Here is a 144,179-nt window from a genome sequence, read left to right on the forward strand (position 1 = left end):
GACGGTGTATTACGGATGCACGGCAGACTATGCGTACCTAATGTAGATGGTTTGCATGAGCTAATTCTCCAGGAAGCTCACATTTCGTGGTACTCTATTCATCCAGGCACCACGAAGATGTATAAGGATTTGAGACAACACTATTGGTAGAGGCGGATGAAGAAAGATATAGTTGGGTTTGTAACTCGGTGTTTAAATTGTCAATAGGTAAAGTACGAGCACCAGAGACCGGGCGGATTGCTACAGAGACTTGAAATTTCGGAGTGGAAGTGGGAGCGTATTACCATGGACTTCGTAGTTAGACTCCCACGGAATTTGAGAAAGTTTGATGCTGTTTGGGTGATAGTAGATCGGTTTACCAAATGTGCGCATTTTATTCTAGTTGGTACTAATTATTCTTCTGAGCGGTTGGCTGGGATTTATATTCACGAGATTTTTCTCCTACACGGTATGCCGGTGTTCGTTATTTCAGATCGGGGTACGCAGTTTACCTCACAGTTTTGGAGGGCAGTGCAGCGAGAATTGGGCACACAGGTTCAGTTGAGTACAGCATTTCACCCTCAGACGGACGGACAGTCTGAGCGCACTATTCAGATATTGGAGGATATGCTACGCGCTTGTGTCATTGATTTTGGAGGTTCTTGGGATCAATTTCTGTCACTCGCAGAGTTTTGTTTACAATAATAGCTACCAGTCAAAGCATTCAGATGGCTCCGTATGAAGCTTTATATAGGAGACGGTGTTGGTCTCCAGTGGGTTGGTTTGAGCCTGGTGAGGTTAGACTATTGGGTACTGACTTGGTTCAGGATGCTTTAGAGAAGGTTAAAGTAATTCAGGAACGGCTTCGCACGGCACAGTCTAGACAGAAGAGTTATGCCGACAGGAAGGTTCGTGATGTTGTTCACATGGTTGGGGAGAAGGTTCTGCTCAAGATTTCACCCATGAAGGGTGTGTTGAGGTTCGGGAAAAAGGGTAAGTGAGCCCTCAATATATTGGGCATTTTGAGATACTTAAGAAAATTGGAGAGGTGGCTTATGAACTTGCTTTGCCACCTAGTCTATCAGGTGTTCATCCAGTGTTCCATATATCCATGCTCCGAAAATATGTCGGAGATCCGTCTCATATTTTGGATTTTAGTATAGTGCAGCTAGACGGTAATTTGACTTATGATGTGGAGCCGGTGGCTATTTTAGACCGGCAGATTCGAAAGCTGAGGTCCAAGAACATAGCATCAGTGAAGGTGCAGTGGAGAGGCCAACCAGTCGGAGAAACTACTTGGGAGATTGAGCAGGAGATGCGGAGTAAATGTCCACACTTATTTGAGACTCCAGGTATTATTCTAAACCCATTCTAGGATGAACGTTTGTTTAAGAAGGGGAGAATGTAACGATCCGACTGGTCGTTTTGAGTATTATAATCCCGTTTCCCCATTTACTGCTCAAATTGTGAATTACAGTTGTTATTTGGCTTGCCGTGGTAATTGGTTTGGGTCCGGTGAGGTTTTGAAATGATTTGGAGCACTTAGTTTCACGGTTTAGAATTTAAGTTGAAAAGGTTGACCGAATATTGACTTATGCGTAACGACCCCGGAAAAATTTTTGCTAAGGAAATTAAGGTTTGGTAATGCCGAGGTAGATCAATTAGTACAAAGATTATAGATATTCGCCGCGGCTCGGACTTTTTGGGTTGAACAATGTACCGATGTGTAAAGGAAAATTTTATCGGAAAATGGTCATTTCTGTGACCACTATGCGGTCGTAGAATCACTCTGCCGACCGCATAATTGTCGCAAAGTGGATCAGTAGAGGGGCAAGATTTGAGGAAAATCTGCGGTGCACTATGCGACCGCAAACCTGTTTTGCGGTGCATTATGCGACCGCAGAACAAGTATGCGGACCGTATAATGACCGCAGACCGGGTTAGTAACGCCAGCTTTGGAGGCCAAATTATGCGGCCGGTATGCGGACCGCATACCTGTTATGCGATCGCATATGCGACCGCATACCTGTGTCGGAGCTTCCATTCTTTCTAATTTTTGACCCGACCCAATTTTGATTTATAGCCCTTGAAGCTCATTTTTGAGCCAAAATATGATATTTTAGAGAGAGGTGAGAGCATTTTAGAGAGAGAGAGTGAAAACTTAGTCATTTATCCATCAATTCTTGTTCAAGGTTTGAAGATTTCACAAGGATCTTGCTAGGGCTTCAAAGAGGTAAGAATTTCTTTCCTCAATTTTTTAATTTCGGATTTGGAGTAAAGATGGGTGATTAATAGTATGATTCTTGGGTGTAAGAGTATTATGTATATATACCAATAAGGTTGTGGAAAGATTGTTAAGTTCAAATGGGTAAATATTGGGTTAAAAATGGCAGAAATCTTCATATACTTTAATTGAAGATTTGAGGTTCGAGTTGATGTCGGATTTTGGTAAAATTTGTATGGTTGGACTCGTGGTTGGATGGGCGTTCATATTCTGTAACTTTTGTTAGGTTTCGAGATGTGGGACCCATGGACAATTTTGAGTTAATTTCGGAATTTTTGTTAAAATATTGATTTCGTTAATTAGATGAGTCTATTGTTGTATTTATGATATGTAATTGCTTTTGGCTAGATTTGGGCCATTTGGAGATGGATACTCGTGGAAAAGGCATTGTGACCGATTGATTGAGCTTGGTTCGAGGTAAGTGGCTTACCTAACTTTGCGTGGGAGAAATCCCCTTAAGATTTGGAATTATTGTGCTATGTGAGCGCCGTGTACATGAGGTGACGAGTACGTACACGGGCTAGTTGTGGTAAAACCCAATTTTCTTGCCGAGCAGGAACATGTTTTCCTGTTATTTTGAGTTATTCCATTTTAATGAATACTAATCTATTTTCATTCTTGATTGAGTTATTCCAATATGTGTAGCTATCATGTTTAGTCTAATACAACATGTCTACGTGTCTTAGTTGTTTATGTGAATTATGTGTAGCATGCTTAGTGAATTTTCCTGCTTCTTCCCTGACTGGTACTTAGTCTAAATTGTACGAATTTCGTGATGTAGTTGTATTTCTATCACTCGTGCTGCATATTTATTTTGGGATACAGAATGATATTCCGGGAGATTTCCCTGCACATTTACTTTGGGACTACGGAGCGGTATTCCGGGAGATTCCACTGCACATTTACTTTGGGACTGCTGAACGGTATTCCGGGAGATCCCCCTGCTCATTTACATTTGGGACTACAAGATGGTATCTCGGGAGATCCCCTATTATGTTTTTGTGTACTGAGCTTTTACGTTCTATGATTCCATTGTTGTTAAATTTCAGCTTTATTTTATTGCGGTATTACACTCTATATTTTTTTATTATATAATTACCAGTAGGGCCCTGACCTGACCTCGTCACTACTCGACCGAGGTTAGGCTTGGCACTTATTAGGTACCGATTGTGGTATACTCATGATACTCTCTGCACATATTTTTCGTGTGCAGATCCAGGTGCACCTTATCAGCCGCACTATCAGTAAGCCGGGACAACTTTGGAGACTTCAAGGTATATCTGCCGCGTCCGTAGATCTCGAAGTCCCCTTCTATTCTTTCTCATATCCATTATCTTCTGTATCTTCCTTGTTAGAATTCTGATGTATGGAGACACTAGATTTTTCCTTCTGTAGGTTGTGATTCATGATGTTCCGGGTTTTGGGATTGGCTGTGTATTTTTGAACAGTTGGGTGTTAAAATTTTGTTTTCATTTTCTTATTCTGCGAATGTTAGGCTTACCTAATCGTAGAAACTAGGTATCGTCATGACGTTATACGGAGGGGAAAAATATGTTTTTTAAAATTGTTTTTACGAAACCGACCAACTTTGGTCGGTTTTCTTTGGCGCAAAAATGCGGGAAACTATTTTAGAGTCCCGCAAAATTTATTTTTCAAAAAGCCGACCAAATTTGGTCGATATTTCAATTAAAATAAATTTGGTCGGTTTTTCAATTAAAATAAATAAAAATTAATATTAAAAAACCGACCAAAATTGGTCGATTAATTCGGCCGGTCATTTTAAAAAACCGACCAACTTTGGTCGGTTATTTTCGTGCGAAAATACAATTAAAAAGTATAAATCAAATAAAAGACAGTCTTAAAACAAAATGCACCAATGACCTGGTAGAATAGTATCCTGCCACAGTACATAACCCGGTTCGATTTCCAGATGGTGAATCTTTTGATTACATATTTAAAAAACCGATTAACTTTGATTGGTTTTTTTTTTGCAATATTTTTTTTTTGTTGAATTTAATTGACCGACCAAAGTTGGTCGGTAATTACCGACCAACTTTGGTCGGTATGCCTTTCCGATCGTCAAAATACCGTCCACACATAAATGATCGCGTTTTAGTCGGTAATTGGCCATAACCGACCAAATTTGGTCGATTTTTTTGGTCGGTGTTTAGCGGATTTCTAGTAGTGAAAATAAGTGACAACTCAATAGGAACAGTCGCTTTCACACCAGGTTTATCCAAGAATTTTCACGAGGTACCAAACCTCAAAATCACAAATCACAGGTCCCGATTCGTGAACCCTAATCACTTGGCATCTTATGCCACATTACAAGTCATAACAGCACTGCCCAACGAATGACAATATCTAATATCCGCACGGACCACTCACGTGCGAAAAATAATAATGACTCATGACTGCACAGACAATTCTCATGCCAACAGTATAACTCTCACACATAAGGCAAGTACACGGGGGTACATGTAAATGGTCAAAACACCAGGATTCATCTTCTTAGACCGATATGGGTGATTTATCTACGTGTATGCTTGTGCAAATATTTTACCAAAATTCAAGTCAGCAAGTAAGAGTAGAGACAATGAATGGCACATAAGAAACGATCACCACAAAAAGTATAGTGTAATAAAGTCAGCAATGAAATTGAAACAACGAGTAGTACCACAAGATTAGCTACACAGAAGTAAGCAATTAGCGCAACACGTAGAAAGACAATTAATAGTATACTAAGGAAACAACAATCAAAGACAAGTACAAAAGAATGGGGGAAATGTAAACAAGAGTCACTACCGAGGTACCGCCTCGTAGTCTCAAAGAAAATAGCGCAACACGCAGAAAGACAATTAGTAGAATACTAAGAAATTAACAATCAAAGACTAGTACAAAAGAATGGGGGAAATACCAACAAGAGTCACTACCGAGGTACCGCCTCGTAGTCTTAAATCATTTAAATGATTCACAATCTTTCCTTATATGACCGCGGGAGCCTTACATTTAGTTTTGAAAATTATTTTTCCCGAAATAGCATCCCGCGTTTTAGCCCACCTTATCACACCGCATGGCTTCTAGTAGTTTCCCTACTAACCACGCGTATCAAGCCCACCTTATCTCACCACATGCGTTTCAATACCCATACCTTATACCACCGCATGCGTATCAATAATAACAGCAACACGACAGAAACCTTGTGCAAACATCATAACAACAGCACGGTAGAAATCTCATGCAAACATCATAACAACAGTACGGAAGAAACCTCGTTCAAACATCATAATAATCATCTCAATAATAACATGTGTGCCAAAATATAATAACTCAACAAAATAACTTTCACAATTTGTGCCTATATACCACAACATTTCCGCAAAATAGTTTTAATATCACAATCACGCATAACCCTCGACTTAACAACACTGAATACAACAACAACAACAATAACAATAATACGGGAATATGATAAGTAAATCAACTCAGGAACTTCATAACACAAGGAAATGGTAGAACGAGCTCACAAAGGAAGACATAACAGGGAATAATAGTCTCAACAAGAATAACTCAACAAGGAAGAGATAATGTGTATCAAGGATTCCACAAAAGTACAATTCGACGATAAGAGAGATCACTACTAGAAATACAGACTTTTTCCACGAAAGAATCGGTGAAAAATCTGTGTGAAATTTCAATATTCCCACGACATTCCCAGAGGAGACGCTCAGTGGGAATATGGCTGGTGGAAAAATAGTTTCCCAGGACATTCGTGGATAATTCCCAGGAATTTACCCACTGAGGGCTTCACGAGACCTTGGTGGGGTCACATAGTATATTTTCCCACGAACGTCGTGGGAAAAGTAAGATGATATAGTAATTTAGTTTTCTTAAGTTTTCCACTGAATCTGTGGGATGTATTAAAAATAATTTAGATATTTTTTTATTTTACACATGGAATCATTGAGAAATATTCATAACCTAGAAATAAAAATATGAACATTCCCACGATGATCAGTGGAAAATATTAAAATTCTGGAAAAAATATGCACAAAATTCCCACGGAGTTCGTGGGAAATCTGAAAAATATTTTCATGGCCAAATTTGTTTTTAGAACTATACCACCCGTCAAATAGAAAGTATAACCAACAATACAAGACTAAATACAATTAAGCATTCAAATACCAAATTCAACATACAATCCAATTCATTTCATAAACAAATCCTAATTCAATCCATTTCATAAACAATATCCAACTAAACAGAAAGTAGAACAAGAACTCAAAAAATTCAGCATTCAATATTCAACATCCAGCTACCATCCAAGACAAACTAATAAAAGAAATTAGTCCTTAGTTATCATCAGATGCTGGAGAACGGGACATGGGAAATGCACCAGATACTAAGAGGGAGTTTATCTGAGATTGAGACTTTTAACATCACTAGTGATAAGTATTCCATGGTTATCATCAATCAACTGATTTTGAATGAACTCCCCCAAGATTCGTTTGAAAGTATCCTGTAAAAAAAATATAATTATTGTAAAAGTAAACTTTATTAAAGAAAATTTATGCAAGTATCTTTATTTCTCAAACTTTAAAGTGAAACACACGGAAAGATAAAAAGCTAAACAGTCTGGCTGGACTTAATTATTTTAATACTATATTTCAAAAATATCCAATGTATGAAACTTACTCGCATATAGACAATGTATCAGTACTTCTAATAGGAAAAAATTACTACACCTTCTTTTATGTAAAAATCAATACCCATAAGCCCTCTAATAGGCACCACTGGCATTTGCTCTCAATTAGATTCTATCACCTTCAACTTCTAAAGAACTAAACACCTATAAACAAAGAAAATTAAATGGAAATGTTAAGTTAAGACTGTAGCACCTCCTTAGGGAGGTTTCCACTTATTAAAAAATAGCTAATCTAACCTACTAGCAATTATTATTTGAAAGTAATTTAAACACATTATTATCATAATCTATTAGCGGAAATAGACCCATGTGAACGAGGTTCAAAATACGACATTTCAACATAGTAAAATCTCATAAAATTCTTAAAAGTACGAGAATATTACTTTTAAAAATAGTGAGCAAAACCTATTGAATTAAATCAATACCGTAAGTTGTATCAAATAATTATCCGTAATTCAAGAAAAAAGAAACAAGCTCATTTATAATATTTTCCTCAATAACTAATACATTTGTTTGCAAATTATATTTATCATTCAGTACCCTCAATTCAAGATAGAACTCGTAGCCAATAGGGTACACCTTTTAGTGCCTTGCCTACATTGAAGCATATCTTAAGCGAGGTAAAGCTCCCTTCCGGAGCTGTTCTGAGCTTCGGATCTTGAGCGTGCCTTAAATGAGCCCTTGACAATATTGATAACTAGTAGAGGAATATTTTTTAATACTACAACATTCAAGACTCATTCTAAGCATGAAATTTAACTCTTAATCTCAAATACAAACAAGTTAAGTCTCCCAAGTTTAATACAAGTACCAAATTAAATATATCACAAGAATTGGGCAAAGACTATGCCAATATAGTTGAATCATTCACAAATCGAGTTACCAATTCTAATATCTCTTTAACTCAACTACAAAACTTAACCCTCAGTGGTAGACAAACAATTAAAATATCCGAAAATATTTCTAAATTAGTCATAGCAAGTAGGGTACTAAAGTAGGAACAACCAATATAATAACTTAACGTAAAGAAAACTTTTACCAAGACTCAAGCTATTCAATTAACTCCAACAAAATAAAGCGAATGAATAATTCAAGTTTCTAAAGCTCAATCAAATATTAAGGAAATATAAATTCTCAAAGCAAGTCAAGCCATTATATGTCAATGGGTCTAAATGGGTCTCTACAATTCACAATTCTTAAAGAGAAAATCTGGGTAGCAGCTCTGCCCTATATTACAGCAGATATTTGAGGCAGTAAACTACAGAACTGGACATCTTGGTCTGTATAATAATTGTAGATATATCTCTTATCTTTTTACAGCCTTTTAAATCACCCCATTCCGATTTTTAGAGAAAAAGTTATGCCCAAAATAGTAACTGCTGTCCAATTAAAAAACGGGATTAAATTTTTGATTTTAAATGACTAAAATTTACCATGCAAAAGATATGCTAATTCACATATAGATAGAGTAAGAAACTTACTGCAAGTTTGAGAGAGTTTCTCCACAAAATTCAAAGCCTAGAGTTTCCAAAATAAGCTCAATCCATCTTGATTCTTAAAGGTAAAATCCAAATCTTCCTTCAATAGGTAAGTAAATAAGTTTTAATATTTTAAAACTTGAATTTTAATGATGGAAAAAGAATTGCATGTATATGTGTTGAGCTCTTCAATGGTGTTTGATAGATGAAGAAGGAGGACAAGATTTAAAATCCTTGGGGGGATGTAGAGATTTTTCTTTGGGGGCTGCCGAACGAATCCCCCAAAGAAAAATCCTTGAATGAGTAAAGAATAGTCATTACTCTCTTAAAATATATATACTAGACCCATAAGGTTCTTTTTTCTTTCTTTCTATTTGTCTTATCTGCCCTTAGAAAATCTCTACATCTCTTTAAAGGTCTGTCACTAGTATAAATTATTTTTTTATAAGTTAACTAAGCAATACATTCTAAAGAATCTAATGAACTAAATACAAATACATATTTGAATTAAATAAAAAAAATTAATTCTATTAACAAAATAACTTTTAAATAACATGGAAACTTAAATTTAAAGAAAGGGTGAAAATATTTTAAACAACATATTCATGATTAAAAAAAAAGTCAATTAATATATATAGTATTTTATAAAAATTAGGGCGTTACAAAGACAAGAACTGAAGTGATAAAATCATTCTCAAATAGACACATTCAAGCCCCTAATGAAATAAGGCATGAACCCATTAATTTCTTCTCTTTAATTTTGCAAAATATTAGTAACTACTCTTTTTCTTTTTTCTTTTTTTTTTAATTCAATTAAAACCTATATTTCACCCTCATTCATGTACTTTTAAGAGAATCTAAAAAATATTTCAAAAAGATATTCCAATATAAACTTAGAAATTACTTTAGTAACTATGTCATAAAAAATGTGGCATAATTCAAGGAAACTCTAGCTTTAGATGGTGTTTGTCTGCGGTCCTAGCAGGATTATGCTTGTATTATTAAATCTATAACTACTTTTAAATAAATACTACATTATTTTACAGTTCTCAAGGAAAAAAATATTTCTCATTTTGACATAGGCAACTTAAAAATCTTTCTAATTTCTCCATATTTGTGAAGAAAGCCTGTAAATATATAGCACCAATCCATATGTAAAAAAAAATAGATCTGAAAAATAGACCAAACTAATAAAGAATAAACCAACTCAATATTGTCTTTTAACAAATTTATTGTTTCTAAGACAAAACAAATAAAGATTTAGGTTTAATTAGACTATACATGAACAAGAGAACAACAATAATTTTTTTAAACTTAGGGTTTGAAATAGCAGAAAATCCCTAAGTTTCAAAAAATCAAAATCGAAAAAGGAGTGGGAGAGAGAGAGAGAGAGAGAGAGAGACTTACCTGAAAATTGAGTGAGGTGAAGAATTTGTCGTTGGATTGGAGAGATAGAGAGAGAAAATATGAAATAGACTAAGAGAAAATCAAAAAGTTATGCGAAAATCAAAAGGTTATGTGAATATTAATAAAACTTTCCCACTACTTCCGTGGAAAAACTTTTTCATAAAGTACAAAATTCAAAATTCAAAAATTTTCGTTCACACAGAATCTGTGGGAATATTTGAAAATATTTTTTTTATTCACTTTTTTCCCTGTGAATTTTTTTAGTTTTATATAATTATTATTTTTTTGACTTTTTCCACCGAATCAGAGGAAACTAAATTACGCGCATTTTTGCGCAAAAACGTTCCCACGGATAGTCAATGGAAAACATTATTGTTTATTCGTGGAAAATAAATTTTACTTTTCCCATTAAATTTCGGTGGGAATTGCCACTAACAATTTGTCCGTGAAAAATTTCTGTGGGAAAATATTATATTTTTAGTAGTGGATAATATGAATCAATGATTCCAACTAAGGATAAGTCAACAATGAAAAGGGATAACAAAATTTCATTCAAGGTTGAGCAATTACGGAAGAGATTCAACAAGTTCAATTAAGGATAAGTAATTACGGAAAAGTTAATAATTACTTCAATTAAGGATAGACAATTACGAAAAAGATAGCATGGCAATAAAAAAGGCAGCAACTTCAGTTAAGGCACATAAGAGTTTAATCGGCAACAAGGGTAGAACATGAAGCAACTAATTCCAAATAAGACACGTAAGAGAGAATTTAGTAAATGGGGGAATTTAGCATGATAAAACAACTTCATATATAATGAACATGAGAACCTAAGGACCCTAGACGATCAAATTTTCACAAATAAGTCTGAGCACGTACTCGTCACCTCGCGTACACGGCCTTCACATGACACAATTAGCACAAATATCTCAAATCCTAAGGGGTAATTCCCCCACACCCCCCCACAAAGTTAGGTTAGACCGATACACTAAAATGACCTTCTCAAGTGAAACAACCTCCGGACGGCTCAAATCTAGCCAAAATAACTTCAAATTATAATTAAAACTCATAGAAAATAATTCTGGATAATAAAGCTTCAATCTTTAACAAAAATTAAAAAGTGAACCCCCGGACTCACACCTCGAAACCCGATAAAATAAACAAAACCCGAACACCCATTCCGATACGAGTTCAACCATACCAAAATTACCAATTTCCGACATCAATTCGTCCTTCAAATCATCATTTTACATTTGAAAGTTTTTCTAAAAATCCTCATTTTCCCCAACTCAAACCACTAATTAAATGATAAAAATAAAGATGGAATCATGAAATACGATAAATTTCGGACAAAGAACACTTACCCAATTGAACACGTGAAGAACCTCTCAAATATCGCCTAAATCTGAAGTTTATAACTCAAAATATGAAGAAAATGGCCAAACCCTCGAATTATATGATTCTGCCCAGGTATAATCGCACATGCGACATGATTAGACACTTTTGCGGCATGGCTCTTGCGATAAAAGAACTGCGCCTGTGCAACCCACTGACCAGCGGCCCTCTCGCACATGCAAACATTCTTCCGCGCATGCCCAAATCGCTTATGCGCTCCAGCTCGCTTCTGCGTCCAATATTTTGATTCTAAGGAGCCGTAGATGCGCACCAATTTTCGCATCTGCGAAGACTGCCAAGCCCAGCCTTTCTCAATTTTACGCCTTCATCTTCGCACCTGTGACTATCGCACATGCGCCCAGTGGTCTGCAGGTGTGATCACACCAGAACTCAGCCCAAACTAGCCTCACCCAAAAATGCTCCAATTGATCGAAGCTCGTCCGAAACTCACTTGAGTCCCTCGGGACCCCGTCCGAAAATACCAACAATTCTTATAACATAACATAGACCTACTCGAGTCCTCAATTCACACCGAACAATGTTGAAACTATGAATCGCACCATGAATCGAACTTATAAATTTTCAAATCTTCCAGCTTCCAAACCTCGTGCTGAAACATAACAAATCAACACAGAATGGCGTCAAATTTTGCATATAAGTACCAATTGACATAATGGATCTAATACAACTCTCGAAATTACGTTCCGACCCCGATATCACCAAAGTCAACTCTAGGTCAAACATCTCAACATTCCAAAACTTCAACTTTCCAATCTTCGCCGAAATACTTCAATTTACTCTACAGACCTCCAAATCCAAATCCGGATGCACGCCTTAGTCCAAAATCGCCATACGAAGCTATTGGATTTATCAAAACACCATTCAGAGTTGTCTACACAAAATTCAAAACTCCGGTCAACTCTTACCGCTTAAGCTTCTAAAACAAGAATCCTTCTTCTAAAGTGACCCCGAATTATCTGAAAACAGAACTCGACCACACACGCAAGTCATAACACATAATATGAAGCTGATCGAGACCTTAAGCCGCCGAGCGGGATGGTAGTTTTCAAAACGAACGGTCGGGTCGTTACATTCTCCCTCTCTTAAACAAACGTTCGTCCTCAAACATGTCAAGAACCATTCTGAAGTCATCAAATCACTAAAATTTATTCCTTCCACCATTACTAATTAGCCTAAGAACCAAATTTCTCACCATCAGATCATTTCCAAAAGACCCGATTCCTATATCAACACACAATATCAGCCTCAACCAGTTGTAATACCTTATGCCTATACCCACAAGATACAAACACATGACGTAACACACTACACATATGTCCATAACAACATTTCTGATCACAATAGCTGTCCATAATCAAACCCAGCTCCGACAATTAGCCTCATATCAGCTAGGACCCCGTTCCAAACCTCCACAACACCGACAACGAGGCAAGAAACATGAAGATTTCTTGACTATTCACTCAAATCAACAAGTCAAATCTAACGCCACCTGGGCACACACCTCACAAGCTAAAAGCCAATAAGCACATCACGAATATGACTGAATATACAAGGAAATACAGGAATGAACTATCAAACAAGTCCGACAGGCACCACTCCCTATCAGTACCATACTACGAATCAATTTTACAAGGGAGAGTCAAAACACATGAACTAATCACATGGATCTTATCCTGCTTTAACTTCCACCATGGCACGTAGCCCGGTTCAATATATCAACCATATGAAAATGCGAGGACTCCATCCTCAACTCGAAATCACAAGTAGTATACACGTCATACCAACTGAAACCTTACACTAATTCAATTTTCGCTAACAAAGTCACAACACATACTGAACTCCCACACCGGTAGAGCATCTAAACCATGAATCGCAACCAACTGTCTTGATATCACATCCAAACTACCGAAATGAGTAACAAAAAGCCACTTATAGTCTCATAGCTCTCAATAATGAATAAAAACTAAATGATAGACACTGACTACCACTATAAAATCTCCCAACAGGGGTAAACACATAAGCAGAGTACCAAATCACTAAACTCACCCGTATGTGAAGTAACATAGGAGGACTCTCCCTGATAAGTAGAACCGAAACAAAATACGAATGATGATCCTCTATAAGTAACCGAAACCATACCTGTACAACATCATCTGGTGCAATGACCTCATCCGTATCATAGACAGCACATCAACGGGTCAGACCTCCCCCTCTTGGGCGCCCTCTACTCGCCCGACCTGTACTCCAAGCTGGCAGTGCAAGAATATCACCAACTAGAGCAGAACTCATAGTCTGAATACCCCGCTGTGACACATCTATCCGGAGTCTAGGACAACCTCTTACCATGTGGTTGGTATCTCTACACTCAAAGCAACCTCTCTACTGACGTGTCAGTGGGAGATGTCTGGCAGGGTACCCTGAGACCCATGGGTACCTGGAACACTGCATGAAGTCGGAAGTGCAAAATGAACTGGCTGACCCACAAAACCTCTAACATGTCGTACCTTGCCTCTAAAATAGGGACCAGTAGGTCCTCGCTTCTTACGAGGCTTTTTAGCCTTCCTTCCTTCTCTTTTCTGACCCTGCATGCGCTCTAATCTTCGGGTGATCTCTACTACCTGTTGAAATGGAACATCCGACTCCAACTCTCGAGCCATGCTGAACCAGATATCATGACTGAGCCCCTTGATGAGCCTGCAGAACCGCTCTCTGACTGTAGAAACCAAAGTAGGTGCATGTCTGGACAAATCACTGAATCAAACGGCATACTCCGACACCGATATATTGCCCTAGCACAGCTGTTCAAACTCCGCACACCACGTTTCCCGAAGGGTTTGGGGAACAAACTCTCTCAAGATCACCTCTAAAAGCGAAGTCCATGAAAGTGAAGCTGCATCGGCCGGACTACCTAACTCATACACTTGCCACCACTGGTATGCTGCTCCTTTAAGCTGGAACATAGTAAAAGCAACCCCACTCATCTCCACAATACCCATAGTGAGGAGAATAAGGTAGCACTCCCCTAGGAACCTATGCGCATCCTCTGAAGCCCAACCACCGAAAGTACGAGGGTAATAGTTTTTGAACCTCACAAGTCTAAGCTATTCTTCCTCAGATGTTGTTGCCCTAACCACGGGCTGAATTGGGGTAACAGGCTGTGTCGACATGACACCTGGAACCTGATCGACGTGGACTCGCTGCTCTTGAGTACGGGCAGCGGGAGTCTGGGCTGCTCCCCTAGTCTGTGAAGTAACTGGTGTAACCGGAATCAACCCTGCCTTAGCCAATGTAACAAATATGCCCAGGAATTGTTCTAAAGTCTCCGGAAGTCCTGGGATAACATCAGGCGCTTCCGGTGCCTGTCCCCAACCGGAGCTACTAGAGGCTCTTCAACTGTCGCTCTAGGTATGGTACGTGCTTGTCCTCGACCTCTGCCTCTGCGCCAGCCCATAGCAATACTGGCTTTGGGGGCAGCGTCATCAGTAACTGCAGCTCGTGTCCTCACTATTTGTAAGAGAATAGAATGACAAATCTTTAAACTTCGAGGTCAACAAACTATCACGATAGGAATGAAAAAAGTAAAACTGTCCTAATAATTTTGTAGCCTCCTGAATATAAGTACAGACGTCTCTGTACCGATACGCAGGACTCTACTAATCTCGCTTATGACTCGTAGCACCTATGAACCTAGAGATCTGATACCAACTTGTTACGACCCAAATTTCCCTTCGTATATTGACGACACCTAGTCTCTAAGACTAGGTAAGCCTAACACTTACTTAATTAAAGACATAATTTTATGTCACGACCTAAATCGTAGTGCCACGACGGGCACACAGTGCCTTACTCAACCGAGTACTAACATAACGTATCTTTCTTATCACACCATCATGGGTAAAGGGTCGTCATGAGATAACCGGTATAAAACATAAGGGAATACTAGACATAGGACGACACAACATGATATAAAAACTTATACATGTGATATATGGGCCTATAAGGCCGACATAATCATTTGTAGACTCAAAGCATAGGCCGAAAAGTCCATACAAGTATCCATATACATGACATTTGTCTATAAGCCTTTAAGAATACATAAATGTCATAAAGGTCGGGACAGGGCCTTGCCATACCAATCAATACATGTCCAAATTATACTAACCAAATAGGCAACTCCGGATTAAATGGAGTGCACCAACACCTTCCGCTGAGCTGATAGCTTACTAGGAGGACTCTCAACCTGTCTATCGGGACTAGCGGGCATGAAACACAGCATCCCCAAGCAAAAAGGATGTCAGTACAAATAAAGTACCGAGTATGTAAGGCATGAAAGCAGTATATAAAAGACATGAAAGAAACATGGAGTAAAGAACTCAACCTGTAAGTTTGAATAGCTCTGTGAATCATGAAACATTTATAATGTCATGCATATGTATATAAATATCACATCATGCATAGCTCTATGCATACATAACATCATCAAGCCTCTAAGGGCATCCCATCATATCATCTCGGCCTCTGTGGGCGAAATCATCAACATATACCAACTGATCAGGTGGTGGTGCGTATTAACTCCATAACCTTTCCCCATATCACATATACATATAATATACGCGTATATAACGCCATCTGGTCATGGGTCAATATACATGTATAAATGAATGCAATACATAAGAAGTAATTCAATAAGATCTCTCGGAATATCATAAGATCAATATGCCTTCGGTTAATATTACAAAATAATCTTTATCAACTTAAATATTTTTTGAGACCCATGAATAGATGATATGATAGTAGGACATATGGGGAATCAAGAACATAGGCAACCCTAGTACTTCTAAGAATAGAATCATTTGTGAAAGTTATATGCTTGTTCGTTTCGTTGCATCATATGAATTATGCCAAAAGAAAAGAAGGGATAGCCTTAACATACCTCAAGTCAGCAATTAAACTCAACAACAAGCTGATGACAACTAGCGAGCCAACCCTATAACAAAGAAATACATGTACAACTTAGATGGCGCTAGTATACGATATATCTCAAGCGATAACTCGATTCTAAAATAAAACGGGCAGCATTTCCCTGATTTTACTGCTCCCTCAAGCATGCTATAGGAGAGACAACAACACAATACAACCAACAACACAAAAACAACCTAACTACAATTTGGGACCTTTACTACAACAAAAAATCCAAATATACCATAACACACCCAATCAACAAGTTATCAATTAGCCTGAAATTACAACGATGAGTGATCATCCCACTACCCTACCACATGTGGCATTTATCCATACCCTTTATCCTTCCAAGCTCAATAAATTATCAGCATAAGAGGCCAACACGAGTGGGCTACAAAATAGTCCGCTAAAGGTGGAATAAATCGAACTCACGGCTTCCGATCATCGTCCTATGGGCTCTAACTATTAGGAAACGAATTTATCAACCTTCCTTGATATTTAAAAGCTTAAATACATAAAGTATGTGTCTTATTAACTATGAATTACCTTCAAAAACTCAAGTTACAAAGAAAAGGAGAGGTGGTATAATGATACTTACGTGGTAGGGATCGTTCTAATGTTATCGCTTCTTGATTTCGTACCCGGGATGTTAATCTTCTTTGAAACCCTTGTAGAGAGTTTAAGGATAGGTTTATGGGGGTTATCTGTTCGTGTTCTGTGAAAAATGAAGAGAAAGACAACTTAAAACCTATATATATAAACTTTTGAAAAGTCAAAGAGGTTCTAGCATTAGCCCTTCTTCAGACACTCATATTGTTTTATTCGGACATCGTATGAATGAACAGTTAAGAGTGTTGGAAACTATATTCCAAGACCTTCAATTCGGTATATAATATGTCCCAAAAATACTTCTTATAACACACGAAATGTATTGCTCAAAAAGCTTCATTACAAGGCAAATCCTTAGTCGGTTTTTCCGCAACATAAATCTGATTTTTCCCAAACTTTATTTTATATAACCAAACATCATATATAGTCATATTATGACTTTACACTCATTTAAATAATGATTAAAAAGTATCATATTCATTATAATTCACCTTGGGATGCACAAGGTGTAACAAAATCCAAGTATATTGGGAGAAAATCATAGCTACATTTGACCTAATTTTCAGCTCATTTATGAATGTAACTTGTTATGACCTTTGCCAACTTTTGTTCCACAACTCGCTTGACTCCGAAATATAATACACGACTATCACACGACTAAAATAACTCATAACATAATCTCCTTATCATGTTAAGCACCCTATTCTTATCCCAAGAGTACATGTTATAATATTCCCATCTTGTCAACTTTCAACGAAACTTATTTTCTTCAGTTTGTTTAGCTTCTAAGTCTTTCAACCCTCTTGGCACTTATTATACATGATCTTAAAGATTTTTATCCTCCAAGGTAACATGATTAACTTACTTTATGTACTTTCAAAGACGATCTCATTTCTGAGCTTACATCAATTGACTTAGGACGTACTCTCACGTACGAAAATACGGGGCGTAATATTTAACCAGAACAACTACGTAGCATGAAACTGAAATTTCAATAGTAAAACCAATGATCCTAGGTTCAATACAATACCCCAAAACCGATAGTACAAGTCATAAGCTCTACTGAGTTTGCTAGAAAATTCCTAAATATAAATGTTCGGGATATAGTGAAACAGTACTATTACAATATCAGAAGATGACTCTCAGGCCTGCGAATGCGACGACAGGTTTACCTTGAGTCTCTCCAACAATGCTAGACTAGCTAGCTAAAAATCAACAATATCCGAGGCACCTGGATCTGCAGTAGAAGCGTAGTATGAGTACACCACAATAGTACCCAGTAAGTATCAAGACTAACCTCGGTGGAGTAGTGACGAGGAACAGTCACGACACCCACTGGACTAAACAACCTAAACAAATATAAATATAGAACTAACATGACACAGTAACAATATAAAGCTAGGCATGAAGACGATAATAACACGATGTGTGTAATAGGGACTAAAAGCAACAATTAACAACGAGACACAAAAGGTAATAACACTGTGGAGTAAGTTGAATATAGATCAAATCCGGTGAAATAAAAAAAAAAAGAAAACAAGTGACAACTAGATTGGAACAGTCGCTTTCACACCAGGTTTATCCAAGAATTTTCACGAGGTACCAAACCTCAAAATTACAAATCACAGGTCCCAATTCGTGAACCTTAATCACTTTGCATCTTATGCTCACATTACAATTCATGACAACACTGCCAAAGGAATGACAATATCCAATATCCGCACGGACCACTCACATGCCAAAAATAATAATGACTCATGACAACACAAACAACTCACGTGCCAACAATATAACTCTCACACATAAGGCAAGTACACGTGGGTACATGTAAATGGTCAAAACATCAGGATTCATCTTCTTAGACCGATATGGGTAATTTATCTACGTGTATTCTTGTCCAAGTGTTCTACCACAATTCAAGTCAGCAAGTAAGAGTAGAGATAATGAATGGCAAATAAGAAACGATCATCACAAAAGTATAGTGTAATAAAGTCAGCAATGAAATTGAAACAACGAGTAGTACCACAAGATTAGCTACACAGAAGTAAGCAATTAGCGCAACACGTAGAAAGACAATTAATAGTATACTAAGGAAACAACAATCAAAGACAAGTACAAAAGAATGGGGGAAATGTCAACAAGAGTCACTACCGAGATATCGCCTCGTAGTCTCAAATCATAAAATGATTCACAATCTTTCCTTATATCACCGCGGGAGCCTTTACATTTAGTTTTGAAAATTATTTTTACCGAAATAATATCCCGCGTTTTAGCCTACCTTATCATACCGCATGAATTCTAGTAGTTCCCCTACTAGCCACACGTATCAAGCCTACCTTATCTCACCGCATCCGTATCAATAATAACAACAACACGGAAGAAACCTCGTGCAAACGTCATAACAATGGCACGAAAGAAACCTCGTACAAATATCATAACAATAACACGGAAGAAACCTCGTGAAAACTTCATAACAATCCTCTCAACAATAATATGTGTGCCAAAACATAACAACTCAACAAAATGACTTTCACAATATGTGCCCATATACCACAATATTTCCTCCAAACAGTTTCAATATTACAATCACGCATAGATCTCGGATCAACCTCACTGAATACAACAACAATAATAACAATAACACGAGGATACGGCAAGTAAATGAACTCAGGAACATCAGCACACAAGAAAATAGTAGAACGAGCACACAAAGGAAGACACAACAGGGAATAATAATCTCAACAAGAATAGCTCAACAAGGAAGAGATAATGTGTAGCAAAGATTCCACAAAAGTACAATTTGATGATAAGAGATATTACATGAATAAATGATTCCAACTAAGGATATGTCAGCAATGAAAAGGGAAAACAAAACTTCATTTAAGATTGAGCAATTACGGAAGAGATATAACAAGTTCAATTAAGGTATGCAAATATGAAAAAGATAATAATAACTTCAATTAAAGATAGACAATTACGGAAAAAGGTAGCATGGCAATAAAAGAGGCAACGACTTCAGTTAAGGCACATAAGAGTTTAATCGGCAATAAGAGTAGAACATAAAGCAATTAATTCCAAATAAGACACGTAAGGGTTAATTTAGTAAATGGGGAATTTAACATGACAAAATAACTTCATATCTAATGAACTTAAGAGCCTAAGATTCCTATACGGTCAAATTTCCACAAATAAGCCCGAGCACGTACTCGTCACTTCGCGTACACGGCCTTCACATGACACAATTAGCACAAATGACTCAAATCCTAAGGGGTAGTTCCCCCAGACAAAGTTAGGCAAGATACTTACCTCAAAGAAGCTAGACCGGTACTCTAAAATGACCTTCTTGAGTGAAACAACCTCCGTATGGCTCAAATCTAGGCAGAATAACTTCAAATCATAAATAAAACTCATAGAAAATAATTTTGGTTAATAAAGCTTCAATATTTAACAAAAACTAAAAAGTCAACCCCCGGGACTGCACCTCGAAACCCGATAAAAGTCTTAAAACCCGAACACCCATTTCGGTAGAGTTCAACCATACAAAAATTACCAATTTCCGACATCCATTCATCCTTTAACTCATCAATTTACATTTTTGTAAGTTTTTCTCAAAGTTCTCATTTTCCCTAATTCAAACCACTAAGTAAATGATAAAAATTAAGACGGAATCATGAAATACGATATATTTCGGATAAAGAACACTTAATCCAATTGAACACGTAAAGAACCTATCAAAAATCGCCCATATCCGAAGTTTATAACTCAAAATATGAAGAAAATGACCAAACCCTCGACTTATATGATTCTGCCCATGTATAATCGCACATGCGACATGATTAGCCGCTTCTGCGGCGTCGCTCTTGCGACAAAAGAACCGCGCATGCGAAACCTACTGACCAGCTGGCTTCTTGCACCTGTAGACATTCTGCCGCTTCTGCGCAACCGCATATGCGCAAGCCCAAATCGTTTCTGCTCTCCAGCTCGCCTCTAATTCCAATATTTCACTTTTGCGGAGCCGCAGATGTGCACCAATGTCCGGATCTGCGAAGCCTGCCAAGCCCATCCTTTCTCTCTTCTATGCCTTCATCTTTGCACCTGCGACCATTGCACCTGCGCCCAGTGGCGCGCAGGTGTGATCACACCAGAAGTCAGCCCAAACCAGCTTTACCCAAAAATGCTTCAATTGATCCGAAGCTCGTCCGAAACTCACCCGAGTTCCTCGGCACCCAATCCGAATATACCACCAAGTCCTATAATATAACACGGAGCTACTCGAGGTCTCAATTCACATCAAATAACGTCGAAATGATGAATCACTCCACGAATCGAACTTATAAATTTCCAAATCTTCCAACTTCCAAAACGCATTCCGAAACATATCAAATCAACCTGGAATGGCATCAAATTTTGCATGCAAGTCCCAATTGACATAACGGGGATAATCCAACTGTCGGAATCATATTCCAACCCCGATACCACCAGTCAACTCTCGGTCAAACCTCTCAACCCTCCAAAACTTCAACATTCCATTCTTTGCCGAAATGCTTCAATTTACTCTACGGACCTCCAAATCCAAATCCGGACGCACGCCTAAGTCCAAAACTCTCATACGAAGTTATTGGAATTATCAAAACATCATTTAGGAGACTTCTACCTAAATTTAAAGCTTCGGTCAATTCTTACCGCTTAAGCTTCTAAAACAAGAATCCTTCTTCCAAATTGACCCTGAATCATCCGAAAACTGAACTCGACCGCACACGCGAGTCATAACATATAATACGAAGTTGCTCGAGATCTTAAGCCGCCGAACGGGATGCTAATTCTCAAAACGACCGGTCGGGTCGTCACAGTAATTTTAAGACTTTACTATATACAGATAATTACATCCGCAAAAGCTTTTAATACATTAACCTCGCAATACAAGGAACAAAGTAAGAAATTAAAGGGGATCCTTAAGGGAAGGACTGATCCTTTATATATTAACTATTCTGTTATTGGAAGGTATCGGGAAAGGAATGAGCATACAATATGTTGTACATATACTTATCTGGTTAATTTATATGTATATTTCACCTAAATGAAATTACTTAAACATATAAATTTGTATAGTTTTGTGTAGAAAAAACGAATAAGTAATTTTTACCTCGCCACAAACCGCCAAAGATAAATTGTGCAAAAATCAATGCACCAACCTTCAATGTCATAGACCATGAAAGCTACAGCACGAAACCCAGGGTTAAATCCGATGCTCTTTATTTTGATTCCTAACAAAACTTCAAATGGAGTTTTACGTCTACTTCTTTGTTTTATCGTATCACTTTCTAAACATTTATAGATATGCAAAAATTTTAATAACATATATGTATACGGGTGAAATCGAGCTCGTAGTATATTCTAGCCTCCGACATGGTAAGCCGGGCTCGAGACATGGCAATAGAGGACTGAAGATCGACTCCAAGTCCCACCGGGCTAGAACCCGGGGACAGAACTCCTGCCTTCAATAATGCCGAGGTCGCGACTCCGGAATCGGTCCTAGCCTCAAACGACCTTGAAGAAACATTATCAGCGTAACCAACAGAAGACCGAAATATCCGTGACCGGCTGGATATTACAGCAGGAATCACAACACTTATCGATAAAGAACCGTCATTCAGTAAATCAAGAGATGTTTTATCTTTTATAGAATTGTACCTAAAGTATGACTCCTCTACTATATAAAGGGGGTCTAATAATTCACAAAGTACGTTGTAACACGTATTCTAAAACAATATATCATTATTTTTTCTATTATTAGTTCGCCTGCTCTCGTTCATTGGTGCTTGTCATTACTAAGCTCAGATCAAGGGCAAATATTTTACTAAGGTTTAAATCGTCTTCTTCGTATGTTTTGAACTTACTTCATCCTTATTTATTTAATTTGTCTTTATTTACTGTTTTGTGTCAAATAAATCCGCATATTCTCAAAACCACTTACAAATTTAATTGTTATCCAATTTTGAGGGTAAATAGTTTGGCACCCACCGTGGGGCTGAGGATAATAGTGGCTATTTGATACAAATTTCTGTAACAACACTACTTTACTCTTGTTCTTTGGAGTGTCTCTAATTTTAGGTTAAAGCTCAAAATGTCAAACTCCCAGTCAGCACCTTTACATGTTGAGGAAGAGTCTGGTCATCACGGAGAAAATAACAACATAGTGCCCAGTGGCGAGATACCACCCGGTGATCCCATTGGAATTCCGATCACGGACCCGATTGACGCTAACTCGCATGTGGCCATCGACACAAATCTGCATACTGACCTCGAGAATAGCGTCCGTGGTGGAGCCCGATCGGCAGCAAAAATACACAAAACATTGGAGGAGACAAAATCAATTTACAGGTGATCTTCGAAATGTTGCAAGCTCAACAGGTGGCGATAGCCCAGTTACAGAACCAAAGTCGTGCGCCGAGCAGAATTGAACCCGATCCATCCCGGGAAGTCACCCGCAGGTAAGAACCGGTTGTAGAGAGGTCTAATGAAATCGAATAGGGGACTAAACCTGAGATCATAAAGATGCTCGAGGAACTGATGAAATATGTAGAATCAGGGGAGAAGAAAATCGAAGCTAATGGCAAAAAGGTGAAAACCTACAATTCCAGAGTCGACCAAATCCCAGGAGCACCATCGATATTGAAAGGCCTGGATTCCAAGAAGTTCATTCAAAAATCATTTCCTCCGAGCGCGACTCCAAAGCCGATCCCTAATAAGTTTCACATGCCCGAGATTCCTAAGTACAACGGAACGACCGACCCAAATGAGCACGTGAGCTCTTACACATGTGCCATCAAAGGGAACGACTTGGAGGATGATGAGATCGAGTCTGTCTTGTTGAAAATGTTCGGGGAGACCCTGTCACAAGGAGCTATGATATGGTATCACAATTTACCTCCTAATTATATTGACTCGTTTGCTATGCTTGCAGATTCCTTTGTAAAAGTACACGCCGGGGCCATTAAATTCAAGACCAGGAAGCTAAACTTTTTCAAAGTAAAACAGAAGGACAATGAGATGCTCAGAGAGTTCGTGTCCCAGTTTCAAATGGAACGGATTGACCTGCCGATAGTCGCAAATGATTGGGCCGTTCAGGCTTTCACCCAAGGGATCACCATTCAGAGCTGGTTGGCTTCACAATAGTTGAAACAAACTTGGCAGAATATCCGACTATCACTTAAGCCGATGTCCATAACCAGTATCAATAGAAAAAAATCAGGGTCGAATATATTCAGCTTGGGGCCCCTTCTGAGTTCGTGTATCCCGTCAGAACCATCGACAGAGTCAAGAGAGACATCGATCGTGAACAGAGATCAAATAGGGATCGGTATCAGCCGTACAATGAAGAGCGGAGAAGTAGTGGGTCCAGGCGGAACCCTATGAGAAATGAAAGGAGAAATGACCGAGGTCATAGTAACCGGGGACTCATGAGCAAAAACAGCTTCGATAGGCCCGTCGAGCCTAAGAATCGCCATGATTATCAGAGTACAACTTCTATGTCGATGCCGTCGCTGTCAGAGACTCGAAGATACCAACTGGCCTAGACCTTTACACTCTGATCTAGCCCAAAGGGATCCCAACCTAATGTGGAAATATCATGGCACTCATGGCCATAGAACAGAAGACTGCCGATAATTAAGAAAAGAGGTGGCCCGGTTGTTCAACAACGGACATCTCCAAGAGTTCCTGAGTGATCGGGCCAAGAACCACTTCAGGAATAAGGATTCTAATAAGCAGACTGAGCAAGAGGAACCTCAGTACGTCATTAACATAATCATAAGTGGGGCTGAAGCACACCAAAGTATCCATCACAAAGGAAAAACGAACTCGGGATTACATGCTGGAAGAAACCTTGTCTTTTAACGACAAAGACGCTGAGGGGATCGTGCAACCTCACAACGATGCACTGGTAATATCGGTACTCGTAAGTAAATCTCGAATTAAGCATGTGTTAATTGATCCAGGTAGCTCAGCCAACATCATTAGATCAAGGGTCGTGGAATAACTCAGCCTACAAGATCAGATCGTACCTACGATCCGAGTCCTGAACGGGTTCAACATGGCATGCGAGACCACTAAAGGGGAGATAACAATACCAATGAACGTCGTCGGAACTGTACAGGAAGCCAAGTTCTATGTAATCGAAGGGGATATGAGATACAACGCTTTGTTTGGGAGGCCATGGATCCAGAACATGAGAGCAATACCCTCGACACTACACCAGCTGCTGAAATTCCTAACACCCCAAGGAATCAAAATAGTTTATGAAGAATAACCGACTGCCAAGGAGATTTTCTCGGTCAATGAGGTGATCCCAGCATCCACACTCTTGACATCAGAGGATCCGAATCGGATAGTCAAAGACGGGGCCAAATAGCAATCACCGATACCAACCTCAACTAAATTGGAGGAATGAGGGGTAGACGAGGATGACGACTACGAAGTCCCCAGATCTTTCATAGCCCCTCGACAATTCCGATGTTACAAAATCAACGGTCAAGGAACTGGAGGAAGTCGTACTAATTTGAACACTTGCCCGATCGAAAAGTATACCTAGTCACGGGGTTAAACCCAAGAGCTCAGGAAAAAACTCATTCAATTTCTTATAGCTAACGAAGATTGTTTCACTTGGTCCCACCTTGATATGACAGGGATCCTATCGGAAATAACCACTCACAAGCTAAGCCTGGACCCGAAGTTCCACCCAGTCAAGTAGAAGAGGAGACCCCAGTCCGAGGTCAAACATGATTTCATCAAGGACGAGGTATCTAAACCCCTTAAAATAGGGTCCATTCGGGAGGTTAAATAGCCGGAATGGTTAGCGAACGTAGTGGTAGTCCTTAAAAAGGGAATAAATTAAGAATGTGTGTAGACTATAAGGATTTGAATAAGGCATGTCCCAAAGACACATTCCTTTGCCCAACATCGATCGCATGATCGTGCCATGGCCGGCCACGAAATCCTCAGTTTTCTCGACGCCTACTCCGGGTACAACCAAATACAGATGAATCCGGGTGATCAGGAAAAAACCTCTTTCCTCACAAAGTATGACACTTACTGCTATAACGTGATGCCATTTGGATTAAAAAATGCCGGTACGACTTACCAATGCTTAGTAAATCGGATGTTCAAGGAACAAATAGGAAAATCAATGGAGGTTTATATTGATGATATGTTGGTTATGTCCATGCGAGAAGAAGACCATTTGAAACATTTGTGGGAAACCTTCAACATATTGAAGAAGTACAATATGAAACTGAACCTGGAGAAATGTGTATTTGGAGTTGGATTCAGTAAATTCATCGGATTCATGGTACCCAATCGGGGAATCGAGATCAATCCCTACAAGATCAAAGCCATCAAAGATATCACGGTTGTGGATAACGTGAAGGCCGTGCAAAGATTAACCGGACACATAGTCGCCCTGGGGCGATTCATCTCGAGGTTCTCTGACAAGAGCCATCGATTCTTCTCACTATTGAAGAAAAAGAATAACTTCTCGTTGACACCGGAGTGCCAACGGGCCTTTGAAGAACTCAAGAGGTATCTATCAAGCCCACATCTGATTCATAGTCCAAAGACGGACAAGCAGCTATACCTGTACTTAGCGGTATCGGAAATAGCAGTAAGTGGAGTCCTAGTCCGGGAAGAGAAAGGTACGTAATTTCCAATCTACTATGTTAGCAGGACTTTAGGCGAGGCCAAAACTAGATACTCTCACCTAGAATAATTGGCGCTCTCTTTGCTAAGCACCTCTAAGAAGCTGAAACCATATTTATGTCACCCCATATATTTTGTGACTACTTACCCATTGAGGAATGTAATGCATAAACCCGAGCTCTCAGGATGGTTAGCCAAATGGGTCGTGGAGATCATCAGATATGATATTCAATATCGGCCCCGGACTGCCATTTTGGCAGACTTTGTAGCCGATTTTATGCTGGCCCTGATACCCGAGGGCGAAGAAGAATTATTGTTGAACTCGGGCACTTCTTCGGGGATCTGGACCCTATTTATGGACGGCACATCGAACGCAAAAGGGTTCAGACTTGGTATCGTATTGAAGCCACCAATAGGAAATGTAGTTAGACAATCTATTAGGACTGTAAAATTACCTAACAACGGGGCCAAATACGAGGACATGATTGCAGGTCTCGAACTAGCCAAAATCTTGGGGGCGGAGATAATGGAAGCTAAGTGCGACTCCCTCCTTATGCTGAACCAAGTTAATGGGATGTTCGGGGTCAGAGTGGAATAAATGTAAAGGTGCCTAGATAAGTTACAGGTAACATTACATCGGTTCAAGGAGTGGACTTTACAATACGTACCTCGGGACCAGAACAGTGAGGCCGATGCCCTTGCTAACATAGGGTCGTCGGTCGAGGACGATGAGTTCAACTCGGGGGCAGTTGTACAACTACCGAGATTGGTAGTGGAAGCAGGCCACGCCAAGATAAACTCAATGAGCCTAACTTGGGACTGGAGAAATAAATACATAGAATATCTGAAGACCAGAAAACTGCCCTCGGATCCAAAATAATCGAGGGCCCTGCGTATGAAGGTAGCCCGATTTCGCTTATCTGAAGACAGATCCCTGTACAGAAGAACATTCGATGGCCCACTCGTGATATGTCTACGTCCAGGAGATACCAAGTACATTCTAAGGGAAATTCACGAAGGTACCTACGAGAATCATTCAAGCGCCGAATCATTGGTTTGAAAAGTAATCAGAGCCGACTACCACTAGATCCACATGGAAAAGTACGCGAAGGAGTTCGTACGAAAATGTGATGAATGTCAAAGTCATGCTCTGATGATTCATCAACCCGAGGAGCTGCTGCATTTGATCTTGTCACCCTGGCCGTTCATAAAATGGGGGATGAACATCATTGGCCCCCTTCTATGGGCACCCGGTAAGGCTCAGTTTATATTATTTATGATTGACTATTTTTTTAAGTGGGTAGAAGTCCAGGCATATGAGAAGGTCAGGGAGAAGGAAGTCATCGATTTCATTTGGGACCACGTCATATGCCGGTTTGGTATGCCGGCCGAGATCGTGTACGACAATGGAAAACAATTCATCGGCAGCAAAGTAAAAACGTTTCTCGAAGACCATAACATCAAAAGGATCCTATAAACACCCTACCACCCTAATGGGAACGGACAAGCAGATTCCACTAACAAAACCATACTCCAAAACCTCAAAAAGAGGATGATCGACGCAAGGGGAAAATGGAAAGAAATCTTGCCCGAAGTCTTGTGGGCATACTGCTCGACCTCGAAGTCCAGTATCGGGGCCACCCCATTCTCGTTGGTTTATGGAGCCGAAGCTCTAATACCGATCGAAATGGGAGAACCGAGTCTCAGGTTCCGATATGCAACCACAGTATCAAATGACTAAGCCATGAATACGAGCCTGGATCTGATAGATGAAAGGCATGAAGCCTCCCTCGTTCGGTGGGCTGCTCCAAAATAGTGGATCGAGAGGTATTACAATCAAAGAGCCAATCTTCAACATTTCAATATCGGGGACTTAGTGTTAAGGAAGGTCACGCTAAGCACCCGGAACCCAAATGAACGGAAGTTGGGGCTGAACTGGGAAGGTCCTTATCAAATTATCGAGATCACCGGAAAGGGATCGTACAAACTCAGAAAAATGAACGGTGAGCAACTATCGAGCAACTGGAACATAACTCACTTGAAACGATATTATTACTAAGGTACGACCCCATTCATTCTTTTTACTTATTTACATTTTGGATTAACACTTGCAGGCGACCGTCGACACAATTTTTAGATCTGAAAGCACGCGTTGCACTCTTTTTTTCTTGAACCGGTTTTGTCCGAAATGGATTTTCCGGCAAGGTTTTTAACGAGGCATTATTAATCGTGCTAATTTAGAATTGAAGGTCGGCTATGAACCAGTGTCAATTATCACGACAATAGTATTCAAGGCTTCTCTATGATCGGCCTTGAGCACTGGGGGGCATCACCCTCGAATAATGACTTTAGCAAGGAAAGAAAATTTATGATCGAATGGTCTCGGCTCGATCGATAGTATTTACTGTAACAGCCAAACGGTCAAATCAACCTTGCCCGCGTAGACTGGTTCAGCCCTGAAACAAAACGTGTACACATGTGTAACAATATATATTACTCACAAAAATAAAAAGAAGTTTCTACCTTGCGGATAAATATCTTGTCCTTTAAAAATTTTCTTTTCGTTCCCTTCTCCTAAGAAATTTCCTACATTCGATCCCCTAAAGATATCGAGCCCAAGGGCCGCCTTTATTCGGGTTCAAAGGATCGCTCTCACTCAGGGACTACCATCCAAAGACAAACTCGGACGGCCCAGGATATCAGAGCCCGGGGGCATAAGACCTATTAGGGGTTGCCCGAACCTTAAAGGCTACGACCACCCCCATTCGGGGGCTATTATATTGGGAAAGTATGGATAACTCGGGGTAACAGCCCACTGGCCAACACCTGAACTAAAAAGGCTACAGCCATACTAAAACGGCTCGGAGATGTCTAAAACCCGTAATAAAAGACAAGGCCTTGAAAAATTTCTAAACCGGTTCAAAAGGCTATCCTTCGCAAACTATAATCTAAAATATTCTAAGTACTTTCGGGAAAAGTTTCCGGTCATACCAAACCCCCACGCTGCCTTAAATAAAATAATGTCGAAGGCAAGGCCTGTTCGAACCTCCGAACATGACCTAACTATTTCATCCTAAGACATTTTGACCTTTGCAAACATAAAGAATAAAGCAAACGAAAACAAACTTAGAAATTGTCGAAGGGAAAAAAGAAGCCTTATATTATATATATGGTCTTTAGAAAGGCCAAACGGCCTTGACAAAAAGTACCAAAATACAAATAACAAAGGAAAATGTACAAGGCACTTAAACGGCCTGGTCTTCACCGGAGCCCGCCTCGTTGCCAGTGTCTTCGGAATCTCCTTCACCCTTAGATCCGCTTGAATCCTCGGAGTCTTCTTCATCTTCGGGATACACCAACTTCTTGGCCTCGGCTTCGAACCTCTTAGCACTCTCAATTTCAGCCAATAAGTCAAAATGCCGAGCATGAATTTCCTCTAGGGCCTCCCTTCAGGATTGCTGCTTTGCGTGCTTGACGATATCCTTCAGTCGATCTTGGGCCGCCTTGGCATCGACCTTATATTGGGCCACCATCTCGTTGGCATCAGCTTTAATCACCACAACAACTGACTTTGACGTTTCAAGCTCTATGGCAAGAGTTTCCCGATCCGAGACGGCCAAGCTTAGCAGCGACTGGAGCTCCTCAACGTTTTGGTCCTGCACTTTGGCCTTCTCCTTTGCCGCTCGAAGCTTGACATCAGCCGAAGTCAGTTGCACCCGAGCAGTCTCCTTTTCCGAGGCCAGGCGGTCTATCCTACTTCTCCATTCTTCAGCCTCGGCCTTGACTGCATCCATCTCAGCTCGGAGGTGGTCGATCCGATCAATCTTCTATTGGACCTGCGGATTCCGAGCATTAGTCACCTAGTCTAGCTCATCTTCACTAACTTCAAATATTTTTACCTATTCAACCAGGTCGACGTGCTCTTTTCGAGCCACCTCCAGCTCAGCTCCGAGGCTCTTAGCCTCCCCTTCACGCTGCTCGTTGAGAAGTTTGTAAGTATCTCTCTTCTCAGTGATCCCTCAGACCTCGGCTTCAATCTGGTTCAGATCATCCCGATAGAGAAGAAAAGTTTCACGATGAAGCACGGAGGCCTGCATACACAAAGAAAGATGTAAGGGTTACCTATGAATTAGTCTAAGTAAAAATTAAAGTCATTAAGAGATATCTGAAGTTACTTGGTTTAGCGCCTATTGTGCTTCGTTGAGCAGGCAAGGCGCGTCTACCTCGTTCATCTTGGCTTGATCCTCCTCGGTCACCATACACCGAAGGTAACTGGCCACCCCTATAGGGACAGAGAGGACCCGGGTATCCTCCGGGATGGATATGATGATATATCGCTTCTGGGCAGGATCCGCACTCGGAGTTGGGAAACGGTTGATCAGTTTCGGGCTTGAGGAAGGCCCACTTGCTCCTGAAGATGGACTCTTCTTCGGCACCTCTAATTCACCCAATCCGGTGATGTCCTCTGTGGCGGTAGAATCCACACCATCAAAAAAGTCGCCGAAGGGGTAGTCCGTCCCGTGGGCCCCCTCTTGGGACGTTCTTTCTCCATCTGAGCCTCATTATACATGGACTCAGTGAACAAGGGTGACTCGGTGATGTCTATTGATAAGTGGGGATTTTAACTACATATTAGCACCTTTTAGCTTTCGTTTTAGTCCAAAAGCATTTAATTGTGTTCCCGAAAACTAATGAAATATGCTTAATTGCAGGAATATTGGAAGATGAGCTCCCAAGATGAAATTCAAATCAAGAATGAGTAATATGAACTCAAGAACAAAAACAGGCACAAAAGCTCAGAAGTGTGCACCGCAGAATATCATCTGCGGCCGCAGGTCGTGAAGAAATTCCCATAAGAGAAATATGAATAGAGCGGTCCGCAAATAAATTGTGCGGCCACAGAATATGGGTTAGAGCAAAAGTTTAGAGAACCTGTATCTCAAACTGCGGACCGCAAAATTATTGTGCAGCCGCAGAAGAAGAGCCACGCGGCCATACTCACATTTGTGCGGACCGCAGAAGAGCAAGGTGCGACCACACTCATAATTGTGCGGACCGCAGAAAGAAAGCAGTGCGACCGCAGATTAGAATTATGCGGCTGCATATTTTCACTCCTGTCAAGCTGAAGAAAAGTGTGGACCGTACATGGAATTTTGTGGCTGCAGAACCTCCGAAAGGGCATTTTTGTCCGAAAATTCCAGCTTTGTATAAATATAAGAGTTTCACTTTTCTAGGTCAACTTTTGACATCAACTGCTACAGTAGACGATTTCTTTTACTCTTTTTAGTAGTTTTTGCTATTTTGAGCTTTTAGAATACTGATTTCATCATTTTAATTATCAATACGGGTTTAATTATCATTTCTTCTCCTATTTCTTCTAGTTTAAGCTTGAGTAGCTAAATGTTTACTAGGGTTGTGACTCAACCCTAGTGTGTAAACTTAATGGGTGTTTGATTTATTTCTTGTTTATGGTTGGATGTTTATTGTCTAGCCTTGTTCTTATTTTTATTTGAAGAATTAATGGTTGCAAACATTAATTTATGGCTATTTGACTTAGTCTCTACTTGAGACAGAGAGACTTAGTCTAGGAAAACTTGGCTAGCAAGAAATTGGGTCAATCGAGAGATTGATAAGCCCAATTAAAAGGTTGAACCTAGAGAAAGTAGAAACCAACTTGAGCTTCTTATCAACTATTTTGTTCAATACCCATTTGGACTTGAGAAAGCCAAATTGGGAAAAATCACTCTCTGATCGAGAGGTATTGAGTGGGTACTTAAGTGTTGATAGCTATAATACACCCCGACGAATAAAATAAGTTTTAAAGTTTATAACCCATTAGGCAACACCTAGGTGAAGGCTTCCTTCGGGGCATTGCCCACATCCCGGGAAGCCTCGACCCCGGCCTCTTCATTGGTCTCTCTAGCTTGAGGCAGATCGACCTCGTCTCTCTCTAGTTCAGAGGCCCCTTGCCATTCTAGCTGTGACGTCACACGGGCCATCAGATCGAAGGCTTCCCCTTCTTCTTCGTATTAGTCCCTCAGCCGATAGAGTGAATCCGAAGATGGTGCTCGAGCACTGGTGCTTTCTTTAGACTTGCGCACCAGCCTTCTTCTTATTTTCTTTTTCTCAGAGCTCAAAGAAATTGTAGCCCTTTTCCTTTCCTTTTCTTCTCTTCATCTTGTCTCGGATCAGAGGATTCGACAGGGAAGTTCTCGACACTGGATGGAGGCCTTAGTTCAACATCCTTGGATAAAACTGCGAAAATAAGTAAAGGGAGTAAGAATTGATGACACAAGAAGAATCCTAACATTACTTACTCAGGAAAGGAGTCTCACCGTGGGAATGGGCCTCCCAACGACCCTTCGAAAGCTTGTGCCATGAGCGCTCGGAGTAGGGCATTTATGATACGATACCCTCGACCCACTCCTTGAGTCGAGGGACAACATTCGGGACCCGAGCGATAGCTGAACCATCACGAAGCAGTGATAAGAAAGAAGGGGAAAAGTATAAAATTGACTTTCGAAATGAAATTATACCTACAAGATGTGTTCCACTTCTCGGGGAACGTCATACGCTCAGCTGGGATCAAGTCTGAAGTCCTCACTCGGACAAAACGGCCTTGCCAACCTCGATCTCTGTCTTCATCAATACTCGAGAATGAGGCTTTACTGGCCCGACACCCCCCCCCCCCCAGCGCCCCCCCCCCCCCCAAAAAAATTCAAGGACTGTATAAGCGCGTAAGGTGGTTGATGGTGAACGAGCAACCATTGATATTGCTCACAAAGAACCGAAGAAGGATAACGATCCTCCATAGTGAAGGATGAATTTGACCGAGGCATACCTCGTATCTCTTGCAGAAATTAATGTTGAACGGATCTACTGGGCCCAGTGTAAAGAGATAAGTATAAACATTTAAGTATCCCTCAATATGGGTGGTGATGTATTCCTCAGGTTCGGGAACCACTATATGCTTATCAACCCAATTGCAATCTTTTTTGACCATAGGGAGAACATCCTCAATGATCGAGCATATGTACCTCGAGACCTCCTCGCACCGGCCTTGTATGGTGGAAGGTTTTTCAATCTTAAAGTTAACATTGATTGGGCACCCCCCCTCCTCCCCAGGGATGAACATTTTGAAAGAGGGTTCCGGTACTGGTTCCTCTACATTAGTACGCGAAACGATCTCCTCAGCCTCGGTAGCCGGCCGCAAAGTAGAATGAGTTTCTTTTTGGGGAACGGTTTTTGAAGTCTTTTCCATTTCTTTGAAAAATGGAGGAAAAATGGGGGCAGATAGGAAGTTAAAGGAGTGCACTTGTTGGCTTGAGATGAAGACGAACAAGAGTTCTTACAAAAGATCTCAAATAATCGGGATATAAGTGCTAGGAAGTATTGAAATTTCTAAGGTACGATGGTAGAAGGCTTGGATGTAAGGTTTAAATAAACTAAGGAAGAGGTAATTATAATTTTTCAGCGGCGGTTCGCATCCAGGAAAGGCCGACCGGCAGCTGATAAGCATTTAATGCCATTAAGACTTGATTGACGAGACATTTAAGTTATTTTGTCGTTTCTGTCACGTTGTATCGAAGTAAGAATCGGAAGCTCATATCGTTTCTCGTCGTCTATTCTTCGAAAAACGAGGGGACTATCTGTATACGGGTGAAATCGAGCTCGTAGTGTATCCTAGCCTCCGACATGATAGGCCGGGCTCGAGACATGGTAATAGAGGACTAAAGATTGACCCCAAGTCTCACCGGGCTAGAACCCAGGGACAGAACACCGAGGTCGCGATGCCGGCATCGATCCTAGCCTCAAACGACCTCGAAGAAACATTGTCAGCGTAACCAACAGAAGACTGAAATATCCGTAACCGGCTTGATATTACGGCAGGAATCATAGCACGTATCGATAAGGAACCGCCATTCAGTAAATCAAGAGATTTTTTACCTTTTATAGAATTGTAACTAAAGTAGGACTCCTCTACTATATGAAAGGGGTCTGATAATTCATAAAGTACGATGTAACACGCATTCCAAAGCAATATATCATTATTTTTTTTGTTATTAGCTCTTCTGCTCTCGTTCATCAGTGCTTATCTTTACTAAGCTCAGATCGAGGGCATATATTTCACTAAGGTTTAAATTGTCTTTTTCGTGCGGTTTGAACTTACTTCATCCTTATTTATATAATTTATCTTTATTTACTGTTTTGTGTCAAATAAATCTGCATATTCTCAAAACCACTTACAAATTTAATTGTTATCCAATTTTGAGGATAAACAATATCTATTTACCTTTATATATATAACAATTTATCGTACAATTTAAAGCTTAACAAACATTTGTTTAACCTATATAAAAAACTAAACTCTACTTGTCTAATAAATGCAACCAACGCTAAAATATTTATTGTAATAAAGTAATAAATTGCCAACATAAACAGCATAAGAGAGATATAACTAAAACAATAATTTCAACATAAGAGAGCTATAACCAAACTAAAATAATAATTTCAACACACGCCGATGGCCGCCGCCCCTACTAGCTTTTGGATGGGATTTTTACGTATATATACGAAATTATAAACTTATTTATCTGGTTTTAGTTAGGTTTTTGTGTTTTAGATATAGCTATACGTTTTTTGTAAGATATATATAATCCAGTCAAATTGAAGAAGTTCTTCTTCCTCCTTTGATCCAGGACTGAGTATCCTATTAAATCCGCTCGAAATCTTCACCAAATCGTCAGAAAATTTAGATATTAGCTGGGTAAAGTATTTTCAAGTGTTTACCACAACATCCAATTGAAAATCAAGTCCAATTTTATAAACACGATTTTTTAACTCGAAGCTTTGAAGCTTTGTTTAATGACGGACCAACTCTTTTTTAAGTTTTCAATACCACTTTCCAAGCATAGCTTTACCTGGCTAAACTCAGGTGGTAAAAAAGAGCAAAACACACTAAAGAATTAATAATGTCGAAGTATCAACAACTAGAACCGACTTTTGTTATCTAATCAGACTGATATCCACGTGGTTCCTTTAATAAAAGGACTCATTACTAGAAAACTGCCAAAAATCATCCACAAATATCGATCGAAATCAGTCAAAAATATAGAAAAATTGATTGATTTTTAACTGATTTTAATTTGTCGTAACAATAGTGGTCGTTAAGGTGTGGCGATCGAAGACGGTCGCAATTTTCCGACCGAAGTCGGTCGGTTAATTCAACCTTTGGTTGACCACATTAACTGACAACTTTTGATGGAAAAATAAATACACTGACCGACCTCGATCGGTATTATTTAAATTAATTTTTATTTATTTTTTAAAATAGCGTCCGAGTTCGGTCGGAAATATAATTATTTGATAATTTTGTATTTCTTTTTAAATCTTAACAGACCGACTGAAGTTGGTCGGAATAATTACAAAAAAATTGAAAAATATGTTATTTTATTTATTTTTCAAAATAGCGTCCGATTTCGGTCGGTATTTTCAAATTTATGCAGATTTCACATTGAAAATACCGACCGAAGTCGGTCGATTTTGTGGGTAAAAACCTGGCAGAATATGCCTGCTTTTAAGCTACACCACCTGCCAATTACAACCAATAACCATCCTATAATGATGACATTCAACCATAATTAACCAACACTAACATCAATTAAAAAGCAACAATTAACTAAGAATAACCACAACAACAACTCTAATAACAACAACCACAACAACAATGCTAATAACAACAACCACCATAACAACAACGCCAATCACAACCACAACAACAACAATACAAATGTTCAATAACAAGATAATATCAACAATACAATCATCATTCAAAACTATTCCAACTAAATATTCACAAGTTTAATACTTTGTTTAGGAATACACACCATTCAATGAGTGTTTTGTATTGCATTACCTCCATCTTCACTACTAGAAGCTTCATCGTTGGCATGGTTTGAAGGATCACAACGAGAAGGATTAGCATCTGGGAAAGCTCACGAGACCGGGGAATGGGGAAAGCACCACTAGCAAGAATATTGGTAAGCTGACCTTGAAGGAGATTAAATTGTTGATCTCTCTTCAAGCTCTGCTGCTAGCTTTGCGATCTTCTTCTCCATAGACGAGATACCCGACCTATGAATTGCCTCGCCTTGGGCGGAAGTCTCTATACCTTGCAATCCATTCCTGTAGCGCCGAAATGATCTCTCTGGACGGCCATATGCTATCCCCGTTTTAGGACCACCGACAACATTCAACCATATCTTCTGTGCATCTTCGTCTGAAACGGGTGATCACTCGCCTTGCTCATTCGGTGGCAAGCTCTGAGTGTACTCCTCCACATTAATCTTATAGCGACCCTTTATTTAGAAAATACAAAATTACTAACTATATAATATTATAAATATTAATTTCAAGTTATAGTAGTTATAAAAGTTACATATGTAGTCTCCGCCTGGTCCTCGACCTATCTAGTTGGATCGGTCAGTGCCTTTTTTTTTCGGATGTGAGTCTCCATGAAAAACTCATCATGAGTCATCTTCCTCCATATTTGTTTCCTACAAATATAATAAATCATGTTAACTAAATTAAAATATATAAATATAGTTTGATAAAAATAGAATTAAATATTTTAAGTAATTACCAATAGTCTCCTTGCAGTCCCCATGCTCCTTGCACCCACACAATGCAAGGATCTACCCTTCTCAGATGCTCGAGCCTTCTTTCCCTGTTCACTCTTCTTCTCGAACTTCTTAGTGCTCCACTGCCTCAGCAGATCCTCCCATATGTGTGGTAGAACCCATGAAATCTTCTTGCTCTTCTTCCGAGCAGAATATAAGGAATCAGATAGTCTCTTATAACATTTGAAATCAAAATTTGTAAGAATGGCACTGTTATGCCGGTCCTCCCAGGCTCACTTAGTTTTTAAATGAAGTGTGTAATGTTAGACAAAAATATTATTAATATAATTATTAAATAGATAAGAATTGTATTGAAATATTAAATTGGTTGAAAATTTGTGGCACGAGCTCCGGTGGAAAGTCACTCCAAGTCACATAGGGTGCATCATACAACCGGCCAAGAGCTTCAGTGATTATCTTTGTAGTCTGATAATTAGGTATGAACCTGCAACATATCAATTACAATAAATAAATAAGACTAGCTATTATAATTCAGCAAAAATAAAGAAGTAATAAATAAATCTTATCCATTGCCCTCAGGCAAGATGATCATCCTATGACAACGATCATACCGCACTTCCCCTGGATCATCTTCCTCCGATGAATCTGAAGCGTGCGCAGAAGGGGAGAGATCTGGCTTAGTGCTACTATTTCGAAGGCGAAGTATAGAAATGGTAGGAGACGAACTCCGTGGAGAGGGATATGGAGTCACTGATGAAGATGGTTGTGATCCACACCCCTGCTGCAATCTAGATCACTACTGCGATCCAGACCCCTGCTGCGATCCGGCTGGCTGAAATCTAAATGGATGTGATCCAGCTGGTGATAAATCAAATGGAGCAGATGACAGGCGTATCACCACATGGCCATATGACTACTGACTCGATGGACCAATGTAACTATATACAGGATCATGTGGAGGAAGCGGGGTATAGCCATGTGGTGGAGAATGGTAAGAATATTGCTGGGAGGGCAAATGGTAGGTAGTCTGATGAGTAGATGGATATGGTGGAAAAGATGTGTGCCTAGAAGATTACTGTCGGCCATCAGCAACGGAGGGATGCAAGTGTGGAGTGGAAGGAAGCGATGGTGTAGCACCATCATCATGATCAATAGACCTCTTATCCTTCCTAGACCTACCTCGACCCCTACCGGTCATTTGCATAAATTAAAGCAAATATTAGAATTGAGAATATAAATATATATAAGTTGAGAGCGCTTGAAAAAACTAAAATGCTAGTCGCCTTCAAAGTATCCTTCCTCGTCCGAAACTTCTTCCTCTTAACTTTTTTCATTTTCATTAGGTGACTCTTCGTCCTCATTTTCTTTGATTGTTATTTCCTCCATATCAACTTCTTCTAATATGCGTTGAGGATGCTCCAAGTCATTTTCTAACTGATCATCCACCATTTGGTTAACACTTGAGGTATCGTTTTGATAAGCAACATCTAGCACATTCTCAACTTCCACCCTACCAACAAGCTTAGTTTTGATTACAACCAACCAATCAGCCTTATTCCTTCGCAATAGATATGGAGCATAATACACTTGCCTAAGTTTTTCTGCAATTATTAAAGGATCATAGTGATCACACTCCCTCTTTTTATTAACCTAAATTATGTTGTACTGTGAGTGTACATTTGTACCTCTTATAGGTGTTGGGTCAAACCACTAGTATCGGAAAAGTATGATCTTCTTATTTGGCCAACCTGAATATGATAATTCTAGAATCTCTTTGATCACACCATAATAATCATTTCCCCATCCTAGTTGCCTTCACCACCTTTGACACACACCCCACTGTTATTACTTTTTTTTATACTTCGAGCATTCCTCGGTTTGAAGTATGTAACCATTCAAAAAATACTTAGACATAGTTGTAACCGAGATACAGGTCCCCAAGATATATCTTTCAAAAATTGATTAACATTGTTGTTTAGATTATTGACCTACATGTAGTGTTAAATAAATCACAAGTGAGCAAGTATATTCACAAGTGACCAAGTATCTATATTCACATCTGAGAAAGTATGTAAGATGCACTTACACACTCTTTAAACCATGCCTCAAATGTAGAATATACAGCATCATGGCCAAATTGACTCACGAAGTCACTGAGCGACACATTGAAAATTTTGTTAGTTGCATCAATTAAATTAAATAGTAGTCCATGTAAATTAATCTTACATCAACACTTACTTAAGAAAGGGTTGAACTTCTCGATAATTTAGCAACATATGATTTGAAGCTGATTTGTACTCCATACTACTTAGGCCCCTTTTTGTTCGATCTTTAGAACCTCGACCTGGTTGGTTTAATATGGACATTGGTGGATATAATGGATCAATCTCAATTATGACATTGTGCCAATTTGGCCTATTTCTAGCACATGGCACATGACTGTCGAAGTAGTAAGGACAAAAATGGGCAGTTTTCTTTGCAAGATAGGCTTCGCATATGGATCCTTCAATCCTATTCCCGTGTTTAACAAATTGTTTACACTTGCCGATAGTCCTGCACATTGTCATATGAGACGATAATGTTAAAGAAATTACAAAAATAAATCAAGGTTTGATCATTACCTCTCGAATGGATACATCCACCTGCATTGAATTGGCCCTCCAAGTCACACCTCGTGTACAAGGTGAATTGGAAGGTATTCCATCACATCAAAAAAACCACATGGAAATATCCTTTCCAGCTTATTACTGATTACAGGAATGTTCTGATTCATTTGAAATAGGTTTTCTTCCCTTAATGTGGTAGAACATAAGTCTTTGAAGAACAAACTTATCTCTCTGTTGGGTTTCTAGTTATTTTCAGGCAAACCACAAAATGCAATAGGGATTAAGGTTTCCATGAAGATATTAAAGTCATGACTTTTCATATGAGTTAGCTTTCCTTTAACCATATCAGCACGGTTTTCCCAGGTTCAAATCATAGCCCCAGGCATCTTTAGGTTTGCAACCCACTCATAAATCTATCGTCTTTGTTCCAAAGTGAATGTGTAGTTGGCTTCGGGCTTGAACACCTTACCATTGTTCACAGATTGCAAATATAATTTAGGTCACTTGCAATATTCTTGTAAGTCCAGTCTAGCCTTCGGGTTATCTTTTTGTCTTATTCTTATCATCCATCACTGTGTTGAAAATTTTTTTAAAATAGTTCTTCTCAATATGCATGACATCAAGATTGTGTCGGAGAAGATTATCCTTCCAATTTGGCTGTTAGTTTATAGATATGTACATAATGTAGTCATGTCCACATTGGAATAGGAGTTATATGTCCTTGTAGAGTATAACTATAAATAAGGACCTCTTGTATTGTATTGAGTATTTAATATCAATAATATAATTTCTCCCGTGCTTTCTCACATGGGTTCAGAGCAATCGTGAGAGATTTATCGCTGTGCATAAATTCCAACGACTCCGGGAAGAGAAATCAGTCAACCGGAAATATATTTTTCGGAAAACACAGGTCTGCCAAAGTAAAAACAAAAAGTCATTTTTTTTGTCAGTGTTGTGCAAAAACCAACATCACCATGAAGTATATCGGCCTTCAGCGACCAACCCATAAAAATTATCTCCATCAAAAGACCCTCCACGCGCTCCCACGCACTGTCAGAAGAAAGTTTTCCAACTAAGTTCCGACGTCATGCGCCGGTGCGTGGGGCTCTTTCCGGTCATTTTTGGTAAACTTTATTTGGGACATATTGTTCGCAAGTTAATTCCCATCCTACCCATCCAGGTTACACCAAATTCCGACCACTTTTATATTTTTCCGGCGTGAACAGTGTTTTTTCCCGATAGCTACAGTAAGATTCCGACAACTACAGTATTTCCTTACTCTGTTTCAGTGGATTACAGTTAATTCTTTCTCTTATTTGGTAATAATTTGCAACGATGTCTTTGGGATTTGATGTTTTTGGGTCTAGAAACATGAGTTCTGGAAGTTCTAGTGTTATGTTTACCTCGGAACCTTTAATGGGAAGTTCAAACTACTTAGCTTGGGTTTCATCTGTCGAGTTGCGATGTAAAGGTCAAGGTGTTCAGGATCATCTAATCAAATAGTCTAGCGAAGTAGATGAAAAGGCGATACCACTTTGGGCAAAGATCGATGCTCAGTTATGTAGAATCTTGTGGCGATCTATTGATTCCAAGTTGATGCCCTTGTTTCGTCCATTCCAGACATGTTATTTGATTTGGGAAAAGGATCGTACCTTATACACTAATGAAATATCTCGCTTCTATGATGTGATATCATGGATGACAAACTTAAAGAAGCATGAATTAGATATGTCTAAGATATGTCTACTTACTTGGGTCAAGTACAGGCAGTCATGAAGGAATTTGAGAAGTTGATGTCAGTTTCTGCCAGTGTTGAAAAATAACAAGAGCAGCGATAGAAGATTTTTCTAGTTCTTATCCTCGCTGGACTTCCTAATGATCTTGATTCAGTACACGACCAGATTTTGGCTAGTCCGACTGTCCCCACAGTTGATGAATTATTATCTCGATTACTCCGCCTTGCTGCAGCACCAAGTCACCTAGTGATCTTATCGCATATACTTGATTCATTTGTTCTCGCATCCCAGACAGTGAATGTTCGGGCATCTCAAACTATGGAGATTAGACGAGGAGGAGGTCATTTTTGAAAATCTAGACCCAAGTGTTCTTATTATCACAAACATGGACACACTCGTGAAATGTGCTATTCCTTACATGGCCGTCTACCCAAAAATACTTACATTGCTCAGACCGAGACTACAGGTAACAAGGGATTTTCTTTATCTAAAGAAGAATATAATGAGCTACTTCAGTATCGAGCAAGTAAGCAGACATCTCCACAAGTAACCTCGGTTTCTCAGACTGATACATCTGTTGCTGGTAATTTTTTGCTTGTGTTTCCCAGTTTAGTACTCTTCGACCATGGGTCATGGACTCAGGCGCTTCTGATCTCATCTCTGGTAATATATCACTTTTGTCGAATATTGTATATTCACAGTCTCTTCCCACTATTACTTTAGCCAATGGAAGTCAAACTAAGGCAAAAGGAGTTGGACAAGCTAATCCCTTGTCTTCTATCACCCTAGATTCCGTTCTTTATGTCCCTGGGTGTCCTTTTAGTCTTGTATTTATTAGTCGTTTGACTCATGCCCTCCATTATGGTATATATTTTATTGACGATTATTTTATTATGCAGGACCGCAATACGGGATAGACAATTGGTACAAGACGTGAATCAAAAGGCATTTACTACCTTAACTCACTCAGTCTTTCCACAACATGTCTAGTTACAGATCCTCCAGACCTAATCCACAAGCGTTTAGGATATCCGAGTTTATCCAAACTTCATAAGATGGTGCCTAGTTTATCTAGTTTGTCTACATTAGATTATGAGTTGTGGCAGCTTAGGAAACATACCCGAGCCTCCTTTCCGCGTAGTGTTGAGAGTCATGTAGAGTCTGTTTTCTCCTTAGTTTATTCTGATATATGAGGTCCTAGTAGAGTCAATTCAACCTTGGGATTTTGTTATTTTGTTAGTTTTATTGATGATTATTCAATATGTACTCGGCTTTTCTTAATGAAAGATCGTTCTTAGTTATTTTCTATATTCCAGAGTTTCTGTACTAAAATCAAAAATCAATTTGGTGTTTCAATTCGTATTTTTCACATTGATAATGCCTTAGAATATTTATCTTCTCAGTTTCAGTAGTTTATGACTTTTCAAGGAATTATTCATCAGACATCTTGTCCTTATACCCCTCAGCAAAATAGGGTTGCAGAGAGAAAGAATCGACACCTTATTAAGACTGCTCACACACTTCTAATTGAATCTCATGTTCCGTTGCATTTTTGGGGCGATGCAGTTCTTACAGCTTATTATTTGATTAATCGGATGCCTTCATCTCTCATCAAGGATCAGATTCCGCATTCAGTATTGTTTCCCCAGTCACCCTTATATCTCTTGCACCTCATATTTTTCGGAGCACTTGTTTTGTTCATAACTTAGCCCCTGGGAAAGATAAGTTAGCTCCTTGTGCTCTCAAGTGTGTCTTCCTTGGTTATTCTTGTGTTCAGGAGGGATATCGTTATTATTCCCCTAATCTTCATAGGTACCTTATGTCAGCTGGCGTCATATTTTTTGAGTCTAAACTTTTCTTTACCTTTGCTGACCACCATGATATATCTGAGGTCTTACCTATACCGACCTGTGAGGAGTTTACTATAGCTCCTACTCCACCTTCGACTGTAGAAGTTTCACCCATACCAACCGTTGAGGAGTCTAGTGTTGTTCCTCCTAGATCCCTAGCCACAGGAACATCACTCTTGACATATCATCATCGTTTGCACCCTACATCAAGGCCAACTAGTTCTCGTCCTGCACCTGACCTTACTCCTACTGCGGACTTGTCTCTTCCTAGTAAACAGATTGCACTTCGAAAAGGTATACGGACCATACTTAATCCTAATCCCCATTATGTCTGTTTAAGTTATCATCATATGTCATCTCCCAATTATACTTTTATATCTTCTTTGTCCTCGGTTTCCATCCCTAAGTCTACAGGTGAAGCATTGTCTCATCCAAGATGGCGACAAACTATGAGTAACGAGATATCTGCTTTACATAGAAGTGGTACTTGGGAGCTTGTTCCTCTTCCTTCAGGTAAATCTACTATTGGTTGTCGTTGGGTTTATGCAGTCAAAGTTGGTCCCGATGGCCAGGTTGATCGACTTAAGGACCGTCTTGTTGCCAAAGCATATACTTAGATATTTGGGCTCGATTACAGTGATACCTTCTCTCCCGTGGCTAAAGTAGCATCAGTTTACCTTTTTCTATCAATGGTTGTAGTTCGTCATTGGCCTCTCTATGAGCTAGACATTAAGAATGTCTTTCTTCACGGTGATCTTGAGGATGAAGTTTATATGGAGAAACCACCTGGTTTTGTTGCCCAGGGGGAGTCTCGTGACCTTGTATGTCACTTGCGTCGGTCACTTTATGGTCTAAAGCAGTCTCCTCGAGCCTGGTTTGGTAAGTTCAGCACGGTTATCCAGAAGTTTGGCATGACTCATAGTGAATGTGATCACTCTCGTGACCTTGTATGTCGCTTGCGTCAGTCACTCTATGGTCTAAAGTAGTCTCCTCGAGCCTGGTTTGGTAAGTTCAGCACGGTTATCTAGGAGTTTGGCATGACTCGTAGTGAAGCTGATCACTTTGTGTTTTATCGTCACTCTGCTTCAAGTCTCGGTATTTATCTGGTAGTATATGTCGATGAAATTGTTATTACTGGCAATGATCAGGATGGTATTACCAATCTGAAGTAGCATCTCTTCTAGTACTTCCAAACTAAGGATCTAGGCAGATTGAAGTACTTTCTAGGTATTGAGGTTGCTCAGTCTAGCTCAGGTATTGTTATTTCTCAAAGAAAATATGCTTTAGACATTCTTGAGGAGACATGGATGATAAGTTGCAAACCTATTTGACACTCCGATGGATCTGCATTCTAAACTTCTACCAGGACACGGGAAGCCGCTTAGCGATCCTAGAAGCTATAGGTGGCTGGTTGGTAATTTAAATTATCTCACAATGACTAGACCCGACATTTCTTATCTTATGAGTGTTGTAAGTCAGTTTATTAATTCTCCCTGTGATAGTCATTGGGATGCAGTTGTCTGCATTATTCGGTAAATAAAATCGGCTCCAGGCAAATGGTTACTGTTTGAGGATCGAGGTCATGAGCAGATAGTTGGATATTCATATGCTGATTGGGCTGGATCACCCTCTGATAAAAGTTCTACGTCTGGATATTGTGTTTTAGTATGAGGAAATTTGGTGTCTTGGAAGAGCAAGAAACATAATGTAGTTGCTCGGTCTAGTGCAGAAGCATAATATCGAGCAATAGCTATGGCAACATGTGAGCTAGTCTGGACCAAACAATTTCTCAAAGAGTTGAAATTTGGTGAAATCAGTCGGATGGAACTTGTGTGTGATAATCAAGCTGCCCTTCATATTGCATCAAATCCGGTATTCCATGAGAGAACTAAACATATTGAGATTGATTGTCACTTCGTCAGAGAAAACATACTTTCAGGAGAGATTGCTACAAAGTTTGTGAGGTCGAATGATCAACTTGCAGATATTTTCACCAAGTCCCTCACTAGTCCTCGTATTGGTTATATATGTGACAAACTCGGTACATATGATTTATATGCATCGGCTTGAGGGGGAGTGTTAGTTTACATATATGTACATAATGTAGTCTTGTCCCACATTGGAATAGGAGTAATATGTCCTTGTAGAGTATAGCTATAAATAAGGACATCTTGTATTGTATTGAGTATCTAATATCAATAATATATTTTCTCTCATGCTTTCTCACAATGGCAACTTCCAAAATATGCTCTGTTTTGTCCAGTTATGAGTAACATCATATCCAGGAAATCTAGAATGTGGGGCCTCGTAACTTTAGTGAAGTTCTGTACCCTCTCCCAAATTTCCTCACCGGACAAAATTAGAGGTGGAAAATCACGTTCAACTGTATTCTTTTTGAATGTGTTCTTCATCCTTCTGAACACATGATCAACTGGCAAGAACTGACGATAACAATCAAACCATGGCTTCTTTCAGCCATGTCTTAAAGTGAACGCTTTACCCTTTTTCATGCAATAAGGACATGCTAACTTTCCGGCAGTCATCCACCTAGACAACATTCCATGCGCAGGAAAATCATCAATGGTCCACATTAAGTTGGCACGCAAGTTGAAATTTTGCTTAGTTGATATGTCATATGTCTCAATTCCATCATACCGCAACTATTTTAGCTCATCAATCAGAGGTTGCAAATATACATCAATCAAACTCTTTGGATTGCGGGGACCGGGAATAACACAATTTAAAAATATATTTGGACTAGTCATACACATTTCAGACGGAAGATTATACCGTGTAATAAAGACTGGCCAGCATGAATATGGTGTTGCAGAAACAGAAAATGGCGTGATACCATCAGCACACAAACCCAACCGAACATTCCTCGGTTCACTAGAATAATTTGAATACGTCCTATCAAAATACTTCCAAGCTTCTCCATCTGAAGGACGACACATAACACCAGGCGGCCTTCTATTTTCATAGTGTCATCTCATATGAGGAGCGGAACTCATCGATGCGTACAGCCTCTTTAGTCTAGGAATAAGAGGTAAATAATGCATCGACATCACAACAGCCTTCTTCCCGCAAGAAACCCGCTTAAAACGAGGTTTTTCACAAAATTTACAACTTTCTAAATTGCATCACCCTTATAATACAATATGCAACCATCTTCACAACAATCGATTCTCATAGACGAGAGTCCTAACTTAGAAACTAAACTTTTAGCCTTATAGAAATCTTCATGTATGTTGAAAGTTAGGTCAACTAGTTTACTCATAAGGCCAATGAAAGAATATATTTCCGCTTGAGAAATATTGGTATCTGATTTGATACTTTATAATCTAACCGCAACAGACAATTGAGAGTGCATACTCCTTTCACTTAGTGGATGACTAGCGACCTCTAACTGTTCATAAAAATGTTTTGCCTCTTCATTAGGAGCTTGTTCAACACTTTCATGGGGTTCAAACTCGAAGTGTATCCCAAAAGCATCTGCATCCATTTCATGGTATCTAGGATGTTGAACGTTATTCCCCACCGACCTACTACTTTCACCAACAACTATGTTATGAAATACACCATCACTACCATCAACCTCTTCATGAATAGTCCACACAAAATAATAATCCACAAACCCTTTTTTATAAAGATGAGTCTTAACATCCTCCGATCCAAAACAAATGCAAACACTTGCACTTCACACAAGGACACCTAATCATCCCTCCGATTTGAAATGGTTCAAGTGATATTGCATGCCTAATAAATTCATTAACCCCTTCTATAAATTCCTCCCTCAAAAATAGATGACTAGGACAATTCCTACTATACATCCAACACAATATTCCATCTACACAGAGAAAAAATAAATTACATGTTATATTAATATGAAAATTCACATATATCCCTAAATAAGTTCTTTTAAAATTCAATTATAAGAAGTAATTTGAAAGTTCATATATATCCCTAAATATGTTTTTTTAAAATTAAATTAAAAGAAGTAATTTCAAAGTTCACATATATCCCTACATAAGTTCTTTTAAAATTCAATTAAAAAAAGTAATTTGAAAATTCACATATATCCCTCAATAAGTTCTTTTAAAATTAAATTAAAAGAAGTAATTTGAAAGTTCACATATATCCCTAAATAAGTTCTTTTAAAATTCAATTAAAAGAAGTAATTTAAAAGTTCATATATATCCATAAATGAATTCAATTAGCTTAGATTGTATCGTTACACTTAGTATTAGATTGAGAACTAGCTTAATATATATGAGTTGCACTCCTTCTGCGGCTAATAACACCTAATGATTGTTGGATAATTTTGTATTTTAGATAAAAATAATTCAATGACAAAGGGTTACACGCTAAAAAATTATAATAAGATTCTAAAGACCTCTAACATGAACTCTTCTAATATGAAAAATCCTAAAAGATAAATGATAACACATGAAATATTTCAAATGTTCAATTACAAGGCGACTATATTGGGAAACTTTGGAAGTACCATATAATAAGATTGATTTATCCTTGTAATTTATTTTAAGTTTTAATCATCAACTCACAATTATACAACTAAATTTAATTAAATATTAACTAAACCCTAATTTATACATTTAAAATAATTAAAATTACTTAAATTCAAAAATGTAGATAACTAACCTTGAAATGGTAGTAGCACCTAAGATAAGCGTCTAGGTCTTCCAAAATGTAAAAAATCAAAATTACCAATTCACAAAGAGGGGCTAGAGTACAAATATGAACAATCCTAAATGATAACACATGAAATATTTCAAAGGTTTAATGACAAGGCAATTCACAATTATACAACTAAATTTAATTAAACATTAACTAAATCCTAATTTGTACAATTAAAATAATTCAAATTACCTAAATTGAAAAATATAGATAACTAACCTTGAAATGCTAGGATAGGGGGTTTGATTTTGGGTGGCGGAGGACGTAGAGGGACTGACGGAACAGTGGGAGAGAGGGAAGGGAGACTTTTAGGTGCTTTGTTTTTGAGTGAGGAGGGAGATAGGAGTTGATTTTGGGTGGGGATTTGGAGGAATCGCGACAGTGGAGAGGAGAAGAAGAGAGATGGAAGAGAGATAAAGAAAAGAGAGAAATGGGAAAAAACCCGTATGGTGCTAACCTAATTTATATTGGCAAGTTTAAGTGGCCTTTGACCCGTTTGACCACGACCATTCCGACCGAAGTCAGTCAGTTATTTAATGTTAAAATAAAAAATATTATTTAATTTAAATACCGACCGAAGTCGGTCAATAATTTAATTTTAGATTTAAAAAGAAGTTATTTAATTATAGATACTATATAATATATAATTAATCGTGTGTGTGTATATATATATATATATATATATATAGAGAGAGAGAGAGAGAGAGAGAGAGATGCGACATCGCCGAATTGTATCAGCTCTATGTGATAATCTAATTTTTCGGCGATGTGACATCCTTTATAGTTGACCAGTGGATCAATTGAGAATAATTAGATTATACAATCGATTTTCTATGTGATAATCTAGTTATTCTCAATCACCTGATTAGTAATTTTCTCGGATACTTGACCAGTGGATCAATCGAAAATTCCATTATATTCGATTAACCTAGGATATACTTTTTTATCACTTTAGTTAACCTATAATATGCATAATTCTTGATTTTAACTGACAAGATATTGTTGAGTTTTAATGTGTGAGCGATCGAGTCTAAGTATCGGCATCCAATACGCTAGAACACATTTCAAAGCAAAATGTATAGTGTTATAAGATGTAGTGCTATATTAAAAAAAAAAGTTGTAGCAACAATAACAACAACAACAACAACATATACTCGGTCAAATCTCACGATTTATATATATATATATAATATTACAATTTAGGATGTTAAATATATGTAGATTGTAGATAACAATAATCTATAAATGTTTGACTACATTTGACCATTAATACCGACCGATATTAGTCGTAAACTTTATCAAATCTTTTTGAAAAATTATATTAGTTATGGAAAAATAAAAGAGAACCTAGGTGTGATGACCCAAAATATCATCTTTAAATTTAATAAGTAATTATGTGTTCTAAAACCTCAAAAAGCACCATGTATCATTCCTCGACTTGCGTGCGCAGTCCGTACAATTTTTCGAAAAGTTGTTATGTGAAAATTGGATTAAAATATTAAATAGATCTTTAAAAACTCAACTGAGTTGACTTTAGTCAACATTTTGAGCAAACGAACCCAGATCAGTATTTTGACATTTCCGATAGGTCCGTATCGTGATTTGGTACTTGGGCGTATGCCCGGAATCGAATTCCGAGGTCCCTAGCTCGAGATATGGAATTTTGATGAAAAATTAAAAACTTGAAAGTTTAATGATTTTTAAGAAATTACTGATGTTGGATTTATTGACCTCGGGTTCGTATTTTAGTTCTGGAGTGCGGTGTAGGTCCACTATAATATTTATGACTTGTCTGCCGAATTTGGTGAGAATCGGAGTTGATTTGATGTGATTCGGACGTCCGGTTGTAAAAATATAAGTTTTAAAGTTTTCTTAGAAATTTCCTTTGATTTGGTGTCCGATTCGTAGTTCTTGTCGGTTTGATCCCGCGAGCAAGTTCATATGATGTTTTGGCGACTTGGGTGCATGTTTGGTTTGGAGCTCCGAGGGCTCGGGTTGATTTCGGATGGTTAACGGATCATTTTCGGACTTAGGAAATCTGGTTTTCTGCAGACTTCAGGCTTCTAGTGTGTTCTTCTTCGCGTTCGCGCAGGTACTCTCGCGAACACGAAGAGCAATTTGGGGCTGGCACGTTTTGTGCTTCACATTCGCGACAGAGTGACCGTGTTCGCGAAGGCTTGAGGTTCAAAGCTTCGCATTCGCGACTGAAGCCTCGCGTTCGCGAAGGGAAAGAGGTTGGCCAGGATTATTGCGTTCGCGTTCGGAAAGGGCATCTCGCGTTCGCGAATGCCAAGTTAGGCAAGCTTCGCGCTCGCGAAGTAGCCCTTGTGTTAGCGAAGTGTAAAATGGGACATCACAAATTTGTGCTTCGCAAACGCGAGGCACTGATCGCATTTGCGAAGGGTAAAAGTCCCAGAAACAGAACTTAAGTTCTGGAAAATGGGATTCGTCCCATTTTCAACCCTTTTCCATTTTTGAGCTCGGGTAAGGCGACTTTTGGGCGATTTTCACTGGAAAACATTGGGGTAAGTATTCATTTTCCTATATTGATTATATTTTATGATTTCATACTCATTTATATCATGAATCCGTGAATATATGAAAAACAAAACAGATTTTTATGAAATCTTCCAAAACGAAAATTTAAGATTTGAAGGTCCATTTGACATCGGAATTGGATAATTTTTATATGGTTGGACTCGTCTCGGAATGGGTGTTCGGATATCATAAGTTTTTTCGGGATTCGAGACATGGGTCCCACTGCTGAATATTTTAATAAATTTCGGATTTTTATCCGGAAAATTTATAAATTCATATGGAATTAATTCCTATGATTCGTATTGAGTATATCGAATTGTTTATGAATAGATTTGAAGCTTTTGGAGATAAATTTAAAAGGAAAAGTTGTGGTCGAGTAATTGATGGGAATTTGAAAAGCGAGGTAAGTGTCGTGGTTAACCTTGACTTGAGGGAATAGAACCCTTAAATTATTTGTTATTTGAATTGCATGTGAACGACGTATAGACGAGGTGACGAGTGTCTATATGTCGTCAAATTAATTGTTTGCCTGTTTACTTATAAAATCATAAATAATTTTAAATCATAAATTAATTATTATAATAATTATTTCTTTCCTATTCTTTGTCAAATATTAATTCTTGAATTCCTGCATTATTTGTTACAAGCTATTTGAATTATGTGTTATTATTATTATTTGATATTTAGCATATTAAATATTAATCTGCCTATTTTCTCCCTAATTTACATAATAAGTTGCTATTTGTCATTGTTTGTTTCATGATTAAATCATAATTATTGTATGCTTGTTGTCTTATAATTTTATATCAATTGTTGCATTTATTGGGGAAAATTCTTCTATAAAAATTGATTGAAATGGATAAATTGGAGGATCCGGTTGCACGCCGCAACAGACTTATTAAAAAGACCATATTGGAGGATCGGGTTGCACGCCGCAACAGACTTATTAAAAAGTCCATATTGGAGGATCGGGTTGCATGCCACAACAGACTTATTAAAAAGTCCATATTGGAGGATCGGGTTGCATGCCGCAGCAGACTTATTAAAAGTCAATATTGGGGGATCGGATTACACGTCACAACAGACTTATTAAAAAGTCTATATATACTTGATTGAAATAAATATATAACAGACTTGATTAAAATGAATATATTGGAGGAGCGGGTTGCACGCTGCAATAGAACTGAATGTGAATATATTGTGAGAGCGGGTTGCACGCTGCAACAGAACTAAATGTGAATATATTGTGAGAGTGGGTTACACGCTGCAACAGGATTGAATGTGAATATATTGTGAGAGCGGGTTGCACGCTGCAACAGAATTGATGGAAATGATAATTGGTTATGACTGCTGAGTTGGCTTCAATTATATAAATGAGTTACCTGATTTATTTCTATTATTGTTGTTGTTTCTAATATTGCGTACAGGTGATGTAAGTGACCCGCCTTAGCCTCGTCACTACTTCGTCGAGCTTAGGCTCAGCACTTACTAGTACATGGGGTCGGTTGCACTGATACTATACTTTGCACTTCTTGTGCAGATTTCGGAGTTGGTCCCAGCGGCGTGCCATAGACTTGCTTAAATTTTAGCTACTCGGAGGAGACTTGAGGTATAACTGCATGGCGTCCGCAGTTCTGAAGTCCCCATCTATTTTACTTTAGCTGTGTGTTTATTTCCAGACAGCTTTATTTTATTCAGAGCTTTATTTGTATTTATTCTAGAAGTTCATGCACTTGTAACACCAATTCTGGGATGGTATTTAGACACCATTGTTTTCATGAATTATTTCACTATATTTCAAACTTTGCTTCCGCTTTTGTTTCTTTGATTATTAATAATTTTAAAATTGTTTAAAAATTTGTTAATATTATTCTAACGTTGGCTTGCCTAGCAAGCCAAATGTTAGGCGCCATCACGGTCCGAAGATGGGAATTTCGGGTCGTGACAGTTGGTATCAGAGCACTAGGTTACATAGGTCTCACGAGTCACGAGCAAGCTTAGTAGAGTCTGAAGGATCGGTACGGAGACGTCTGTACTTATCTCTCAGAGGCTATGAAGTTTAGGAACAATATCACTTCTTTCTTATTCTGTTGTGCGATTTTATTCTATCATCGATGATTGAACCATTCTACTCTTATTCTCTTGCAGATGGTGAGAACACGTAATACCTCTACCGATGAACAGGGACCAGAACCCCCAAGTAGCAAGTATGGCCAGGGGTAGAGGTCGAGGCTGAGGTCGTGCTAGAGGCCGAGGTAGAGCTTATTCCAGAGCTCGAGCAGCTGCACCTATTGAAGAACCTCAGGTGGACCTTCAGGAAGAGGTTCCTGTTCAGAATGTACCAGTTGGACCAGTTCAGGTCCCGGAAGGATTCATAGCCACTCCAGTACTTCAGGACGCTCTATTCCGTTTGGTAAGTCTTATGGAGGGCGTGGCCTAGAATGGTACATTTTCAGTGGCACCAGACATCTCACAGGCTGGGGGAGGAGCACAAACTCCCACTACTCCCGCTCCGGAGTAGATGGCTCCCCAGAATCAGGCTCCAGCAGCCCCGCCAGTTGGGGTAGTTCAGCCAGTTGTTGCGGCACAGATCGGTGATAGGCCCGCCATGTCTTTTGAGGCCTTATTGAGACTGGATAAGTTTACCAAGATCTTTCCAGTTCATTTCAGTGGTACACCTTCTGAGGACCCACGGGATTATCTTGAACGCTGCCATGAGGTGCTGCGAAACATGGGTATAGTTGAGACCAATGGGGTTGATTTTGCTGTATTTCAGATGACAGGTTCCGCCAAGAGGTGGTGTAGAGATTACACATTGACCCGACCAGTTGGATCACCTGCACTTACATGGGATCAGTTCTCTCAGCTATTTCTAGAAAAGTTCCTCCCTATCACACTGAGAGAGGAATTCCGCAAGCAATTTGAGCGTCTACAGCAGGGCAGTATGACTGTTACTAAGTATGAGCCCCGTTTTGTGGATTTGGCCCGTCATGCTCTCCTTTTACTACCTACAGAGGGAGAGAGAGTGAGGAGGTTTATTGAGGGACTCACTCACCCTATCAGACTTCAGATGGCGAAGGAGACTAGAAGTGAGATTTCTTTTCAGGTGGTTGCTAATGTCGCAAGGAGGATCGAGATGGTTATTACACAAGAGAGAGGGCAGAGGTCCGATAAGAGGCCTCGTCAGTTCGGTGGTTTTGGTGGTACCTCATCTGGAGGCAGGGGTAATTTTGGTAGGGGTCGTCCTCCCAGACCATTTCATTCAGCACTTCATGCATCTCCCAGTGCTTCAGGGAGACACTGTCCTATTATGCCTTAATCCGGGCAGCCAACATTCAGTGCACATTCAGCTCCTATCAGTGCACCACCACTCCAGGGTTACTACAGCGGTTATCTGTTCCATTTGGGTCAGCTTCATCTTCAGCAGCCACGGCATCAGGATGGGTGCTTTGAGTATGGGAACATCAGTCACATCAGGAAGTATTGCCCTAGATTGGTGAGTAATAGATCTCTGCAAGATTTTCGTGCCATCATATCGGCACCGGTTGCTTCATTGCCTGCTCAGCCAGCTAGAGGTAGGGGTCAGGCAGCTAGAGATGGAGGTCAGGCTATTAGAGATGGAGGTCAGGCCATTAGAGGTGGAGGTCAGGCCATTAGAGGTGGAGGTCAGACCGTTAGAGGTGCAGGCCAGCCAGTTAGAGGCCATCCCAGAGATGCAGTTCAGAGTGGTGGGGCCCAGCCCCAATTTTATGCTTTTCCAGCTAGGCCTGAGGCCGAGTCATCTGATGCTGTGATCACAGGTATTATTCCAGTTTGCCATAGAGATGCTTCAGTTCTATTTGATCTAGGATCTACTTATTCCTATGTCTCCTCCTATTTTGCTTCATATTTGGTTGTGCCTTGTGATTCTTTGAGTGCTTCTGTGTGTGTATCTACACCGGTTGGAGACTCTGTTGTAGTAGATCATGTCTATCATTCATATGTGGTTACTATTTCTAATCTTGAGACTAGTATGGATCTTCTACTTCTTGATATGGTAGATTTTGATGTCATCTTGGGTATGGATTGGTTGTCCCCTTATCATGTTATATTGGATTGTCATTCCAAGACAGTGACCCTAGCTATGTCGGGGTTACCTCGGATAGAGTGAAAAGGAACTCTTGGCCATTCTGCCAGTAGGGTTATTTCTTATATGAAAGCTCGGCGTATGGTAGAGAAAAGGTGTCTAGCCTATTTGACTTATATTCGCGATCCCAGTGTGGATGTTCCTTCTATGGACTCAGTACCAGTTGTTCGTGAATTTCCAGAAGTATTTTCTGTAGATTTGCCGGGGATGCCACCCGATAGAGGTATTGAATTCTGTATTGAGTTGGCTCCGGGCACTCAGCCCATATCTATTCCACCATACCGTATGGCCTCACCGGAGTTGAAAGAATTGAAAGAGCAGTTACAAGACTTGATTGAGCAGGGATTCATTATACCTAGTATCTCGCCCCGGGGTGCACCAGTATTATTTGTAAGGAAGTAGGATGGCTTTATGCGGATGTGTATAGACTATCGGCAGTTGAACAAAGCCACTATCAAAAACAAATATCTGCTGCCAAGAATTGATGACTTATTTGATCAGCTTCAGGGTGCCAAGGTATTTTCGAAGATTGATTTGAGAGCTGGTTACCATCAGTTGAAGATTAAGGCATCTGATGTCCCTAAGACATCTTTTCGGACTCGGTATGGGCATTACGAGTACCTAGTGATGTCATTTGGGTTGACAAATGCCCCAGCAGCATTTATGGATTTGATGAATCGGGTGTTCAAGCCTTATTTGGATTCTTTTGTGGTTGTATTCATTGATGATATCTTGATTTACTCCAGCACTCCAGAGGAGCATGAGCAGCATCTTCGAAGTGTGCTTCACACCTTGAAGAATAATCAGTTATATGCCAAGTTTTCAAAATGTGAGTTTTGGTTAGACTCAGTTACTTTTTTGGGGCATGTTGTATCGGTAGAAGGCATAAAGGTGGATCCTAAGAAGATTGAGGCTGTTCAGAATTGGCCTAGACCTACTTCAGTTACAAAGATCCGGAGTTTCCTGGGTTTAGCAGGTTATTATTGTCGGTTCGTGGAAGGGTTTTCATATATAGCAAGCCCATTGACCAGATTGACCTAGAAAGGTGCCCCATTCAGATGGTCAGACGAGTGTGAGATGAGCTTTCAGAAGCTTAAGATCGCTTTGTCTACGGCGCCAGTGTTGGTATTACCCACAGGTTCAGGATCATATACGGTATATTGTGACGCCTCTCACATTGGGCTTGGTGCAGTATTAATGCAAGATTTCAAGGTAATTGCATATGCATCACGGCAATTGAAAATTCACGAGAAGAATTATCCTGTTCATGACTTAGAATTGGCAGCCATTATTCATGCACTGAAGATTTGGAGGCATTACCTCTACAGTGTCTCGTGTGAGGTATTTACTGATCATTGTAGCCTTCAGTATCTGTTCAAACAAAAGGATCTTAATTTGAGGTAGAGAAGATGGTTGGAGTTGTTGAAAGACTATGATATCACCATTTTGTATCACCCCGGAAAGGCCAATGTGGTGGCCGATGCTTTGAGTAGAAAGGCTGTGAATATGGGCAGTCTTGCGTATATTCCGGTTGGTGAGAGGCCATTAGCTGCAGGTATTCAGACTTTGGCTAATCAGTTCGTGAGGTTAGATATTTCAGAACCCAGTCGGGTTCTAGCTTGCACAGTCGCTCGGTCTTCTTTATATGAGCGCATCAGAGAGAGACAGTATGATGATCCTCATTTATTTGTCTATAAGGACATTGTGCGGCACGGTGATGCCAAACAGTCGAGCATTTAGATGGTTCCATATGAGGCATTATACGAAAGGCGATGCCGATCGCCAGTTGGTTGGTTTGAACCGGGAGAGGCTCGGTTGTTGGCACCGATTTGGTACAGGATGCCTTAGATAAGGTCAAGATTATTTAGGATCGACTTCGCACAGCTCAGTCTAGGCAAAAGAGTTATACCGACCGAAAAGTTCGTGATATTGCATTCATGGTTGGAGAAAGAATATTGCTCCGGGTTTCACCTATGAAAGGTGTAATGAGGTTCGGAAAGAAGGGCAAGTTGAGCCCTAGGTATATCGGACCCTTTGAAATTCTTGAAAGGGTGGGTGAAGTAGCCTACAGACTTGCATTACCACCTAATTTATCAATGGTTCATCCGGTGTTCCATGTGTCTATGCTCCGAAAATATCATGGTGATCCGTCCCATGTGTTGGATTTCAGCTCAGTCCAATTGGACAAAGATTTGACTTACGAGGAGGAGCCGGTGGCTATTCTAGCCTGGCAGGTCCGACAGTTGAGGTCTAAGAGTTATCCTTTAGTTCAGGTGCAGTGGAGAGGTCAGCTGGTAGAGGCATCTACCTGGGAGTCCGAGTCGGACATGCAGAGTAAATATCCACACCTTTTCTCCAACTCAGTTACTTTTTCTAACTTCGTTCGAGGACGAACGTTTGTTTTAGAGGTGGAGAATGTGATGACCCAAAATGTCATCTTTAAATTTAATAAGTAATTTTGTGTTTGAAGACCTTGAAAAGCACTATGTATCATTCCTCGACTTGTGTGCGTAGTCCGTACCATTTTCCGAAAACTTTTATGTGAAAAATGAATTAAAATATGAAATAAATCTTTAAAAACTCAAATGAGTTGACGTTAGTCAACATTTTGAGCAAACGGACCCAGATCAATGTTTTGACAATTCCGGTAGGTCCGTATCGTGATTTGGGACTTGGGCGTATGCCCGGAATCGAATTCCGAGGTCCCTAGCTCGAGATATGGAATTTTGATGAAAAATTAATAACTTGAAAGCTTAATGATTTTTAAGAAATTTCTGATGTTGGATTTATTGACCTCGGATCCGTATTTTGGTTTCGGAGCCCAGTGTAGGTCCACTATAATATTTATGACTTGTCTGCCGAATTTGGTGAGAATCTGAGTTGATTTGACATGATTGAGACGTCCGGTTGTAAAAATATAAGTTTTAATGTTTTCTAGGAAATTTCCTTTGATTTGGTGTTCGATTAGTAGTTCTTGGTGTTATTTTGGCGATTTGATCACTAGAGCAAGTTCTTATGATGTTTTAGGACTTGGGTGCATGTTTGGTTTGGAGCCCCGAGGGCTCGGGTTGGTTTCGGGTGGTTAACAGATCATTTTCGGACTTAGAAAATCTGGTTTTCTGCAGACTTCAAGCTTCTGGGGTTTTCTTCTTCGCGTTCGCGAAGGTACTCTCGCGAACGCGAAGAGAAATTTGGGGCTGGCACATTTTGTGCTTCGCGTTTGCGACAGAGTGACCGTGTTCACGAAGGCTTAAGGTTCAAAGCTTCGCATTCGCGATCGAAGCCTCGCGTTTGCGAAGGGAAAGAGGCTGGCCAGGATTATTGCCTTCGCATTCGGGAAGGCATCTAGCGTTCGCGAAGGCCAAGCTAGGCAAGCTTCGTGTTCGCGAAGTAGCCCTCGCGTTCGCGAAGTGTAAAATGGGACAGTACAAATTTGTGCTTCATGAACGCGAGGCTCTGATTGCGTTCGCGAAGGGTAAAAGTCCCAGAAACAGAACTTATATTCTGGAAAATGGGATTCGTCCCATTTTCAACCCTTTTCCATTTTTGAGCTCGGGTAAGGTGGCTTTTGGGCGATGTTCACGGGAAAACATTGGGGTAAGTGTTCCTTATCCTATATTGATTATATTTCATGATTTCATACTCATTTATATCATGAATCCGTGAATTTATGGAAGAAAAATTAAATTTTTATAAAATCTTCAAAAACGAAAATCTAAGATTTGAAGGTCCATTTGACATTGGAATTGGATAATTTTTGTATGGTTGGACTCGTCTCGGAATGAGGATTCGGATTTTGTAAGTTTTTTCGGGATTTGAGACGTGGGTATCATTGTCGAATAGTTTAATAAATTTCGAATTTTTATCCAAAAAATTTGTAAATTCATATGGAACTAATCCTTATGATTCGTATTAAGTATATCGAATTGTTAGTGAATAGATTTGAAGCTTTTGGAGACAAATTTAAAAGGAAAAGTTGTGATCGAGTAATTGATTGGAATTTGCAAAGCGAGGTAAGTGTCGTGGTTAACCTTGACTTGAGGGAATAGAACCCTTAAATTATTTGTTATATGAATTGCATGTGAACGACTATCACGACCCAAAACTAACCCCTGTCGTGATGGTGCCTATCGTGGAACTAGGCAAGCCGACTCATTTCCAAAATAAAATGATATTTTCATTTCAAAGATAATTTCAAGGTTATTTAACATAAAACCTCCACTAAAAGAGTTCAAATCAAAGAAAAACAGAAGTGCGGAAAAGAAAAACAAAGCCCGACATCGGGGTGTCATTAGTCATGAGCACATACTACAATCTATCTAAAAATATCAAGGCTAACTCAGCCCGAAAAATAGCTAAATACAACTAGAGGAAGATAAGAGGGAGAAGAGCAGGGGCTGCGATCGCCAAACAGCTACCTTGCTATCTCCAAGAAAAATCTGCAACCAGAACACTCAATAACCGCTATCGTGTCCAGCTACACCTGGATCTGCATACAAGGTGCAGGGAGTAACGTGAGTACGCCAACTTAGTAAGTAATAATAATAAATAAAGACTGAGTAGTAGTGACGAGCAATAAAGCATATAACGTTCATATCAGGAAATCTCAGTAAAATAACACATGCTCTTAAAAATCAGTATTTGAATCAAACATCTTGTTTAAACCCAGTTCCAATAAAAATCATTTTAAAGACATTTTTCCAATAGTTTTTCAAACAAAGGCTCAATGCAAAGGTGATCAAAAAAAAAGATGAAATCATAAACAGCCACTCGGGCAAACCTCGCAGTCACTCGTGCCACTCGGGCATACCTCACAATCACTCTTGCCAGTCGGGTATACCTCACAATCACTCTTGCCACTCGGACATACTTCACAATCACTCATGCCTCCCAGTCACTCAGCACTCGACACTCGGCAATCGGCACTTGCACTCAGTAGGTACCTGCGCTCATTGGGGGTGTGTACAGACTTCGGAGGGGCTCCTTCAGCCCAAGCGCTATAATCTGCACGGACAACTCACGTGCGATAATAATAAAGTATGCTGCAGGCGGGCAGCCCCGATCCACACTCATCCTCACAAATCAGGCCCTCCGCCTCACTCAGTCATAAACCTCTCAAGCCACTCGGGCATTTCAGTAAAACAGGGCATTCGGCCCAAAACATTTATATGCATCAAAAGAGAGTCATAAAACAGAGTTATGCGGTAAACAAGTATAAACATGACTGAGTATAGATTTTCAATCGAAAACAATGAGAGGATGGTAAGAAACAGCCCCTAAGGGTCCAAACAGCACTGGCGCAAGGCCCAAACATGGCATTCAGGCCAATTTACAAAAATTCTTTCTAAAACATATAAGTATCATATGGTTTCAACAAGGTATGCAACCTTACAGTTGTTACGGGACGGACCAAGTCACAAATTTCCAACAGTGCACTCCCACACGCCAGTCACCTAGCATGTGTGTCACTAAAAATAGTAGAATGATACAAAATTCGGGGTTTCATACCCTCAGGACTAGATTTACAATCGTTACTTACCTCAAACCGGTCAAATCTCTACCCCACAATGCTCTTGCCTCTGGACTCGGCCTCCAAATGCTCCAAATCTATTCACAATCAGTATAATACCATCAATATACGCTAATAGAATGAATTCCACAAGAAAAGCTTCAAAATTAGACCAAAACCCGAAATTGGCTCAATAATTGCTTGTGGGGCCCACATCTTGGAACCCGACAAAAGTTACAAAATTTGAAAGCCCATTCAACCACGAGTCTACCCATATCAATTTTACCAAAATCCGACCTCAACTCGACCCTCAAATCTACAAATCTTATTTCCAAATTTCTAAGTTCCAATCTCCGATTCACACCTCAAAATCATGTAATCTAGTCGGATTATTCAATGGTAATTCAATATTATGGAGTAGAAATGATCACAAGGGACTTACCTCAAGTTTTCCTTGAAAATATATCAAACATCGCCTCTTCTCAAGCTCCAATTTGTCAAAAATGGCAAATGGGACGAAATCCCTGTTTTTATAATTTTGCCCAGACATCCTTGGTTTTTGGCCTCGATCTTGGCCTTTGATCGAGGTGCTTGATCCTGGTCCTCGGTCCTGCCCCTAGATCCTGGTTCTCGATCCTAGCTCTCGATTAAGCCTTCGATCGTGGCCCTCGACTCTGGGCTCGATCATAGCCCTCGACTCTGGGCTCGATCATGGCTTCGATCGTGGCCCTCGACTCTGGGCTTCGATCGTGTCCCTCGGCCCTGAGCTTGATCTGGGCTCACATTTGGGCTCGATTTCTAGGCAGAAGCAATTTCCAACAGAAGGAAATTGCAACAGCTGTTCTTGTTCCATTTTTGATCCGTTAACCATTCGAAACTCACACGAGACCCTCGGTACATCAACCAAATATACCAACAAGTCCTAAAAAATCATACGAACTTAGTCGAATCCTCAAATCATCTCAAACAATGATAAAAACCATGAATTACACCCAAATTCAAGCCTAATGAACTTTGAAATTTCTAATTTCTACAAACAACTCTAGAACATATCAAATCACGTCCGATTGACCTCAAATTTTGCACACAAGTCCTAAATGACATAACAGAGGTATTCCAATTTTCAGAATCGGATTTTGACCCCGATATCAAAAAGTCAACCCCCAGGTCAAACTTTTCAAAAATAAAACTTTCGGCATTTCAAGCCTAATTCCTCTACGGATTTCCAAATAATATTCCGGACACGCTCCTAAGACCAAAATCACCATATGGAGCTATTGGAATCATCAAAATTCAAATCCGAGGTCGTTTACACATAGGTCCATATCCGGTCCACTTTTCTAACTCAATTGTTTTTTCAATTATGAGACTAAGTATCTCATTTCACTCCGAGTTCCTTCCGGATTCGAACCCACTAACCCGATATAACATAATATAGCTGAATAACACAAAAAGAAGTAGAAATGGGGATAACGAGGTTATAACTCTCAAAACGACCGACCGGGTCGTTACATCCTCCCCCTTTTAAATATCCGTTCATCCTCGAACGGTTCTAGAAACATACCTGGAGTCTCGAATAGGCGTGGATATCTTCTCCACATCTCCCGCTCGGTCTCCCAGGTGGCCTCCTCCACAGGCTGACCTCTCTATAGCACCTTCACTGAAGTTATATCCTTTGACCTCAACCTTCGAACCTGCCGATCTAAAATAGCCACCGGCTCCACATCATAAGTCATATCACCCTCCAACTGAACCGCGCTGAAATCCAAAACATGGAACGGATCTCCAATATACTTTCGGAGCATGGAAACATGAAACACTGGATGCACACTCGACAAGCTGGGTGGCAAGGCAAGCTTATAAGCCACCTCTCCTATCCTCTGAAGCACCTCAAAAGGCCCAATGAACCGGGGGCTCAACTTGCCCCTCTTCCCAAACCTCATAACACCCTTCATAGGTGATACCTTTAGAAAAACCTTCTCCCCAACCATAAAAGACACATCACAGACCTTCCTATCCGCGTAGCTCTTCTGCCTAGACTGCGCCGTGCGAAGCCGCTCCTGAATCAATTTCACCATATCTAATGTGTCCTGGACCAAGTTTGTACCTAAGAACCTAGCCTCACCCGGCTCAAACTATCCAACCGGAGATCTACACCTCCTCCCATACAAAGCCTCGTACGGAGCCATCTGAATGCTCGACTGATAACTGTTGTTATATGCAAACTCCGCGAGTGGCAGAAAATGGTCCCATGAACCCCCAAAGTCAATGACACAAGCACGCAACATGTCCTCCAATATCTAAATAGTATGCTCGGATTGCCCATCTATATGAGGGTGAAAAGTTGTGCTTAACTCAACTTGAGTACCCAACCCTCGTTGCACAGCCCTCCAAAACTGCGATGTGAATTGAGTACCCCTATCTGAAATGATGGAAACTGGGACACCATGCAGGCGAACGATCTCTCGGATGTAAATTTCAGCCAACCGCTCTAAAGAGTAAGTAGTACCAAATGGAATGGAGTGCGCGGACTTGGTCAGCCGATCCACAATAACCCAAATAGCGTCGAACTTCCTCGAAGTCCGTGGGAGCCCAACTACAAAGTCCATAGTGATCCGCTCCCACTTCCACTCCGGGATCTCTAACCTCTGAAGCAAGCCACCCGGTCTCTGATGCTCATACTTAACCTACTGACAGTTCAGACACCGAGCCACAAACCCAACTATATCCTTCTTCATCCGCCTCCACCAATAGTATTGCTTCAAATCCTGGTACATCTTCACGGTACCCGGATGGATGGAATACCGCGAGCTGTGGGCCTCCTCAAGAATTAGCTCTCGAACCCCATCTGCATTAGGACACATATCCGGCCCTGCATTCTCAGCACCCCGTCATCACTAATAGTCACATCCCTAGAATCACCTCTCTGAACCCTGTCCTGAAGAACGAGCAAGTGAGGGTCATCGTACTGACGCTTCTTGATACGGTCATAAAGAGAATACTTGGATACCACACAAGCCAATACCCGACTAGGCTCTGAAATATCCAATCTAACAAACTGGCCTGCTAAGGTCTGAACATATAATGCCAAAGGTCTCTCTGCTGCTGGAAGATATGATAAACTCACCAAACTCTCTGCCCGGCGACTCAAAGCATCGGCCACCACACTGGCCTTCCCCGGATGGTACAAAATAGTGATATCATAGTCCTTAAGAAGCTCCAACTATCTCCGCTGACACAAATTGAGATCCTTCTGCTTTAACAGATACTGCAGACTCCGGTGATCAGTATAGATTTCACAATGAACCCCATACAAATAATGACGCCAAATTTTCAAGGCGTGAACAATGGCTGCTAACTCAAGATCATGGATAGGATAGTTCTTCTCATGGGTCTTCAACTGGCGCGAGGCATAGGCAATCACCCTACCATCCTGCATCAAAACACAACCAATGCCTACCCTCGAGGCATCACAATACACAGTGTAAGAACCTGAAGCTGATGGCAGAACTAACACTGGAGTTGTGGTCAAAGCAGTATTGAGCTTCTGAAAGCTCTCCTCACATTCATCCGACCACCTGAATGGAGCACCCTTTTGGGTCAATTTGGTCAAGGGCGATGCAATAGATGAAAATCCCTCCACAAAGCGACGGTAGTAACCTGCCAAACCAAGAAAGATCCTAATCTCCGTGGATGAGGACGGTCTGGGCCAACTCTGCACCGCCTTTATCTTCTTCGGATCCACCTGAATACCCTCATTGGACACCACGTGCCCCAAGAATGCTACTGAACTGAGCCAAAAATCACATTTAGAGAACTTTGCATAAAGTTTCTCCTCCCTCAATCTCTGCAGTACAACCCTCAAATGCTGAGCGTGCTCTTTCTAGCTACGAGAGTACACCAGGATGTCGTCAATGAATACAACGACGAATGAGTCCAAATAGGGCTGGAATACACTGTTCATCAGATGCATGAACGCTGTTGGGGCATTGGTCAGCCCAAAAGACATCACCAAGAACTCATAATGGCCATATCGGGTTCTGAAAGCTGTCTTGAGAATATCTGAATCCCGAATCTTCAGCTGGTGATAACCGGACCTCAAATCAATCTTGGAGAACACCCTCGCTCCCTGAAGCTGGTCGAATAAATCATTCAATACGAGGCAAAGGATACTTGTTCTTGACTGTGACCTTGTTCAACTGCCTGTAATCAATACACATTCTCATGGAACCATCCTTCTTTTTCACAAATAGAACCGGTGCACCCCAAGGTGACACACTAGGCTGAATAAACCCCTTATCAAGGAGTTCCTGAAGCTGTTCTTTCAATTCCTTCAACTCCGTCAGTGCCATACGATACGGTGGAACAGAAATGGGCTGAGTGCCCGGCACCAAATCAATACCAAAGTCAATATCCCTGTCAGGCGGCATGCCTGGTAGGTCTGTAGAAAACACATTCGAAAAATCACGTACCACCGGAACATAATCAATGACAGGAGTCTCTGCACTAACATCCCTCACAAAAGCCAAATAAGATATGCAACCCTTCTCAACCATGCGCTGAGCCTTCAAATATGAAATCACCCTACTTGGTACATAATCTACAGAACCGCTCCACTCAACCCTCGAAATTCCTGGCATAGCCAACGTCAGCATCTTAGCGTGACAATCTAGAATAGCATGACATGGAGATAACCAATCCATACCCAATATCATATCAATGTCAACCATACTGAGCAACAATAGATCTACTCGGGTCTCCAAACCCCCAATAGTCACCACACATGACCGATATACGCGGTCCACAATAATAGTATCGCCCACAGGAGTAGATATATATACAGATGAAACTAAGGACTCACGGGGCATATCCAGAAAATGGGCGAAATACGAGAAAACATATGAATACGTGGAACCGGGCTCAAATAATACTGAAGCATCTCTATGGCAAACTGAGACAATACCTGTAATCACAGCATCTGAAGCAATAGCATCTGGTCTGGCAGGGAGAGCATAGAAACGAGCCTGACCACACCCTGATCTGCCTCCCCCTCTAGGGCGACCCCTAGCAGACTGACCTCCACCCCGAGCTGACTGGGCGGGTGGTGAGGTAGTTGGTGCTGTAGTCGGAGGCTGACTCCTCTACTGAGATAGACCTCCATGATGACGAGGACACTGCCTCCACATATGCCCAAGCTCCCCATACTCAAAACAACTCCCTGCTGCTAGCGGCGGAAACTGAAGGGAACCCCTAGCACCGGGATGACTGGTAGAAGAACCTGGCATGGAAGAGCCCTGAACAGGTGGAGCATGGGACGAACTCTGAACTGGAAGGGCACTAAGTAATGAGTGGCCCTGATGAGAACTGTGAGAACCATGGCCAGATGATGTACCCCAATGAAATGGCCGAGCTGTCTGGAATGACGATCTCTACAGTGCTGGAACTGACCCCCAAAAGGAGCACCGCTGAATCCACCCTGACCACGAGGCCTCTTGGCCTCCCGCTCAACCCTCTCCAGACCGCGAACCATCTCAATCTGCCGAGCAATGTCGACAACCTTATCAAAGGTAGCACTCGAAACCCACTCCCTGGTCATGAGCAACTGTAGCTGATAAGTGAGGCCATCAATAAACCTCATGATCCTCTCTCTATCCGTGGGGACCAACCAGATAGCATGACGGGCCAACTCGGAGAACCGCATCTCATACTGCATCACAGACATATCACCCTGGCGGAGCCGCTCAAACTATCTATGCAGCTCCTCTCTGCGGGATCGAGGTACGAACTTCTCCAAAAAGACCACGGAGAATTGCTGCCAAGTAAGGGGTGATGCGCCAACAGGCCTACGCCTCTCGTAAGTCTCCCACCATCTGAGTGCAGCCCCAGAAAACTGAAAGATAGTGAATGAGACCCTACAAGTCTCCAAAATACCAGCAGTGCGGAGTATCCTCTGATACCTGTCCAAAATGTCCTGAGCATCCTCTCTCTCTGTGCCACTAAAAAGTGGTGGCTGAAGTCTCCCAAACCTCTCCAACCTATGCTGATCATCCTCAGGCATAGCAGGAACCACATAATCCTGAGCAACAGCAACCGGCTGGGCTGGTGGTGCCTCTGGTGTCTGAAGTCCCTGAATAACCTGCTCGGGTGTGCGAGCAACAGGAGTCTGAGTGCCTCACCTGGCTTGAGAAGTGGTTGTGGCCGTTGAAATAGAGACCGCCTGAGCAAGGCCAATACACGCTGTCAGAATCTGAGCTAGGGCCTCCTGAAGGCCTGGAATCACAATAGGCACATGTGGTGCCTGAGCTGGTGCATCAACAACTGGATCTTGGTCCTGATCTGGGACAACCGGTGGATTTGTAGGTACTGCCCCAACTGCTGTACGGGATGCACCTCTACTCCTACCATGCCCTCTACCGCAGCCTTGACCTCTCACGGCTCTGGCTGGTGGTACTGGTGGCTGGCCCTCCTGACCGGTAGTACGAATCCTCACCATCTGTGAGAGAATGAAACAACAGATGTTTAGTTACTAGAATCAATAGATTCACACGACAAGAATTCAAGAATGTGGAGTTTTCTAAAGGTTCTGCAGCCTCCTAAAGATAAGTACAGACGTCTCCGTACCGATCTGCAAGACTCTACTAAACCTGCTCATGACTCGTGAGACCTATGTAACCTAGGCTCTGATACCAATCTGTCACGACCCAAAACTAACCCCTGTCGTGATGGCGCCTATCGTGGAACTAGGCAAGCCGACTCATTTCCAAAACAAAATGATATTTTCATTTCAAAGATAATTTCAAGGTTATTTAACATAAAACCTCCACTAAAAGAGTTCAAATCAAAGAAAAACAGAAGTGCGGAAAAGAAAAACAAAGCCCGACATCGGGGTGTCATTAGTCATGAGCACATACTATAATTTGTCTAACAATATCAAGGCTAACTCAGCCCGAAAAATAGCTAAATACAACTAGAGAAAGATAAGAGGGAGAAGAGCAGGGGCTGCGATCGCCAAACAGCTACCTTGCTATCTCCAAGAAAATCTGCAACCAGAACACTCAATAACCGCTACCGTGTCCAGCTACACCTGGATCTGCACACAAGGTGCAGGGAGTAACGTGAGTACGCCAACTCAGTAAGTAACAACAATAAATAAAGACTGAGCAGTAGTGACGAGCAATAAAGCATATAACGTTCATATCAGGAAATCTCAGTAAAATACCACATGCTCTTAAAAATCAGGATTTGAATCAAACATCTCGTTTAAACCCAGTTCCAATAAAAATCATTTTAAAGACATTTTTCCAATAGTTTTTCAAACAAAGGCTCAATGCAAAGGTGAGCAAAAAAAATGATGAAATCATAAACAGCCACTCGGGCAAACCTCACAGTCACTCGTGCCACTCGGGCATACCTCACAATCACTCTTGCCACTCGGGCATACCTCACAATCACTCTTACCACTTGGGCATACCTCACAATCACTCATGCCTCCCAGTAACTCAGCACTCGGCACTCAGCACTCGCACTCAGTAGGTACCTGCGCTCACTGGGGGTGTGTACAGACTCCGGAGGGGCTCCTTCAGTCCAAGCGCTATAATCTGCACGGACAACTCACATGCGATAATAATAAAGTATGCTGCAGGTGGGCAGCCCTGATCCACCCTCTTCCTCACAAATCAGACCCTCGGCCTCACTCAGTCATAAACCTCTAAAGCCACTCGGGCATTTCAGTAAAATAGGGCATTCGGCCCAAAACAGTTATATGCATCAAAAGAGAGTCATAAAATAGAGTTATGCGGTAAACAAGTATAAACATGACTAAGTATAGATTTTCAATCGAAAACAATGAGAGGATGGTAAGAAACAGCCCTTAAGGGTCCAAACAGCATTGGCGCAAGGCCCAAACATGGCATTCAGCCCAATTTATAAAAATTCTTTCTATAACATATAAGTATCATATGGTTTCAACAAGGTATGCAACTTTACAATTATTACGGGACGGACCAAGTCACAAATTCCCAACAGTGCATGCCCACACGCCCGTCACCTAGAATGTGTGTCACTAAAAATAGTAGAATGATACAAAATTTGGGGTTTCATACCCTCATGACTAGATTTACAATCGTTACTTGCCTCAAACCGGTCAAACATCTACCCCGCAATGCTCTTGCCTCTGGACTCGGCCTCCAAATGCTCCAAATCTATTCACAATCAGTATAATATCATCAATATATGCTAATAGAATGAATTCCACAAGAAAAGCTTCAAAATTAGACCAAAACCCGAAATTGGCTCAAAAATTGCCTGTGGGGCCCACGTCTCGAAACCCGACAAAAGTTATAAAATCTGAAAGCCCATTCAACCACGAGTCTACCCATATCAATTTTACCAAAATCCGACCTCAACTCGACCCTCAAATCTACAAATCTTATTTCCAAATTTCTAAGTTCCAATCTCTGATTCACACCTCAAAATCATGTAATCTAGTCGGATTATTCGATGATAATTCAATATTATGGAGTAGAAATAATCACAAGGGACTTACCTCAAGTTTTCCTTGAAAATATATCAAAAATCCCCTCTCCTCAAGCTCCAATTTGTCAAAAATGGCAAATGGGACGAAATCCCTGTTTTTATAATTCTGCCCAGACATCCTCGGTTTTTGGCCTCGATCTTGGCCTTCGATCGAGGTCCTCGATCCTGGTCCTCGGTCCTGCCCCTCAATCCTGGTTCTCGATCCTAGCCCTCGATTATGCCTTCAATCGTGGCCCTCGACTCTGGGCTCGATCATGGCTTCGATCGTAGCCCTCGACTCTGGGCTCGATCATGGCTTCGATCATGGCTTCGATCGTGGCCCTCGACTCTGGGATCGATCTGGGCTTCGATCGTGTCCCTCGACCCTGAGCTCGATCTTGGCTTTGATCGTGTCCCTCGGCCCTGAGCTCGATCTGGGCTCACATTTGGGCTCGATTTCTGGGAAGAAGCAATTTCCAACAGAAGGAAATTGCAGCAACTATTCTAGTTCCATTTTTGATCCGTTAACCATCCGAAACTCACACGAGGCCCTCGGGACCTCAACCAAATATACCAAAAAGTCCTAAAATATCATACGAACTTAGTCGAATCCTCAAATCACCTCAAACAACGATAAAACCATGAATTACACCCCAATTCAAGCCTAATGAACTTTGAAATTTCTAATTTCTACAAACAACTCCGGAATATATCAAATCAAGTCCGATTGACCTCAAATTATGCACACAATTCCTAAATAACATAACAGAGGTATTTCAATTTTCAGAATCGGATTTTGATCCCGATATCAAAAAGTCAACCCCCCGGTCAAACTTCTCAAAAATAAAACTTTCGGCATTTCAAGCCTAATTCCTCTACGGATTTCCAAATAATATTCCGGACACGCTCTTGAGACCAAAATCACCATACAGAGCTATTGGAATCATCAAAATTCAAATTCGAGGTCGTTTACATATAGGTCCATATCCGTTCCACTTTTCTAACTCAATTATTTTTTTAATTATGAGACTAAGTGTCTCATTTCACTCCGAGTTCCTTCCGGATTCGAACCCACTAACCCGATATAACATAATATAGCTGAATAACACAAAAAGAAGTAGAAATGGGGAAAACGAGATTATAACTCTCGAAACGACCGACCGGGTCGTTACAACGACGTATATGCGAGGTGACGAGTGTCTATACGTCGTCAAATTAATTGTTTGCCTGTTTACTTGAAAAATCATAAATTGTTTTAAATCATAAATTAATTATTATAATAATTATTTCTTTCCTATTCTTTGTTACAAGCTATTTGAATTATGTGTTATTATTGTTATTTGACATTTAGCAAATTAAATATTAAACCGCCTATTTTCTCCCTAATTTTCATAATAAGTTGCTATTTGTCATTGTTTGTTTCATGATCAAATCCTAATTATTGTATGCTTGTTGTCTTATAATTTTATATCAATTGTTGCATTTATTGGGGAAAATTCTTCTATAAAAATTGATTGAAATGGATATATTGGAGGATCGAGTTGCACGTCGCAACAGACTTATTAAAAAGTCCATATTGGAGGATCGGGTTGCACGCCGCAACAAACTTATTAAAAAATCCATATTGGAGGATCGGGTTGCACGCCGCAACAGACTTATTAAAAGTCAATATTGGGGGATCGGATTGCACGCCGCAACAGACTTATTAAAAAGTCTATATATACTTTATTGAAATAAATATATAACAGACTTGATTAAAATGAATATATTGGGGGAGCGGGTTGCACGCCGCAATAGAACTGAATGTGAATATATTGTGAGAGCGGGTTGCACGCTGCTACAGAACTGAATGTGAATATATTGTGAGAGCGAGTTGCACGCTGCAACAGGATTGAATGTGAATATATTATGAGCGCGGGTTGCACGCTGCAACAAAATTGATGGAAATAATAATTGGTTATGACTGCTGAGTTGGCTTCAATTATTATAAATGAGTTACCTGATTTATTTCTATTATTGTTGTTGTTTTTAATATTGTGTACAGGTAATGTAAGTGACCTGCCTTAGTCTCGTCGCTACTTCGTCGAGGTTAGGCTCAGCACTTACCAGTACATGGGGTCAGTTGTACTGATACTACACTCTGCACTTCTTGTGCAGATTTTGGAGTTGGTCCCAGCGGCGTACCGTAGACCTGCTCGGATTTCAGCTATTCAAAGGAGACTTGAGGTATAACTGCATGGCATTCGTAGTTCTGAAGTCCCCGTCTACTTTACTTTAGCTGTGTGTTTATTTTCAGACAGCTTTATTTTATTCAGACCTTTATTTATATTTATTCTAGAAGCTCGTGCACTTGTGACATCAATTCCGAGATAGTATTTAGACATCGTTATTTTTATGGATTATTTCACTATATTTCAAACTTTGCTTCCGCTTTTGTTTCTTTGATTATTAATAATTTAAAAATTGGTTAATATTATTCTAACATTGGCTTGCCTAGCAAGCGAAATATTAGGCGCCATCATGGTCCGAAGGTAGAAATTTCGGGTCGTGACACTAGGAGGGAAAAATTTAATTCAATATTCCGATCGAAATCGGACGGAAATGAGGAGCTTATTTTATTTTAATATTTTTTGTACATAATAGCCATGTTTGACCAGCTTTTGGTCAAATGTTGACCATATTCCGACCGATTGCGGTCAGAAATGTGATTTGTGCCACATGCTACATTATTTCGATGTTATGGGACCACATTTACCGACCGATGGTGTTCAATATGTTTAATTGCAATTGGTTCTTTGACTTTTGCGACCAAATTACACTCTTTCCGACCAATTTCGGTCGGTTTTCCTTTCCGACCAATTTCGGTCGGTATGATTTAGATGGATTTTGATAGTTTTCTAGTAGTGACCCTGCATAGACAATAATAATAATAATAATAATAATAATAATAATAATAATAATAATAATAATAATAATAATAATAATAATAATAATAATAATAATAATAATAATAATAATAATAATAATAATAATAATAATAATAATAATAATAATAATAATAATAATAATAATAATAATAATAATAATAATAATAATAATAATAATAATAATAATAATAATAATAATAATAATAATAATAATAATAATAATAATAATAATAATAATAATAATAATAATAATAATAGGTGAAATGTGGTTGATAGGTAGGATGAATCTCGAAAATAAAAGAACATTATTATTCAGTACGATGATATACCTCTTGTCACGAGATGAATCCCGAAAATAAAAGAACATTATTCAGTACGATGATATACCTCTTGTCACGATCCAATTTCCTCTCCGTTGGGTATCGTGATGGCACCTAGTCTTAGGGACTAGGTAAGCCTAACATTTACTGAATAACAACAATAATTAAATAACATCTAATAATTTTTGAAATGGAAATCTCTATAAAATTTACAATTCCCAAAACCGGTAGTACAAGTCATAAGCTCTACAGAGTTTTGCTACCAATTTCTAAATACAACTGTTTGGAAATAGGTAAAGCAGTGTGAATACAAAATAGGAAGGTGACTCTGAAGCCTGCGAACGCAGCATCAGGTTTACCTTACGGAAGCGAGCCCCAAACATCGGGGTGTCACTAAGTCATGAGTGTCTAAATCTATGAACTAAGAAATAAAACTGTCTACCTGTCAATACAGTCCAAAAGAAGAAATGATAAAAGGAGTAACAAGGACCTGCGGACGGTAGCAGCTACCTTGCAGTCTCAAAAGATAGCCGGCCTGAACTCAATGATCGCCGCGCTCTAACTCACCTGGATCTGCACATAAAGTGCAGGGTGTAGTATGAGTACAACCGACTCAGTAGTAATAGAAATAACTAAGGAACTGAGTAGTAGTGACGAGCTAAGTAGAACAATTCAATTATTTCTTTATCACAATTTAAAATAAACAGGTAAATTCCATCAACTCAATAAATGCTACAAAGAAATTAACGGGTAAAATGCAGCAACAGCAAAAGCAATGAATCCTCACAGCAATGTCACTCCATCGCTCACTGGGGGTGTGTACAGACTCCGGAGGGGCTCCCAAAGCCCAAGCGCTAAGCACGGACAACTCATGTGTTGCACGAATAACTCACATTCCATAATATCAATCCCTGGATCCGCACGGTCAACTCACGTGCTACGCGGAAAACTCACGCGCTATGGTATCAATACCTGGATCTGCACGGACAACTCACGTGTTGCGCGGACAACTCCCGCGCTATGGTATCAATACCTGGATCGGCACGGACAACTTACATGCTGCATGGACAACTCACATGCCTCAATCAAATACCTCACAACAAGCCCTCGGTCTCACTCAGTCATGTACCTCTCTAGCCTCACCATCATCAATAAATGAGGGAAACACAACCCACGTCAAGTATCACAGCATATCAGGAAAATAACAGGGACTAAGGTAAACATGTACAATAATATCTATGACTGAGTGCAAATAATGTGAACATGAATAAAGCCTAAACATGATCTCTAACATGAAGGCAAACAAGTTCAACAACAAATAAACACATAACCACAGATAATAGCCATTAGGCCTCACAGCCTCACGGAACGGACCAAGTCTCAATCCCTCGCGGTGCACACCCATACACCCGTCACCTAGCATGGGTGTCACTTCCAAACAATCACGTGATGTCAAATCTCCGGGTTTATACCTTCAAAGCCAGAGTTAAAACTGTTACTTACCTTAACAGCATAAAATTCTACTCCGGGATGCCCTCGTCTCTGGACTCGGTCTCCAAAAGTTCTAAATCTAACCAAAATCAGAATACTACTATCAACATAGGCTAAAGAATCGAACTCCACAATAAAAACTATATAAATAGGCCAAAAATCTGAAATCGGCCAAAACCCGTCCCCCAAGCCCACGTCTCGAAACCAGTCAAAAATGGAAGAATAATAATCCTCGTCCTTTCCCGAGTCTAAGCATATAAAATTCATCACAATTGGACTCCGTTTGGTCCCTCAAATCCTCACTTAAAACTCTCCAAAACTCAAACCCTAACTCCCTCAATTTCACCATAAACCCCTACTAATTTCATGGCTAATCAGTGGAAAACATCATAAATGCGTGTAAATAAACCCAAGTGACTTACCTTACTATTGTCTCATGATTCTCCCTTGAAAAGCACTGCCCCAATGCTCATAACCGTTCAACAATGGTGGAAAAAGAGCAAAAATTCATGAAGTGCAACTTATATAGGTTCTGCCCCAGGGATTCAGCACCTGCGGACCCTTTCTCGCACCTGCGGACTCGCATCTTTGGCCCCAGGTGCACATCTACGAAAGTCATTTAAATGCCAAACTTTGCACCATCGGCTGCCCTTTCGCACTTGCAGGTTCGCATCTGCGGTCCTAGGTGCGCATCTGCAAAAGTCGCTTAAACTCTAAGCTTCACACTTGCGGCTGCCCCTTCGCACCTGCGGGCTCGCATGTGAGATCCTCTCTTCCGCACCTGCGCTCAATGCCAGCCCTTAATTTTTTGCATCTGCGACATGCCATCCGCACCTGCGATCATCGCACCTGCGGCTCCCCATCCGCAGGTGCGGCCATGCCAGTAGCCTTACACCAGCGGCTGCAGCTGCATTTCCCAATTTCCAAACTTCTCGTTAACCATCCGAAATCATCCCGAGCCCCTCGGGACCTCAACCAATAATTCCCCCAAGCCATATATCACTACCCGAACTTAGTCAAACCTTCAGAACGCCCAAAACAACACCAAAACACCAATTCAACCACGGATTCAAGCCTAAGAACTTCTAAACATCCAAAATTTGCCAACGATGCCGAAACCTATCAAACCATGTCTGAATGACCTCAATTTTTTCACACACGTCACAAATGACACTACAAACCTACACCAACTTCCGGAATTCCATTTCGACCCCGATACCTAATTTTCCACTGCCGACCAAAATCGCCAAATTTCTAACTTTAGCCAATTCAAGTCTAATTCTACCACGGACCTCTAATTTACATTCCGGACACACTCCTAAGTCTAAATTCACTCAACGAAGCTAACCGAATCATAAAAATCCAAGTCCGAACTCGTTTACTCATAAGTCAACTTCTGGTTGACTTTTCTAACTTAGCTTTCTAACTAAGAGACTAAGTGTCTTATTTCACTCCAAAACTACTCCGAACCCAAACCTACCAACTCAATACAACTCAACACAGCTGAAAAACACATAAATAAGTAGAAATGGAGAAAACGGGCTATAACTCTCAGAACGACTGACCGGGTCATTACATCCTCCCCCTTTTAAACAAACGTTCATCCTCGAACGAGTCTAACAAAAGAACATACCTAAAATCACAGCATCTGAAGCAATAGTATCTGGTCTGGAAGGGAGGGCATACAAACGGGCCTAACCACCCCCTGATTTGCCTTCCCCTGTCGGGCGACCAATAGCTGACTAGGCTCCGCCCCTAGCTGGCTGGGCGGGTGGTAGAGGAACTGGTGCTGGTGCCATCGGCTGAGTACTCCGCTGTGGAGTCCCACCCAACAGCCTAGGGCAATATCTCACAATGTGACCAAAATCCCCGCACTCGAAACAACCCCTCCTCTGATGAAACTGCTGCTCTTGATGCCCAAAAGAATTACCCGATGACACCTGAGCGGGCGGGGCATAATGAGAACCATGCGCTGGCAATGCACTGAATGATGACTGACTCACCTGAAACTGACCTCCCTGAGGAGCACCACTGAAACCACCCTGACCACGAGGCCTCTTAGCCTCCCTCTCAGTCCTCTCCTGACCTCGAACCATCTCAATCTGTCGAGCAATGTCGACAACCTCATCAAATGCAGCCCCCGACACTCTCTCCCTGGTCATAAGCAATCGAAGCTGAAAATCGAGACCATCTATAAACCTCCTGATCCTATCTTGGTCTTTGGAAACCAACCAGACCGCATGACGAGCTAACTCGGAGAACCGCATCTCATACTGTGTAACAGACATCTCCCACTGGCGAAGTTGCTCAAACTGCCTGCGCATCTCCTCTCTGCGTGACTCAGGTACAAATTTCTCCAGAAAGAGAACGGAAAACTGTTGCTAAGAAAGGGGCGCTACGCTAACCGGCCTACGCCTCTCGTAAGCCTCCCACCAATTAAGTGCAGCCCCAAAAAATTGGAAAGTAGTGAATGAGACCCCACTGGTCTCCAGAATACCCGCGGTCCGAAGCATCCTCTGACACTTGTCCAAGAAACCATGGGCATCCTCACCCTCAGCACCACTAAATGACGGAGGCTGGAGTCTCCCAAACCTCTCCAATCTGAGCTGCCCATCCTCTGGCATCACATGAGCTACATAGTCCTGAGAAACTGCAACCGGCTAGGCTGGAGGTACCCCTGGTGTCTGTAGTCCCTGAACAACCTGCTTGGGTGTGTGAGCGACGGGAGTCTGAGTGCCTCCCCCAGCCTGAGAAGTGCCTGCGGCCTTCGAGATAGAGACCGCCTGAGCAAGGCCGGTACATGCTATCAAAATCTGAGCTAGGGCCTCCTGAAGGCCTGGAATCACAATATGCTTTGGTGGTGCCTGAGCTGGTGCATCAGCAACTGGAACCTAGTCCTGATCTGGGGCAACTGGTGGATCTGCAGGTACTGCCCTAGCTGTTGTATGGGCTGCACCTCTGCCCCTACCTCGGCCTCGGCCTTAGCCTCTCACGGCCCTGGCTGGAGGTACTGGTGGCTAGCCCTCCTGACCGGTAGCACGAGTCCTCACCAACTGTGAGAGAATGAAACAACAAATGTTTAGTTACTAGATTCAACAGATTTGCACGACAAGAATTCAAGAAGGTGAAGTTTCCTAAAGGTTCTACACCTCTTGAAGATAAGTACGGATGTCTCCGTACCGATCCGCAAGACTCTACTAAACCCGCTCATGACTCGTGATGCCTATATAACCTAGGCTCTAATACCAACTTGTCATGACCTAAAATCTCACCATGGTTGTGATGGCGCCTATCGTGTTACAAGGCAAGCCTATTTCCCAAAATATTACTACTAAATCGATTATAAGAATTTAATAAAATATTTCCAATATTTGAATTTTTCATAAACTAAATCAACTCTAAATATAATTATAGAAAATACAGAAACGAGCCTCAAACATCAGGGTGTCACAAAGTCATGAGCGTATAAATCTATGAACTAAGAAATAAAACTGTCTACCTGTCAATACAGTCTAAAAGAAAAAATGATAAAAGGAGTAACAGGGTCCTACGGACGCTAGCAGCTACCTTGCAGTCTCCAATGATAGCCAGCCTGAACTCAACGATCGTCGCGCTTTAACTCACCTGGATCTACACATAAAGTGCAGGGTATAGCATGAGTACAACCAACTCAGTAGTAACAGAAATAACTAAGGAACTGAGTAGTAGTGACGAGCTAAGTAGAACAATTCAATTATTTCTTTATCACAATTTAAAATAAACAGGTAAATTCCATCAACTCAATAAATGCTACAAAGAAATTAACGGGTAAAATGCAGCAACAGCAAAAGCAATGAATCCTCACAGCAATGTCACTCCATCACTCAGCACTCAATAGGTACCTGTGCTCACTGGGGGTGTGTACAGACTCCAGAGGAGCTCCCAAAGCCCAAGCGCTACGCACGGACAACTCATGTGTTGCACGGACAACTCACGTTCCATAATATCAATCCCTAGATCCGCACGATCAACTCACGTGCTACGCGGACAAATCACGCGCTATGGTATCAATACCTGGATTCGCACGGACAACTCACGTGCTACGCAGACAACTCACGTGCTATGATATCAATACCTGGATCCGCACGGACAACTCACGTGATGCACGGACAACTCACGTGCCTCAATCAAATACCTCACAACTGGCCCTTGGCCTCACTCAGTCATGTACTTCTCTAGCCTCACCATCATCAACAAATAAGGGAAACACAACCCACATCAAGTATCACAGCATATCAGCAAAATATTAGGGACTGAGGTAAACATGTACAATAATATCTATGACTGAGTGCAAATAATGTGAGCATGAATAAAGCCTAAGCATGATCTCTAACATGAAGGCAAACAAGTTCAACAACAAATAAACGCATAACCATAGATAATAGCCATTAAGCCTCACAACCTCACAGGACGGGCCAAGTCTCAATCCCTCGTGGTGCACACCCACACACTCGTCACCTAGAGTGGGTGTCATTTCCAAACAATCACGTGATGTCAAATCTCCGGGGTTATCCCCTCAAAGCCAGAGTTAAAACTGTTACTTACCTTAACAGCGTAAAATCCTACTCTGGGATGCCCTCATCTCTGGACTCGGTCTCCAAAAGCTCTGAATCTAACCAAAATCAGAATACTACTATCAACATAGGCTAAAGAATCGAATTCCACAATAAAAACTACATAATAGGCCAAAAATCCGAAATCAGCCAAAACCCAGCCTCCGGGCCCACGTCTCGAAACCAGTCAAAAAGGGAAGAATAATAATCCTCGTCCTCTCCCGAGTCTAACCATATAAAATTCATCAAAATCGGACTCCGTTTGGTCCCTCAAATCCTCACTTACAATTCTCTAGAATTTAAACCCTAACTCCCTCAATTTCACCCTAAACCCCTACTAATTTCATGGCTAATCAGTGGAAAACATCATAAACGCATGTAAATAAACCCAAGCGACGTACCTCACTGATGTCTCGTAATTCTCCCTTGAAAAACACTGCCCCAAAGCTCAAAACCGTTCAACAATGGTGGAAAAAGGGCAAAAATTCACGAAGTGCAACTTATATAGGTTCTGCCCCAGGGATTCCGCACATGCGGACCCTTTCTCGCACCTGCGAACTCGCATCTGCGGTCCCAGGTGTGCATCTGCGAAAGTCACTTAAATGCCAAGCTTCGTACGTACGGCTGACCCTTCGCACCTACGGGCTTGCATCTGCGGTCCCAGGTGCGCATCTGCGAAAGTTGCTTAAATGCCAAGCTTCGCATCTGCGGCTACCCCTTAGCACCTGCGGGCTCGCAGATGCGATCCTCTCTTCCTTACCTGCGCTCAATGCCAGGCCTCCATTTTCCGCATCTGCGACATGCCATCCGCACATGCGGCTTCCCATCATCAGGTACGGCCACACTAGTAGCCTTACACCAGTAGCTTCAGCTGCATTTCCCAACTTCCAAACATCTTGTTAACCATCTGAAATCATCCCGAGCCCCTCGGGACCTCAACCAATAATTTCCACAAGTCATATATCACTACCTGAACTTAGTCGAACCTTCGGAACACCCAAAACAACACCAAAATACCAATTCAACCAAAATTCGTCAACGACACCGAAACCTATCAAACCACGTCCGAATGATATCAAATTTTGTACACACGTCACAAATGACACTACGAACCTTCTCCAACTTCCGGAATTCCATTCCGACACCAATTCCTAATTTTTCACTGCCGACTAAAATCGCCAAATTTCTAACTTTCGCCAATTCAAGCCTAATTCTACCACGGACCTCCAATTTATATTCCGGACACACTCCTAAGTCTAAAATCACTCAATGAAGCTAACTGAATCATAAAAATCCAAGTCCGAACTCGTTTACTCATAAGTCAACTTCCGGTTGACTTTTCTAACTTAGCTTTCTAACTAAGAGACTAAGCGTCTCATTTCACTCCAAAACTACTCCGAACTTAAACCTACCAACTCGATACAACTCAACACAGCTGAACAACACATAAATAAGCAGAACTGGGGAAAATGGGGCTATAACTCTTAGAATGACTGACTGGGTTGTTACAAAGTCATAAGATCTATAAAGTTTGCTTTAATCTTTTTAATTCAACTATTTGAAATAAAGTAAAAAGTGTGAATACAAAGTAAAAAGTGTGAATACAAATCAGAAGGTGACTCCGAAGCCTATGAAAGCAGCAGGTTTACCTTGAGTCTCCACAGCAACAGTCCGCACAGCTAGCTAATGATCAACTGACTTCGAAATATCTGGATCTGCACAAAAATGTGCAGAAGTGTCGTATGGGTACACCACGGCGGTACCCAGCAAGTATCAAGACTAACCTCAGTGGAGTAGTGACGAGGAACAGTCAAGACACCTACTGGACTAAATAACCTAAACAAGTATAAGTATAGGAACAAAAGAGTATGATATCTACATAAAGACTACGCGAAGTGGCAATAATACGGTAATTGCAATAAGGAAGGAAACAACAACTATCAGCAGAACACCATAATAATAACATAGAAGAATGAACGAAAACATAGCCTAAATCCAATAAATCACAGATAAAGAAAGGAAGTGTAACAACTCAACAAAACGATAGCTTTCACCCAGGTTTTAGTCAATAAACTCCACGAGGTACTGAACCTCATACTATTCACAACTCACGGGTTTCAATACCTGAACCCTAACACTTGGCATCATATGCCCTCATTACACTTCATAACCGCACTGACGACTCACGTGCTAAATAGAGTCATTCTCACATAGAAGGCAAGTAAACAAGGGTGTGCATCTATAATCAACAATATCGAGAAAACCACTTAACCGATAAGAGTACTTAACTACGTGTATACTTGAGCAAGTGTCCTAACATAGTTCATGCCAGCTAGTAAGTACCGGAAAAGAAATGGACATCACGTAGAATGTTTTCACACAACTTTCCACAAGATAAAGCTCACACAGGTAAGTGTACCACTACCCAAACATCAACAACAAGAATGCCTCCAGGCCATCATAAGTCATCACAAATCAATCCCTTACAAAGACCACCTTGTCTCGCCACATGTGCAATAGTAAAATAAATGCCCGCCTTGTATCTCCACACATGCATAATAATATTCCCACCTTGTCTCGCCACATGCGCAACCCATATATATATATATATATATATATCCTGCCTTGTCACGCCGCATGTGCAAATATTAATAGTAACAATAGCACGGCAGAAACCTCGTGCAACCCCATAACAACAACCACACGGCAGAAACCTCGTGCATCACCACAATAAGTACAATAGCAACAATGACAATAATACAAGGGTACGACAAATAAGTCAACTCAGAAATTACAGAACTCAAAGAAATGGAGGAACTAATTCACAAGGAGTAGCCACAATAGAGAATAATAGTCATAATAAGAACCGCTCAACAGGGAAGGAAATAATAGGTAACAACGGTCCCACAATGTACAGTTCAACAACAAGGGAGCTAACACAAATCGAATAATTCCAAATAAGGATAAGTCATCTAAGATATAGGATATCTTAACTTCTTTTAAGGTTGGGCAATTACAAAAGAGACACAACAACTTCAATTAAGGATAAGCAGTATAAAGATAATCATAGCCTCAATTAAGGATGAACAATTACAGAAGAGATAATTATAACTTCAAATAAAGATAAGCAGTTAGGGAAAAGATAACATGGCAATAGAAGAGATACTTACCTCAAAGAAGACATACCGATACTCTAAAATGAACTTCTCGGGTGAAATGACCTATGGACGGCTCGAATCTAACCAAAATAACTTCAAAGCACAAATAAAACTCATAAGAAACTATTCCGGATCATAAAGCCTCAATCTTTATCAAAAATCTAAGAATCGACCCAAAAGTCGACCCCGGGGCCCGCACCTCGGAACCCGACATATTTTACAAAACCCGAATACCCATTCCGATACGAGTTCAACCATACTAAAATTATGAATTTTCGATACCATTTCGTCCCTCAAATCATGATGTTTCATTTTGAAATTTTTCATCAAAAACCTCTATTTTTCTCAACTCAAAATAAAACTTAAATGATAAATATAAGGATAAAATCATGGAATATAGTAAATTCTAGATGAAATAGACTTACCCAATCGATTTTCTTGAAAATTCCACAAAGAATCTCCCAAAACCGAGGTCTAAAACTCAAAATATTGAGAAATGGTCAAACCCTTGACTTATATGATTCTACCCAGGACTTCCGCATTTACGGACAAAGAAATGCATATGCGCTCTCGCATTCACGAGAAATCATTCGCATCTGCGAACTCAGCTAGCCAGGCCTGGATCTGCATCTGCGGAGTTACAGCTGCACCAGCGGCACTGCAGAAGCGCAAGAGAGGACACAAAATCGAGCTTCTTCGCAGAATCGATCGAGGAACCGCAGAAGCGGCCTTCGCCCCTGCGTGCAAGCTTCCGCAGAAGTGAACGAGCTCCCAGGCCTCAAGGATCGTAGAAGCGACCAGGCTCATGCAGAAGCGGAGCCGCACCTGCACTCCAAAGTGTCGCAGGTGCGGAAACACCAGAACCAGACCTGTTCAAAACTATAAAAATCATATGAAACTCGTCCGCAACATACCCGGGGCCCCGTCCAAGCATACCAACAAGTTCCATACCCTAATACGGACTCGCTCGAGGTCTCAAATCACATCAAACAACGTCAAAACTATGAATCGAACCAAGAATCAAACTTATGAACTTTCAAATTTCCAACTTCTAAAACTCACGCCGAAAACTATCAAACCAACCCGTAATGACGTAAAATTTTGCAAGCAAGTCCCAAATAACATAACGGAGCTGTTCCAACTCTCAGAATCGCATTACGGCCCCGATATCGCCGGTCAAAATCTCCAAAAATTTGACTTTCGCGATTTCAAGCCTAAATCAGCTACATACCTCACATTCATAGTCCGGAAACACTCCTAAGTCCAAAATCACCATACGAAACTGTTGTAATCATCCAAAACCCATTCTGGAGCCATTTACACAAAAGTCAAATTCCGGTCAATTCTTACCGCTTAAGCTTCCAAAACTTGAATCTTTCTTCCGATTTGACTCTGAATCATCTGATAACTGAATTTGACCATGCACACAAGTAAATACTCATAATACGAAGCTGCTCAGGCCCTTACGCTGCCGAACGGGACTTAAATTCTCAAAACGACCGGCCTAGTCGTTACATCCTTCCCCTCTTAAATAAACGTTCGTCCTCGAACGTGCCAAGAATCGTCTTGAAGTCTTCAAATCACTGAATGCACATATCCAACATACACCCGCAGGTGACCCCACGTCGCCCCAATCTACATAAACCTGACGACACTATCTCAACTGTAATTTACCCTTTCTACCAACACCGATAAGCCTTAGAGTCAAAATTCTCACCTTTCATTTATCTCCAAAAGACCTGATTCTAAATCCATACCCAGTATCAGTCTCAACCAGCTGTAACAACTTATGCCTACATCCACAAGGTACGACAACCCAACATGACACTACACATAGGCCCAAAATAACATTTCTGATCACAATAGTTGTCCGTAATCAAAACCAGCATCGGCAATTAGCCTCATATCCGTTAGAGACCCGTTTCAAACCTCCACAATGCTGACAATTATGCAAGAAACACGAAGACCTCATAAATATACACCCGAATCAACAAGTCACATCTAACGCCACCGGGACACACCCCGTAAACTAAAACTCAAATAAGCATAAGACGAAAATGACTGAATATGTAAAGAGAAACACATAAGAGAAATATCAAACAAGCCCGACAGGCACAAATCTCTGTCAGTACCATCCTACGAATCAATTTAGAAGGAAAAATCAAAGTATATGAACAAATCACAAGGATCTCATCCCGATATAACTCTCTACCACGGAACGCAGCCCGACTCAAACATATCAAATCACATGGAATTGTGAGGGTCTCACCCTCAACTCTAAATCACAAGCTGAATATGCATCATACCAATTTAAATCTTCCACTAACTCAACTTTGCCAACAAAATCACAATATTTACTAAACTCTCACCCCGGAAGAATATCAAATCACAAATCGTAACCAAATTACTCACGAATCACATCAAACCTACATAGTGGACAACATGAATTTGCTTCTAGTCTCGTAACTCTCAATAATGGATAAAAAATGATAGACACGGGCTACCACGCATAGAATCTCCCAACAGGGGCAAACATATAAACAGAATACTAAGTAATGAACTCACCCATAGGTGGAGCAACAAATAAGGGGGCTCACCCCAATAAGCAAAATTGAATCAAAATATGAATGGTTCCCCTCTATAACAAATCAAAAGCATACCTGTATGACATCATCTAACACAGTGGCCTCAAGCCTACTATAAGAAACACGTCAACGGATCGGGCCTTCCTCTTTTGGGCGCCCTCAACCTGCCTGAATACCCCACTGTGATATATCTGTCTGGAACCTAGGATAATCTCTCACCTTGTGACTGGTATCTCCACACTCGAAGCAACCTCTATGCTGATGTGGCTGTGGGAATTGTACGGTACGGGTACTCTGAGACCCATGAGTACCCGAAACACTGTGCGAAGCCGGAAGTGCAAACTGAACTGGCTGACCCACAAAACCTATACCATGTCGTACTCTGCCTCCAAAATAAGGACCAGTAGATCTCTCCGGTTTACGAGGCCTCCTTGCCTCCCTGTCCTTGCTCTCCTGATATCGCTTGTCCTCTCTCTCATGGCCCTGCTTGTACTCTCTCTCTCTCTTGCAATCCCTACCACTGATGAAACGAAACATCGGACTTTAACTCTCGAGCCATGCTGAACTGAATATCATGCCTGAGCCCCTCAACGAATCTACGAACACGCTCTCTAACTGTAGCGACCAAAGCATGTGCATGTCTGGCCAAATCAGTGAACCTAACAGCATACTCTGATACTGACATAGTGCCCTGGTCAGCTGCTCAAACTCCATGCGCCATGCATCCGGAAGGGACTGAGGTATAAACTCTCTCAAGAACATCTCTGAAAACTGAACCCATGTAAGTGAAGCTGACTCGGTCGGGCTACCCAACTTATATGCCCGCCACCACTGATAAGCCACTCCCCTGAGCTGGAACGTAGTAAAAGAAACTTCGCTCGTCTCCACAATACCCACAGTATGAACAATGTGATAGCACTCCTCCAGAAAACCCTGGGCATCATATGTCGCCAATCTACTGAAGGTAGAAGGGTGGTACTTCTTGTACCTCTCAAGTCTAAGTTGTTCTTCCTCAGATGCTGCTGCCCTAACCACAGGCTAAACTGGAACCACAGGCTGTGTCTCCATGACACCTGGAACCTAACCAACATGAACTCACTACTCTGGTGTGTGGGCGGCAGGAGTCTGAGCTCCTCCCCCGGTCTGTGATGTAGCTGGTGCAACAGGAATCAACTACGCCTGAGCCAATGTACCAAACATGCTTAGGAACTATGCTAAGGTCTCCTGAAGTCTGGAGGTAACAGCAGGTGCCTCCGGTACCTGTTCCCCAACCGAAGCTACTGGCGGCTCCTCAACTGCTGCTCAGGTAGATGCTCTAACTGCGGCACGTGCTCCTCTTCGGCCTCTGCCTCTGCCCCTAGCGACACCTGCTCCGGGGGCAGCGTCATCAGTAACTGCAACTAGTGTCCTCATCATCTGTGAGAGAATGGAATGATGAAAGCTTCAAACTTCGAGATCAATAAACTCGCACAATAGGAATGTAGGAAGTGAAACTGTCCTAATAGTTCCGTAGCCTCTCAAAAATAAGTACAGACGTCTCCGTACCGATCCGCAAGACTCTACTAAACTCGCTTATGACTCGTAGCACCTATGAACCTAGATCTCTGATACCAACATGTCACGACCCAATTTCCCCTCTGTTGGGTATCGTGATGGTACCTAGTCTAAGGGACTAGGTAAGACTAATAATTACTGAATAACAACAATAATTAAATAACATCTAATAATATTTGAAATGGAAATCTCTATAAAATTTACAATTCCCAAAGACGGTAGTACAAGTCATAAGCTCTACAGAGTTTGCTACAATTTTCTAAATATAACTATTTGAAATAAAGTAAATAGTATGAATACAAATCAGAAGGTGACTCCGAAGCCTGTGAATGCAGCAACAGGTTTACCTTGAGTCTCCACAGCTATAGTCCGCAAAGCTAGCTAATGATCAACTGACTTCGAAATATCTGCATCTGCACAAAAATGTGCAAAAGTGTAGTATGAGTACACCACGGCGGTACCCAGCAAGTATCAAGACTAACCTCAGTGGAGTAGTGACGAGGAACAGTCAAGACACCTACTAGACTAAATAACCTGAACAAGTATAAGTATAGGAACAATAGAGTATGATATCTACATAAAGACTACGCGAAATGGAAAACAATACGGTAATTGCAATAAGGAAGGAAAACAACAACTATCTGCGGAACACCATAATAATGACATAGAAGAATGAACGGAAACACAGCCTAAATCCGATAAATCATAGATAAAGAAAGGACGAGTAACAACTCAACAAAACGACAGCTTTCACACCAGGTTTAAGTCAATAAACTCCACGAGTTACCGAACCTCATACTATTTACAACTCACGGGTTCTAATACCTGAACCCTAACACTTGGCATCTTGTGCCCTAATTACACTTCATAGCCGCACTGACGACTCAAGTGCCAAATAGAGCCATTCTCACATAGAAGGCAAGTAAACAAGGGTGTGCATCTATACTCAACAATATCGAGAAAACCTCTTAACCAATAAGAGTACTTAACTACGTGTATGCTTGTGCAAGTGTCCTAACATAGTTCATGCTAGCTAGTAAGTACAGGAAACGAAATGGACAGCACGTAGAATGTTTTCACACAACTTTTCACAAGATAAAGCTCACACAGGCAAGTGTACCACTACACAAACATCAACAACAAGAATTCCCCAGGCCATCACAAGTCATCACAAATTAATCCTTGATATAGCCCACCTTGTCTCGCCACGTATGCAATAGTAAAATAAATGCTCGCCTTGTCTCACACACACACACACACACACACACACACACACACACACACACACACACACACACACACACACACACACACACACACACACACACACACACACACACACACACACATATATATATATATATATATATATATATATATATATATATATATATATATATATATATATATATATATCAATAGTAATAATAGCACTGCAGAAACCTCGTACAATCCCATAACAACAACCGCACGGCAGAAACCTCGTGCATCACCACAATAAGTACAACATCAACAATGACAATAATACAAGGGTACGACAAATAAGTCAACTCAGAAATTCCAGAACTCAAAGAAACGGAGGAACTAATTCACAAGGAGTGGCCACAATAGAGAATGCTAGTCATAATAAGAACAGCTCAATAGGGAAGGAAATAATAGGTAACAACGCTCCCATAATGTATAGTTCAACTACAAGGGAGCTAACACAAGTCGAATAATTCCAAATAAGGTAAGTCATCTAAGATATAGGATATCTAAACTTCTTTTAAGTTGGGCAATTACGAAAAAGACACAACAACATCAATTAAGGATAAAAAGTTTAAAGATAATCATAGCCTCAATTAAAGATGAACAATTACAGAAGAGATAATTATAACTTCAAATAAAGATATGCAGTTAGGGAAAAGACAACATGGAAATAGAAGAGAAAACAATTTCAGTTAAGGCGCATATGAATCAAATGAACAACAAGAGTGGATCGTGAAGCAATTAATTTAAATAATAGCATGTAGAAGTGAAACTAGTAATTAAGAAAAGTAATCATAAGGAGAACAACTGTATATTCAGTGAATACAAGGACCTAAGAACCCTAAAAGTTTAATTTTCCATAAATAAGTCGGGGCACGTACTCGTCACCTCACGTACACGGACTACAATTAGCATAGAAGACTCAAATCCTAAGGGATAATTCCCCCACACGAAGTTAGGCAAGATACTTACCTCAAAGAAGACAGACCGATAATCTAAAATGAACTTCTCGGGTGAAATGACCTCCGGACGACTCAAATCTAACCAAAATAACTTCAAAGCACAAATAAAACTCATAAGGAACTATTTCGGATCATAAAGCCTCAATCTTTATCAAAAATCTAAAAATCGACCCAAAAGTCGACTCCCGGGCCCGCACCTCGGAACCTGATAAATTTTATAAAACCCGAACACCCATTCCAATACGAGTTCAACCATACTAATATTATCAAATTCCGATACCATTTCGTCCCTCAAATCATGATTTTTCATTTTGAAAACTTTCTTCAAAAACCTCCATTTTTCTCAACTCAAAATACAAATTAAATGATAAAAATAAGGATACAATCACGGAATATAATAAATTCTAGGTGAACAATACTTACCCAATCGATTTTCTTGAAATATTCACAAAGAAGCTCCCAAAATCGAGGTCTAAAACTCAAAATATGGAGAAAATGGCCAAACCCTCGACTTATATGATTCTACCCAGGACTTCGCATCTGCGGACAAGGAAACGCATCTGCGCTCTCGCATTTGCGAGAAATCATTCGCATCTGTGAACTCAGCTAGCCATGCCTGGATCCCCATCTGCGGAGTTACAGCCACACCAGCGGCACCGCAGAAGCACAAGAGGGGACGCAGAAGCGAGCTTCTTCGCAGAAGCAATCGAGGAATCGCAGAAGCGGCCTTTGCACATGTGTGCAAGCTTCCACAGAAGCGAGCGAGCTCCCAGGCCTCAAGGATCGCAGAAGCGACTAGGCTCACGCAGAAGCGGAGCTGCACCTGCGCTCCAAAGTGTCGCAGGTGGGTAAACACCAGAACCAGACCTGTTCAAAACTATAAAAGTCATTTGAAACTCGTCCGAAACACACCCGGGGCCCCCGGGACCTCATCCAAGCATACCAACAAGTTCCATACCCTAATACGGACTCGCTTGAGGTCTCAAATAACATCAAACAACGTCGAAACTACGAATCAAACCAAGAATCGTACTTATGAACTTTCAAATCTTCCAACTTCTAAAACTCGCGCCGAAACCTATCAAACCAATAAGTAATAACGTCAAATTTTGCAGGCAAGTCCCAAATAACATAATGGAGCTATTCCAACTCTTGGAATCACATTCCGACCTCGATATCAAAAAGTTCACTTCCGGTCAAAATCTCCAAAAATTTGACTTTCGCCATTTCAAACCTAAATCTGCTACATACCTCAAATTCACAGTACGGACACGCTCCTAAGTCCAAAATCACCATACGAAATTGTTGCAATCATCCAAAACATATTCCGGAGCCGTTTACACAAATATCAAATTCCGATCAATTCTTACCGCTTAAGCTTCCAAAACTTGAATCCTTCTTCCGATTTGACTCTAAATCATCCGATAACTGAATTTGACCACGCACGCAAGGCAATACTCATAATACGAAGCTGCTCAGGTCCTTACGCCACCGAACGAGACTTAAATTCTCAAAATGACCGGCCGGGTCGTTACACCTCTGAAACTTCATCATGGGGGCAGTTACCGGTAGGGCTAATCTCATAATATGGATCTTTAGGCAATTGCCGTTTCACCCCAATTTTTTATTATAACTGCTACAGTAAAAAAGAACTTCAACCTTCTCATTTCAAACACATAAATTAGCATCTAAAATATACCACTTGCATACAATTTGGATACAAAGTTGTTGACGCATACAACTTATAGACAACTTGCATACAATTATATCATTGTATAACTTTTGTATATCGTTTATATGTATTTTGTATATCGAGTGTATATCAATGCACGTACAATGATACATTGAACATACAAATAACAAACAATTTATCATTCATCCACCAAACATTAGCGACCACTAATCATCCCCATGGTAAGCACTATTAGTCTATTACAAGACCCTTGAGGCAACCTAAAAGAAGAACGGGGAGGGGGCGGAAGAAATTAATATTTATGTTAAGGGAAAGGAAACTACTTATACACCTAATTTATTTCTATTAAAATTAACATCAGAACTGTTAATCCTTTGCATAAGGTCATGACTAATGATATTAGGATTAGCATGAGGTCATTTTATCATTCTGACTTGCCTCAAATTTCTACAAGAAAATTACTCCAATTCCTGCTTATGCAAATCATAGTTTCTAGAATTCCATCATTGAAAGTTGATTGAGCTGATGTTGCATGAGTCTGTAGTTGATCCTTTATTTTTCTGCAAAAATGGTCTTTGTTGTTTCCTTATACTTAATATTTGATAGGTGAGAAGATAATATGTATCAAAAAACAGTAGCTGCTCGTGGGTCCATTCTCGTTGTAGTAGCTGCTATTCGAGCTCTTAAAAAGGTCCTTTGATGTAATGAAAGAAAGTTTACTTGTTAATGTTTCTCCCCTTTCTTTATATTATCTTTGCATGTTTATAATGAAATCTAATATTTAAACTTTCCAAGGCCGTGTTCGTTTTTCTGTTTGGTTCATACATTTGTCTATTTATTTTTCTTTTCTCCTCTTTCAACTTAGACTAGATTCCAATATAAATTATTTACATTCTAGTTTGGGTTTGAAGCATCTTGGCCCCTCGTTGATGATTTTCGTGTTAGCATATTTCTTTTCAATTTGTCTTGTGATAGTTTAGTTCTCTATTAGTTTGATTTTGACCCTTAGTTATAAATAGATTTAATTGTTTCTCTAATAATAGTAGATAGATGTTTAATTTAGTTAATCTTCTTATTTTGCATCTTTTGTATCACTATAATCAGGATACTTTATTGTTTGGATCTAGTACGTTTTTATTTGAACATGTCTTTAGGTTAATATTATTATTATTTTATTATTTAAGTTGGTCTTGAGTAAGTAATAGATCATGTTAGCTAGCCCACTTTTCTTAACTAATTTATTCCATGTCTTCCATAATAATATCTTGTCCATAATTCTTGGCCTCACAATAATCTTAAGTAATTCATGAATATTCATAGAATGCTTTAGGTGCGCTCTTAAATCTATTATCGTGATTATGTATATGTTCGCGTGACAGTTACGATTTCCAAAAATAAAGGCAAGGTATGCGTCCGCACAACTTTGAAGAATCAATCTCAATAATAATAAAATGTTCTTAATTGTGTAAGTACGCGTGATACCAAACAAACGAATACACACACGTGGTTCGTTTTAAGATAATTCCTTAATTACGAATAATCAAGCAATAAAAGCGGATAGATAAAACATGAAACCCAATAAAATATAATTTATCCAAAAATAATATAAGTCAAATATAGTCAATAAAGCGACCGTGCTAGAACCACGAGACTCGGGGAATGCCTTACACCTTCTCCCTGGTCAACAGAATTTCTTACCCGGACTTTATTTTCGAAGACTAATTAAAATAGAGTCAAACCTTTCTTTGACTAGGGATTCAAATAAAAGGTGACTTGGAACACCCAAAAACTCAATTCCAAGCGGCGACTCTGTAAATGATATAATCCATACTCAAGTTTGTCATTTTAATTGGAAAAACTCTTTAACCCACAATAATTCATAAAACATACATATCTTTTGGGGGTAAAAAGGGGTGTGACAGGTGCTTTGACTCGGCACAGAGTTAAAAAAAAAAAATTTGAAATTTGTGGTCTTAATAGCTTAAAGATTAAAAGCTTTGTGGGGCCATGATATTTGTGTGGCTATAAAAACTTCTCATTAAGGGCACGTTGGGTAAAATGAAGAGTTTAAAATTGAATTATTTCCAAAATTAGAAACGTGTTATTTATTTTGGAATAAACTAAAAATGAAAGTATTTCATCTAATTTGAAACGGAGGGAGTAATAAAAAGATTCTTATTTGGACGACATAAATTTTCTTTTTGCCTTCGCCCTTGAATAAATTACAGGAGACGAAAGGGTCACAATATCTTTTACCTACTAATTTTTGATAAATGACCTTTCAAATTAACCAAAAAAATAAAACAAGAAGAACGTCCAATACTCGATTAGAGCAAGTTTTTGAAAGAACATTCTAGAACAGAATAAAGCAAGTTATAAATGATTATTATCCTAATAATATGTTTATCTTTTTAAAACCTTCTCAAAATTTAATTTCAGAAAATTTCACAAAAATTAATTGTAAACGCCAAAATCATTCCAGAAAAAAGATAGAATTGGACATTACATGCTTTGTTTATTTGAAGAATTAACCCAAACAGTCATCCACTCAACCGATTAAACTAAAAGTAGCCGGTATTAAAAGTGTATAATTATGTATAATGAATTCATATGCCTAAAAAAAGTAAACAATGAATATGGGCAGTTATTGGTGTAAAGATATCTATTTATTTTGTATAAAAACTTAGTTGGAGATGTGTCGTCTAAATTAGGGTTGTTCATTTGGATCGGATATTCAATTTCGGATTTCGGATTTCGGATTTCAGATTTCGAATATTTGGATCGGATTTCGGATTGTGTTTATTAAAATTTTGAATATTCGGATCAGATTCGGATTGGTATAATTGTAACCCAACCCGATCCGAAATTCAAAATTATTAGGGCATGTATAAATATTAAACTTTAATTTCGGATAGTCACTACTTCCTTTACATCTTCCTCCAAGTTATTACCTTTACAATTGTTGGATTTAGCTATGTTGGCACCATAGTGCTCTCATAATTGTAGAAACATGAATTTTTCTTACTCTATTACCTCTTTTACAAAGAAAATATACATGAGTTTGCAACTTTGAGGCATAATAATCCGATCTGAAATTCAAAAATCCGATCCGATCCAAACTTTAAAATTAGATTCGAATTGCATTTTGTCGAATCCGAATCCAAATCCGAAATATGCTAAATCCGATCCGATCCGATCCATGCACAATCCTAATCTAAATTAGTTCCCATTTGAAATATTACTACTTAAACTCCCTTTCCCGCTTTCGATAAAAATCTACATCTTTATTCAGCCCCCCAAAAAAACACTATAATTGGCCTTTAGACATATTTTGGGCAATTAGGCTTTCCTTTATTGAGTGTTTGATTTCTCATTACTAATTTCCCAAAAGGTAGGGAAATGTGAGTTGTCGTTTTGTTTGCTTATATATGTGATGTGACGACTCTAGATGTGAACATAAGTATTGACGACAAGAGAATATTGATAGTACAACACCTTTCACCTCAATTTTGAATTATTGACGTGGTCTGGTCGTACCATGGAGTGGTAGGTGGCGTTTATTTGGAAAAAAAAAACATGCAAGAAAATTTTCAAAGACACATCAAATATTTTCGATGTTTGCGAAAAAGTTAGGTAAAGCCTAGGGTGTTTGATTGATCTAAGGACCACATGTCCATAGATTATTTTTTCTTCTACCTTTTTTTTTTTTTTTTTTTACGTTTTTAAAAAAATGTGTCTATCCATGAAAATTTATACAGAGTAAGTTTTTGGAGATTTTTGAAAATTGAGTTTTTTAATTCAAAGTTTTCTTAATTTTTTTTTCATTCATGTTGTCAAGTGAATGCATGTTCAAACATAATTTTAAATATTATTTTTCAACTTAACTCCAAATATTACTTTTCAAAGTCACATATTTTTATGTCCAAACGCCTAGTAAAAACTTGGAAAACTTCGAAAATGTTTTCTACTAGCACATTTTGAAGACAAATACCACCTGGATGTAGAAGAAGTTTTGCCACTTAAGCACTAAATCGTGATCTGCTGCTGGCAAAATTAAAGAATACCAAATGCTTTCATTAGTAACTAATCAACCTGGATTCTGAAGTAATCCTGAAAATGAAGGAAGATAAAAATTAAAGAACATTAATCTCTTATTATTAATGATTGCAGGTGTTTATTGAAAAAGTTCAACTACCCAGCAGTTCAACACTTCAATTGAGAGGGCAACCAAGTAGAAAAATGAACAATGGCAGACATACATTTACAGCACCCAAAAAAAAAACATGAAGACATACTCGCGAGTCATATATTAGCTTTAAAAAAAGAATTTTTCTTAACAAAAAAACTAACTATAATTAGTTTAACTGGCTTAAGCTTAATTCAACCATGATAACCTCAGCTTGTTACTTCTAGCCACTGCTCAACACTAGCGAAAATGTTGCTTTAAGGTTTTAAAAGCTGAATGACAGAATGAGTGCTTGGAAATGATTAAGGGATGTTCGTGAACAAAGTAAATAACGGGCAAAAAGTTCATACAAGTGAAGTTGAATGAGTGCTTGGAACAAAGTCATTAAGGGGCAAAAAAAACTCATACAAGTGAAGTATGACTCAACTTTAAAAATATCTAACTCGAGATCTAAAAAGAATTTGAACATTCAGAAATTTTATAATTCTTGAAATCTTGTTTCCAACGGTTTACTATTATTTAAAGTTTTCTATAAAATGTTTTATAGTAGTAGTATTTTATCTAAGCGCGATAGCAGGATGAAGTGTACTTGTGGCCACTTTTAAACTTGCTCTTTAAAATAATTTTATAATTTATAATGTATTTAAAAATTAGTCAATTTACATAAATTTCAGGACTAGTATCCTGAATTTGAAAATCGGGACTTAGTGGCCTGAATTTTTGAGGTGCTAAATTGAAATTTAGGACTAAGTGTCCTGAATTTAAGAACTTCTAATTTAAAATTCAGGGTATAAGATTCGAACTTCTGGACATAATTTTTGAACTTTAGGACACGATATCCTGATGTATGAATTTTGAGGTTTAAACTTTAGGACAATGTATCCTGAAGTTTGAATGAATTGGCGAATCTTTAAGTACATTGTAAACTGTGGATATATTTTAAATAACGAACTTAAAATTAGTTACCTAGTGTCATTTTCACGCGATAGCCGGTAAAAGCCCCACTGCACGGCCAACGCACCCTTGATCCATCAGTTACTTGATTGCTCTCTTGATAGATGAACTGTGAGTTTAAGCAATTGCACACATGTTGTGAAATGGAATTTAAGTTTATGAGCTATAACAATGAGGACAGTTAGACCTTTGATTAATTAACATCTCTTTTTTTTTTTCAATTGACCTCCTCCTTTCTTAAGCAAATGAGGAAACTAGCGGAGGCAACTGTAGATCAAGAACAAGGAGAAAAGAAATACTCCAATTCAACTACAAACCCAAAAACACCCAAAGAAGTGTACCAAGAATTACAAAATGAGTCTTTGCCCTTTTCTTTTTGATTTCTTCCACTTTATTTTCCGGTGTATCACTTATTAAAAAGTAAAGGCCCTAGTGACTTAGCTTAGGAGTCATATGAGTTGAGAACTAGCTTAATATATATATGAGTTGCACTCCTTCTGCGGCTAATAACACCTAATGATTGTTGGATAATTTTATATTTTAGATAAAGAAAATTCAATAACAAAGGGTCACACGCTAAACAATTATAATAAAATTCTAAAGACCTCTAATATGAACGATCCTAAAAGATAAATGATAACACATGAAATATTTCAAATATTCAATTACAAGGCGGCTACATTGGGCAACTTTGGAAGTGCCATATAATAAGATTGATTTATCCTTGTAACTTATTTTAAGTTTTAATCATCAACTCACAATTATACAACTAAATTTAATTAAACATTAACTAAGCCCCTAATTTATACAATTAAAATAATTAAAATTGCTTAAATTTAAAAATGTAGATAACTAACCTTGAAATGCTAGCAGCACCTAAGAGAAGCACCTAGGTCTTCCAAAATATAAAAATCCAAAATTACACAAATATATCAATTCACAAAGAGGGGCTAGAGTACAAATATGAGCTCTTCTAATATGAACAATCATAAATAATAAATGACAACATATGAAATATTTCAAAGGTTCAATGACAAGGCAACTCACAATTATACAACTAAATTTAATTAAATATTAACTAAATCCTAATTTGTACGATTAAAATAATTCAAATTACTTAAATTAAAAAATGTAGATAACTAACCTTGAAATGCTAGGATAAGGGGTTTGATTTTGGGTGGTGGAGGAGGCAGTGGTGGCGGAGGACGTAGAGGGGCCGACGGAACAGTGGCGGGGGAGGGGGAGGGAGACTTCTAGGTGCTTTATTTTTGGGTGAGGAGGGAGATATGAGTTGATTTTGGGTGGGAATTTGGAGGAATCGCGACAGTGGAGAGGAAAAGAAAAGAGATGAAAGAGAGATAGAGAAAAGAGAGAAATGGGGGGAAACCCCATGTAGTGCTAACCTAATTTAAAAATTTCCAACCGAAATCGGTCGGAAATTTCAGTCGGTAAGTTTAAGTAGCCTTTGACCCGTTTGACCAAGACCATTCCGATTGAAGTCGGTCGGTAATTTAATATTAAATTAAAAAAAATTATTGAATTTAAATACCGACCGAAGTCGGTCGATAATTTCATTCTAGATTTAAAAAAGAATTTATTTAATTATAGATACTATATAATATATAATTAATCGTGTATGTGTGTGTGTGTGTATATATATATATATATTGAGTGTATTAACCCTGATCCCCTATTTACTGCTTTTCCTGTATCTTTTTCTGCTTATGTGACTTGCCGGGAAGTTTTGTTGTGGTTTCGGCGTGATTTGGGACACTTAGTCCCTAAAACGGAAGCTTAAGTCTCGGGATTTTGACCATAGTCGGAACTGTATAAAGACGGCTCTGGAATGGAGTTCCGTCGATTCTGTTAGCTCTGTTGGGTGATTTTGGACTTAAGAGCGTGTCTGGACTGTGAATTTGAGGTCTGTAGCTGATTTACGCTTGAAATGGCGAAAGTCGAATTTTTGAAGATTTTGTCCGGAAGTAGATTTTTTGATATCGGGGTCGGATTCTAATTTCGAAAGTTGGAGTAGGCCCATAATGTTGAATATGACTTGTGTGCAAAATTTGAGGTCAATCGGACGTGGTTTGGTATGATTCGGCATCGGTTGTAGAAATTTAAAGTTTCAAGTTCATTAAGTTTGGATTGGAGGGTGATTTGTATTTTTGTTATTGTTTGACATGTTTTGAGGGCTCGACTAAGTTCGTGTGGTGTTTTAGTACTTGTTGGTATATTTGGTTGAGGTCCCTAGGGCCTCGGGTGTGTTTCAGATACTTAACGGGTTGAATTTGGACTTAGGCAAATGGCTGAAGTTTTCTGGTTTCGTTGTGGTTTCGCACCTGCGGTCTAGGCAAATGGCTGAAGTTTTCTGGTTTCGTTGTGGTTTCGCACCTGCGGTGGGGAGACCGCAGGTGCGTACTCGCACATACGAAAGGAGGAACGCAGGTGCGGTTTGGTCAAGCTTGGTCTGTAGGCGCATGTGCGAGATTGGCTCGCAGAAGTGGAGCCGCATCTGCGGAGCTGGAGCGTGTGGATCGCAAAAGCGGAAGATATCCATAGGAGCGGGCGTGCAGGTACGGCCCCTTGCTCGCAGATACGGACCCAGCCCCGTAAGTCATTTTCGCACCTGCGAGGGAAATTCCACAGGTGCAGCGTCGCAGGTGCGAAAGTAGGTTCGCAGATGCGGAATAACTGGGCAGAAAATACGATTTCGAGGGTTTGATTCCCATTTTGATTTTAAGATTTTGAGAGCTCGGTGTGAGGCGATATTTTGAGGTTTCTTCAAGAAGATTATTGGGGTAAGTAATTCTAACTCAGATTGGGCTATATTTCATGAATCTATTGCTATTTTCATCATCTAGTTAGGGATTTGAGTTGAAAATTTGGGGAAAAATGGTAAAAATTTGATAGACTAAAATTTCCAGTTTTGGAAGGTGATTTGAGGTAGGATACGAGTAATGCTTATATTATTGGACTCGTGAGTGGATGAGTGTTCATATTTTGTGACTTTTGTTGGATTTCGAGACGTAGGCCCGGGGGCCGGTTTGAGCCTATTTCGGATTTTGGCTTATAATTTCATATTTTCTTATGGAATTGATTCTTTTAGCCTAAATTAATTATATTGTACTGTTTGTGGCTAGATTCGGGGCGTTTGTAGACTGATTCGAGGGGCAAAGGCATTTCATAGTAGGAGTTTTCGCGGTTTGAGGTAAATAACAATTTTAAATCTGGTCCCGAGGGTATGAAACCCCAGATTTCGGTATGATGTGATTGTTTTGGAGGTGACGCACATGCTAGGTGATAGGCGTGTGGGCGTGCACCGTTGGGGATCGTGACTTGGTCCGTCCCATGAGACTGTAAAGTCGAATAGCTTACTGTTAATTATATCTTCCCTCTGTCTTCTAAAAATATGACTGCCAGTCATGTTAGAAACTATGCTTAGGCCATATGATATCATTGTTGGGACCCGCAGCAGTTCGGTACCCGTTGAATTAACTGCTATTTGCTATCTTGAACTCAGTCACAGTTTTACTTGCGTGTCATATCTTCGTTTCCTCTTGTTTTCTTATTGATACTTGTTATTATCTCTTTTTGACTGATTTGTATGATTTCTGAGAGCCCGAGAGGCTGGAGAGGTTAGTGACTGAGATAGGGCCTGAGTGGCGAGCTGTGAGTGTATATGGATCGGGTTGCACGTTGCAACAAGCCTTATGGCTATTTATGAAATGTGGATCGGGTTACACGCTGCAACGAGCCTTATGGCTACTTATATGATTGGGTCGGGCTGCACGCCGCATCGATATAACGTTTGGGCTGAAGGAGCCCTTCCGGAGTCTACACACCACTAGTGATCGCAGGTACCTATTAAGTGTGGGTACTGAAGGCTGAGAGCCGAGTGATTGAGCTGTTGTGATGAGTTGAGTGACTGTTTCCCTGAGACGATGTACTTGCTTTTCATTTATTGTTGCACTTACTTGCTATGTGTCATTGCTGTGAAATTTCTGAAGGATCTTATATCCGGATTACCTGAACTTGAACTGTATTAAACTGATTTGACTTAAACTGTCGGATTTGAAAGTATGTCTATTCTTTGCTGGAATCATTGAAAATGAACTATAACTGTGTAGCTCGTCACTATCTGCAGTTCCTTATTTATTATTGTTACTTACTGAGTTGGATGTACTCACGTTACTCCATGCATCTCGTGTGCAGCTTCAGGTGTTTCCAGACATGGTGGACGTTGATCTCGTGCGTGGTTGAGTATCGGAGTCTTATAAGGTAGTTGCCGCCGTTCGCAGTCCTTGTCCCTCCTTTCTTGTTATCTTTTCTTTCCTCTATTGGAATTTTTGGCACAGACGGTTGTAGACTCTGTTTCTAGACTAGTGGATTAGATGCTCATGATTTAGTGACACCCCAATGTCGGGCTATTTTTACGCACTTATGCTTTGGGTTTTACTCCGTTATTATGAAAATCTCCGGTTATTTTAAATGTCTTAATTCATTTATGTTAAATATTAAAAGTGTTTTGGAAATGTCGGCTTGCCTAGTATCGCGATAGGCGCCATCACGACGGGTTAGGTTTTGGGTCGTGACAATATATACATATATATATATATATATATATATATATATATATATATATATATATATATATATATATATATATATATATATATATATATATATGCGACATCGCCGAATTGTATCAGCTCTATGTGATAATCTAGTTTTTCGGCGATGTGTCATCCTTTATAGTTGACCAGTGGATCAATTGAGAACAATTAGATTATACAGTCGATTTTCTATGTGATAATCTAGTTATTCTCTATCACATGATTAGTAATTTGCTCGGATACTTGACCAGTGTAATAATCAAAAATTCAATTATATTCTATTAACCTAGGATATACTTTTTTATCAGTTTAGTTAACCTATAACATGAACAATTCTTGATTTTAACTGACAAGATTTTATTGAGTTTTAATGTGTGAGCGATCGAGTCTAAGTATCGGCATCCAACACGCTAGAACACATTTCAAAGCAAAATATATAGTGCTATAAGATGTAGTGCTATATTAAAACTTAAGTTGTAGCAACATATATATATATATATATATATATATATATATATATATATATATATATATATATATATATATATATATATATATATATATATATATATATATATATATATATATATATATATATATATATATATATATATATATATATATATATATATATATATATATATATATATATATATATATATATATATATATATATATATATATTAATACCGACCGATTTCGGTCGGGAAATTTATCAAATCTTTTTGAAAAATTATATTAGTTATGAAAAAATAAAAGAGAACATAGGCGGGAAAAATTTAATTTAATATTCCGACCGAAATCGGTCGGAAATGAGGAGCGTATTTTATTTTAACAATTTTAGTGCATAATAGCCATGTTTGACCACCTTTTGGTCAAATGTTGACCATATTCCGACCGATTGCTGTCGGAAATGTGATTTGTGTCAGATGCTACAGTATTTCGATATTATGGGACCACATTTACCGACCGATGGTGGTCGGTATATTTAATTGCAATTGATTCTTTGACTTTTGCGACCAAATTACACTCTTTCCGACCTCTTTCGACCGATTTTCCTTTCCGACCAATTTCGGTTGGTATGATTTGGACGAATTTTGACTGTTTTCTAGTAGTAACCTAGCATAGACAATAGCATTTTATTTCTGATAGTCTAATTTGTGGTTGGTATGAGTAGCAAAGGCAATCTACATAATAATAATAATAATAATAGAGCTTGGCAGCTAAAACGACACATATCCAGACGAAGTTCAGTAAATAAAGGTGAAATTTGGTTGATAGGTAAGATGAATCCCGAAAATAAAAGAACATTATTCAGTACGATGGCATACCTCTGAAACTTCATCATGGGGACAGTGACCGGTAGGGCTAATCTCATAAAATGGATCTTTAGGCAATTGCGTTTCACCCCAATTTTTTTTATTATAATTGCTACAGTAAAAAGGAACTTCAACCTTCTCATTTCAAACACATCAATTAGCATCTAAAATATACCACTTGCATACAATTTGAATACAAAGTTGTTGACGCATAAAATTTATATACAACTTGCATACAATTATATCATTTTATGACTTTTATATGTCGTTTATATATGTTTTGTATGTCGAGTGTATATCAATGTAAGTACAATGATACATTGAACATACAAATAACATACAATTTATCATTCATCCACCAAAAGAAGAACGGGGAGGCCGGCTGAAGAAAGTAATATTTATGTTAAGGGAAAGGAAACTACTTATACACCTAATTTTTTTATATTAAAATTAACATCAAAACTGTTAATCCTTTGCATAAGGTCACTCATGATATTAGGATTAGCATGAGGTCATTTTATCATTCTGATTTGCCTCAAATTTCTACAAGAATATTACTCCAATTCCCGCTTATGCAAATCATAGTTTCTAAAATTCCATCATTGAAAGTTGATTGAGCTGATAATGCATGAGTCCGTAGTTGATCCTCTATGTTTTTGCAAAAATGGTCTTGTTGTTTCTTTATAGTTTGAATACGGTCAAAACCAAGTTCTGCCCATCGTGTGACTAATCGAGTTTGGGGCATGATGGGACCGAGGTTCGTCATTATAATATCGAGCTATGATGTGAAGTCGGGCTGCCGAGGTCGAACCCTTGAAACCGACCAAGGATAGGATCAGCCAAAATCGATACTGAGCCCAGATAGAGGTCGAGCAAATAGAGATCAATCGAGACCAAGAACGAGCCCAGTTAGAGGTCGAGTGAATAGAGGTCGATAACGATCAAGAGCGGCAGAGTTCGGGATCGAGCCAAGGGACAAAAGAGCCGTTATGGCCGTATTTGGGGAGAGAATCTCGGCGAAAATCAAAGAAAAGCCAATTAATTAATCTATCATGGAATCCCCACTATGTATTTTTAATTATATCCAAAGTAGGATTCCTCCACTATATTAAGAATGGGTTATCATTGATTAAGGGGATTCATTTTCATTTTTTACAGACTCATTCATACATTCATTATCACATTCGGAGATTATTGAGATTTATATAACATATAGCACATATTGTCCTTTTTGGGCTTTTAATATTGATTCATCTTGCTCGCTTAGCAGTCATTCTCTATTCAATTTGGGTTTGTACTTATTCCTTTTTATAGTCAATATTCGATATATTTCCACTTATTTCCCCGATTTGTACCGATATATACCATATATCCTTAGAACTGTGTATAAATTTAACTCTATCCGTTTTTCGAGTAAACAGTTTGGCGCCCACCGTGGGACTAAGGATAACAGTGGTTATTTAGTATGAATCTCTGCAAAACACACCATTTTACACTTGCTCTTGGAAGTATCTTTGATTTCAGGTTAAAAATGACGAACTCTTAATTAATGGCCCTACCTATCGATAACGAAGCTGGCCTTCAAGATGAGAACAACAACCTGACGACCGGGGATGAAAGGCCACTCATCGATCTCGTTGGAAGTCAGGCCGCAGATCCAATTGACGTTAATTCACATGTGGCCATCGAGGCGAACCAATGTTCCGATCCCAAAAACAACATTCATGGTGAAACTCGATCTGCAGTTCGGAATACCCAAAATGTTGGAGAAGACGGGATCAAAATGCTGCAAGCTCAACAAGTAGAAATAGCTTAGTTACAGAGCCAAACCCAGGCACCAAGCAGGGCCGAGCCCGGTCCACCCCGAGAAGTCACCCATAAAACGGGGCCAGTAAGATAAAATGAACAAGAATTGACGACTAATCCCGAAATTATTAAGATGCTCGAGGAACTGACAAAACGAATTGAATCAGGAGAAAAGAGGATTGAAGCAAACGACAAAAAAGTAGAAACATATGACTCCAGGATTGATCAGATCCCGGGGGTACCACCGGTATTGAAGGGCTTGGATTCCAAAAAATATGTACAAAAGCCTTTCCCCCTGAGCGCGGCTCCCAAACCGATCCCCAAGAAGTTCCGCATGCCCGAAATTCCTAAATATAATAGAACGACCGACTCTAATGAACATGTCACCTCTTACACATGTGCCATTAAAGAGAACGACCTAGAAGATGACGAGATCGAATCCATATTACTAAAGAAGTTCGGTGAAACCCTATCAAAGGGTACAATGGTATGATATGATAATTTACCACCTAACTCTATTGATTCTTTTGCTATGCTTGCATATTCTTTCGTAAAAGCACATGTCGGAGCCATAAAGGTCGAGATCAGGTAGTCGGACCTTTTCAAGGTAAGGCAAAAAGATAACGAGATGCTAAGAGAGTTCGTATCTCGTTTCCAAATGGAACGAATGGATCTACCACCTGTCATGGATGATTGGGCTGTTCAAGCTTTCATTCAAGGACTGAACAAACGAAGCTTGATGGCTTCACGATAGTTGAAGTAGAACTTGAAAGAGTACCCGGCTGTTACCTGGGCTGATGTACACAATCGATATTAATCAAAGATTAGAGTGGAAGATGACCAGTTAGGTTCTGTGTCCGTTATTAAAAGGGACACCGACCGAGAACCAAGGTCGAACAAAGACCGATATCGGCCGTATAACGGAGATCGCAGGGGTAGTGAACCTGCACGTAACCCCGTATGAGGCGAAAGAAGAAGTGATCGAGGTCAGGGGTCTCGGGGGTTGATGAACAAGAATGGGTTCGACAGGCATACCGGACCTAAGGAAGCACCACGGTTATCAGAATATAACTTCAACATCGATGCATCTGCCATCATGTCGGCTATCAAACGCATCAAAGATACTAAGCGGCCTCGGCCTCTGCAGCCCGATACAGCCTAGAGAAATCCCAATCAAATATGCAAGTATCATGGCACCCATGGCCACGGAACTGAAGACTACAGGTAGTTGAGAGAGGAGGTAGCCCGATATTCAATGAAGGGCACCTTCGAGATTTTTTATGCGACCGGGCCAAAAACCATTTCAAAAATAGAGATTTCAATAGGCAAAACGAACAAGAAGAGCCACAACACATCATCCACATAATCATCGGAGGAATAGATGTCCCCCAGGGGCCGATGCTTAAACACACTAAGATGTTGATTGTAAGAGAGAAGCGGTCTCGGACTCAGGATTACACACCTAAAGGAACCTTATCCTTTAGTGACGAAGACGGGGAATGAATCATGCAACCCCATAACGATGCACTGGTAATATCTGTACTTCTGAATAAAACTCAAGTTAAGCGTGTGCTAATTGATCCAGGTAGTTCAGCCAACATTATTCGATCAAGGGTCGTAGAGCAACTCGGTATGCAGGACCAGGTCGTGCCCTCAACCCTGATACTAAACGGATTCAATATGGCATGTGAAACTACTAAGGGCGAGATAATATTTCCGGTAAATTTGGCTGGGACCATCCAAGAAACAAAGTTCCACGTGATCGAGGGCGATATGGGATATAACGCCCTGTTTGGGAGGCTATGTTCCCTTAACCCTTCACCAGGTTCTAAAATTCCCAACACTAGAGGGAATCAAAACAGTCTACGGGGAGCAACCGACCGCAAAGGAAATGTTTGTCGTCGATGAAGTGATTTTGATATCATCATTATCAACGACAAAGGGATCAGATTCGAAGGAGAAATGGGACACCAAATAGCAATTACAAACGTCAGCCTCGACCCAACTAGAGAAATAGGAGACTGACGAAGATGATGATTATGGGATCCCTCGATCCTTCATAGTCCCCGATGATTCCGACGCTATCAAATCAATGGTTGAAGAATTAGAGCAAATCACGCTAATCAAACATCTGCCCAAGCAAAAGGTATACCTGGGCACGAGGTTAGATCCCGAGCTCAGGAAAAAGCTTATTCAATTTCTTATAGCTAACATGAACTGTTTCGCTTGGTCCCATCTTTACATGACAGGGATCCCACTAGAAATAACCACTCATAAACTAAGCTTGGATTCGAAATTCCACCCGGTAAAGCAAAAAAGAAGACCCCAGTCCGTGGTCAAACATACCTTCATCAAGGAAGAGGTAACAAAACTTCTTAAAATAGGATCCATTTGAGAAGTAAAATACCCCAAATGGCTAGAAAATGTGGTGGTAGTCCCTAAGAAGGGAAACAAACTTAGAATGTGTATAGATTACAAAGATTTGAACAAAACATGCCTTAAGGATTCTTTTCCTTTGCCTAATATCGATCGTATGATCGATGCCACGGCTGGCCACGAGACTCTCGATTTTCTCGATGCCTACTCCGGGTACAACCGGATACAGATGAACCTAGAGGATCAGGAAAAGACGTCATTTATCACTACGTACGGTACCTACTATTATAACGTAATGCCATTCAGTCTAAAAAAATGCTGGTGTAACTTATCAACGCCTAGTAAATCGAATGTTTGAAAATCAAATAGGAAAATTAATGGAAGTTTATATTGATGACATGTTAGTTAAGTCCCTGCGAGCAGAGGACCATTTAAAGCATCTGCAGAAAATTTTCGACATACTGAGGGAGTACAATATGAAGCTCAATCCCGAAAAATGTGCATTCGGGGTTGGATCAATCAAGTTCCTTGGTTTCATGGTGTCTAATCGAGGAATTGAGATCAACCCCGATAAAATCAAAGCTATCGAGGACATCACGGTAGTAGATATAGTAAAGGCCGTGCAGAGGCTAACGGGACGGATAACCGCCTTAGGACGATTCATTTCAAGATCCTTAGATAGGAGCCACCAATTTTTCTCACTGCTTAAGAATAAAAGCAACTTTGCATGGACTCTGGAATGTCAGCAAGCTTTGGAAGAACTAAAGAGGTATTTATCAAGCCTATCGCTGCTCCATACCCCGAAAGTGGACGGACAACTTTTCCTGTACTTAGCTGTCTCGGAGATAGCGGTAAGTGGAGTTCTGGTTCGTGAAGAATGAGGTTCGCAATTCCCTATTTATTATGTGAGTCAAACTTTAGGCGAGGCCGAAACTAGATATCCACACTTAGAAAAATTAGCGCTTGCTTTAATAAGCGCCTCTAGGAAACTAAAACCATATTTCCAGTGTCATCCGATACATGTTGTAACAACTTATCCTCTTCAAAATATTTTACACAAACCCGAGCCTTCAGGTCGATTGGACAAATGGGCCATAGAAATCGGCTGGTACGATATTGAGTATCGACCCCGAACCGCTATCAAATCTCAAATCTTAGCGGCCTTCGTGGCTGACTTTATGCCGGCCTTCGTACCCGAGATTGAATAAGAACTATTGATTAAATCGGGTACCTCTTCGGGAGTCTGGACCCTCTTTACGGATGGTGCTTCAAACGCGAAGGGGTCCGGCCTGGGTATCGTACTAAAATCACCCACAGGTAATGTAGTTAGACAATCTATCAAAACTACAAAATTGACTAACAATGAGGCCGTGATTGCAGGTCTCGAACTAGATAGAAGCTTGGGAGCTGAGGTCGTAGAGGCTAAGTGTAATTCCCTCCTCGTGGTAAACCAAGTTAACGAGACTTTTGAAGTACGAGAAGATCGAATGTAGAGGTACTTGGATAAATTACATGTGACTTTACATCGATTTAAGGAATGGAAATTGCAACACGTACCTCGAGAACAGAACAACGAGGTCGACGCTCTTGCAAGCTTAGTTTCATCAGTCGAAGATGACGAATTCAACTCGGGGACTATTGTAAAACTCATAAGATCAGTGATTGAAGAAGGTCACACTGAGATAAACTCCACAAGTCTAACCTGGGATTGGAGAAACAAATATATGGAGTACTTCTAGAACGGGAAGCTTCCATCAGATCCAAAGGAATTGAGAGCTCTGTGTATAAAAGCAACACGGTTCACCATGTTTGAAGATGGGACGCTGTTTAGAAGGACGTTCGATGGACCATTGGCAATATGTTTAGGACCAGGTGATGCCGATTACATCCTACATGAAATTCACGAGGGAACTTTTGGAAACCATTCCGGTGCCGATTCACTCGTTCACAAAGTAATCAGAGCAGGGTATTATTGGACTGATATGGGCAAGGATGAGAGGGAGTTCGTTTGAAAATGCGACAAATGCCAAAGATATGCGCCCATGATTCATCAACCCAGGGAGCTGCTCCACTCGATCCTATCTCCATGGCCTTTCATGAAATGAGGAACGGCCCCAGGTAAAGCTCAGTTCATTTTATTAGCGACTGATTACTTCTCTAAATGGGTTGAAGCACAGGCTTTCGAGAAAGTCAGAGAAAAAGAAGTGATAGATTTCATTTGGGAAAACATCATATGTCGATTCAGGATACTATCCGAAATTGTATGTGATAATAGAAAACAATTCATTGGCAGCAAAATAACTAAATTTTTCAAGGATCACAAGATCAAAAGGATCCTATCAACACCTTATCAGCTCTGCGGTAACGGACAAGCCGAATCGACCAACAAAATCATCATCCAAAATCTTAAGAAGAGATTAACCGATGCCAAAGGAAAATGGAGAGAAATATTACCCGAGGTCCTATGGGCATACCGCATAACATCGTAATCCAGTACCGGAGCAACACCATTCTCGTTGGTTTATGGCGCCGAAGCCCTTATCCCTGTTGAGGTCGGAGAACCTAACATCAGGTTTCGATATGCAACAAATGAGTCGAGTAACGAGACCACGAATACGAGCCTAGAATTATTGGATGAAAGACGAGAAACCGCTCTTGCCTGATTGGCCGCCCAAAAACAGCGAATTGAATAATCGAAGAACCAATCTTCGACATTTTAAAATCGGGGACTTGGTGCTAAGAAAAGTCACCCTCAACATCCAAAATCCGAATGAAGGGAAACTGGGTCCGAACTAGTAAGGACCATATCAGGTTCTCAAAATCATTGGAAAAGGATCCTACAAGCTCGGTGTGATAAACGGCAAACAGCTACCGAGCAATTGGAACATATCGCACCTAAAACGATACTACTACTAAGGTACGACCCTCCCATGTTCATTTGTATTTCGAAATTAACCCTCACAGGTGTTCGACTAGAAACAGGGATGGATTCTTCAACTCAAAGCCTTTAGGTCTGAAAGCACGTGTTGCACTCTTTTTCCCTTAGACCGGTTTTTTCCCAAATGGGTTTTTCGGCAAGGTTTTTAATGAGGCAACCATTGATTGTGCTAACCTATGACAATTCAATAGTATCTGAGGCCTCTTTACAATCAACCTCGAATTCTGGGGGGCATTACACTCGAATATATCAAGTTCGATGCAAGGAAATTACTTCATGGCAACAAGGTCTCGATAGGGAAAATTTGTAAGGGCCAAATGTTCAAACGAACCATGCCTGCGTAGTTTGCTTAAGCCCTGACACAAATCATGTATGCATGTATTATGACCTATAAAAAGAAATTTCTTCTTTACCGACATCTCATATCTCAGAAAGATTCTTCTGCTCCATATTCTCGATCTATTATGCAAACAGGCTTAATGGCCGTCCATGAATGGCGTTCGAACCATAACCCCAAATCGGAACTATGTGAATAATTCCTAAGGGTTGTTTTTTACTTCGAGTTCGAGAAAATACTCACTTGACCATAAAGCCTAAGGGCTACCTTAATTCGAGTTCGAGAAATATTCTCACTCGACTGTAAAGCCTAAGGGCTACATTAGTTCGAGTTCTAGAAAACACTCACTCGACCATAAAGCCTAAGGGCTACCTTAATTCGAGTTCAAGAAATCATTCTCACTCGGCTGTAAAGCCTAAGGGCTACATTAGTGCAAGTTCTAGAAAACACTCACTCGACCATAAAGCCTAAGGGCTACCTTAATTCGAGTTTGAGAAATCATACTCACTCGACTGTAAAGCCTAAGGGCTACATTAGTTCGAGTTCGAGCAAACACTCACTCGACCATAAAGCCTAAGGGCTACCTTAATTCGAGTTCGAGAAATCATACTCACTCGACTGTAAAGCCTAAAGGCTACATTAATTCGAGTTCGAGCAAACACTCACTCGACCATAAAGCCTAAGGGCTACCTTAATTCGAGTTCAAGAAATCATACTCTCTCGACTGTAAAGCCTAAGTTCTATGTTAATTCGAGTTCGAGCAAATACTCACTCGACCATAAATCCTAAAGGCCATTTTTTACATCGAGTTCGAGCAAACACTCACTCGATCATAAAGCCTAAAGGGCTGTTTTTTACTTTGAGTTCGAGAAAACACTCACTCGACCATAAAGCCTAAGGGCTATTTTTTACTTCGAGTTCGAGCAAACACTCACTCGACCATAAAGCCTAAGGGCTATTTTTTTACTTCGAGTTCGAGCAAACACTCACTCGATCAAAAGGCCTAAGGGCTACACTAGTTCCATTTTGATCAAATTATCTAAACCCCGACCTTAGAAAATAACTTCACAATTTTATAAGGTAGAAAGGAAGAAAGTTTTTTATACATATCAAAAATCATTCACAAGGGCAGCATAGCCCGATCAAATCTCTTTACAAAAGACCAAAACAGTCTTATAAGAAACGAAAAAAATACAAAAGGACTTAGTCCTCTCTAGGAGGATCATCTTCGCCCTCGAGGTCCCCTTCGCTGTCAGATCCACTCGTACTCCCAGTATCATCATTAGGAAAATCCAACAATCTGGTTTCGGCTTCAAGCTCCTTAGATTTCTCGATCTCAACTGTAAGATCAAAGCCACGAGCATGGATCTATTCAAGAGTCTCCCTTCGACACTGGCATTTAGCATGCTCAGCAACCCAGTTTGCTCAAGCCTGAGCAGCCTCAGCAACCTCCTTTGCTCGAACCTGAGCTGCTTCGGCATCAAATCGATAAACAGATACCATTGCATCAACATTGGCCATGGTTTTCTCGACTTCCTATTTGGCCGCTGCAAGTTCCTTGGCCAGCTTCTCTCTATCAAAATTTGCTGAGCTCAACCGAGACTGGAACTCCTCTATTTTGTTGGCTTGCACCAAGGTTTTCACTTTCAAGCTTCAGAGTTGGGCCTCAGCCGAAGCCAGTTGAGTTTGGGCAGTCTCCTTTACTGAGGCGAGGCGGTCCATGTTCTCCTTCCATTCCCCGGCCTCCGATTTCACTGCGTCCATTTCAACACGAAGCTGCTTAATCACATCAAACCTTTGCTTGACCTGCGAGACCGAACTGTTAGCTATCACTCCCGAGTTAATATCATAAAATTCAAAGATTCTTCTTACCTGCTCGGCCAGCTCAGTTTGTTCTCTCCGGGATGCTTCCAGCTCGGCCCGAAGTCCTTTTACTTCTCCTTCTCTCTACTCACTAATAAGCTTTAAAGCATCTCTCTCCTCAGTAAGCCTTCGAACTTCGGCTTCGTACCGGCTCAGCTCCCCTCGGGATTGGAGAAAAGCCCCGTAATAAAGCACAGAAGCCTACAAAAATAAAAGGAAGGGATTATACAAGGAAAGAAAAACACAAGTATGAAAATTAACAAAGACAGTATGAACTTACTCGGTTCAGGGCCTGTTGGGCTTCATTGAAAGGGCAAGGCGCCCCCATCTCACTCGAGCCCTTCTTTGAAACGTCTAAGTCACCCGGACCGGTGGAATCTTCTACCCCGATAAAATAACTACAGAAAGGATCCTCCCCTCCATGGGCTCCTTCCCCGTGACAAATATTCACTGCTTGAGTGTCACGTATCATCATTTGGGAGAAAGAAGGGAAAGAGGGAGAATCCCCGATCTCTATGCCCCGAGTAGGTCCTTTTGAGCGCCGCCTCCGTCTTGGGGAGCCTCAAGCTCAGTTTGCACACCGGCATTTGCAGCTTTTTCGATGGTCTCTTTGCCCTGAGGCAAAACATCTTCAGTCTCCCTCGGCTCGGGAACTTGGGTTGAAGTCCCCTCCTTGACCTCATCAAGCTTGGTCGGAGCAGTATCAACTCCTACCGACATCGAAGTATTCTAAGAATCGGTGCTAGCCCAAGCATGGGCCAACAACCCGGAATCACTTTGTTCTTCTTCAATCAAAGGGATTGTATTCAGGACCGACTCTATAGTCAAAGGTATTGTATTCACCTTAGGTTTACGAACCGCTCATTTTTTGGGTTTTTGACCCTTGGAGTCCGAGGCTCTTTTTCTCTTAATTACCTTCTTTGGTTTTGAGATAGGCGGTAAAACTTCTTCATAACCTGATGGGGGTCTCGTAATCGTATCTTTTCCGGGACCTACAAAGAAAGAAAGGTAAGTAAAAGTTACGCTTGAAAAAAGACTTGAACAGACCGGTGAGCCAAGAGGAAGGTTTAGCATGAGTACGAGCCTCCCATCGGCCCTTTGACAAATCGTGCCATGTGCGCTCGACATATGTTGATATCGAAACCAAGCTCCTGACCCAGTTCTCGAGATGGGGAACTGCACCCGGCATCCAAGCAACGGATGTGTCAAGAAAACACTAATAAGAAAAAATGAAGAAAAAACAATAACAAAAAACAGAATCACACTTATGGTTCATATTCCATTTCTCGGGAAATGGCATACTCTCAGCCGGGATTAGGTCCGAGGTATTCACTCGAACAAACCGGCTCATCAAAACCCGATCTTTGTCTTCATTTATGCTCGAGGTGAATGCCTTGGTTGCCCCGTGTTGAAGCTTTATCAGCCCTCCTCGGTAAAGACGAGGGCTATACAATCTTACGAGGTGATCGAGGGTGAAGGGAAGCCCGTCGATTTTGCCCACAAAGAAATGGAGCAGTACTACAATTATCCAGAAAGAAGTATGTATTTGGCCGAGGGTCACTTGGGACTTCTTGCAGAAGTCGATGATGAACGGTAGTGATCACTCAAGTAACCACTCAAGTACCCTTCCACGCAGGTAGTGATCGCCTCTTCTGGTGCCGGTATCACGACCTCTTTGTTTTCCCAACCACCATCTTTCTTCACCAAATCGAGAGAGCTTTTAAGTATCGAGCATATATATCTCGATACCGGTTCACATCGACCAGCAAGATGAGGGTTTCACGACTTTAAAATTGATATCGATAATGCATCCCCCGGGAATGAGTTCTTCAAGGCGTGGCTCCACCACCGGTTTCTCACCGGCCGATCAAGATGAGGAAGCAACCTCTTTCTGAGGAACGATTTTAGATATCTTGGCCATCTATATTTTCAAGAACAAAAAGGATGAGAAATTTGAATATTTTGGTGTTTGGTGAAGAACAAGCAAAGAAACTTTTAAAATCTGGAAATAGAGAATTTTGGTGAAGGTGAAGAACTGTGAAGTTTGGAATGAGAAGTGTTAAAAGTAAAAGTTCAGAATAATGGAGAAGGGGGATTATTTATAGATTTCACAATGACGGTTCAAAATTTGTAGTGGCCGACCATCTACTGACGTGTATTTAATGACTTGGTAACTGAACCGACAGGACATTTATCACAGACGTCACAATCAGGCTCGACGCAGACGTCCGTGTGTATCTAATAAGAGGTTGAAAATTATATCGTTTCTCGCCACATTTATTCCGAGAAACGAGGGGACTATCTGTCTACGGTCAAAACCAAGTTATGCTCTTCATGTGACTAATCAAGTTTGGGTCATGATGGACCGAGATTCGTCATTGTAATATCGAGCTATGATGTAAAGTCGGGCTGCTGAGGTCGAGCCCTTGAAACCGACCAAGGACGGGATCAGCCAAAATCAATATCGAGCCCAGATAGAGGTCGAGCAAATAGAGACCAATCGAGACCGAAATCGGCCGAGACCAAGAACAAGCCCAGATAGAGGTCGAGCGAATAGAGGCCGATCACGATCAAGAGCGGCCGAGTTCGGGCTCGAGCCAAGGGACAAAAGAGCTGTTACGGCCACATTTGGGGAGAGAATCTCGACGAAAATCAAGAAAAAGCCAATTAATTAATCTATCATGGGATCCGCACTATGTATTTTTAATTATATCCAAAGTAGGATTCCTCCACTATATTAAGAGTGAGTTATTATTGATAAAGGGGATTCATTTTCATTTTTTACAGACTCATTCATACATTAAATATCACATTCGGAGATTATTGAGATTTATATAACATATAGCACATATTGTCCTTTTTGGACTTTTGGTATTGATTCATCTTGCTCGCTTAGAAGTCATTCTCTACTCAATTTAGGTTTGTACTCATTCCTTTTTATAGTCAATATTCGATATATTTTCACTTATTTCCCCGATTTGTACTGATTTATACCACATATCCTTAGAACTGCGTATAAATTCAACTCTATCCATTTTTCGGGTAAACATAGTTAATATTTGATAGGTGAGAAGATAATATGTATCAAAAACAGTACGAATTATCTTCTCTCGACAATTTTGTAGTTGTACAAATAACGATGTGCGGTGGTGGCTAGCGATAGAGGTGGTTATTAGTGGTGGACCCTAACTACTTAATTAGAAATAAGAAAAGAAGTGGTTAATTATCTAATTTTCCCAAATTAATTACCCGACTATCCATTATTAGGGAGAAGACTTATACTTGCTTCATATTTCCTTGTAAACTTTTTTGTTGTATTCTCAAGTGTAATAAACCTTTTTCATCTATCTTTCTCACTTCATAATAAGATTTTATGTGTCCATTGAATATTTTTCTTCGATTTATTGTACTTTTTGGAATAGGAATAAGATCGAAATCATTACAAATCAAGGTCGAAACTCTTGATCGCAAGAAAAAAACAGTTAAGACTCCACGTATATAAGTTCAAAATTCCAATTCTGAATTTTTGTATGTGTTTGAATTTTTTGATTTTGGAATTTGTTAAATCTTATTCTTTTTATGCGTAAAATGTGTTGTTAACATTGATTTTCAAAGATTTGTTGTAAGAAAAGCATAATCCACCATTGAAGGACCTTAAAGCTTGAAACCCATAAACTGAGATTATTGAGATTGTAGTTATTTGAAAAGTTGTGTAATCACCGGATCAGTCATTTTTCTTTCTAGATTCCCGTTCCCCTATTTAAGACTTCTCATATATGATTTTACTATTTTATGACTTGCGGAGATGATTGGTTTAGTTTTGGAAGGGTTCGGGCTGAATTCGAAACACTTAGTTCCATAAAAATGGTCTAAGGTGGCCAAGTTTGACTTGAGTCAACACTTTGAGTGAACAACCTCGGAACCAAAATTTGAATGTTTCTATATGTAATGACCCAACCTGTTATTTTAACTTTTAGAATCCCGTTCCCTAAAATAAAACTTTTCTTAGGTGCTTGTAATGATTTATGACTTGCGGGATGGTTGGTTCGGGATTTGGAAGTGTTTGAGGTGAAACCGGAACACTTGGTTCCTTAAGTTGGCCTTAAAGTGCTAAGTTTGACTTTGGTCAACATTTTGGGAAAATGACCCCGGAATAGAATTTTGATGATTCCAACAGCTCCGTATGATGATTTTGGACTTAGGAGCGTGATCGAAATTTTATTTGGAAGTCCGTAGTGAAATTAGGCTTGAAATGGCTAAAATAAGAATTTAAAGTTTGAAAGTTTGACCGGGGAGTTGACTTTTTGATACCGGAGTCGGAATCCAGTTCCGAAAATTTTTATAGCTCCGTTATGTAATTTATGACTTGTGTGTAAAATTTAAGGTCAATCAGAGTTGATTTGATAGGTTCCGACATTGAATGTAGAAGTTGAAAACTCTTAGTTTCATTAAGCTTGAATTGGGGTATGATTCATGGTTTTAGAGTTGTTTGATGTGATTTAGAGGTTCGACTAAGTTTGTATGATGTTTTAGGAGTTGTTGGTATATTTGGTTGAGGTCCCGAGGGCCTCGGGTGAGTTTCGGATGGTTAACGGATCAAAAATTTGAGTTAAAAAGCTGCTTCAATTTTTCCTCTTCTGTTGGACATTCTGGGCTGTGATCAAGCCCAGATATCAGGCCAGATATCGAGCCCAAATATCGAGCCCAGGTATCGAGTCCAGGGTTGACGAGGTACAGGCTCGAGCTAGTGTATCGAAGCCATGATCGAAGGTCCAACTCGAGGGCCATGATCGAAGGTCCAGCTCGAGGGCCATGATCGAAGGCAAGGTTCGAGGGCCAGGATCGAGACCCAATATCGGGGGTCACAATCGAAGGCTCAAGATCGATGCCATGATTGAGGCTATGATCGAAGGCCCAACCTCGATACCCTGATCGAGGCCATGACCGAGGTCCAGGCTCGAGCCTGTGATCGAAGCCGCGATCGAAGGCAAGGCTCGAGGGCATGATCGAAGGTATGGCTCGAGGGCTAGGATCGAGACCCAAGCTCGATGCCCTGATCAAAGGCACAACCTCGATACCCTGATCGAAGGTACATGTTCGATGCCGCAATCGAGGCCCAGTTCGAGGACCAGTTCCGAAGGCTGCTAGGCAATTTTATAAAAAGAGGGCATTCGTCCCATTTGCCATTTTTGACGAACTTGAGCTTGAGCAGAGACGACTTTTGGCAGATTTTCAAGGGAAAAACATTGGGGTAAGTGATTCTAACTCGGATTTGGTCTACATATACAAGTGCATCATTGTTTTTCACAATTTAATTAGTGTTTTGAGATTTGAGATTTGGAAAAGTTTAGAAATCTCATAGAAACGAATTTTTGAGATTTCGGTATCGATTCGGAGTCGGAATTGAGTGAAACTGGTATGGTTGGACTCGTAATTGAATGGGTTGTCAGATTTCATAACTTTTGCCGGATTCCGAGATGTGGGCCCCGCGGGAGAATTTTTAATTAATTCGGGATTTTTATTAAAAATGTAGTATTTCTTTATAGAATTTATTTCCTATAATTTTAATAATTGCATCGAACTATTTTGGCTAGATTCGAGCCAGACAGAGTTGGATAATCGTGGAAAAGCCAAAATTGTGGATTTAATTGGAGCAAGACGAGGTAAGTCTCTTGTCTAATCTTGTGAGGGGAAAATTACCTCATAGGTGATTAAGATTGAATAATTATTGCTAATTGTGGGGGCTACGTACGTACAAGGTGACGAGAGTCCGTGCGTAGCTACTATTAATGCTAAAGCCCGGGTAGTTTAGGACACAAAGCATGTATTACTTGTGTAAATTGTATTCTTTGATTAATTAATATTAATTGATATATATAAATATATTGTGAATTGTTTAATAAAGATAATAATGGATTAAAATCTCATAGGCTTTATTTTCTATTTATATCAATTAATTGTCAAAAGAAATTATTCTCCTCCCAAATTTATCTTATAATAAGCATATTGTCCTTCCGGAGGCACATAAGAAAATGTCCTCCTTTCTTGTGGAGCGGGCCGAACGCCTCGGCAGGATATATGCATCTATGGATCGCGCCGCACGTCCCTCGGCAGTGTAGACGACACTCTGGATCGGGCCGTACGTCCTCGGCATAAATCGTGCTTAATAATAATAATAATTATACTTTAATAATTTATTTCAGCTTGTAAAGCTAAGTAATAAATTGAAAAATTCTTGGAATTTAATGAATTATTATTCTTGCTTGTTTAGAAATTAATTGTTACTCCTGTAAATGAGATTTAATTGATAAATTGGAATTTATTTGAATTAAAGGAATTTAATTAATATATTGAGAATCGTTACCTTTGAAGGAATTTGATTATTTTCGCTGATTAAATAAATTATTTGTAAATTCTGTAAATCATGCTGATTTGAATATCTTAATTTTATTTCAATTATTATTGACCCATAGTGAGTGTCAAAGTCGGCCATCTCGTCTCTACCACTTCGAGATTAGGCTTGATACTTACTGTTTAAGAGGTGGAGAATGTAATGACCCAACCGATCATTTCAACTTTTAGAACCCCGTTCCCTAAAATAAAACTTTCCGTAGGTGCTTGTAATGATTTATGACTTGTGGGGATGGTTGGTTCGGGATTTGGAAGTGTTTGAGGTGAAACCGGAACACTTGGTTCCTTAAGTTGGCATTAAAGTGCTAAGTTTGACTTCAGTCAACATTTTTAGAAAACGATCCCGAAATAGAATTTTGATGATTCCAACAGCTCCGTATGCTGATTTTGGATTTAGGAGCGTGATCGGAATTTTATTTGGAAGTCCGTAGTGAAATTAGGCTTGAAATGGCTAAAATAAGAATTTAAAGTTTGAAAGTTTGATCGGGGAGTTGACTTTTTGATACCGGAGTCGGAATTCAGTTCCAAAAGTTTTCATAGTTCCGTTATGTAATTTATGACTTGTGTGTAAAATTTGAGGTCAATCGGAGTTGATTTGATAGGTTCCGACATTGAATGTAGAAGTTGAAAACTCTTAGTTTCATTAAGCTTGAATTGGGGTATGATTCATCGTTTTAGCATTTTTTGATGTGATTTAGAGGTTCGACTAAGTTCGTATGATGTTCGACTAAGTTCGTATGATGTTTTAGGACTTGTTGGTATATTTGGTTGAGGTCCCGAGGGCCTCGGGTGAGTTTCGGATGGTTAACAGATCAAAAATTTGAGTTAAAAAGCTGCTGCAATTTTTCCTCTTTTGTTGGACATTCTGGGTTGTGATCGAGCCCAGATATCGAGCCAGAATCGAGCCCAGATATCGAGCCAGATATCGAGTCCAGGTATCGAGCCCAGGGTTGACGAGGTACAGGCTCGAGCTAGTGTATCGAAGCCATGATCGAAGATCTAACTCGAGGGCCATGATCGAAGGTCCAACTCGAGGGCCATGATCGAAGGCAAGGCTCGAGGGCCAGGATCGAGACCCAATATCGAGGGTCACAATCTAAGGCTCAAGCTCGATGCCATGATTGAGGCTATGACCGAAGGCCCAACCTCGATACCCTGATCGAGGCCATGACCGAGGTCCAGGCTCGAGCCTGTGATCGAAGCCGCGATCGAAGGCAAGGCTCGAGGGCATGATCGAAGGTATGGCTCGAGGGCTAGGATCGAGACCCAAGATCGATGCCCTGATCAAAGGCACAACCTCGATGCCCTGATCGAAGGCACATGTTCGATGCCGCGATCGAGGCCCAGTTCGAGGACCAGTTCCGAAGGCTGCTGGGCAGTTTTATAAAAAGAGGGCATTCGTCCCATTTGCCATTTTTGACGAACTTGAGTTTGAGCAGAGACGACTTTTGGCCGATTTTCAAGGGAAAAACATTGGGGTAAGTGATTCTAACTCGGATTTGGTTTACATATACAAGTGTATCATTGTTTTTCACAATTCAATTAGTGTTTTGAGATTTGAGATTTGGAAAAGTTTAGAAATCTCATAGAAACGAAATTTTGAGATTTCGGTATTGATTCGGAGTCGGAATTGAGTGAAACTGGTATGGTTGGACTCGTAATTGAATGGGTTATCGGATTTCATAAATTTCTCCGGATTACGAGATGTGGGCCCCGCGGGCGAATGTTTAATTAATTTCGGGATTTTTATTAAAAATGTAGTATTTCATTATAGAATTTATTTCCTATAATATTTAGTGATTGCATCGAATTATTTTGGCTAGATTCGAGTCAGACAGAGTTGGATAATCGTGGAAAAGCCACAATTGTGGATTAAATTGGAGCAAGACGAGGTAAGTCTCTTGTCTAATCTTGTGAGGGAAAAATTACCTCATAGGTGATTAAGATTAAAAAATTATTGCTATTTATGGGGGCTACGTACGTATGAGGTGACGAGAGTCCGTGCGTAGCTACTATTAATGCTAAAGTCCGGGTAGTTTAGGACTCAAAGCATGTATTACTTGTGTAAATTGTATTCTTTGATTAATTAATATTAATTAATATATATGAATATATTATGAATTGCTTGATAAAGATATTAAAGGATGGAAATCTCATAGGCTTGATTTTCTATTTAAATCAATTAATTGTCAAAAGAAATTGTTCTCCTCCCAAATTTATCTTATAATAAACATACTGTCCTTCCGAAGGCACATAAGAAAATGTCCTCCTTTCTTGTGGAGCGGGCCGAATGCCTCGGCAGGATAAATGCATCTATGGATCGCGCCGCACGTCCCTCGGCAGTGTACACGACACTCCGGATCGGTCCGTACGTCCTCGGCAGAAATCGTGCTTAATAATAATAATAATTATACTTTAATAATTTATTTCAGCTTGTAAAGCTAAGTAATAAATTGGAAAATTCTTGGAATTTAATGAATTATTATTCTTGCTTGTTTAGAAATTAATTGTTACTCCTGTAAATGAGATTTAATTGATAAATTGGAATTTATTTGAATTAAAGGAATTTAATTAATATATTGAGAATTGTTACCTTTGAAGGAATTTGATTATTTTCGCTGATTAAATAAATTATTTGTAAATTTTGTAAATCATGCTGATTTGAATATCCTAATTTTATTTCAATTATTATTGATCCATAGTGAGTGTCAAAGTCGGCCATCTCGTCTCTACCACTTCGAGATTAGGCTTGATACTTACTGGGTACACGTTGTTTACGTACTCATACTACACTTGCTGCACTTTTTGTGCAGGATCTGAGACAGGTACTAGTGGAGGACCTATCATCACATACCCACGTCATCCCTCGGCATAGTGGTGAGCTGCATTTCTGAGCTGTTCTGCAGCTACCAGTGTCTCTTCTTATATTTATATTCTATCTATTTTATTTCAGACAGTATTTGAAGTTTTGTATAATCTACTAGATGCTTATGCACTTGTGACACCGGGTCTTGGCACACACATTGGTAGAAGTTGGTATTTTTATTATTTTCTTGGAATAAAAGTTTAACCAATGTACGATTGACTCAATAGTTGGCTTGCCTAGCTGTAGTGTTGGGCGCCATCACGACCTATAGGTTAAATTTGGGTCGTGACACTATAGGTTCGTATAATGATTTTGGACTTGGGCGTATGTTCAGATTGAGTTTCGGGTGAATCGGGAGCGTTTTAGTGCTTATTGTTGAAAGTTGGCGTCTTGAAGGTTTTAAAGTTTATTAAATTTGGTTTGAAATAAGATTTGGTGTTATCGATATCCGTTTGGGTTTTCGAGCCTCGAAATAGGTTTATATTGTGAATTGTGCGTAAAATTTAGCATCATCTCGAGATGCTAAGTATAGTTCGTCATGTTCGGAGCTAGTTGAAATATTTTGAAGTTCAAAGATTGGTTAATTTTATTTTGAGATGCGATTATTAGTTTCAACATTGTTTTATGTATTCCGATACTTCAAGGAGGTCTGAATTATGTTTATGAACTTGTTGGTTTATTTGGACGGGGTCCCGGGTGGCTCGAGCGTGTTTCGGACCACTCGGAGTTAAGTTCAAAATGACAGATTTTCTGCTATTGGTTTCCTTCTTCGCGAATGCGGAGGGAGTCTTGCGTTTGCGATGAAGAATTTGGTCTGGAGCCTGGAGGCTTTTTGTGCTATGCGTTCGCGATAGTAGGATCGCGATCACGGAGATTAGGGGTCAGTAGTCTGCGCATTCACGACAGCATGCTCGCGTTCGCGTAGAAGGGGCTGGGCTAGGGGGAGTGGGCTAGGCCGTTCGTCTTCGCATTCACGAAGGGCTGACCATGTTCGCGAAGTGTTGGTCAGGTTAACCTTCACGATCGCGGAGGCCTGGTCGTGTTCGGGAAGAACCTTGGTGCACATTGACATCAATTGCCTTCCCGATAGCGAGGTGACTTCCGCGATCGCGAAGAAGGGGTCACTAGGCAGAAACGTTTTAAAAGTCGGGATTAAGCTTATTTTCTCATTCTTACACCTTGCTTGGACGATGTGAGCTTAATACATAGTTTATGGGTAGATTTTAACATAGAAATTATGAAAATTATGGGATTATGTTGAAAAACCTAGTGTTTGGTAAAAATAGGGTTAGACCACGAAATTGATTATGGAATTGAGTATAAATTATATATTTGAGTTCGTAAGGTCATGAGTAACATTTATATACGAAAGCTTTTGGAATCCAAGCACGTGGCCTCAGGGGTAATGTTTATGAACTTTCGGAATTTGGTTGAAAAATTACTCAAAAAGATAAATTATGAACTTTTGAGTATATATTGATCAGTTTGTACGACTTTTAACTAGTTTCAGGTTGCTCGACGTTATTTCGAGGCTACTAGTGTGGTTTGAGGGCCGAATAGAGGACTTGGGAGCCAAGGTAAGTCTGTTGCCTAATCTTGTAAGAGAAAATTATCCCCCAGGTTCTCTAGTTGTTATTTGCTACTTGTTGTGGGTACTGTGTAAGCACGAGATGACGAAAATCCGTATGTAGCTAAAATCATGTTTATGTTCGGGTAGACATAGGACTTTGCCATGCAATATTTGTACTATTTGAACTCAACTTGTTAGTTTAATTACTTAACTTTATAATTGAAATTTGATTAGAGATTATGTTGGGTCGAGCTTCATTACCTTGAGTTTTGGTGGAATACATAATTGTTAGTAAAAATCATGTTTCCTTTATGTGCTCATCCTTGTGTTGTAATTGTTTGACCGTAGTTCAAAGAATTTCTCTATGCATGTGGATTTGACCGTACACCTCAGCAACTCTATGAATTAGCATTATGGATCGCGCCGTATGACCTCAGTAGTATATTTGAGATGCATCTATGGTTCCCGCCGGTCGACCCTCGGTAGTGTATACGAATATTATGGATCGGGCAGTACGACTTCAGCATAACTCGTACGTAATAATCGTTAGGAGTACGAAAATATATGATATTTCTCTTTGATTCGAGACTTGGTGTTTATTAGATATTTTTTATCTGTTTGTGATAGAATATGATATTTGAGGATTTCAAACTGTCATAATGTTGAAGGATCATGTTATTTACCCTTTTTTTCCATTATTACTATTGTATTTCATGCCTACTTATAATACATGTACTTTATTTATTGGACCACTAGTAAGTGTCAATGTCGACCTCTCATAACTACTTCTTCGAGGTTAGATAAGATACTTACTAGGTAAGTGTTGATTTACGTACTCATACTATACTTCTGCACTAATTGTGCATGTATTGGGTCAAGTACATTTGGTGGCTACTCGGGCGCGCATCCCCATTATCCAGAAACATAGTGGTGAGTTGTTCTCCATGCTCCGATCTGTAACACCCGGAGTCTCCTTCCTGTTGCATTTACATTTCTGTGTATTTCATTTCAAATCGTAGCGATAATGGTTTGTATATTCTACTAGATTGCTCGTGCACTTGTGACACCGAATTTTGGGTAGTTCTCGTAGATGATTATGGTTGTAGCTGATATTATCATCATTTTAGTTCATGTTTCATTAACACTTTATACATTTATGGTATTTTGCACATAATTTTGTTGTTTATTAAAATCCACGATTTCAAAAGTAACAAAAGAATAATTAAGTTGGTAGTTCACCGTTGGCTTGCCAAATGGCGACTTTGGGCGCCATCACGATCTATAGTGAAAATTGGGTCGTGACTTATTGATTAGAGGTTGTGGCTAAAATTTAAGTCAGTTTGGTGGAGATTTTGAAGTATAGTTTTAAATTTTGGGTTGAAATTGAATTGCACTAGTGAAAAAGATGATTTTGTACTATATACTAAAATGATATATTGTATACTCTTTTTATAAATAATAATTAATGCAATAGAATGCATTCAATTGCAACAGCATACTATTACAATATACAATATAATGTAACAATATACTGTTGAACGAAGGATACAAGATATTATTTTAATACATTCTATGCTATTTTGGTATAAAATATATATTTCAACAATATACAGTTTAATAAAACAACAAACCATTATAATATACACTATAATGTAACAATATTATAATTGGATCCTTTTCAGTCTTTTGAAATTTTCAACTCCTTTTTAAATTTTCGACGAAATTCTCATGCTTTTTTCAAATGTTTTATTAAATTAGGTGTTTGATGTAGTTCAATGGAGATATTATTCACTGTATAAGAATTAGTTGTAGAAATAAATATAAAATAGTAATATACCTATGTGATATATTTATATACCGTTATACTACTATGTAAAATATTATACAATAATATTAAACACTAATATGTTACTTTATTATACTGATATGTCTTTTTTGTTACACTAATATTCTATTTTGATATACTATATGTCAAAAATATTTGTAGTAATATACTAATTAAAAAAATAGAAAAAAAAGAAGAGAAAAACCGTATATTGTATAAGTTATTTTGTGATAGCTAACAAATAAAATAAAACAAAGAAAATAAGGTATACTATGTCAGTTATATATATTAAAAAGAGTAAAAGAAGATTTACTATATAAGTTGTCTTCTTTATTGAAACGGGAGAAAAATTAAAAAAATATAAGAAAGCGAAAAAGTGAATAGAATCAGATTATGGAGAAAATAGGAAACAAAGAAAAGATTTGAATGAAATTAAAAAGAGAGAAAAAGAAAAAAAAAAATTAAAGGAGAAAAAATATAAAAAGAAGATAAATCATACAACGGGAAAAAATGATGAAAAAGAAAAAGAAAAAGAAAAAGAAAGAAAAGAAAAGAAGAAAAAAGAGGATCATAGTAAATGAGATCATAGCGAGGATCATATGAGAATATGAAAGTTGGGGATACAGTAGGTATAAAGGGTAATAATTGAATGAGGATCATAGTAAATGGGAGAAAATAAATATTAATGGGTAAATAGTTTGAATTGTATAGGTATTTCTGAATTTTTTATTTAAATGACACTACCCCAAATCTCACCAAGTCGTGATGACACCTAACTCAAATTTTCTAGGTAAGCCAACTAAATCTCACATAAGTCAAACTGAAGATCATCAATAAATATAGAAATAAGAATATAATTTAGAAATAACTACCCTATCACGACCCAAAACCACCACCGGTTGTGATAACGCCTAAACCATTTACTAGGCAAGCCAATCATAAAACAACAACGAAATAAAATAACAATAACAGAAAAAATGAGTCTAAAATTCAATAACTATAGATAGAAATCGAGTCAATACATAAAATCCCAAAATCTGAAAACATTGAGTCATGAGCTCTAACATATGAATACAAGTCTAACAATACAATACAGTGTCTGAACCAAAGACAATAATAAAATAATAGAAGAAGACGCCAGGAACTACGATCATGATGTAGCTCTACCTTAGGTGTCCGCAATAACATCTACAACTCGAAAAGGTCAGCTAGGTCCAACTCCCAGATTTGTACAATTAAGTATATAGTATAATATAAGTACAACCGAACCCATGTACTCAGCAAGTATCATAACTAATCTCAATGAGGTATTAGCGAAAGTGGCTAATGATACTCACTAATCAAACCTGCACAATTTATGAATACATATGTACACAACAAGAGAATCAAAATATATATAAAAGATACACAGTTTAACATATAGAAAAGATATGTACCGTGTTTCAATCCACCAAGTGAAACATCATATAGAGAATATATACAAAAAATAAATCAGACACTCAATTTTTCATAATCTGCGGGTACGTATCAAGAGAGAAATATGAGAGGGTGTCCCTAGGGGATGGATCCTTATTCACACACTGCACGAACAACTCACGTACTAAAATCATAATAACTCATGTGCTGCACGAACAACTCACGTGCCACAAAACATCATAATCACTGCAAGGAGAACTCACGTGTTATCAAACCAGTCCATATTAAAGAAAGCATACGCAACATTACATGTATAAGAACAAGGATATAAAATCACATACTTATGGACTGTGGCAAATAAAATGCTAAAGTATATGCATCTGCGAAGTGTCACGACCCGTAATTTCCACTCTCGGGACCTTGATGGTGCCTAACATTTCACTTTCTAGGAAAGCCAACGTTAGCTATATTTAATAACCATTTTTAACAATTCAAATCAAATGATAATAATAAAACTGAATAGTTTGAAATAGAGTGATAAACTAATAAATGACGTAATCCAAATATAATCCCAGAAACCGGTGTTACGAATACATGAGCGTCTAGAATACTACAGATAATAGTCTGAATAAAACATAACGGTTTGAATCAAAATAAACAACTAAGATGACATAGAAGGGGACTTCAGGGCTGCGGACGCCGTACTACTATACCTCAAGTCTCCACTAATAGCTGAATCTGGCAATCTCACTCAGTGCGCTTGGACCCACTACGATATCTGCACAAGAAGTGTAGAGTATAGTATGAGTACAACTGGTACGACCCAAAATTTAACTAGTCGTGATGACACCTAACCCAATCCGCTAGGTAAACCAATCTAACAATAATCTAACTCAAAGGAGATCTACTGAGAAAATAATAATGAAAATATAAGTGAACTTTTATACAAAGAATCCCAAGGACTGGTAGTACAAATTATGAGCTTCTAAGATTTAGAGTTCACAAAGCTAGTACGGAATAAATACATCATCTATTTGAAATGTATATAAACAAATATTTATAAATCTAAAACTACCATAAACAAGAGGTAGCTACAACCGGAACACAGGTTCATCTTCAAAGCTAGCTCCCGCCATACACAACAATATTAGCTCTAAATATTTGCACGCAAGGTGCAAAAGTGTTGTATGAGTACAACCGACTCCATGTACTCAATAAGTAACAAACCCAACCTTAGATTGAAAGTAGTGATGAGCTTGGACAACGGTTAGAGTCCAACACCATCAGCCAAGAACAACTCCTAGCAATATAATAAAAACAGTACAAATAATACTCAAAGATATGATGCTCAACTCGTTCACATTTACGGAAAATAGGCATGCTTTTCATGTATAACAGTAAACCCAATTTTTTCATCGAAGTCAACAAAATGTGAGTATGTAAGAAAAACTGTGATTTCTTTCCCAAAAACTTTTAACAACATATAAGATGCTCCACTATCAGATAGCATGAGGAAAGTACATTTTTATGCCTACATGTCAATGTGTATGAGGAATCATATATGTCAAAATACCGTATATCATGAGGGAATGCATCTCTATGCCTACATGCCAAGTATCCAAGTCAAATGTAATGCACCAGGTTAAACTCATGTGCTCATGCTCTCAGAGAATTCAACCTCACTCAGTATGCTCAATCACTCAGCACCTCCCAATCACTCAACTCTCTCAATCACTCAGTACCTCCCAATCACTCAACACTCTCAATCACTCATCACCTCCCAATCACTCAACACTCTCAATCACTCAACACCTCCAAATCACTCGGCACTCGCGCTCGGCACTCGCACTTATCGGTACTTGCGCTCACTGTTGGTATGTCAGACTCCGGAGGGGCGGATCCTGCCCAAGCGCTAATATAAGCCAATCATGGCATGCATCAATAAAGCCAGTTGTGGCGTGCAGCCCGATCCCAAAAATATCACTCACAATCAGTCCCTTGGCCTCACTTAGTCATCAATCTCTCCAGTCTCTCTAGCTCACAAATCTCATGCTAATTAGCCCAAACAATGATAACATGAGGTGAGAACAACTGATAATAGAGACTGAGATATGATATGCAAATGAATGAATATGACTGAGTATGTAATTGCAATTTAAGCAAATAACTCAACAACATAAATTACCTAAGTGGGTCCCAATAGAATTAGTATATAGCTTAAACATGATTTCTAACGTGGATCACAGTTCAATTACTCTTACATGTAGGAATTTTATGGATAAAAACAAGATTTGATAACTACACAGTATCACAGAATCGACCGTGTCATAATTCATGCGGTGCACGCACACACGCCTGTTACCTAGCATGTGCGTCACCTCAACACCGAACATATAACACGTGTATTTAGGGGTTCATACCCTCAACACCAAGTTTAGAAGAGTTACTTTCGCGAACAAGTAGAAATCCAATACCGAGAAATCCAAACAATACTCTAGAAACGTCATCCCGCGCGTACCGACCTCCGAACGACTCAAAACTAGCCAAAAGAAACTCAAGAATATCAAATAATGCCAAAGGAAACAAACCCAATCGATAAAGGTGGAATCTTTAATAAAAAATCCAAAGTCAATCAAAAAATCGAACCCAAGCCTGCACCTTGGAACCTAACAAAACTCACAAAATTAGACAACTCATTCAACTACGAGTCCAACCATACTAATTTCATCCAATTTCAACTCCGAATCGTTGTTCAAAACTAAATTATTCACTTTAGAAAAGGTTTTGATAAACCCCCCTCAATTCTCCAATCAAAATATGAATTAATTCATAAATGAACTTCTGTAATCGTATTAAGAACACAAATTATAGTTATATACTGACCCCCCCCCATGAAAAGAAGAGAAGAATGTCATGAAAATCACCTCAATCGGAGCTCTAGAACTCAAGATATGCTCAAAATACCAAAAGAACGTAGTCTAATTTTTTTATACACATGGATTTTCGCATTTCCAACTGTCATTTCTGCTTTTGCGGACCATTGTTTGCACCTACCGGGCCGCAGATGTGGAAAACTTTGCATCTGCGAAGCACCAACACTAGCTCTCTTCTTTGACACAAAAATGAGCATAACTCCCTCATACGATGTCCAAATTCGATAATTCTTTTTGCTGTGTCTCCGTAATAGAGATACAAATCTAATTCTTTAGTCAAACAGAAATTGGATCTCATTTGCTTAATATGGTGCCATTTATGCTTTAAGAAATGACGTCGAAACATAAAAAACGAGCGCAACACAACCCAAACATATCTGAAACTCACCCGAGCCATATCAAATCAACTCGAAATAACCTCAATTTTGCACACAAGTCCCGAATGACATAACGAAGCTTTTCCAATTCCCGTAACCACAATAAGAACCCGGTATAATCAAAGTCAACTCTCGATCAAACTTATGAACATTCCATACCTTTAAATTTAGAACTTTTGCCAAATAGTGCCGAAATCTTCTAGAAATATCCAAATGCAAATATGGGCATATGCTCAAGTCCAAAATCACCATTAGGACCTAACAGAACCATCAAAATTCTGATCCGAGGTCAAATACTCAAAAGTCAAAGTTGGTCAACTCTTCTAACTTAAAGCTTCAAATATGAAATTCATTCTTCCAAACTAATTCCGAATTACCCGAAAACCAAAACCGATGATACACACAAGTCATAATATTATATAGAGATATTCATGCCCTCAAATATCACGACCCAAATTCTCCCTCCATGAATCGTCGTGACGGCACCTAGTCTCTACGACTAGGTAAGCCTAACACTTGCAGAAATAAATCGAAAAACATGAAAATTAACAACTAATAGTAACAGATATTTTAATAAGCAATTGAGATGCCGCTCGGCATATACAATAATCAACTCTCGAAATATACATGACACTCCCAAGACCCGGAACATCGTAAGTCACAAGCTTCTACGAATTCTAAATGTTCTATATATCAGTGTCTATAGAAATACGAGAAGAATCAACATAGCGGAATAGAGGGGTACTCCGAGGATCTGCGGGCGCGGGCAGATGTACCTTGAAGTTCTCCGAAACAGCAATGACTGCAACTAAGGACGAGGCTGGTAAAAGGAACCTAGATCTACACACGAAAAACATGTGCAGGAAAGGGCGTGAGTACACCACAGCGGTACCCAGTAAGTGCTGAGCCTAACCTCGGTCGAGTATTGACGAGGTCAGGTCAGGCCCACTGGTATATAATAATAAAAAGAGGAGAATAAGCAGTATAATAAGAGACTAAAGTTAAACAAAGGAAAGCACAATGAAATAACATAATAGTGCACAGAGTGAAGCGACAGGGGATCTCCCGAGATACCGTCTCGTAGTCCCAAAAGTAAATATGCAGGGAGAATTCCCGAGATACCGCCTCGTAGTCTCAAAGTACATGTGCAGGGGGATCTCCCAGGATACCGTACCATAGTCCCAAAAGTAAATATGTAGGAGGATCTCCCGGGATACCGTTCTGTAGTCCCGAAAGTAAATATGCAGGGGGGATCTCCTGGGGTACCGCCCCGTAGTCCCAAAGTAAATACACAGCGCAATCAATTACAAACGACAAGTATAACAAGAGAATCTACAGTCTAGACTAAGTACAAGTCGGGAAAAGAAGCAGGAATTCGATAGGCATGCTACAAAGAGTTTAATTAAGAAAATAAGGCACGTAGACATGTTATTCTAAGCTAACAGGGTAAGTACGCATGCTAGTATATTCAATTAAGGCGGAAACAGGGAATTTCTCAGTAAAAATTAGGTCTTTCAACAAATAGCCCGTGTACGCACTTGTCACCTCGCGTACACGACGCTCACATAGTAAAATCAGTACCAAATCCTAAGGGAATTTCCCCCACACAAGGTTAGGCAAGCCACTTACCTCGAACCAAGATAAATTAGTCGGTAGCAATGCTCTTCCCACGAATATCCAGCTCCGAATGGCCCAAAGCTAGCCGAAATCAATTACATACCATAAATATAGCTATAAGAATCTAATCTAGTCAATGAAATCTAAGCTAAAGCGAGAAATTAGGAAATCACCCCAAAAAGCCTCCCCGGGCCCACGTCTCGGAATTGGGTAAAAGTCACAAAATATGAACACCCATTCACTCATGAGTCCAACCATATAAAAATTACTCAAATCCGACCACGAAACCTCTTTCAAAACTCGAAATCTTAATGGAGGAACTTCTTCCAATTCTTTCCCAAATTTCAACCCCAAAATCCGAAATTAAAGATGAAATTAATGATAGATTAGTGGGATATAACCAAAATAGAGTGTAGAATCATTACCCAATCGATTTCTCTGAAAATTCCCCAAATTCTCATCCAAATTCGAGCTCCTAAACTCAAGTTTTGATAAAAATGGCCAAACCCTCATTTTTGAAATGTTTAATGCTGCCCAGTGATTCCTTAATCACGATCGCGAAAATAGCCTCACGATCGCAAAGCACAACTTTGCTGCCCCAGAATTTAACCCTACGCGAACGCGGAAAAATCAACGCAAATGCGATTCACTGGCTTTCATAATTACGCGATCGCGACAACCCCACGCGTTCGCGAAGAACAACACTTGAATTCCACTGCTGCTTTACTTCCTCTTCACGAACGCGGCCTAGCCCACACGTTCGCAATGCACATCCTGAACAACCTATGCGATCACATCCCCATATTCGCGAATGAGAAGAACAACTTCAGTTGGCATCTCAGATGCCTTATGCGATCGCGAGACCTCTCTCGCGAACCCGATGAAGAAAAAGTCTGCAACAAAACACTAGAAAATCTGCTATCTTCCACAAGACCAAAATGATCCGTTAATCATCCGAAATCAACTCGAGCCCCCCAGGACCTCAACCAAACATACCATTCAATCCTAAAATACCATACAAAGTTAGTCGAGCCCTCAAACCACATCAAACCATGCTGAAATCACGAATCGCCCTCCAATTCAAACTTAAAGAACTTGAAACTTTCAAATCCGACAACCGATGCCAAAACCAACCAAACCACGTCTGATTGACCTCAAATTTTGCACACAGGTCATATTCAACACTACCGAACTATTCGAACTTCCGAAATCAGAATCCGACCCCGGTATCAAAATTCCACTACCGGTCCAGATCTCCAAAACTTCGACTTTTGTCATTTCAAGCCTAAATGAGCTACAGACCTCCAAAACACTATCCGAACATGCTCCTAAGTCCAAATCACCTAACGGAGCTAACGAAACCAACGAAACTCCATTTCGGAGTCGTCTTCACATAGTTTAGACTACGGTCCAAATCCTAAGACTTAAGCCTCTATTTAGGGACTAAGCGTCCCAAAACACTCCAAAAACCAAAACGAAACCTCCCGACAAGTCACAATAGCAGAAAAGGATGCGGGGAAAACAATTTATAAGGAATCGGGGCTATAATTCTCAAGACGACCGGTCGGGTTGTCACAACAACCCACCAAGCAAAGTGCATATGCTCAAAATGACCGGTCGGGTCGTTACATTCTTCCCCACTTAAACATACGTTTGTCCCCGAACGTGTCTAGAGTCGTTTCGAAGCCATCAAATCGCCGTGTAACCTTTCCATGTGCATACCAGGGGTGATCCCACGTCAACCCAATCCATGTAAGCCTGACAACACAACATAACTGAAGATCATTACTGTAACCTTAGTTAGTAAGCCTTAGAACCCAATTTCCAACATCCGGAATTCTTTACAAGACCCGAATCTCGCATGTACACACTATATAAGTCTGAACAAGTTGTATCAAGCCTTAACCATAACCCAAGATGTAATCACATGGCATATCACAAAACTTGCATACTCATAGCAAAATTTCCAATCACAGTAACTACTCAAAACAAATCCGATACCTGTAATAAACCTCATATCAAATAAAACCTCGTTCCAAAACCTTCATACACTTCCGATGATGAATGCAACATGCAGAAACGCATAACTACTCATCAAATCAGCAATTCATGGAGCTCTCTTTCGTCTGACAAGAACTAAAGCCAAATCCTAAGCCGACTTTCGATATTATTCTTCCAAATATACCATAATCAAATCTGATAGTATCCATTCTAAGTCCAATGACCTTATCTCATCAAACACAACTATTATGTTGACATGCCACACCAATACGACCCTAAGCCACAAACTGTGCAATCTGTGCACCAATAAGTAACAATTCATGTGTACTCAAACATGGAAAAATGACCCAATTAGAAAACCGTCCCGCAAGCTCAACAAGTACCACCACAACACAATGCTATGAACCCATCACACACAGTAGATTCAAGTCACACGAATCTATCACAAAGGATAATATCCCAACATAACCCAGTTGCAATGCATAACCCCATCCAAAGAGTGGTCCATATGAAATACCTCAAGACACAATGCTCAAAATCAACAACCACGCACGCAATTCGACATCAAGCACACGAAGTGCATGACCATAACCATGTAGAAGAAAATAACACAATATACCACAGTCCAAAAGGACCATAACCAAGGCGCAATCAACCATTCAACACACCAATAACCATCTCGCTCAAATTCTGCTACAAGGCCAAAACAGTACCACATCATGCGTGCATATAACCAACAAATCACAAATCCTCGTAGCATAGAAGAGTAACACATAGAACATACTAGGAGACGAACAAGCTCAAATATAACCAAATGCCACACCCCTCAACACTAACAGTTCCGAGTCAATAAATCCGGCCCAGTATAGAATACACATCCTCATTGGGCCTACTAATGGGCCCTCAAATGAACTCCGATCATTCCCAAATGGATAAATTGCCCTCCAAAAGTCCACAATGACCTAACCATAACACGTACCACCATCTGGCTAACTTTGGTCACATCTTCACAGTCCGCAACCCCGAAACAATTTACTTTTGAGAACTTCTAGTCTCCAAATCCATAGAACACATGAATCACCATAGTCAATCCCACTCCACCACTCGAATGAGTAGCAAATCTCTCATACATAATTATCCCCACGAGAAATACTTATATAATTCTTCCATGCCACATCGTAAAATTTGAACATCAACAGTTGATCAATAAGCGAGTACCGCAATACCAATGAAGCATCCATAAGTCAAAACACAGTGCGTCTTCTGAAATGCACACCCTCCTCAGGAAATACCAAGTAGTAATAGAATTCATATAATCACTTGAAACCATCCATGTTGTCTAAGAATTCATGTCCATCCCTTCAAAAATAAACCGCCACCTTGTACATGCAAATCTCAATCCCACAGGACGCACCACATCTATCATGCCATCCTATGAAAAGTATGAGAATCTCATAATCAACTCCGAGTCACAAGCAGAATGCACACTCGATTTTCTAGAAAGCTTATGCTTGATCCTGTCTAGGAGAAAATCACAGCACGCAACATACACCTCATACCTGTAGATAATATCCATCTCAAATTGAGGTAAAAATCATCGAGAACACTTCGAAACCCATTTTCACATAACCAAACCATTGGAACTGAATCTCTCTAACTCAACCAAGTCACGCAGGTCGCCAAACCTAAGAGTATTTCCAAAAAACACCTGTAGAGACTCACCACATCATAAGTACCCCAAGAGCCCATTATATCCATTACCATGTTGATCAGACCTACTACTAAGTTGTCCTATTTCTCCGAGTTACTTCCGAATTACCCTCAAGTTGACACTTCTCCTTGCTAGAACACCACGATCCTTACCTAAAACTCACCACAAGAGATCCTATCATAAAACCAAACTGCCCTAAGGCCCATAAGTCATTGTATTCCCTCTTAATTACCCCAAAAGTACCACAACCAAGACACCCACTCTGAAGAGACTTTATGTGAATTTAAAATTATTCCTTTTACCTTTTTAATACTAAAATGTAGAATCCATAGTGATATAGAAATACCGCAAGTCCCGGCACCATACAATGCAAATCTCAGATCTTAGCCATATATAAATTTGAAAAATCCTCAAATGCCACATATGAATCTTAAACTCTTTAGAACCTCCTCGATAGTCATCCACTCTGCTCAAATCTCAATTGCACTGCCCAAACGGGCTGAATGACCTATTCCCCCATTTCACAACAACACCCAAAGAAGTAATCCACACATCTAAGCAACCGAGTGAATCCTTTTTCTTGGTACATTACATCTATCACCAACAACAACCCTAGACCATTTTCAAGACTCCCATATATCCATAAGGTGAAATACATCATTCATCCAAAAATTTCCTTGCTTAAGTCATCCTCAAAACCACCCTCTGCAAGTCATAACCGATCAACAAGTATGCCTCAGACCGAAACCAATACAACACATAACCATGCAATCAAATTGCCGATGGTACACTCCCTCACCTAGATTAAAGCCATATAATAAAACATATGATAACTCACAATACCCATACTTTATTACTACTATAATCCCACAGTGGGATTCAACTAAACCCTTCATAAGCTCATGTAATACAAACCATATAATACCTTAAATCATCTGCTAAGCTCGCATTCATCCTCGTGATGGTCAGGTCAACTTTCTCAACCAATGCAAACTCAAATCGCAATAGCTATACCCACTGTTAGAATGAATGCCTCCACATAACATCATAAAGATAACGCATCCGTAGATTACTCCGGAGGTGAAGACCCACTTGCTTAGCCTCAAACTGATATCTCTCTATACCCTTTCACCGCCACAACTATTACGCAATGACTTAATATTCCTGAGTCTGAACTCATCAACATGACATGAAATCTACTTCGTTCCACAAATGAAATAACACGAAAGAATCTCTCAAAAACCTTCATAACTCTAGACTGTATGACACATCCACAGAAATCGAGCATCCAATAGCCCTTCTTACATCTTAAGAAAACTCTTCCCGTCACATTCAAACCATCTGAGCACATGCCGCAGTCGCATCATACTCATCATATAATCATCCAACCACTCATTGAGCCAATAATCCCACTCTGAGGGATAATACCAGACATATAAGTCCTAAAGCACATACTCACACAACTGAAACTACCGAGCCCAAGTTGCGATCTAATCCTGGCCTCAAGTCCTCTAGACTGGCCCTTCACCAAAACACAGAAAATAGATCTTGCACCTCGTCCATGGAATCACAAGTCGTCGCTGCACAGCTGATGCCAAACGCTCACATACGCATACGAGTGAGAGGAAGGAATTCAAAGAGATATGCTTGAAGCTGAATCACTGCCGCACGATAAGGAAAGAAAGATGAGAAGTTTATCCTGAATGCCCTATACCCTCTCGAAGATAGGTATTGACTTCATCATACCAATCTACAAGACTCTACTAGATACTTGCTCGTGACTCGTAGAACCTATGAACCTAGAGCTCCGATACTAACTTGTCACAACCCAAAATCTAGCTAGTCGTGATGGCACCTAACCCAACCCGCTAGGTAAGCCAATCTAACAATAATCCAACTCAAAGGAGATCTACTGAGAAACAAATAATGACAATATAATTGAATGTTTATAAAAAGAATTCCCAAGGATAGGTAGTACAAATCATGAGATTCTAAGATTCAGAGTTTACAAAGTTAGTATGGAATAAACACATCATCTATTTGAAATGTACATAAACAGATTTTTACAAATCTAAAGCTACCATGAACAAGAGGAGCTACCAACGGAACACAGGTTCATCCTCAAAGCCAGCTCCTGCCATACACAATAACATCAGCTTCAAAATCTGCACGCAAGGTGCATAAGTATTGTATGAGTACAACTGACCCCATGTACTCAATAAGTAACAAATGTAACCTTAGGGTGAAAGTAGTGGCGAGCTTGGACAAAGGTTAGAGTCCAACACCAACAACCAAGAACAACTCCTACCAATATAATGAAAACAATACAAATAATACTCAAAGATATGATGCCCAGTCGTTCAGAATTACGGAAAATAGGAATGCTTTTTAGGTATAGCAGTAAAACCATTTTTTTCACCGAAGTCACCAAAGTGTGAGTATGTCAGAAAAACTGTGATTTCTTTCCCAAAAACATCCAACATCAAATAAGACGCTCCATTATCAGATAGCGTGAGGAAAGTAAATCTCTATGCCCACATGTCAATGTGTGTGAGAAGTCATAAATGTCACAATACCATATAGCATGAGGGAACACATATCTATTACTACATGCCAAGTATGCATGTCAAATGTAATGCACCACAAGGTTAAATTCATAGGCTAATGCTTTCGGAGTATTCAACCTCAATCAGCACACTCAATCACTCATCACCTCCCAATTACTCAACACTCTCAATCACTCAGCACATCCCAATCACTTAACACTCTCAATCACTCAACAACTTCCAATCACTCAGCACTCGCACTCATCGATACTTGCACTCATTGCTGATATGTCAAACTCCGGAGGGGCGTATCTTGCACAAGCACTAATATAAGCCAATCATGGCATGAATCAACAAAGCTTGCTACAGTGTTCAGCCAGATCCCATAAATATCACTCACAATCAGGCCCTTGGCTTCACTTAGTCATCAATCTCTCCAGTCTCTCGGGCTCACAAATCTTATACCAATCAACCCAAACAATGTTAACATGATGTGACAACAACTGATAATAGAGACTAAAATATGATATGCAAATGTATGAATAAGACTGAGTATGTAATTGCAATTTAAGCAGATAACTCAATATCAAAAAGGACCTCAATGGGTCCCAACAAAATCAATATATAGCATAAACATAATTTTTAACATGGATCACAATTCAATTACTCTAACACGTAGGAATTTCATGGATAGAAACAATATTTGATAACTACATAATACTAAAAAATCGACCGACTCATTATTCACACGGTGCACGCCTACATGTCCGTCACCTAGCATGTGCGTCACCTCAACATCGAAAGCATAACACGTGTATTCAGGGGTTCATACCCTCAGCACCAAGTTGTGAAGTGTCACTTACCTCGAACAAGCAAAATCCAATACCGAGTAAGCCAAACAATACTCTAGAAATGCCATCCCGCACGTACCGACCTTCGAATGGTTCAAAAATAACCGAAAGTAACTCAAGAACATCAAATAATGCCAAAAGAAACAAACCCAATCGATAAAGGTGGAATCTTTAATTAAAAATCCAAAGTCAACCAAAACGTCAAACCCGGGCTCGTACCGCAGAACCTGCAAAAACTAACAAAACCCCACAACCAATTCTATTACAAGTCCAACCATACTAATTTCATCCAATTCTGACTCTAAATCGATGTTTAATACTCAATTATTCACTTTAGAAAAGTTTTCGATAAAACCCCTCAATTCTCCAATCAAAATATGGATTAATTTATAATTGAACTTCTGTGATCATATTAAAATATACAATTGTAGTTTTATATCGACCCCCATAAAAAGACAAGAACAACGCTGCAAAAACCACCTCAATCGGAGCTCTAGAACTCAAGATATGCTCAAAATACCAAAAGAACGCAGTCTGATTTTTTTATACCCAAAGATTTTTACTTTTGCGACAAAAACTCCGCACCTGCATTTTCAGCTGTCATTTCCTCTTTTGTGGACCATTTTTCGCACCAGCGTGGTCGCAGATGCGGACCCAACTTTGCATTTGCGAAGAACCTGTACCAACTCTCTTTTTCGACACGAAAATGAGCATAACTCCCTCATACAATGTACAAATTCGACGATTCTTTTTTCTATAGCTCCATAATTATGATACGGATCTAATTTTTTAATAAAAACAGAAATGGAAGCTCATTTGCGTGCTTGGTACCATTTATGCTTGAAGAAACTACATCGAAACATAAAAAAACGAGCGTAACACAACCCAAATTTATCCGAAACTCACCCGAGACCCTCGGGATCCCATACGAACATACCAACAAACCACATATAATAATATGGAATTACTCGAGGCCTCAAATCACGCATAAAAATATTAAAACCACGAATCGCACCTCAAATCGAACTTAATAAACTTTTGAACTTTCAACTTCCAAAACCCGTGTCGAACCATATCAAATCAACTCAAAATGACCTCAAATTTCGCACACTTGTCCCAAATGACATAACGAAGCTATTCTAATATAAGGAACCACAATCCGAGTCTGATATCATCAAAGTCAACTCCCGATCAAACTTATGAAATTCCAAACATTTAAATTTCCAATTTTCGAAGCTGAAATCTTCTAAAAATATCCAAATGCAATTTCGGATATGAAAAAGTCTAAAATCACCATCCGGACCTAACAAAATCATCAAAACTCTGATCCGAGGTCAAATACTCAAAAGTAAAACTTGGTCAACTCTTCCAACTTAAAGCTTCAAACATGAAATTCATTCTTCCAAACTAATTTCGAATCACCCGAAAACCGAAACCGACGATACACACAGGTCATAATACATTATACAAAGCTACTCATGCCCTCAAACCACCAAGCGAAGTGCATATGCTCAAAACGACCAGTCAGGTCGTTATAACAACCAACACCATATACTCTTTAAGTGCCGATCCAAACCTCGATGAAGTAGTGACGAGGTAAGACGGGTTAGTTACAATAACCTGTACGCAATAATAATAATAACAGGAAAAGCATGAATGGAAATAAATCAGTTTACTCACGAAAATGCACTCGAAATCCAACTGCTAGAGAGCCCAGAATAACAAGTCTGATAAACTCATCTCAAAATGCGGAGGCAAATCCAACAATCACAAACAAATACCACATATATAATCTGTTGCGGAGCGCAACCCGATCCAACCATATCTTCATCTGTCAATTCATAATCAATTCATTACCTTTCAATTTCCGCTGCGGCGTGCAACCTACTCCCCAAACAATTTCAATCAACAATAGCAATTTAACAACCAAAATTTATAAGAATTTTTACATCAAGAGAGTAAATACGAGGCAATGAAGAATCACATAATAAATAAGCAAAGAATCTCTAACAACTCGAATATCTCAACCTTACCGAGTCATCGGTATCTATCAACTAAACAACTCATACAAGTGAAATCACATTATAGAAAGCAACAAATGTTACAAAACTATAAGGCAAGTAAGACATGGCAATTTAGATATACAAGTAAAGCATGTAGAGACAAGTAGCAAATAAGCATAGAGTCATGGAAGGGGTGGATAATATAATACAAGAATAATTAAATGACAAGTAACAATTATGACATAGAAGTCAATAAAGCATGTAGTAAGTAAGGCATGAAACAAGATATATCATGAAACAACGAAAACATGGAAGCAAGTATCATGAAGCGTATATACACTCATCACCTCGCTTACACGTTGTTCCCACATAATTCACATAAGATGCAGTTCAAGGTTCCCTAATTCCCTCAAATCAAGGTTAGACCTAACACTTACCTCACTCCACAACTCAAGTAATCAATCAACTACGGCCTTGCCTTTTGAACAAGCCTCCAAACCAACCAAATCTTTCAAATTATCGACCAAATGATTCAAAATAAGCTTCAGAAACTACCCACTAATAGATGATCAATTTTGATCATTTTTGAAAACGTTAACAAAAGTCAACCCCGGGCATGCTTGGTCAAAATCCGATTAACCATTCATCTCTAAGCCCGGTTATGTGACTTGTTTCAAAATCTGGCCTCAATTTGAGGTCTAAATCTCAATTTTACAAAAAATTCCCAATTCGACTCAAATCCCTAATTTCTACCATGGAAATCCTAAATTTGATATTGAAATTTCATGAAATGTAATGGGTAATTGAAAAGGAATGGATTAAAGTCACTTAACAATGAATTTGGAAAGAAAAGTCTCTTGAAAAATCGCCTCTAGAGTGTTTAGGGTTGAGAAATGATGTAAAATAAGCTAAGTTCTATTTTTCCCTCTTTTACCCAACTGCAGTTATCGCAATTGCAAAGTCATGTTCGCAATTGCGAACATCGCAAAAGCGAGACAAGGGTCGCACATGCAAACCCTGCCTCATAGACACATCAGTCGCAAATGCAACAAAATGACCGAAAATCAATCTCGAATCATGTCACATCAATCCCGAATTGCACCAAATTTTGCAGACAAGTTTCAAATAGCGATACAGACCTATTCCAAGTTTCAATATTAAATTTTGAACCCGTTAGCTATGAAGTCAACTTACGGTCAAACTTAGTAAATTTTCATACATTCAAAATACTAGTTTTCGGCAAAATGAGTTAAATTAATTTAGGGACCTCCAATTTTAGTTTCGGGACTACGCCTAAATTCAAAATCATGATACAGACCTGCCAGAATTGTCAAAATACTAATCCGATGTCGTTTTCATAAAATATTAGCCGTGGTCAACTCAAGTTATTTTTAAAAATCATGTTTTCTTCAAATTTTCACATAAAAGCTTTTCAAAGAGTGATACGGACCACACACACAAACCAAGAAATATCAAACGAAGCTAAGAAAGGTCTCGGGATACAGAATTAATAGCTAATACTCAAAATGACCTATCGGGTCATCAAAAGAAGTGTACAACTACGGTTCAAATAAGGCAGACATGCTAAACAATAACAAGTATCATGATCAAGTAGTTAATCAAGGCCTACACATGTTTCTACCATGATTTGACAAGCTTACGTAGTCATACAAATAATTAAAACATGAATCATAGGAAATGTGTAGTGAAAACAAGGCATAATAGAAGCCTATGTCTAATCCGATCTAAATCATACATTACACCCGCATATATGGGTGTACATATGTTGGGTTGGTTTGATTTTTCCTTTATGAAATCAAACCAAAGGTGTTGTGCTTTATATTTATATACTAAACTAAACCAATAAAAATAAGATTTTTCAACATCAGGTTTTTCGGATTTTTTTTGATTCGATGTGCCTCATCTTACAATAAACCTAGCAAATGAGATACATCAGTTACTTGCAATAAGGTCTTTGAGAGAATATTTCCAGAGGAAATATCATAATAATTCTTCAAACATCTTGTGTAAAAGACATTCATGTATTGTGGGAGTTTTTACCAACTTTAGAATGATAACACTTTCTCAAGGATGCGACATGTATAACCAACCCATGTTAAACTTAGCTGATTAACACATCACCATATGCATATCATTGGACATAAAGGAATCCATGAGATCAAGTTGGTATGCTTCTTCTTGTCACAAATTGCAACACTTAAATCCAAGGGTAATTGCTAAAAAATATGGCAAAGATAATTATTAAAAATTAACTTCAATATCCGGGTTTAATTAGTTTGGTTTGGGAATTTTTACCTTAATGACGTATATGGGTAGTGGCCATAAATTGTCAGCCTAAATCTGATGTTAAAAAATAAAATTATGACAAAATCAAAGAAAATCATAAATATATGTCTCAGGTTGACTTTTTTAGTTAATTCCAAACCAAACTATTTAAAGTAATTTTTTTTAAAAAAATACCAAACCAAATCAAACCAAACCACTAGCCATATTTGTTTCCAGTTTGTCTCGGTTTGGTGCAGTTTGCAGTTTGATTTTGTTCACCCCTACCCGTGTATACATTTTGCTCCTCGCATATACGTCGCTTTTAACACATTCCAATTAGCCAAATAAAGTCACATCTAAGGGTATTCCCTCGCGACAAGATTAGACAAGATACTTACTTCAAACGAGCAAAATCAATACTCCAATTATTCCTTCCCTCTTAGGAATCACCTCCAACCGGCTCGAATCTAGCCAAAACCAACTCAATATATCAAACAAAGCCAGATGAATCAATTTCAAATAATAAAACTTCAATCTTTATATAATTTCCAAAAGTCAATAAAAGTCAATCCGACCACATGGTCAAAACCTGAGTCAAGGGGTAAAACCCAACTACCCATAGCCCCACGAGTCCAAATATGTGATTAGATTTTAAAACCAAGTCCACATCGACCCTCAAATCTCCAAAATTCATCCTCTTAAGTTGTAGGGCAAAACCTCATTTTTTCCTCCAAAATCTCATAATGAAAGTGTATAAATCCATGAGAATTCAGGATATATAGTCAAATCCAAGTGAGAATTCTCGCCTCTGGATGAGCTCCAAAACTCCAAATAATAAAAATAAGCTAAACCCTCGAAATAGAACCTTCTGTCAGTGATACCGTATTTGCGGACAAAAATATCACCCTTGCGAACTCACATATGTGGATCATCCTCCGCATCTAAGACACCATAGGTGCGCAAAAATACTCATAGAAGAGCCTTCACATATGTGCCATGTGCTCGGCAAAAGCGGACTCCCATTTCTGGCCTCATCTTCGTATCCGCGAACAACAACACCAGAGGCATAGTATCACACATGCGCTTCCTCATGCGCAGAAGAAACAAGCCCTAGAATGCCTCCTCTTTGCAAAAGCAAACAAATCCTCATAGAAGCGAGTCCACACCTGCGATCACACCTGCGCAAGTGCGAAGCATCAGAAGCAGAACTGCTCAAAGTCACTATAATGCCCTGGAATCATTATGAAACACACCCGAGCCTCTCGAGACCCCGTCCAATCGAACTATTGAGTCCAAATACATTATCTAAACTTATCCAATAACTAAAAATACCACAACTAATATCAAAAACAATAATCGACAATCAATCTATCTCTTAACTTTCAAACTTTCCAACTTTGCCAAAAATGTCTGAATCATGCTTAAATATTATCGATTCCATCCAAACTTCACACACATGTCCAAAACCACTAAATAAACCTATCCAAAGTCCCAGAATACTAACTGAAGTCCAATAATATAAAATTCAACTCCTGGTCAAACCTATGATGTAATGACCTGATCAGTCATTTTGAGCTATAACACATCGTTCGAATGTTTGAGTTCTTGAGTAGCATCACTTCAGGTATTACGAATTCTACATGTTATAGTAATTGAATTTCGGGAAGTTCGAGATTGATTTGGAAAGAAAATTTTAATTTCGAGAGCTTTAAGTTGGAAGAATTGCCTAAGGTTTGACTTTTGAGTGAACGGTCTCATAATCGATATTTGAAGGTTCCAATAGATTCGTATAATGATTTTTGACTTGGCCATATATTCAGGTTGAGTATTGGATGAACCAGGAGCAATTCTGTGCTTATTATGGAAAGTTAACATTTTTGAAAGTTTTAGAATTTCATAAGTTTGGTTTGAAGTGGAATGTTTATGCTATCAATGTCCGTTTGGAGTTTTGAGCCTTGGAATAGGTTCGCATCATGATTTGTGACTTGCACGTAAATTTTGGCATCATTCCGGGATGTTTTAGTGTAATTCGGATGTGTTCGGCGAAATTTGAAGGTTGGAAGTTGAAAGAAAGGTTTTGGTCATCTATTTGTATTTTTGATGTTGTTTGACATGATTCAAGGTTTCGACTAAGTCCGTATCGTATTGTGGGATGTGTTGGTATGTTTGGATGGGGGAGGGGACTCAGGTGAGTTTTGGATTGAATCAGATCGAAATTTGAAACTAAGGAATGTTGGTTTTGGCCAATTGCTGGTGCAACCGCACCTGCGGAAAAAGGGCCGCAAGTGTGATGCTGCAAAGGTGGAAAGGCAAGCGTAGGACCGGGTTTCGTTGGGCAGTGTTGGGACCGCAGATGTGGTCATCTCTTTGCAGAAGTGGGATCGCACTTGCGGAGTGGGCACCACAGAAGCGGGGGCGCAGATGCACCTAAGGGCCACAGAAGAGGCCGACGACCTGTATTTGGGTTCTCGTAGGTGCGAGACTTGGAGCCGTAGAAGCGGTTGTCGCAGAAGAGACCTTCTGGAACGCAGAAGCAAAATATTTGCTAGGCAGTGGGGTTTTTATAAAAGAAACGGGATTTTGCCCATTTTCTTTCATTTTCACTTGGTTGGGGAGATTTTGGAGAGATTCAGGGGGGATTTTCATCAAGCAACACAAGGTAAGTGACTCCCATCTATTACACGTTAAATACATGGGTTGTATATAGATTTAAACATGGAAATTAACAGGAATTTGAATTTTTTGGTAGAAAACCTATAAATTGGTATTTTTGGATTTTGACCATGTAATTGGACATGGAATTTGGAATAAGTTATATATTTTAGTTCACGGTGTTATGTGTAAATTTTATCTTCAAAATGTTTCGAAATCCGGGCACGTGGGACCAAAGGTTGTCTTTGTTGGCTTTTAGAGCGGAGTTGGGGATGGTTAGGAATTGATTAATTATGAGCATTTGGAGTATATTTTGATTGGTTTGCACGTTGTTGGACTAGTTTTGAAGAGACGGGCATCAGGTTGAAGTGTTTGAGTGGCGTTGGAGCCGATTATCGAACTTCAGAGCGAGGTAAGTCTCCCGTGTAACCTTATTTATTGTTATGTGCAATTAGTTGTGGTGCTACGTACGCATGAGGTCATGAGAGTCCGCACGTAGCTAAATCATGTTTATGTCCAGGTAGACTTAGGACTGTATCATGTAATAATTAAATTATTTGAACTCTTTCTGCTGGCTTAACTAATTAAAGTTATAACTGAATTTGATGTACAAAATAAATATATGTATAATAGGCCGAGACTTAACATTGAGTTGTGGGCGAGTTATTTGAGAAGCGTAAAGATTATATTCGTTATGCGCATGTACTGTACTGTAAACACGTGTCTCGTAATTCAATAACTTCTTTCCTTTCTTGTGGAGAGGGCCGAACGCCCCGAAAATATATAGATGTATCTATGGTTCGTGCCGCACGACTCTCGGCAGTGTACACATTATTCTGTAACGGGCCGAACGACCTTGGCGGAATCGTGCATTATAACGTTATTAGTCCGAATATTCACGAGATAAACCTTTCACTGATGCCCGGCATTTTATATGGTATTCCTTATTTATTTGAGATTGATACTTGACATTTTCTGAGCTATTAAGGTAGAATACAAGATCTAGAAATTCATGCTTTAAAAGAAGTAATTGGAAGATTATGTAATTTATAGATTTACCCCATCACTACCGTATGCTTCATACCTGCTTATGTTTTATTATATTTCTTTATTGGACCTTTAGTAAGTATCGATATCGACCCCTTGCCACTACTTCTCTGGGGTTAGGCTAGATACTTACTGGGTACGTGTTGATTTACGTACTCATGCTGCACTTCTGCACTAAATGTGCATGATCTTACACGTTCATTTGATGATAAACTTGGCACGTAGGCACATCAATTGAGGAAACTTCATGTGAGCTACATTCCAGGCTACGCATCGCAGTCCACCGAGTCTCCATTGTACTAGTTATTTTATTGTGTTCTTATTACATTCGGGACAAATGTTGTATTATTATTGTACTCCCTATAAAATGGTCATGCACTTGTGACACCGGGTTCTGG

The 144,179-nt window shown here is 39.6% G+C and overlaps 1 long non-coding RNA gene across 1 annotated transcript; it reads right to left on the reverse strand.

The window, feature by feature from the left end:
- Nucleotides 1-6,452: 6,452 nt before the first annotated feature.
- On the reverse strand, nt 6,453-8,751 carry LOC107789347 (uncharacterized). The gene is made up of 2 exons (XR_001648828.2): nt 8,450-8,751; nt 6,453-6,782 (listed from the first exon to the last, which is right to left on the reverse strand). It is a non-coding gene; the product is annotated as an uncharacterized LOC107789347 (long non-coding RNA).
- Between the last annotated feature and the right edge of the window lie 135,428 nt (nt 8,752-144,179).

Source organism: Nicotiana tabacum, unplaced genomic scaffold (assembly GCF_000715075.1).
Source record: "Nicotiana tabacum cultivar K326 unplaced genomic scaffold, ASM71507v2 Un00003, whole genome shotgun sequence".
In the NCBI taxonomy this organism is placed as follows: Eukaryota; Viridiplantae; Streptophyta; class Magnoliopsida; order Solanales; family Solanaceae; genus Nicotiana; species Nicotiana tabacum.